We start from the raw sequence: 121967 nt of genomic DNA, 5'->3' as shown, positions 1-121967 counted from the left end.
AAACGTAAAGACCAGTATTCACACAATTTTGGTTCATGATAAATGTTTTTCCAATCCTTTACCAAAATCTCCCTGCATCCAGTACAGTAATAACTGTGGCTTAAAGACGTTCTTATAGAGCGACAATAGTAATGTAAAGAGTATTATTTAGTCACTTTCATCTAAATGAAAAGAGAGCAAGCATTGACACATCTGATATGCTTAATTACCCAACAATCTGTTGTTGGTTTACTGCTGTTAGCTTCTTCAGAGAAGTCAAGAGGCCATTCCAGTGTGTATGTGGGCGTGTGTGTGTGAGTGTGTCCTGTGTCTCTAACTCCTTAATCAGTCTGGCAGTCCGGCAAGATTAAGAGAATCCATCTGCACCAGGCACCGCACATGCAGCAACGCTGTCCCAAGGTGTTACAGCTTTTAACACTTTTAGTAGAAAGAGCTTTTATCTTACACTTTGATATGCAAGTATCACAGTAATTCATGTATCTCAAAGTACATTAATTAAAGGTTCTCTGTGATACATGGGATACATGAACACATAAGATAAACTACATTTTAAAAAAAAATTGTGGTAAAACTTTATCATGGAACAAATTCATAAGGTTCTTAACTGACGAAAAGGCAAAGTCAGAAATGTTGAAACAACAACTTATTAACTTTTGTTGGTTACATGTTAAATGGACTTTGTACATTTACATTAAAACATTTCATTTCTTTGGGTCCTGACCAAGTTTATAAGAGCAGCTGGGGATTAAGCTCCTACTGGCACTTGAGCAGCATGGAGGGTTTCACTTTCCTGATCTTCTTGGCTTTGTGCAGTTGCAGTTCTTTGACATCTGACTGTACCCGTTTAAGCTCCTTCTTCTCTTCATAATCTATAAGTTCACAAACCAAATAGTTAATTTACCAATTAATGTCAACTAAAATACAATACCACACAGTAAATATGATTTAAGCTTTTTGATCATGCAGTATCACAGATTAATACATCTTCTGTAACTGAAGACCATAAATACTAAAAAACAACCTTCAAGACTATCAAAACTGTTGTTTGAGATGACCTCTAACTCTGAATGATGAGACATTAATCATTGTTAGTCATCACAATGATTAAGGAGGATTAGCTTCAGCCCTTTCCTGTCATCTTCTAATTTAAATTACAGTTTTATATGAAAGTAAAGAACAATTGATTATTTGAATGGAAGACTCCTGAATATTTAACTAGATTGATCAAATAAATTCTAATACATAGCATGTTTTTATTTATTTTTCCTTTTGAAAATTTTTTTAATTGGTATTAAGCACTAAGTATCTTTATGTGCTTATTTTATTTCTATTTGGGATCAATGACAAACTTTGAATTAGTTTGACAGAAAATGGCTGAATTTAACAGAAACATAAACAGAGAAATGATATCATACCTTACTCATATTAATAATGCAAGATTTCATGCAAATATTTTAGTGAGACTCCTGCAGAAAATGCCCATTTAATAATTTCTCAGACAAAGTTGTTTACAGAATCCCAAAAAAGAAAGGTCTCTACTCTCCGTTATTAAGCTTTTGATAGGATAAAACATATCTGGTCCCCTGCATGCATTTACACTCACTGAATTACTCTGGAGTAGAGGAGAAATAAGGAGGAAGAGCAACAAGAAGGCAGTGAGGTTTTTTTTTGTCTTTGCAAGTATGATTAGAGCTAATCAGAACTGAACACTAAAAACAAGATAAAGTCAGGGAGAGAGTAGCAAGGCCACAATTTACAGCTTGACCTGAACAAGAAAGCCTGTCAAGGTCGCTTCCTGCTGTACCATGAAATATTGATCATTTATTTGCACAGATGGAAGGTATCACAAGGTACTAGGCAAACTCTCATAACTCTACACTTCATTTGTGGTTTCTTTCAACATATGTGTTTAGGTTGGCAGTACCAGGTAGACAGTTTTTTTTTTCCTGGTTTAATGGGGCAGTGATTGGCTGAGCACTATCAGATTTGAGCCAATCAGAGAAGACCATATTTGTAGCAAGTCAATAAGAAACTTCAATGTCTTGCTCAGATTCCTTCTCCCTCCGGCACGTTAGTAATGTAGGCAGTAAGAGAATTTCAGCCATGGATAAGATTTTAAGGCATTGGAAAAAATGTACTAAAAGTTAACAGTGATGTAAATTATGCCATAAAGGTTTTTGTGGTGCATGGATCCCAGCAGATGCGCAGCAGCTACAGGTGGTTAACACTCCCACTCTCTGAGAGCCACTGAAGATCGTCAACACCTTTTCTCTCATAGCCACAGCAAGCATGTTTGAGGCTGCTATGGTAATATTCATTTTTCAATTTCTATGCTTTTCTGATTCAGTAGAGGAGGCTTAATTTTTCTTCCAATTTATTTGCAAACGATTGCAGGTGAATGGTCTGCACACAATCTAATGTATGCATAGCAGCTGTAAAGGATTTTCATTCCGTGACATTTTTCTTGACATTGTCAATGGATCTTACATAGATTAGATTCATAAATAGACAACCAGATATCCAACATACATACGCACACATTGATATGTGTACTGATTAATTATCTCTGTATCATTGATGTCAACACTTCAGTCCGATAGGTGGCGGTAAAATGTACCTTACATTGGTTTGCCATCCGCCAATAAAACACAAAAGAAGGTGGTCGAACTCAGTGCATTACCCCTGTTAAGGAAAAATGATAATTTTTAGTGCTTAATACAGCTAATCTTACCCCATGTGTAAAAGGTATATTGAACATTTTTATTTTGAACAAATTTCTTAATTTTGAACAGGTTTGCGTTAAGGATTTAAAACTAAACTACTCTATCGGTAAGTATTCAGAGGCAGGAAATTAATGCAGATCAAAAGGGGATCTCTCTGTGAGGCTCCTGCTGTGTTATCAGGGCCCAGGAAGCCATAAAATTAGCATTGCCTGTAGGACAGAACCCTGTATGGGTCACAGAACATCAAAGGTCTTCCAGAACCACATCTGGCATGGTTTAAACTAAATACAACATGGAATGTTGAGATCATTAACATTTAATTTCTAAGACATTTTTCTAAGTATTAATAGCAAGTTTTTAACCAAAGTGTATTATCTAAGTTCAGAATAGTGAATGATGAATGTATTTGAAAATTGTACTATCTATGATAATATCTGAATCAAATGGAAATTGTTTGAATGAAAATGTGTTGTTTAGTATTAGAAAATTGTTCAGGATTTATGTGATAAGGCAAAGATTCAAATCTTTGGAGATGCTGAGTGCAGATGAGCAAAAACTAGGGTTTGTGAAGGTAATCTTTCCTTAAACCAAATTACTGAGTTTAACTTTGTGAAGGAGACACTCCGAAATTCACAGGTATATGTGAAGTCTTATGTTAAGGTTCTATGTGCTCAGGTGGCCCTAGCTTCTTGCTCTTTTGTCCTACCGGAGACAAAAGTGGCCTTTGATCTTGGTGTGAAATTAAGGGAAGGTCTAAGTTTTTCTGGGTGCCCCAGGTGGCTCCTGGTTGGTCAAAACAGAGGTACACCTTTCTGAATACATTAAAAAGTTAAGACACACCTCCAGAATAAAAGTCCGTGCCCAGGAATAATAATTCAGATAGCTGCCCTATTCTGCCTTTTTTGGCATCAGCTTTCTCCAAGGACATGTCTTTGCCTCTTTCACTATCTTTCCTTTTCTATCTCTTTTGTCTCAGGTAACAAATGTATGTCTCTGTAACTCTGCAGTTTTCTTGTTAATTCATACGTTGCTTGTTTTGAGAATTAAACTCTGTGATGTCATCACGCATCGTCGTTCCTTATTGCCACACGCTGCTCGCCGGGAGGACCCGGGGAACAGGAAGAAAGAGAGAGCCAAGCTTTTTCCAAAATTAAGCTAACTTATTAATTCTTCCTTTAACACCCCACACTTTTTTTAGGCACTTTTGTCTTCTAAATCAACATTGAGGCAAAGACGCCAGGCAAGAAAATTCTCCAAAGAGTCCTACATCAGGTTTTTAAGGCTGTTTGCGGTAAACAACAGAGAAATTTACCATAAAGCCCAAGTTGAAGTAGGCAGAGGAAGACAGGACACACCCATCCAAGTCCTGTTGTGAACGCATTTTGCACGTGCAAAGCAGGTGAGTGATGACTTAAACAATGAGTAATGGCTTGTGAAAATCTGCCTTAAAAATAGGATGTTTACTACCAGTTACCTTCCTGCAGACGAACATCTGTTTATTTCCTTGGATCACAGTTTCATTCAACTGGACATGAGGTCGGCTGCAGGCCTTGATCCATTTCCTGCATTATTCCAGACTCCGTTTGGGTTTTGGAAATGTAATGAATTGCATGTTCCCTGCTGACAACGTTGGACCACGATTTCCTATTAATTTCCTCAAAATCTATGACTGCAGCACGTTAGCAATGATGACGAACCCCGGTAATGTTAACGGTGTTCATTTCGTCCAAGCAAAGGCCGTGTCCTCCAAATTGCGACCTCTGATTGGTCAATTGCTGACAAAGAATGATTGACAGGTGGTATCTTATCAAAAACATGACACCACTTGCTGTTTTATTACTGCCAGGTCCTGAAGTAACAAAAAGCAGCGTCAGAGCATCACAGTATCACCAACTTTTGAATGTTTATTTTTTCCATTTAATCTTTTATGTGCGAGTGTGTGTTTTTTTTAAATACATATGTTAATTATTTTATTGTCTTTGCTGTGCAGCACTCTGGTGCAACTTGTTTGCCTGTCAGTCCACACAATATCTTCCCAAAGTGTAGGTGCATGCCAAAAGGTATTTTTGGGAGACATGAGACACACCTTTGTATTGTTTTTGGTAATCAATAGTTTCGGCCAACATTATTTGATGAATCATGAACACTTCACTAATGCAAGGAATCCCTAGTGCGTACTAGATGTGTCTTAATGTTCTCTTTGGACTGCCTGAATGAACAGCTCATGTGCTTTTTCATTTTGGTTTGCAGGTTCCATGAGTTCTGGCTCTCTGTTTGTAGCAGGAGTCACAAAGACTAAGAACTGGCTCTCTAACCTTTTCCCAACTGATTGATGTTATTAAGTTTTAGATGTAGTCATTTGTGTGCACTTTAAGCCGACTTCACCTTTGTTCATTTAGGTAGTTTATTGAATCTACATGTGTGGCACTAATCAGGCCAAGTTGTGGCTTGTAAAATTGAACTCACCTGTCCAAAAATACTTCGACACAAATGGACTCATCTGAACGTTGTGTATTGAACTCACTCTATCGTTGTCTGATATATGTTTCAAACATTTTGATGAGACAAAAGCAAAAGCAAAAAACATTTATGTTGTTACTGTAACTACTGATATGATAATTCATGATTGACATAGTACTTTGTACATTTTTGTTGTTCCACCCAGTAGAATAGGGATCTTTTATTTTTTAGTTTGAAATATGTCAAACCAGGACAGTGATCCACAGTTCTTGACTCATTGGATAGTGAAGATTTTATTAAAGAATATACAAGAACTTTTATTTATTCCTTCTTCTCTCCAACAGTGGCTAAGGTTCAGTTTATTGATTTCTTTCACCTCCCGGTGCCTCTTTGCATTTTTGAATGTTTTTTTCCAATGTCAAATGAACAGTAATCATGCCATGAGGCAGCACTGGGAGAGTTAAATTATGTGCTCTGTCCCCGTTTTGAAATTCATGAAATGTGTCAGAAGGCGGCAATGCACATTTGCATAATTCTCTGTTAATGTTTTTCTATCTGCATATTCAATGATGTGAGCAAATCTACAGTGGGAATCTTGTTAGTGTGAAGTCTCTAATTTGAAAGAGAATAAAAAGCCAAGAAACCTGCATATTTCTGTAAAAGTGCACAAGAGGCCAGTTTTTCTGCACCCACTTTTTTTGTGAATGATAAATAATTTATTTGCTATAATATGAAGCTGCAGCATATTTATTTTGTTTTCTACTCCCTATTTTATTGCGCTTCACAGTGCATTTTGTTTTCATGACTTTCTCTCTGCTTTTTTATTCTTCTCCATCAGTTTTCTGGCAGACCTGGATGCTCGCTGCACTTTGACCGCAGCACTCTGGGTCACGGTTTATGCTCACACACCAACACACTTAACATACATAAAAAAATGCACGTGAAATCACATTGTTCCACCTTGAGTGTCCTTCTCCAACGCGGACGGAGAGGGGGGTGACAACAAGAGAGCGGCTGAGGCAGATGGGGGAGGTGCAAAGTCATCAATTATTTATGGTTGAAATCCAATAAGAGGAAGCAGTTTAGATAGGGTCGAGTATACTGACAAATATACAGACCCTCTGTTTGGTGCAGATTAAAAATAACAGTTAAGACAAAGCCAAAATAATAAGATCCTATTGGGATTGTTTTTAACTTCTCTTTAGTTGGACTTTAAGAAATACTTAATTTTTTTGAAGCTTGATTTTAAAAACAAATGATGTCGTCTTGATGTATTTAAATGTAAAGAAGCTTTGCACAAAATTTTGTTGATTAAAAAATTGGGAATGGATGTTGTATGATTGTCTGAGACACACAGGTCATTTCTGTTTGCTTAATAAGTAGTCTGCTGTTCATATTTGCATACTAATTTGAATTTGAAGCTCCTCATTAGGAAAATGTTTGTGTCTGCTTATTTGTGGATGTTATTAAAGTCTTAAGCATCTTGAGTAAATTAATGGAATTTTCGCCAGTTTAAGTTAGCGCTTTTAGCAGTATGTTGACAGAAGAGAGTATTAGACATCCTGCAGTCCTTTTTCTCTTAGTTTATCTTCTGTCACAACAGCATAAACTTTTACTGCTCAGTTTTATACAGGAATTTATGAGTCATTGGAAAATCTACTTTACAGCATATAAAAAGTTGTCTTCTTTTTTATGCAGAGGTTATGACTCAAAGAGTGATTATGTCTGTAATGTGATCAATGTAATAAGGTAAAGGAATTGAATATTGTGGTGTAGCTACTATGTATTATTGTGATATAAAGTAAACCAGTCACTTTCTTTTCTCCATTAATGAAGCAAGCTAACTATTAATCTTATGTGAACTCTTTTTTTCTTTTTTTTTTCATTGAACAATGAATTGTTATCAAAAACAGAAGACTTGAAACTCTTTTGTCCAGGAGTGTAATGCTGGCAGTTTTTTCATTCTCCTTCAGCTTGTTCCAGTATGTTCTGCACCATCTCTTGGGTCTGGTAAATATTGGCACAATGTCCTTTTCGTCAGCCCTAGGAATCATTTCACAGAAGAATAGTCACAGTTTTATAGCTCTTTAAGCACAGGCATTGTGGGTGCAGGCAGTGCTTTGGCTGATACGAATAGGAACAGGAATGAAAAACACATCTTTTTTTTTTTTTTTCCAGGTTGGCAGGAACAAAGTACAAATAAATAAAAAACAGAGTTTCATCAAACAATAGGGCAAAAGCAGGTTATCAGGCAGGCCCAACACGGCACATTCTTGTTTGAGCTCAACAGGACTCCAGCTTGTCAGCAAGAAAAAGTGTCCTTCTTCTGGAGTTCAATGTCACGTCAGCAAGACCCCATCAAATCAGCATGTGTGTCGTAGTAGAAGATAGCTCTAGGCTAGCAGTTATTAAAATGGGAGACTTTTAACAAATAGAATCAAGGAGACAAAACTTCAACGTGTCAAAATATCCCATTTGTACATGAAATATGTCATGGCAAAGGAATATTAGGACTTAAAGATTTAAAAAGTTCAGAATCAGTTCAGAACATCATCATTAATTAAAACATTGGCTTAAGTTACCATGTAATTAAAGCTTCAGCCTGTTTTAAAAGGAATGATTGAACATTAAAGGAAAAATAGTCTTTTCTTACTCTGAGTCTGGAGAAATCAAAGTTACTCTGTTGCAAAATACAATATATTACAGATAACATTTGACTTGATATTATGATAGTGTCTCCAGATGCATCTGGTGCTTTTAGTGCAGTCCAGGTCAAAATTGAAGAATGGAGGGGATCAGGGATTTGCAGTGGCAGTCCCAAGACTGGACCAACATGATGACTTGATATTTGTACTGCAGAGTCCCTACAGTCTTTTAAATTCTGCCTGAAAACTCACTTTTCTGCTTCAAGTTCAGGTTGAGTCCCATGAGGACTTTTATGGAATAGTGTCTATTTTTAGCACCATTTTTATGTGGTATTAAATTTTTTTAATTGATTTTTATTTTATTTTTTATTTTTTCTGCCCTTCAGAGGTGGACTTCAAACATTGTCCTGCTTTACAGTATAAGTTCACCTGTACTTAAGATGATTCTCCTTCAAGATTTCCTGGTAAAGAGCAAAATTCATGGTAAGATCCTTTATTTTATTTCACTCAAGCGGATCATCACACCTGACTGGTATTTTTTTTGTTTTGTCTTTTCTAAGATGCTGTGTTAAATTGACACTGTTCTGTCGGCTCTTCATCTGTAGATCCAAGAAGCATCCACAGATGTTATTCCCCATTCTAACAAAACCATAGGAATTAGAGTGGTCACAATGCTTTACTGTTGAAGTTTCAACATACTACACATCCTAAAACAATGTAAAAATGTATGTTTTAAGTTAAAAGTCTGAAGGTTTGATGAATGAAAATGAAGTTGTTTTCCCAGCACAGGCAAGTGATAAAATGGTTAAAATTTTGATCCAAGTTAAAATCTTATTAAAAACAAACAAACAAAAAAAAAACACTTCATTTCAGACTGGAACAGAGAGAGGTGATTTTTTTTTTACAACAGGGTGGCAGAGATATTTGTGGATGAAGATTGACGTCAGATCAGTCAAATTAAAAAAAAACATGTAACTTGTAAATAGTTAAATTTGGTATGATTTATCTTCCTCCTTGCTATCATGTTTCTGAATAGTATGAAATTGATTAAAGCATCAATAAACCAAACTTAATCTTTCAATTAAGCTTCTAGTTGAAATACAAGCTTCTGTCTTTGGATATATTTGCATGTCTGACTCCAGACGACCAGTCATGAGCTTCACTGTACATCATTGACTTAGTGGATAGGAACAAATATTAAGTGCAGTTTTAAAATTTGAAATTAAAGGAGCACTTAAATCTGTTCAAGTCATTTTAATTTCATATACGGTATCTTTAATTATTTAGGTCCATTAAGCTTAAAAGCAAGTTCCAATAACATATACTATCTCATGCATTCCCTTTTGACTGCTAGCTGGTAATGACTCATAGGAAGTCATAGTTTATTCTAAAGCAATTTAAAAAAGGATTATAGTGCTGCAATGGTTATTTGATCCAGATTCAGTGACATTCTCTCCTGGAAACCCCACAAAGACTTCAGAGAGAAAGAAGCTGACAGGGGTGTTTTGCTTTTCGACTCCTTAAGAGCATCTTACAGGTTCAAGGCCAATCATCATCCGCAACGACTGAAGTTAACATTTTGACCTCTAAGTCTGGTGTTCATAATTTATTTCATATTCATAACAGTGACAATGCTAATCAGTATTTATTTAATAGTAGCTTACCTGGGAAAACTGCTTTCTGGCTGCCAACAATTTGTGATGAACATATTCAAAATAGCAGAGGAGAAACAATCCTGTGTGCTGATGCAGCAGAGACTCTCAGCCACAACAAAATCCTAGAGGTATATAGTTGCATTACATTTGTTCTTTTACTTGGCCTTAGTGTTATTATGGACTTACTGTATGTTCACTATTTCTTGAGCTACAGGTTCAGACATTTTTCTAATTTTGGTAATGCTAACTCAGTTCGTTAATAGGTGTAGACAATGAATAGTAAATTCTTTATTGACATATTTTGTGTTTAAGTTAATAATAAAAAACAATTCACATTGAAAGTATTTAACCCAATTGCATCCATTTATGTTTTTGACACAAGTGCTGAAGATATTGTGTGTTTAAGTGGCAGATCATAGAATCAAATATAACTAATACCACATCAGACTGAGACTGGTGCATTTCACAGAAAATATGACATCATAAGTGAAGACCATTGCATGAAAATATTAAAGTGACATTTTAAGACATCAACCTTGAAGGTATAGGTTGGTCAGAAATGGGTCTTCCAAATGCACATAACATACAGCCAAATTGGTTTAAGAACAACCAAGGTCAATATTAAACAGTGAGAAAATAGAGGTCCAGTGCTTTTGTAAATATTTGTCTGGAACTACATATATGTACATTATACAGTTGAATTAACTCTTGATAAATATAACAAAGATTATTGTAAACTTTTCTTCATTGCTTTTTGGCCCGGACTCAACACTGTGTGTCCTGCAAGGACTGCAGGATTAGCACGGGCTGCACGGCTGAGCCAGATGACACCCAAACCCATTTTTCATAAGTCACCCAATATGCAGTAAAACAGTCACAGTGGTTTGACACAGAGCCTGAGAGAAAAACACAGTTTTCTGTGCACTGTTACCTGACCTTTAATCTTCTATCTTGAGCGAGAAAGAAAGAAACAGACAATACAAGAAAATGAATAATTTTCTATGATATTTTGCTCTAATGATGTCCAAGCTGCCAATCCACTGAAACGCCCCAAGCAGCTGTTTATTGTACACACTTGGAAAATCGGAATATTTTAAAACCAATTTCATGCTTTGGAATAAACCTAATGATGAGAAAGCATCCTGGAAGAAGTTTCTGAATAATTCACTTGAGTAAAAAGACTTATGTAACACTTGATTTTAAGCAAGTCTTTTCATAAAAATTTAAAATGGATTAGTGAATGTAACATTTTTCACAATGACTGGATGAAAAAAGAAATAGTGTTATATAAATAGTGTCTTTTCTAGTTTGATTGAGTCACTTGGCAAAACTAAAAACAACCAAAAATGTCAGTGTTGGAAAGTAAGGTGTGCAGATTTTGAAACTTAAAAACAAATTTACCACTTTATACCATTTGTCTTTGAGGCATATTTTTATTTGTGCTCTGTAGTATAGTCAGATAGTATAATACTGTGTTAAAATGAAAGTTACATCCATTTGCCATCAATTCATTTTCTGTTTTCAATTTAGTGTATCACAGTAACCTTACTTGCATGTTTTTGAAGTGTAGACACTAAAGTGGATGAATTAAAATTTTGTGGTTTATGTGTTTTACCTGCATTGTAATTTTTTTATATATATTTTCAACATTTGACCCAGGCAGACAAATATATATATTTATCACTGATGGTTGTGGATTGCATTAAAATTGTACTGCCATTCTGCGGCTCTGTGGGCAGATCTCAAGAAGAAAGAAGAGAATGAAGGGCCTCAGGTGTTTGTGGATCCTTCATTTCTTCTGCTTTCATCCGTTTCCCCTTCCCCTCAACACTTCCTTTTTCCTTCACTGCTCCCTTTGTTCTCGTAAACCCATATTTTTTCCAGCAGTACAGTTTCGTTTCCGAATGTTGTTTTGTTTTTCTTTTTACCTGCCAGCTTATCCTAACCTCTAGTTTTATAAACATGCACCTAAAATTAGACTGACAGTGACGTTATGTTCTCATATTGCCTCACAGCAACGAACACCAACAAAATATTCACACAGGACTTGTGATTAGAATTATTTCCATGCAGATCCATAGGTTTTCATATATAAATAAATTTTTTCTAAGCTGCAGCATAAAGTGAAAGCTATGCTTCCTTTTTCATGTGACATCTCTATTTGCCAAGAAGACTGCAGTTGAGATCTCTGTGGGGGAATATACTCCCACTTTCTTTTTTCTCATTGCAACTTGCATCTCATAGTTTTGCAAACTTCTCAATTCCTTTTCACTCTCTTGAGGAATATTAGTAAGTGTTATCCAACAGCCAAAACAACCCGCAGTCTATAATATTGAGTAATAGAACACCCGCTCCTTCCTAACCCACTCCTTTATATCTATTACCATTTATTGCACTGCGACACGACAGTCTTACAAGAGAAATCCCAGTGAGTCTTCACTGACTGATAGGCCAGCCTGCAACAACAAACAATGAAAACAATATGACAAATAAGGAGAAGAAGCCTTTTCCATCTAGACTACAAATATAAAACTGAAATTAAATGTTATATGGCTGTACTAGCTATGAAAAAACTGCTTTAATATGATTCTGTCAAGTTAAGTTCAAAGTTTTGATTGTAAATAAATCATTTCCTCACTTTCTTGCATAAACCCAAATTTTTTTCCGTATTGAAAAAAATATATATTCATATATATATATAATGCATGTGTATACGTGTGGGTGTGTGTGTGTGTGTATATATATATCAAACCAAACGCTATGCAAGTTCATAAAGTGAGCAACAAATAAGATTCGCATTACAGTTTAGAAAAATGAGAGCTCAATGCTGATTTTTAATCATAATAATTATTTGATTTTCTCATTATGCTAACATAAAACTTTTGACATAGTGATAACTAAAACAAGTGTTTAGGTTTATCTTTACATGCTCATGCTTTTTTTTCTCTAAACACAATAGGTTATTATTTTGCTATCTTGACATGGAAAATTACATTTTTATGCAGACTTCAATCAATGAAATGCTTTTAAAGGTTTTCCTGGAATAATCCCAAGATAAAAGATTTTTCTCCTCATCTACAGATTACAGGTATTAGCATGATGACTATGTCATTATGATAACACTGTCGCTTAAGGAGTAATTGATGACAAATGTCATCAGTAGTAATATAACTCTCAGAAGAATATTTCAGAATTAGATACAGAGATACAGTCACCGACAGAGATTATTCTGCCCTCTCTGAACATTTCTGTACAATTAGGCCGATAAATAGTAATTCACTGAAAGACTTGCCACTTCTTATACACAACACTGCTAAATAGTAGACTAACCAAGAAAGATATAGCCATTTTAAAGAAATTGTACAAAGGATTGGTCCAAAGTCTTCTAATTTAATGCTAATATCCACAGGAATGATTAGCCTCTGTGGACTTAGGAAGTACTAAGGTTTAAAAACTTATAATCACAATGTCCTTACATGCTGACATGTATTTATTACATACAATCTGAGGAATGGATTAATACTTTTCCATTTAATGATGATATAACTTTAACTTCTTAGCAGATCTTGTATCTGCGGCTACACCAATATGTAAAAATTATTACATAGTCAGCAGTTGTCCAGAGTCTGAAATGAGCTTGACTGGGATTTGAGAAGTAAGTACCACCAGATCATCCTGAAAGGTGAAGACATAAAAACATTTGACTTGCATCTGATGGGGAGAGCTCTGCTTAACCATTCTTTATTGCAAGACCAAGAATGTATCATAATTTGTCTGCTGATTTAAGAAAAAAAAAAAAAAAAAAAAAAAATCTCTTGGAAATATGAGAGTCTAGGGTGTTTGATAAAAAACTTGGTAAAATAAAAAGAAATCTTATGTTGGTCTTACATCCTACTATAGCCTACATCACAGTTTCTCAAAACTTGATTTTTGCAGTTCACTTGAAGCAGAAAAAGCTTTTTGTTAGAGTTAAACTGAATTTCTTCACTTCTCTTTTTGTGTGCTTGTACATTTTAACCTGTTTCGCCTGAATTAGATCATTTTAGCAAGCTTGGCATACTTTGAAAGTTATTCTCCTTAATTATCTCAAAATAACAAATATATATTCTTTTCATAAAGGGTTATCACAGTAAGTGTTTGACAAAAGCAAAAGTTTTCATTCACAATGACAGAACCAGAAAGGTTTTGAAATTTGAACAATGAACTGATTCAAGCTAAAAATATTACATCACACAGTGTCTATCATAGATCATCACATTATTGATCTAAATTATTCCCATGAATTGTAGCAGTGACACTGAATGATGAAACTTGGAGTAATGTAAGAAATATCTGTTTTCCTATCATCATTATCTCATCTCAAGGATTCAAAGTCTGCAGGCTGAATAAAGTATGCCTTTAAGAAACTGATAAGGCAAATATTTACTATTAAGGATATTACATCAAACCTAATTATTTTAGGATATTCTTGTCCTTCATTAGAAATTATAAAACAAGACGTTTACAAAAAAGGACTTAACTGTGTAGACAAAAAATAACAACATTCAAGGTCACTTCTAAAACTCACTCTTTCCTGAAATTGTAAATGACCATACAATGTATTTTACTGACAGAGACTATTGGTGATTATTATTGATCAGAGACTTGGCAAAAAATAAAAAATAAATAATAATAATAATAATAATAATAATAATATAATAATAATAATAATAATAATAATAATAATAAACCTTTTTATTCATATATCAGCATTTAAAATGACATTTACATCATAAAGAATACATCTATAGTAAACCAAAAAGTACTTTTTTTGTGAATGTGTTTCTAGGTCAGAGTTGATATTAACTATGTATATCCTTCCTGTGTTTCTTTCTCATAACAAGTACTCAACTCTGTTTGTCTGGCTGCGTCTCTGGTTGGTGTAGCCTTTAATCAAGTCTTTGCTGCCATTATCTGTATGTACTCTTTCCGACTTGTTGCATTAGAAAATTTTCCTGTAGCTCAGATATTCCATATTTAATTGTCTCTTTCATATTCTTAGTACACCTTGAATAACATTTTATGAGTCTTTTTCTTAAATGAAACCAATTAAGAAACTTTTCGTTTCGATGTTTTGCTTTCGCTCTTTTTCTTAAAGAAACTACCTCTGGCTCAACGCCTGTGTGTTTGGCTGTATCACTTTCCTGGATATACACTCTTACTGTTTTTTTTTTCCTCTTGATTTTCAGCCAGTCACAGCAGATTGCCCCTTTTGCAAAACATTCCTGCCTGTTAGAAAGAAGTAGTTCTTTTCATCTGTCACCACATGTTCTCTCACAATCAGGGATTGCTGAAAACTCAATGACTCAATAAAATAATTTGAGCTTTCTTGAATAGGTAGGTTTTTGCAACCTGGTATGAATATAGCAATGAGATCTGATGGAATAATAATTTGGATCAAGTTTGACTATATTCAACTACATCTGAGTAATTCTTTCGTTAGATTGGAATAGAATTAACTGGTTTGATTCCATATAACTGGAACAAATTGTTTTGATTGTTTTGTCAAGTGCTTCATGATGACACTTGTTAGCTGCAAAACTGAGCAGCGTTGGTCAACAATGTAACTTTATATGCACTTCAGTATTGGATCGCAGCTGTGACTGAAATCGCAGAGAAAAAAGGGGATTTTCCAGGTTATCACATTTGTCATTCTAACGCACACTTAAATGAAATGCTTGCATGAATAACATTTTATGCTTAACATTCGAAGTTTGAAATAAAGTGGTTTGACCCAAATAACTGAAACAGATCACTTTATGAATGCTGAATCTTGTTTTTAGGCTTTATATATAAATTAAGAACATGGTGAAGGTTAGGGTGAGTGTTTGGGGATAGCCTTATGTCTGAAGGAGTCTGTAAGGAGAACAAATATGTGTGAGTGAGGATCCTCTGACATTTCCAGATGGATCATGATTTATAAGAAGATTAATACCAGCCACCTGGCCAGCTGCCTTTCCCTTTTCTCTCAAGTTTGTCGCTGTTTGAGAAACAAAAGGGTGTTTTGTTGTTTTCATACAGTACAGAAGACCTAAATAGAGCTCTGAAACAATAAACAAGAGAAATTCTTGTGACATAATGTGACATTCATAATAATAAACGGAGTGAGCTATTATTTAGCATATTCAATATGACAGCAGTTGCAAAAAGATAACCACAGAGACACTTCTTGGGTGTAATTCCACATGCTATTCCTGAATGGAAAAGCTGCTGACTGCTTTTTTCCAATGTAAGGCAATGAAGTGGTTGGTGGGGAGACAGTAATTTAGAAATATGATCTGGGTCTCAGCCATAAAGTGATTTAACATCAGTGTTATGTGCAAAACCATAAATCTGGGACCCAACTGGCTGCAAGTTTAAGATAATTGCAAGGGCCCAGAATAAGTTGCTTTACATTGATTTTTGGTAAAATACTTCTGCAGTTTTCTGGTCCATTGGGACTCTAAGAACAAAAGTAATATAAAATAGCTCTGATGCAGGCATCTAAAAATAGCAGCAATAGGAAAGTAAGACCTTATTGCAATTGAAACAGTGTGTACCTTGATTTTCTTTATGTATGAAGAACACTAGAACAGTGCTTTTCCAGCAGAACAAAAGAAACTGTTCGGGTTCAAACTTTGATTTATTTAAAGTAATAGCAGCACCCAATATTTCAATGCCGATGACAAAACTATTTCTGAAAATATTGTTTTTCCACATAGCTTATTAAGGCTGGACAAAACATCAAACATATTGTAGGCTACAGGTTATTTTGCTTTGATTTTGAAAACAAAAAGTGAAATATTTCAACATTGTCCTATATTAAGGCTACCAATCTTATAATCACTAAGACAATAACAAAACATTTTAGACATAATCACTGCAGTATGTAGCATTGATTTACAATATTTGTTAAATCTGTTGCAGTTTTCCTGTAACGATACATTGTTTTTCCACCATTAGAACATTGAACAGTGATTGATTGACGGTGCTAAGACCATCCTCCTGGCTCTGATTGGTCGTTTCTGACCAGGAGCAATGTATTCATGCAGATAGGAGTATAACCTCAGGGAAGAGGCAAAGGAGCTCAGATTTTTTCTCAGTTTATCAAGTGACAGAGGTGAGCAATTTTTCTGGGGGCCGTGTCTTGCATGATTTAGATGTGCACTCCTGATACAAAACCTCTGATTCAGAGGGTTTAATCATCTCTTCATTCAAATTCTGCAGCAGCCATCAATCACTGATTCATTGAAATTAAAAGTGTTCTCCCAAGAAACCCTTAGGAAGGAAAACACTTACTAATAGGATCTACCATCCCTGATTTAAGACAAATTCATTTTTCTGCAGATTAGTTTTAAGTAAAGACCTACATTCTGCCATTACACAGCCAGTTCTGGTCACACCAACAATGCTTAAACTAGCAATTCTCTTGGTTTTGCACAACCACTAATGAACAAATTCACAGACGGTGCATTCTTGTTTCCCTGTTACTGCAATACAGGTCCAGGTTCCTTCAACAACAGTTTGAAGGAACCTGTTGCATATTGTGTTAAATTAGAAATAATGCAGTTTGAATCAATAGTTTACTTCAAATATAAGTTTGGGTTCTGCTAACCAATGACAGTGCATTCCTCTTAGTCATTAAATGTTCCCATGTATATTTCATTTACTGTGTTTTTTTTTCTTTTCTTTTTTTTTTTAACTGAATTTTCCAATACTGATAATAAAGAGACTGATGTGTTTTCCAGGAGTTAATGCATATTTTATTGTTGGTGTTAGTTCAGTCAATGTAAAAAAAAATTTTGTTCTTCAGTGAATTTCTTAAAAAATTTAATGTATATTAAAATGTATTCCTTTTGAAACAATATGTATAGTATACATAATCTGAAGTACTCCCTATTGCAGTGCATTCTCCAGAAAAAGTTCTACATTTTGTTAATAAAGTTAAATAGGTAACAAATTTTAAGGTGTGCTAATTCCACAGTGGTAATGGTATATAATTTACAATGCGCCTCAGGCTGCTTCCCAGTAATTGGTAATGAGTAAATAATTCCATAGCAAGTCTTTATACCAGAATTTTTTTTTTTAAACTCTCTCCGTATACATAGTAAATCTATTTGTGCAAAAAGCATCTAAAGGCCTTTTCAGATCAAATGTATAGTTTCTGTACTCTAACTTGCTAAATATTTTTTGGTTTCTTCCTGAATGAATGACCTCATCCCTGACAAATCTCTCCATGGAAAGCTCTCCCTACTAGTGGATCCCAACCCAATTAGTGTGAAAGCATTGATTTCAGTCTATGATGCAGGCTGTCCCCTGTGCTACCCCATTCCTTCAGGCTATAGATCAATACAAACAATCACTGATTACTTGCATATAATGAGCAAGAATTTACTTGTGGCTTCAAGCAGAAGCTGTAAAACAGTGATATGTAACATCTTCTATATTTCAGTTGGATTTTTTTTTTTGATTATTTTGTGAGTCCAGTGTCAAGCCCTTCCTAAAGCAAAAGTACAAACATTTTGAATCAGACATATTGAAGAAATGCTTGTCCTAGTTATCTGTTATTGTGGGTTTTACTGTTGCACAAAGAGTTGATATAAGAAATTATTAATCTTTTACATTTTAGTATTGAAATGAATTATTATGAATTATGGCTCCACTGCTCACTGGGACCTTCAGTAGTTCGGAAATGAATCTGTAGTCAACACCATCAGTAAATGTACAACAATAATGTTGCTAAGGTCTTGAAAGAGCTCATTGGTTTTGACCATCATGAGATATTATGTGCCAAGCTCCTTTCTACAAGCTATATACATTTGCCTGATAGATGGTGGCTGGTGTCCAGACTGTGCATTTTCGCATTTTTTTTTCTGTCATTCAATTTTATTACAGACAACTGGAATTGAAATATTTGCATGTGTAGACTAACATCTGGTGAGAATTTTGTGTCAGAAATGTATCTTATTTTAAAACTGATGATCTTTTCAATCCTTATTTTACACCAGAAATATAAAAAATATGCCACATATACCCATATATTAATTAAAAAGTGTTGTTAAAATATGACTAGCGAGCAGAAACAGAATGTAAAGGGGGAAATATTGTTTTACTGCACTACAGATCCATTTTTATGTGGGTTTACATGTTATAATTTTATTAAAATCTTTTTTAATTGTCTATCATTGTTTTCTTCACATAAGTACCTATTAATATTCACAACTCATTCCACCAAAGCTTTGCCTAAATTGTAAAAGCTGTTGCTGACTTAAACTCTTACATCTCACAGTTAAATCCAATTCCTTACTTTTATCCCTGCTTCCAAACTTAAATCATCCATTTGATCCTTCATTTGAAGATACAAAGAATGGTTTGAATTTTCCAAAATATAACTCTTCTTTAAGAAGTAAACATGCCATCAATTGTTACAATTTTTTTTTACTAAACAGATGCAAGATGTTTTCTTGGGGATTTTATATGACCATTTAATAAAAAGGATATGCAACAAAAATTTGCCATGACAAAAGCATTGCTATTTTATAATAGAGAAAAGGAGCATATCATTTGGAAAAGAAAGTCTGAAGAGCATTGGACTGAGGAAAAGGGAGACATAATGAGAAAGAGAGATCAAAAACCTTGAGGGATTTGAAAAGAAGAATGAATAACATCTCTGTGGGAAAGAAATTTGTGCCCAAAAATCACACACAGACAGGAGAAATAAATTTATGTGAACAATGAATATTAAAATAAAATAAACAGATGAAGAGGAAGAAAGGGTAAAATGTACGAGAGTGGGAAAGGAATATGAAATGTGGCAGCGACAGATTTCTGAGAGTCTGAAAGAAAATCCTAGCATGTGTGAGTGGAGCTTCAGTCTGCAGATCAAAGGGTAGATGCCCTCACACACACAAAAAAAAACACTTTTCCTCACAGACCATCTATCTTGAAGGCAAATGAATCATGTAAGCCCTGTATGGCCACAAAACCACTCTTTTTTTAAAGACTTTTTGGAACTAGTGCCCTTTATTGAATATTAAATGGACAGACAGTTAGATGGAAAGACATTCAACAAAATGGCGTGGGACTAGCAATTAAAGTCAAAACAACCATGTCATGGACTAAAACCTTTGCACATGGCGTTCTACCAACTGAGTAACTTTGCATTTCACTTTATTTTGAATTTTGTGTAATTCCTAATTTTCTTATGACAATTTAAAATATGATTTAACAATGTTTCATTGCTTTAAGCCTTGGTTGTAAAGTAACCCTCATTTGTCAGGATCATTGGTGATCCTGACAAATGAGGAGTACAAGCTGGTCTTACTTGTACTCAAGTAAGACCAACACTGCTTCAAAATGTTTACTCAAGCAAAAATAAAAGTTTCCTTGCTAGAACTGATTTAAGTATGTGTGAAAAAAGGAGTTGGTAAAAAGGCTACTCTAGTACTGAGTCAGAACAATTGATTTATGATTTAAATATCCGTCAAACTAAAAATATAAAACTATGTGCAAAATTTGGGATTTTAAAAACTAAAACTAAAAAAGGAATACAAATAAATTACATTATCACAAAATAAATTACAAGAAACTGCTTTCTAATTGTTTTTTAAAAAAAGACTTACTTTAATACAGTTGGTAATGTAGAAATTCATATTATAATAAAATAATATTTTTACACTAGCAAAACATACTGTTTAATGCATCTTTTTCACCTTTACAAGCAAATCTAGAGGGATGGATGGATGGATGGAGGGAGCGAGCAAGCGAGCTGAACTGAGCTCTCTTGGAGTTTTGGAAGGAACAGTTGTAGTTGAATTCTTACCGACGACATAGAAATAAAAATGCTGAGAAGAACGAATTAATGAAAAAAAATTCATTTGAGTTCAGAGCAAGTTAATTTAATTTTGCTTTCAGATCAATGACAAATTTTCATCATCTTCCTCCTCTATTAACAACACCCTTGTGTCTTATTAACTTTGAGTTCTGCAGCAGTTAAGCTGCAATGTTTCATCAGACCATGGACCTTAGAACACTCTAATTGGTCAGAAAGTGAGCCCCTAACAAATCTTTACAATGATGTAATATTGCATCTCACACATTACTTTGAAATAAGGAATGCCCCATAGATTAAATGGAACAAGTGGACTTCTCCACTGCCACTGATAATCTACCAAAGAACAGTTTCAGTCTGCTATACAGGGCAAACTGTCTGGTACATCACTGCAAAAACACAACAACATTAAATGGACAGTTTCTAATATAAATATCTTAATACATTTAAAATAAGACAAAACTAATTACAAGTAACTTTTCAGCAAGATACAGGAGCTTGTTTTAAGTCAATAATTCCTTAATATTGATGAAAAAGTATTTGTTCCATCAGCACATTATTTCACTTATAAGATGGGAAAAAATGTTGTTCTAAGTGAAATAGTCTGCCTATGGACCAAATAGTTCCATAAATTGTACTGAAACAATTTCCTATAGCTTCCTGAAATGTTACTTGTGAGTTAGATTTGTCTTATTTAAAGTGCTCTAAGATATTTGCACTAGAAAGTAGACCAATATTACCGTACTTGGTAAGATTTTGTGTTTTTGGAGTGTATTTCTTGCAGCAATTGGTCAATGCATATGCAAACACATCCAAATATTTACTCTTGTATGGGTCATGTTAACCTTAAAACCTATATGGAAAACATACATTTTTCACTTGTTTGCAAAAGACACATTATACACTCACATTTAATTTAATCAGTTGAAGCAGCTGCCAGCTTCTATCTTTTCCCAACAGGGGTAATTTGCAGTGGGATGTGAGCCATTTTAGGTGTGACTGTAGCACCACATGTCGAGCTTTATATTTAGGAATCATTCACTCGCTCAACTGTCAGAGGTTCGCTTTTCAACTTTCCCGAAAACTGTTCAGAAAACATTCATTTTTCACAGCTTGATTATTCATGAAATACAAGCCGACAAGCAAAGTTGTCAACTGACAGTTTGAAACAGTTTGAGAAGTGTCGCAAACTTGACTTATCAAAGAACTATTCCTATGGAAGATATACATTATTCCCACAGTTTTCTTCTATTTAAAGGTTATTTTTTATGTTTGTGAAACCTGATGAGAAAAATATCTTGATTTGTTGTTGCTGTAGGATCGGTTTCCTCCTTACTCTATTTGATTTATTTCAACTTTCATTGGCTGTTATGAGCTGTGTGATATAACTCAAAACAATAAATACACAAAAATCATAACTTCAAAAACACTTGTGTGTGTATAACATTACAGGCCCTGTGATTCATGGATTATGCTCATTAGCACAAAGATATATTTGTTTGTCTGTGCTTGTTATCGTCTAAAAATGATGAGACAGCTGCCTCTCTAAAACTGAACTGCAGTTAACACCTTTAAATCCAATGTTAAATTGTTTCTTAAATAAAAGGCCTGCAATGCAATAAAAGCGGATTAGCCCCACAACTGTTCATGATGCAATGAGAATTCAAAGGCTGAATTATAATCATTAGGGAGCTGGATGAGGATTTTAGCAGAGTGAGTTGAGGGCAGACAGAGAAATTTAATGACTTTTAACAGAACAGGGGGGAAGGAGAAGAGAAAGCACATGTCTCATGAAGTCATGCCAGTTATAGAGAACTTCATGAATCCCAGAGGACATTGTTCTCAATACTCAACTCTAAAATACACATTTAAACAATTTATCAAGCATCATGCCAAATCTGATTGTAAACTGAGATTCAACTGGAATAGGAGATTAAATAATACAAGATATGTGGCTTGGAATACAATTTTATTATACACTGGACAAGATGAAGCTTTATCCATCTGTCTGTCTATTAATCTGTCAGCTATATTTATCTTTTCTAGCTTTGAAGTAATAGGTGAACATATAGGAGCTTACATGGGAGAAAATCCCAAGGGATAGAGGGAGAGGAATCACATGTATTATTGCAAGCATGGGAGAAGATGAAAGGAGAGTGATGATGTGGGGGAAGAAGGAGGGAAATAAGCAGGTGGTTGCTATCAGTGGAATGAAGAGATGGGCTATAAGCTAAACAGTCTGGATATTTGTCCTTTCGCCAGAGCTGAAAATGACAAGGTAGAAATCAATACTGTGATCAGAACGAATGTTTAGTGTTCCACCTCTGTGCCTGTCCTACTCCGTCTGCCCTCTTACCGTGTCAAACCCATAGCTGATTTTGAGGGGTAAAGTCATTGATGGACAGCCAAAAACATCTCTCAGAGACAAACCGTATCCATGGTGGATTCTCCACACTCAGAGTCTCAGACTTTGAAGTGTGCTCCAAATAACGCTGTCAGGCTTCAGGACTTTACTGCTGTCAAGTCATTAGGAACATTTTTACTCCATTCTCCATCCTCTGTATGAATTAACATATTTTCAGACTGGCTTGATAAACCTGTGGATACGTAGAGTGGTTAGCTAACGTTTTAATTCCCCTAGAACTTTTTTACTATTTTCTTAGAAGGTAAGACAAACCAAACACAGATGGTTTAAGACTTTTTACATTTTTTATGTTTTCCATTAATTTAGGCTTTACAAAGTGTATAGTACACACTGCTTCTATAGAGCATAAAAGCTTCGGAGGGAATGAAAACACTTTTCTTTTTCTGACATTGACGAAGCTTCAAAACAGCGTACGCTGTCCCGCTCCTTCTTTTTATACCATCTAAGCTCTCATGAACCCACAATCAGGCGCTACAGCTGTGACATCAGTAAAGTCAATCTGGTTTAGTGATGAGGGCCTGAGGGTGGAGATTAGGCCTCTGACACTTCAGGCTGGTTAATAAAAGCCTGGTACACCAGTCATTACGGCAGGAATGGCTGGTTTCACACTTTTACATCATCAAGACAATAGTCTGCTCTCTTTGCGGCTGTACAGTTTGACCTCTGAAATCTCTCCAGCCTCTGTGTTTGAATATCAGTAGGTATGCATATCAAAGTAGATTTTCTTTGTGTCCTTTCAAAATTTCTGCCCTTTCATAGTTTTATCTTTAAACAACATTATGATAAGGACAGCATTTTTACAACAAATTGTTATGTTACATGAATGGCAAAATATTGTATGTTTTCTTATGGAAATGAATTTTTCCCTAGAAGTATTACCTTCTCTATTAGGTTTGCAGAATGAGATTTCTACTGTTGTGTTTTTCTCTGTGTGTTTTGATCTAGGAGGATAATGGCAAACAAAGAGCATATCAACATTTTTGATGGGTATTCATGTCATTCTGTCACAGAAGTTAGACGGAAGCTCAGAACAAGGCTGACAGCATTGAGCTGCACAAAGCACCGTGCTCTTTGTGTCCTTGTCATTCAGGTATTACTCATCTTGCAGAAACCTCTTTAAATATTTACTTTAAGCGGATTTGTCGTCTTAAGAGGAGTGGAAATCACATTGTTACATTAGGAAACACATTTCAAAATAACAATGTAGGGTAGCATGTTGTTCTGGGGAATTTAACATCTAATATGTTAAGGTAAGGATACGATTTGAGAAAGTCATCAAAAAAGTAATGCACTTCAGCCTAAAGTCATTAAGACACCACAAGCCAAGCTCATGTCTCTTTTGTTATTTAATAGCTGAAGGCTTTAGGGAGTCCAAAACAGGTTGGTTTCATTTTACCATCACCTGTCACTGATAACAAATAGTCACACCTAGTGCACTTCCACACTCTTTCTGTGGCTGGTGTATCATTTTATGGCTGGCCTAATAAGAATCTTTTTTTATATATTACACTTGGGCTTTTTCAGATGAATGAAAATGTTTTCTACATCATAACTAGGAATGGGCCCAGCATGAGAATCTCATGGTGTGATAACTGTGAGTACAATCTCATAACACAAGCATTTAAACATGATCTAATTGCTTTTAAAACAAAAAAGCAATTCTAAAATAGCATTGAGTATTACACACTTAATGTTGTCTGACACTTCTTCACAGTATTTATTTTAATTATTGAGAATGCAGCTGAAAGTATTGACAGTCTATTGTTTCATCTGCTTGTGACAATGTCATCTTACAAGCAAATCAATGACATGACAATGTGACGATGTTGATTTACAAATAAATCAAATGAAATGGTACGTCCATCAGAGGTCAATGAGTTAATGCTAAATGAAAACAGTAAATCAGTTTCAAAGCTCTTTTAAAGAAATGTACACGGTGGAATACTAAAGCAAATTTAAAAAATTATGTTTACCAATTTACTACAATGCAAAAAATAGAATAAACTGTTGAAATTAATAGAAAAGTTTATATAAACATTTGGTAGAATGTTAGTTTTTCTGCTACTACTGTCCTTTATTTGCAGAGGATCAGACAAGAAATGAGTAGTAAGAGAAGGGAGGAAAACATGCAAAAAAAGTTAGTAGGGAATTGAACCCCAAACTGCTGTGTTGAGAACTAACAGCCCCTGAACATAGGGCAGCCAACCTACATCTACAGCACAAACCGCCCCAATTCTACTTTTTAAATACATTTTGATGCCGCTCATGGGTACAGGTGGAAAATCAACCACAGCTTCTGCCCGCTCGTGGCCCGCCCACGTTGTTGCCTATATGAGGATGTGAGGAATATCCTGGCAATGGAGACACGTCCAACTTGGTTTGAACTGAACCAGGCATTAACTGGTCACTGACACTGGAGGAGGGGCTAATGAGCAGTTTCCAGGAGGTAAGTGATCTCCATACTGACGCTAGGGATCAGGATACAAAAAACTGGAGTCCAGATCTCCGACATCAATGATGAATCCAGTTTCTGTCATAGGTGACAAAAGAGGTGAGAGTCAGGACTACAGGAAGCAAAGAACACAAATAGATTAACACTGAGTAAAAATGATCTGGTGATTGTCTTAGGGAGTCGACTGTCTTTCAGCTTCTGTTGATGAACATTAATGAGTCTCATCTGAGAAACACTGAAACAACCTGTACATAGATTTGTGGGTATTACCACCATGGTTTAAAATTGGTTTTTAAACCAAAGTCCATCTCAAGATCTTCATAAATCCACCACATTTACATTGTGGATAGGTGGACGTGTTTATGTGTGAAGCAACTTCTCAGTCTCTTATCCGAGGCTTAACAACAAGCAGCCCTTCCAAAGTAAACACAGTTATGATCTCAGAGGAAATCAACCTTCTTTACACAATACCAGTATTGTGGAGGTGTCGTGTCATCATCTGCTCATTTGGCATGACACTAATTTGACAGCTTTTGTCCTCACCTTCCACGCAATGGAAAAAAAAAAGACCACAGGAAAATGTATTGTCGTTCACAGAGCTTCTCCAAAACATCATTTTCTGTCGACTAGTAATAAAGGTACACAGTGTGGGCTGGGTACATTTCTCTCATAATCTATAGTCCACTGCAGAAGCCCATCCATCACTCTCCAATGAAAGAGATGTCCTCCACTCCAGAGACAGCTGCTCAGCCACAGTGCTACAACAACACAAGGGCCTCTGCATCAGTCAGTTTAAGTCAAAATAGGAATGGATTGGATGGCTCAGTTGTTTGTTCATATTGAGATCCTGTTGAACATTAACTATTACATTTAGATTTAGTTAATTTTAAGTAGTCAGCGCTGTGTGAGTGAGTTTCTGGATATAGAGTGCCTCACAAACATGTTCACACCCTCCAAACTTTTTTAGATTCTGCTGCAAAATTTAATGTCTATAATTAGTTTTTTATGATAGATCATATTGGATGATTGTAAAACCGGAAGGAAAAGAGTATACAGTTTTGTTCAATGTTTTTTACAAATAGAAATCTGAAAAATGTACACAACCCCCTTTACTCTGATAACTTTAAATACAATCCTGTGTAACAAATTGCTTTCAGAAGTCACCTATTGCATAAATATGATCCACCTCTATTAGTGAGATGACTATAGACTATTAGTTGTGCCATGATGCAAAGGTGGCAGGAAGAAAATTATTTTTGGAAAGAAAAAAAAGCCATAATAAATTTTCTGTACCATTTGCCACCAGCTAAGTAAGGGACACAACAAATATTGGGTGACAAGTCTTTGATAAGAAAACTATATGAGACTAGGAAACCAAACACTGGATATCAGTGGGGTAAAATACTGTATTTTCTCAGACAGAATGGGAGACTTGACAGGTATGGCTAAAATGCTGGTTTAAGGATAATTTATTTGTTAGAATCAGACAGAAATAAATCTAATTGGGAATCAGTCTCAAGATTTAAAAATTTGTCCTTAGAGACACAAAGCATCCTGTCTAATTGAACCTGATCTGTTTTGCAAATTAAAAATGGATGAAAATTTCACTGTATAAGTCAATACCTGGCAGAGTCACACTTTAAAAGACTGCCATCACACTTTACACTTTAAAAAGTTGTAACTGCAGCAAAAGATGATTTTATGAAGTATTTATTCAGAGGGGCTGAAGACAGGTATGATAAAAGTATTTTCTTTTTGCTACACAGACACTAATGTGTGTCAGTCTATCACATAAAATCAAAAGTAATATGAATAAATCTCTGCATTTATTCAGAGTTACAAACGCTTGGTTGAGTGTGATTGTCAGATTAGCATTTGTTGAACTCTTCCTGGCAGCTCTGACTGTGTAACCACAGGCAGAGCAGTCGGTGTGCATCCATGTGTGTGAGTCCACCTTGCTCGTATGTTCGACCCACACTGGCTCCGCCATCTGCTACCCGTCCGAGCTCGGACCGACCCAGCAAGACCCCTCATGCACACACAAATCCCAGGGTCCTGGTTGCGGTGGCACAGCCAGGTGGCATCGTACCAAGTGACCAACGGTTGATGCCCTCACCCTGCATCCTCTGCTGCACCGTCCACCAACAGGAAGTCCCTCTCCATCATCCTGCATTCTGTTTTGATGTGCACGGCGGCCTGATTAGCGAAGGGAAATAGTGTCTGTTCGTCTGCCCTCCCGTCTGTTTCTCTGTACCGTTTGGCCTGATTCCCCACTTTAGAGGGGAGAGCATGAGACATGATCCTCACTAAGATCCGCGGCTCATGTGTGTGTGTGCGTGGTATGGGTTTTTTTTTTAGAAAGCGGCTCTTGAACAACTCCTTGGAGGGGGTGTCAGATGGCAGGCGTTTGTGTTGGTGCATGGTGGGGGGATGAAGAGATGATGGATAAAGGTTAGAATAGAGGGAAACAGAAGGAGGGAACGTTGGTCTGTTCTCTGCTCTTTAGCTTTTGTTCTCAAAAACAGTAACCCCCTCCCAGACTCCTGTCGCAAAAAACCAAGGGTTATCCTTCAGTCAGGATAAAAAGAAACCTTGTGAAGAAGAGATCAGTTATGATGTAAAATGTGGCATACATTTGAGTTCTGTGGCTTCAATTTTGTAAATGTGTTTGAGATTTATATGTATGCTAGCAGGAATATTTTCTGTAGGTTTTCTGCCAGGTTTCCTACATTCAATCCAAATGGTGCCCTAAAAAACCCAATGTGCTTTTAATTCAGGCCAAAACTGTGTTAGGGGAAAAACACAGAGCCTCAATGCCAATAGCCAGGAGGCCATTTCAGCATCTAATCTGTAAGAACCAATTAAGAACAAGGATTTAAAATAAAAACACATACAAAAAAAAACCTTGCTCCCCACACTGAATCTCCTTTTTGGCCTACTTAAATATTTAATTTCAATAAAAACAATCTAAGATAGCCTCAGTAAATACAAAATGTAGTTTTGAAATCATGATTTTATTTACTTACAGACAAAAGCTATCCAAACCCACTGAGCCTGGGGTGAAAAATTTTTTTACTTCCAAACCTAAACACTTTGACTACCCTTGGTGACAATTTGCGTGGTATGCACTCTTTTCTATGTGACTGTTTTAATTTAGCCATATTAGAGAGTTTTCAGACACGAACGGCCTGTTTAAGGTCATGCCACAGCAAGTTATAGGGCTTAAGGCCGACCTTTGACTAGACCTCTCCAAAACCTTCATTTTTTTTCATTCTGATCCATTTAGAGATGGACCTGCCACTATGCTTTGGATTATTGTTCTGCTGCACATGGTAATTGTGCTTCAGCTTAAGGCCATGACTTGACAGAGAGCAGAGGTCACAGTTCCATCAATTACAACGAGTTGATCTGAAACAGCAGACAGGCCAGTAATCACACTGGCACCTCCATGTTTGAATGTAGCTGGATGACCTTTTTCGTGGTCAATTTTACGTTAGATGTCAATTTTAATAGATGCACTCCTTCCAAAAACTACCCCTTTTGACTCCTCAGTTGGAATAAAATTTTTCTGGAAGGGGATCATTAAGATATTTCTTTAAAAATGTCAAATTGGGAATATGTTTACTCTTTGATCAGCAGTTATTTTGGCCTTGAAACTCTCTAATAACTTGAAAGTCCCGGTAAGGTTCACTGCAGCTCCATGTTTTCTTCATTTATGAATAATGATTCTAACTACAACCTTAGAAATAGCTTTTGAATGTCTTTAGGACAGATGTAACAAATAAATAATGTGTTCTATCTTTTCTTGAATACTTTAAATAAACATGATGTGATGTTTTTTGATATCTTTTAGCCTGCTTTGTGTTGTCAGTCAGTTTGCATTTAACTCATTTCTGGTCATTATCAGGCCTCCGTGTGGCTACTAAAATTGAATTGATGGGAAAATGGGGACACTACATTTTTCTATATTAGTTTGGATAGCATTTTCCCCCTAAAATAGTCAAAATTAAAAAAAATTCTGTTGTTATGTTCATCTGATATTTACTTTTGCTTAATCTGATAATGTCAACTGACAAAAAAACCCGAAAGTAGAGCACATTTTTAAGGGCACTGCAGAGTTATGTTTTATATTTGATTTAATTTAATCAGTCAGAAAAGCATTTGATGCACAACAACTTTTTTAAATAAAAAAATTAGCTCAATACTTAAGGATAAACATAGATGAGGAATTCTGAAAGGGAATTAAATAGCATGAAATGTTCCAGGAAAAAAAAAAGAAAAGATTTTATGGCTTTCTGATTGTTGTGAGCTAGTTGAGTACAGCAGCATCTGCAACCCACATGAAATCTAAAAATACTCCTGCACCATTGACTGCTCTATGCCATAGCCTCTGCAGGTAAATGAAAAACTGTGTGCACATGGTACATTGGAGTGTGCATGCTAAACTGGAGATGAGGTATGGTCTGTATTCGCTGGGCTGCTCCAGGCTGGTATGCAACCTTCAAGCCTAAATGTGCAGGAATGTTGCAATACATTACCCATATGTGTAAGTAGACTTTTGCACTGCACTCTGAGATTAAAAAAAAAAAATGCTGGTCCACTAGACTAAGGCAGCTTCTTTCCCCTCATGTCTGTTGCTGTAGACTGTAAATTATGAGATTAATGCCTGGGTTTGTAAATCTGATAATGGCAGCACTCTGTTGAAATGACATTCAAAGAGGGCAGGGATAATCTGTCAGTCATGCTACCAACAGATGTGGAACAGATGTAGCCTACACTTAGCTAATATCATTATCATGACCATGTTTTACTTTTATGTATATAATAGTTTGTGATCTGGAATATCAACAAACCAAACAGGCAAGTATAGGAGATTTTTTCATATGGGCTTTCTGCCAAGGACAGCATGGCAGATGGGGTACAATAACAAAAAAGTCATGTTAAAAAAGTTAAAATCTATCTATAGATAGCCTTGTATCTTTGCAGGCACATGGCTATCTATCTATCTATCTATCTATCTATCTATCTATCTATCTATCTATCTATCTATCTATCTATCTATCTATCTATCTATCTATCTATCTATCTATCTATCTATCTATCTATCTATCTATCTATCTATCTATCTATCTATCTATCTATCTATCTATCTATCTATCTATCTATCTATCTATCTATCTATCTATCTATCTATCTATCTATCTATCTATCTATCTATCTATCTATCTATCTATCTATCTATCTATCTATCTATCTATCTATCTATCTATCTATCTATCTATCTATCTATCTATCTATCTATCTATCTATCTATCTATCTATCTATCTATCTATCTATGCCACCCTTCAAAGGTACTTGTGTGCCCCCTTTTTATTGCCACCTTGAACAGTTGCCCATATATCCCTTATCAAAATTCTCCACTGATCTGTCTTAGTCTATTTTTCAGCTTCTGTTAAATTACTTTTTTTTTTTTCAAAACTGGAATTTCTTTGGGAGAGAGAGATTAAGGCTCTCACCCCATAGAAGACCCACTACTACATTTATGCATGAGAAAAACTCAAATTTTCAGTGTTGCAATTGGTCTTTAGCCAAAAAAGGTATGACCCGTTTTATCCAGGAAGTTTGAAAGATTCACGCACCGAGTGGCCATCCCATCCCCGCATCGCTGTAGCGCACAGGTGCGGGGCAGTCATCTACAGCGAGCGCCGCTCCGCCAATTACAAGCAGCGAGCGCGGCCACGTGAACAAATCCCCTCGTCTAAATTGAGCGGAGAGCAGCAGCTCGGAGTGAGCGGCATCCCTGGAAGCAACACAGAGTGGGAAGTGCTATCAGCAGGCTGATCGGGAGCAGCAGTGCGCAGGTAAATTGCTTTCTTCCTCTTCATCTCTCTCTTGGTTTTACACTCTGTCCTCTGAAGCTGTATTATAAAGAGCCGTTCGGCGGCGGGATCTGGGACAGGATATGTCCAGTGCAGGATTAAATTTGTTGCCGCTTGTAGATGGGTGATTCTCTCCTCCGATCCGCGGACAGGACGAACAGCATCATCGGCTGGCTGCTGGATCTGCACTGAAACTACCCCCCCTTCCTGCTCCACACCATGCACTACCTCCCTCCCCCTTGTGTCTTTGCAGGCACATGGCTATTGATAGTTGACAGAAGCCTCCTAATCCCTGGCTGATCTAGGCTGACCCGTCGCAGGCATTTTCGACAGCAGGAATGTTGACTGAACTTAATTTGGTCCCGAGGTTTGTTCTAATTGGTGACGCCCTCTTTAGATCGATGCCGAGCACCGGAGGGGATTATTTTATGCTGCATGCAGGCAGGCAGGCAAGCAGAGGCAAGCTTTTATTGCTGAATTATTTATAACACTGTCTGGAGAGCGTAATGATTCTGCTTGATAAAGAGGGGACACTTTTTGCTTTGTAATCATGATTTGCTCAGTTTGTGATTAATTGTATTGCTCTTACAAAGAAGTCCCATTAGCATCAATAATTGACTAATTGCCATTCCGCACAGGCTCTGTATTTATTCTTTATGTCACTGCAGCTTCTGTGTTTGACAACAAAACATTTCATCACCCTGTAAGTTTAGTTAAATGATTGATTTTAATTTTATTCAAAATGACTTGTCAAATTGATCTCACATTTAGCTCATATAAATGACTCAATATCTTGTTGTCTATAATCCGACATTTTAAAACGTTCAGAAATAAGATGTCATCGCGCCATGCCACCTTGTTATCCATCTTTGATCCTTTCCCCATTAAGTAAATGCAGCACTTTTTTGCACTTGCCATTTTCAGCCCGTCTCCACCGGAATGAGTCGACCTCGTTCGCGCCTGCGCAATTTCACCATTCATCTCAAGGGAAATTCTCCCTCTCTTTTGCTTTCTGTTGTCTCCTGCAAGACAAGAGAGATCGGCAAAGCGGTTGTATGGCAGGCGGTTGTAGAATTTAATGAAGCAACGGTCCTGTCACAAATTCAACTTTTTGACATCGACATTTTCAGTCAGTCACTGGCACTTTAGTGTTATTCTGCACACGCTATGATGGCAAACATTTTCTTTTGTTGTCATTAATAATAACAATAAAACAAAAATGAACACATCCTAAGTAGATTCAAAACTATTTTCTGGAATAGTATCAAGAAACAGCAATACATGTTTTCTGAACTTTTTTCTCAATGGAAGCAAGGGAAAGCTTGCATTTTACATATCTATATGTCCACAATGGTTCTCATTTTCTTTGCCAATGTTTTGTGGTGGTAGTGGTCAGTGTGTTGCTAATCACCCAATAAGATTGGCTTCACCTCCAGCCACTATCCCGATCAGGATTAAACAGAAAACATATAGATCTTATATCTTGTATCCCTTTCTTTGAATATTTGAAACAGTGTTGCAGTTCCTTGCAACTGTCATTAAACCAATTAATCTGTACTCCAAATGCAAATAGTTAAGAGATAAATATCTGGAATTCCTCTTTGTTATAATTCTGATTCAGTGTTATATGTCTAACCAGATACAGTTCTTCATTCTGGTTGTCTTGATATGAAATGAAAACTTACCAACTTCAGACAAAAAAAAGGGTTTCACAGTTACATGAATAGGAACTATGAAAAATCATCTAGCATGGCAGTGTGGCAAGAACTATCTAAACAAAAAGACAAAAAACATTCCCTTGACATCCCATAAACCATGAAAAAACAGGACATTTCCTCACTTTCTAAAAATATCCCGGGACCCCCGAGACAGGACTTGAAATACAGACATGTCTCGGGAAATACGGACGTTTGGTCACCCTAGTTTAATAGTCTACTAGAGCTTAAAAAAGAAAAGAAAAAACCTTTAACATATGAATTTTTAAGACTTTTAATGTCCCCTCTATGGAGAAATATTACTAAGAAACACAACTAATTGGTCTTTGTATTAATTTCATTTTTTATTTTCTAAGTTTTACTTCAATAATAAATGATATATTAAGATGTAGTTGTATTGCGATAGGATCCTAGTTTGGATCTGCTAGATCAGGGGTCTGCAACCTGCAGCTCCAGAGGCACAAGTGGCTTACTTACATCTGTGGACGATAAACCCCCCCAGAAACACTGGCCTCACCTTGGCTCCCGTGGAAAATTTGGTTTAGAAACTCTACTGTCGCCTAATGACGCCCCCTCGTGGTATAAGTGTAGCCTTTTTTAGAGCTGGTGAAAATTATATAATCACTTGTCTTGCCATACACCCCGAACTCGCTTTCGCTGCTCCGGTTGTCAAGGCGCTGTTAGTGTCGGACTTGTCCTCGTTGGAACTGGGCTGCTCTGTTATTTGTCGGGCTAAGCTTTTTTTCCCTTTCATTACTCAGTTGGATTTGTTCTGTGTTGGACTCCCAATAACTATCTGCCAGCTCAGTAAGTTACTGTTTTCTTTCAGTACGTTTTCCCCTTATTTTCTGTCTACACGCGCTTCTCGCTCGGAGAGAAAACATAGCTGTAAGTGTTGGAAATGTGCAATTTAGTTTATCACCGGCTTATGTCTATTAAATGTATGGGAAACCATTAAGAAGTATTTTTTTTATTTTTATTTTTACTATGTTTGCTTTCGCTTGTGTGTGCCAATGAAAAAGAGGAACTAAAAGTGAAAATATGAAGTTTCCCCAACGTTCATATTGTAAAAGCATTTTCAGTAACTGTTTTCTTGCTTTTTGTGATTAAAGTAATAATATAAGTATCGTTGCAGGTGTTTTGCCACTTCCGCACTGTACCCTACTGCGAAATATCTCGGCTCTTTGTTCGCCTCTATATTCTATTGAGATGTTTGAAACACCTGCCAGCTGAGGTGGCGCACAAAAAAAGTTATAAGTCACCTTTGTTCTGTTTTTTAATCTCGTCAGGACGTCGCTTTAGGGAACTAAAAGTAATTTCCTGAGGCTCTGAGGTTAAACCATTTCCCCATGCAGCAGCTGCAGCAGAAGTATACCCGCAGAGTTTGTTAGCGTACCTGAAAAGAAGAAATGAAATGATGAAACGCTAAGCTGCACCCGCTCTTTCTCGCTGAACCAGCTTGTTTGCATACTTACACCTGAGATGTAATTGTAGTTCCTTTTATTCCTTCAACAATTGAGGCGGGAATCATAACAAGCCTATCCACTAGTTAACCTCCCAGCTTTAGCGTAATGAGATCTTTCCTGCTTGATGTTTACAGTATGTGGCTGGCAACAGTTTGCTGCTGTTCTGATTCACTGGCTAATTAATGGAGCTGCTATCTGCTGTGCTCCAGCAGTCTGTGCTGGTTTATCAGGTCATGGTTCCTGGTGATCTCCCAGCCTGACTAATGGCCCTGTTGCCTTTGGGTTATTTTTGTTTGCTCCACCCAGTTCCATGTGCTTGAGATGATCCAACAACACACACACACACACGCACACGCACATACACACGCAGACATACCTGCTCTAGTTGGGATAGTAATGTGGGGTGTCTTTGTTGAATAAGTCCAGCTCCTGCTTCCCTTGCCCGGATAGAGCTGATTTATAGAGTAGAAACGGGGCGTTAGAGTGTTGCTTGTTGCAGCCATATAATGCTTCTCTTGTATTGCATACAGTGCAGTTTGTCAGTGCATTTTGAGACGAAGACATGGAGTGAGGGTGTTCATATTCAGACTTTACCTTGGTGTGAAAGATCTAGACTGAAAATGCACCATCTATCAAGGATAGAAATTGGATAAATTCTATTTTTATCTCTTTTTAAAAAAATCTTTTTTACCCAGGGGCTGGTCAAATATAGATAGATTTGAATCTATATTCCTTTTCATTTAAAGCATCAAAACTAGACCCTCCTCTGTTTTCAGTCTGTAAATGAATCAACCAACAGCATGTAGTTTGCATTTTTACTAAATATGATAAAGATAATGTAAAGATCAGGAACCAATTCTTTGAAACATATATGGAGATATTTTTTTTTTTGCAGTTCTCAGGATTTTTGTCAAAGAATATACAGCACATTTTTTTATTTCATCCACTCTAAAAAATATTAGTTTATAGATCGGACCTATAAAAAAATAAACAGATATTTGTAATGGCCAGCAAAAGCCTTGGTGCATCTTGAATCCAAACTCCAGGATCTTATTAGAGATAAAGTTTCCTGCATTGACTTTTGCTCATTGTCCAAAAGTATGAGGATATAAAGACCTTTTATTTTATTTTTTGTCTGTCTTCCTGGATTATTATTTTTCCTAAGTTCTGGTGCCTGTGTGTGACATTTTTTGAAAAATCAATATTTTTAATTTATGTTGTGTATTTTTCCATAAATTGTTTCAAAAATTAGTTTTATAAAATTACTGCCTTTTCAGTATTTGTTTTAAATTAGTGTTATGATGATGATGCTAGTGTCACTATGGATATGGAAAGCACCTTCTACATACATTAGCATGGCTAATAAAGAACTATAAAAGCCTTCCCTTTTTTTTCCTTTGCAGTAGTTTTTTTTCTTCCAAAATACCGCAACAAAGGATTAATTTTTTTAAGTGTCTTTTTTGTACACATCTTTACTAGTGTGTTACAGGAACTGCTGCCTTTAACAAATTCTCTGTGTATATTACAGGCTGTTTTCCAGGCCTCTACATGTTATATGTTGAGCCTGGTGTTTGATATTCCTGGTATAAATCAGGTGATTCAGGCAAGAGTTTGCACTGCTCGCCTCAGTGGATTTAGACAGGGGTTTAATTTCCACTAATGGAACTTACTTGTGCCTGCACCCAGATTAAGGACAAACAAAGCCATTATGAACCCTGGATGGAAAACCCAGATACAGCAGAGTACAATTTTTTTTCCCCTATTATCATCTTATTACTTAGAATCACCATCATATTTGTTTTAGGTTAAGATCAAATAATTCCACTAACATGAGCACGAATAAAAACCAACAAAATCAAAAGGTTGTACAGATCCAGATATTGTAATGATATTGTGGGAATAACCTGAATATATATGTATGTATGTATGTATTCATGTATGTATATATGTGTGTGTGTGTATTTTTATTTTTTTTTTTGTTTGAACTTGTTTTCCCTTGTCTGGTTGGTTCAGGTCTTTCTTAATGTAAACCCTCCAATGTCTGCTTTTTGTCTGGGGTTCTGCTGATGTTTATATTATGTTCCCTATTCAAATTGTTTAGAGTCTCAGTAACAGACGCAGGATGTCTCTTTCTTCTTGCACTGCCCAGCAGCATGTGAGTTCTGGTGTCTATCGGTGAAACATGAGTCTTCCCACCATCTCTCAAATTTGAGCTTACAGCAGCACATTTGGAATTATGTCAGCTAGGGAAATGTAGCTCTAATCCAATTGGCTAAAGCTTTAGCAAAAGCTTTCCTTATTGGGGGACATGGACGCTGGCTGCCAAGGTTTCTGTAAGCACAACAGGGAGTTGGGAGTCCCACTGGTGCTGTGCTGAAGAAGTGACTGTGCAAAGGGGCAGCAGGCAACAGAGAGTGCCACTGTTTTGAATGTTCCTCCTCCTTACACTGTAATAAAGGACCCATCTGCACTCTGCTGATTCAGACCCATCCTGCTGACCATATCTATCTCTGTTGTTGATCTTGCACACATGCAAATACACATGCAAACACCCACTCTCCCCTGCATGTCATCTGCAGAAACAGGAATGGCTTTCATCATGTTTGAGGAAACATCTTTGCAACTGGCAAAGGAACAAAGCCACCAAAACAGGAATATTGACTGCGTGTGCATGTGTGTGTGTGTGTTGAGTGTGAGAGCTACAAAAGGAGAAGAAATGGAGATTGTACTGCCAACCGCCTCTAAAGCCATTCCTGTTTCCTTTCACCTCTGTGTGGAATCCAGGAAGAGGTCGGAGTGACAGAGACAGAGACATGAGATCCAAGGCAGGGAGAGAAACAAAGTGAGACAGTTTGGACAGAAAGAGGCAGGGACAGGAGAGATGGCCTTGTAAGGCTCAGATATTTAGCATGAAGACTGAACCTGAAATGAACTATGAAAGTACTGGTTTGCCAGGTTTGCGGTATCTAGATGATCTGGAGAATCTGCTGCATTAAAAGGTAAATGGCTAGCTACACGGGCATGCTAAGGGTCTATATCCTTAAAATTTATTGGGGCGGTGTTACAAGTGCTCTGCTCCTATTGAATGTGAGAAGCTAGCTTAGTAAATAATCTAGATCTTTTATGAGGGTTATCATCAGCAGTTTGATTTGCAACCATAGGCTTAATTGACCTTGTGAAAAATTATTACTTCATACTTTTTTTATGGGAGGAATGCTTTGTCAGATTTTTCAAAACAGTTGGTGAAAAACAAATCAGAACAAAATGTATTTATCCTCAACGGACATTGTATCGTCTCAGATATTTTTTATCAATAGTTTTGTGACTATCTTTTAGCAATATGAATACAACAATCCAAAAAAATGTCGTACTGATTTTACTGTGAGGATGGTAAATCAAAGAAAAAAATATCATGTGCTACAGACTCTTAGGTAATTGTTTTTAAACCAAAAGAAAAAAAAAACTATACATCAAACCAAAAATCTCCAAGCTTTACCTGATTTTTATTAAACTTAAAAAGTACTTTAAAGTACATTCTGCCAATGATACATCAAGCAGCATGTCATCTTCCCAGGCAGCATTTTCTTTTAAATACGTCATATGTTCTCTACACAAAATATCAATAGGCAAATTTTATACAAAATAATTGCAAGCTACATTCTATAGAAAAATACCTGAATAAATGAATCTACAAATAGTGAACAACAAATCAGTTGGGGTCCATATTATTTGACCAACAAATCCCTGATCAGAGCCTCTGTTAGGCTAGTTGTTTGTTACATTGCTAATTCTTAACCTAGTTTTTATTCATAAGTCTATGATCGTTTTTCTGAAGGAATTAAAATGAAAAGAAATTAGCTCACTTGAATATTAACATGCATGTTTTTTTAGATTGACTTAGAAATCGACTGGTATCCAAATGATTAATAGCATTTCTGTGTCCCAAAATTAATTTTTTTTGAATCAGTAATCTCGCCATACATAGAAACAGCAATAACAAGAACACTCTTCAGTGTAGGAGCTCTTATTGAGAAAAGACATAAATGTGTACTGTATAGATAATATTTTTATGCATCATATATTAGATGTTGTCAGTATTTGTAATTGTCAGTATTGTACTCATGGTAAGTGAGTTCTTACTTAGTGGCTGGTTAACTTACATTATCACTGGTTTTCAAGATGACATGTGATGTGATATTGGCAGGAGTTCTGCAGATTGTCAGAATATAGCTTATCAAATAGCCCTCTCCAAACTACTGACTGTTTAAGAAGTAAACTTAATTCTTATTTGATGTTGCATCATAATGACAATGTTCCTCAGCATTCTACCCAACACTTTCATATGCTCTCCTGGCCAAAACCCAACAGACCATATGACAGTAGCCCGTTTCCACACAGATCCAAGCTGTTGTTTATTTCCATTTTGTTCCCTTTCCCTCTCTCTTCAACATGCACACGTTCATCTCCATGCATTCTCACATTCACATGCACGAAGTAACTCTCCTCGTCTCATGTCCCATGCAGCTCTGCTTACTGTATCAAAAAGAGCTTAGATCAGAGAAACTGTAGCTTACCCTCATTCACAGTTCCAGGAAGATCAAGCTATGAATTTAAACCAGGTAGACCATGTTGGGAGTAGGAAGGGATAGTTGCCAGTTTAGTTCTAGTACCTTAGTTCAACTATGTGTCTAAGTGGGAAGCAGTGGAGGATAAAATAAACTAAATATCTGTATACAGAAGTAATAGTCACAGAAGAAATACTGCTAATATCTTAGATGTACTAATTACACCTTTCCTGACCAATTTCTATTTCACCATGTAAATACAGACAGTCATCTCATTCTGATTTTCTTTGTTTATTTTGGAAGAACTACAGTACAGAAAATATCTAAACCAAAATGTGCTGCTGATTCTTTCGAAAGAGGTTTTTGAAACTAGCAGAAAACGCATAGCTCCTCTCTCGTTTCTATTTAACTACAAAATTCCATCAAAATTTATCCTGAGGCTTTTACAGACTGACCATGGTGTAGGTTCTTAGTTTAAATCATTTCATTTAAATACACTGATATATTGCTTCTCTATGAATGTAACATTTAAAAAAAAAAAAAAGGTAATATCAATCACAACTCTACCATTAGCATTTGGGTTTCGCTGGCATTTTTATAGTGTTTACTGTTGCCACAATAAATCAAGAATTATATGAGTTGTTGCTACTAATAAATAAGCTAATCTTTTTGTGGTTTTAGTCACCTCGTGTGGCTGGAAGCTGTATTTTCCCCCATAATGACCCACTGACTGGGGTTAGCAGATTAAGCGTTGTTTTCATTTTACGCAGAGGCGGATCACCCTATAATTGGTTATGGAGATTATCAGGGAGATGTTGGTGAGAGTTCTGATGTGGGTGTTTATCTAATGAAAGGGGATTTATGAGATTCTGGCAAGCTGAATGACACACTAGAATCAAGATTAAAACTTCATACATGTAAGATCAGACCTGCTTTTTGTTAATGTAGTAAAATGATTCATTGCTCATACTTCCTATTTATTCACAGATGCATGCAAAGCCTCCAAAGTTTATCTGGTGCAAGATATGCTGTGTGTGGCCACTTTGTAACTTTATGGATGCACATATATTTCTGTAACATAGATTTGAGAATGTGATGTCTGCTTCATGTCTACTGAGCTGGATTCAGGCATATATGGGGAGCTTGCTGGGAGAACATGTCTGAATAGCAGAGGATGCAGCAGTGCAGCGAACTCTTTCTGACACACTTATACGTGCTGGAGAGCAGACGACAGCACTTGCTGTGAAACGCCACCATATTTCCTCTGAGATCTTTTCATCTTCTCACTCCAGCACACTCATCATCAGTCGGTGTGACTAGTGCATGCACAGCTACCTTTCAGTCGGCTGCCCGTGTGCATGTGTGTGTAGCTGCAAATCTGGAGAGGAAGAGGACTGTGTTTGTCAGCAAGAATCTATATGTTGTTCTTACTTTTTATTAATGAGTTGTCTCACTGCATCTTTCCTCTGTCCATCTAAGATATAAGGTGTGAAAATCCAGCTTTGCATTACTAGAGGCTTTTAAGATAAGGATAGATTTTTTGTTTTTTTTCTTTTGCATTGTGATATTAAAAACAGGTATATGACAGTGCTAAAGACTAAATAAACAGATTAAATGCTACATCAATGGTAAATTTCTGTGTGCCTTTTTCTACACAAACGTTTATTATTGTGTGCTACCTAGATAAAAGTACATTACAGTGGACCCCAGTACTTGAAGAGGTTAGGAACCACAACTACTCGAGAATAGCTCATCTCCACAAATACTTGAGACTCTCGTTAAGACCACTTATAGCTATTTGTGTTAATACTTTAATCACTAAATATACCTAAATAGATATTAATAAACACAGCATATCCTTAATACATCTGCAGACACAGACACCTACAGCCACCCTTATTTTTAATCAAAGAAGGTACAGCCTTTTTAGATTGACTGCTTTGAAAATGCCAGCCAATAGTTTGTCAAATAACATTGCACCTCTGCATTTCTTTCAAATATATATACATATTAAAAAAAGGCAAAAATCAAATGCAACAACGGTCTTTGTGGCCAAATGAAAAAGTTTGTTTAATTAGACTACAATACGTCCTCAAAAAATTTATTGAAATGCATTTTAGAACTCTAATCTGTCTTTTACTGTTGCTTTTGAAGTGATCATTTCTAATGTGCTGAGCACCCTTTCAGCTGATGTTGATACAGGACTTGTTGCAGTGTGGATAGTGACCCATTCTTATTAGTCTCAGTTGGTATCTTTTTTAAATCTTATTCTTTTCGATACACATTTCATTCTCAAACACATTTACCTGTGGGAGAAAGAATCTTTCTTTTTCCTGGATACCAATGTATACCTCTCATATCTGAAACTTAGTTTATAATCAGTTTGGTAACAATTCTTAAATAAGGCACCTGGAACATGATGCTATGTTACCACTTAGGCAGGTTTTTCTGCAAACAAACATGAGCCTCTGTGACACTGTCAGGATAACATACTGGCTTGCTTGCACTTGGTCTACCTACACTGGCTTGCACACGGAGAGAGTGTGGGTTTCAGGTCAGCATCCTCCTTCACAAAGGCACTCCAAGGTTGGAGACCCAGCTTTTTAAGAAGGCTGAACAGTTTGCCATCTTCCCTGCAGCAATCCAGAGTCATCCTGTCATAATGCTGGTAAAACAGGCTGACAGAAAAAGACTCCTTCACCTTCTGTTTTTCAGTCACTACGTGGAATGAAAAACAAAGCCAAACTGAGTTAAAAATACAATAAAAATACAAACTGTTCATTAGCTCAAAAGTGATAAAAACAAAAAGGTTCCCAAGAGACTTTTAAAAAATTTTTTAGGGTTACAAAAACATTAAATATAAAGTAGTTTATACATAATGAGCTGCAAAGTTGTTTGATGCTTATGGACCAAGGTGACTTCTGCCTAAATAAAATGGATTTAATGAATTCCTAACACTTTTAACAAAATTGGTTGTCGAGGGTAAACTATTACACGGTTGTGGTTAAATATACTGATCACTGCATATGGCATAGCAGTAAGAGGGGATCCACTGGCCACCTTTCTATCTCTGCATGTTTCTGGTCTAATTGAAAGACAACTAGTACCACAAAGTCCTGTTTATCTTGTAAATGTACTTAATACAAGTATTTCCATAGTTGCTGTTTAGCTTGTAAAATATCTGTCCTATAACCACTGTTGGTGACACTGGCCCAATTTAACAATTGGCAGTAACTGGGGGGAAATGTTTTGAAAAAGTGGGAGTTTTCTGCTTTTAATAAAATTATGTTTTTCGACTCCAGCATATTGCAAGCTCATATTACTGAGAGGCATCTTATTCCATTAAATTTTTATGTAAAAACTCCAAAATAGAACCAGGCATGAGACTTTCATGGTATTATAGCCTAGGGGAAAAATACCCGGTTCACAGTATTAAGCGATTTTTGTCACAACATGTGAAGAAGTAAAACCCAAAAGCAGGGAAAGGGCAGGGAACAGGCAGGTTAAAAATAATTTTACATAAAAGAGGATTCAAAAACTAAAGTCACAACACTAATTAGGAAGAAGACCATAAGCAAACAGGAAAACATGAAGCAAATATGGATAAAACTCAAACCTACGCAAAAGATGTTTTCAAAACAAACAGATACAGAGATTATACACAACTGAAGACTGTATTGAAATACTAAGGTACAAACAGAAGCACAAGGAATCTAAAACTAAAGAATGGCCTGATCTTGTAAAGGATGATAACTGAAGTAAAGCAATCTGCAGCAGCATGTGGGAGAACACTCAATTTCAATTCAGATTATTTATATTGTGCCATTTCACAACAAATGTCATCTCAAGGCACTTTACGAAAATGTAATTTCAATTTAGTTACATAGCAGCATAAGTAAAGAGATATCTCAGGACACACTGTTACTCTTTGTTTTATACAACTGGAGAAACCTCTGTTTTTTTGTCTTTTATATCGATTAAAATGACTGTATGCCGTTGATTTGGTTTGACGGTATTTTAAAACACCATTTTCTAACTTAGCAACCATTTAACTTTCCCTATTCCTAATTATGCCAGAAAGAAGAAGAGCAAATCATAAGACCTCTTCAAACTGGTATTTTTTATGGTTGTTGTTTTTGATGCATTTCAAATAATTAGAATTTCTAAATATGCAAATTGCCCCATGCTTTTCTTTTTCAAAGATCATTTTTGGAAAAACTCTAGAAACCGTGAAGATTATGTTTTCTTAACAACCTTTAGTATTTTTTACACATAGTTGAAACTTGTCTTCCGAGGGCCCCAACAGTGACTGTGCTTTAGAGGACCCCATCCTCTTAAATCAGACTTTGCTGTGACTGGTCAGCTGCAGCTTTATGAGCTGCTCGTAAGTTTCCGTAAACTGTTGTATTTCTGCCTAGTTGCTGTTTCCTCTTTCTCAGAAGCTTGGGACTGATCTTTCAAAAAGTAGAACAATGTACTTATTTTGTGGATTGTTGGGTGTTTGCTCCCTGTTTGGCGACAAATATCTGCTTTAGTTACTAATAAGTTTCTGTGCAAACTAGTTTTGGTTCCTTATCTGATATTGGACAAGTAGACTTTATGTATGGCTAATAGCAGCAGTTGGTTTCATAAAAGCAATCCTTAAAATGGTTCAGTTTAGGTCAGTGGTAAGTTACGTTGGGTTTGGTCTCACTCTCAGATCCACTTTCTGACTTCAGAAATAAACAAAAGATCACCACCTCTTTTCTTTGTTCACTTTTTTGTCTGCATCAGTTTATACTGAAAAGTTTTGAAATATTCACCGTTACACTACTTCTTTGAGTAAGTTCTGGTTGACGTGAAAAATCAGTAATGTTCACAATCCGTTTTTCTTTTTGCGTTTTCTGCATATTTGCTCTATATAACAGTTAGTCGGCTCGGAGTAGAGAGCCAAAATCTTTTTCTGCCACTGCAGGCAGCCCACAACCACTAGTGGTACTCCTACAACAGCTGAAGACATTTAACTCAGTCAGCTTTGATGTGTGACAAATGAGACATGAGATTAATATTCTAGTTAATGAATATGACTATATATTACACTAAATGCCCACCTCTAGGTATTTAAATATATTGAATAAATCTGTCCACTGACCTGAATATCACTGAGGTCTAAAAAGTATTTGTGCACAATTTCAGCAACATAACTTTTGAATGACGCATTCAGTATTAACATTCTTGCAGCGTTTTGTATCACAGAAACGAGGATGGAAGAACAGGAAATTAATTCTTGGTTCACAATAAACAGGAAAAACAAATCATGTTTTATGACAAAGGTTTTATCTGGAAGGGATCCCAATTCACACAAGGTCATTTATTGATTATGGAAGATGTAGACAGCAGCTGGGTTATTACCATGGGTTTTATTAATATGCTTCCTGCTTTAATCCCTGCTCTTGTCTGAAAAATACAGACAGGGAACTACAATCTTTTCCAGCTGTGGATAGTTCCTGTGACCTAATGATACGTTTCAATATTGATCTTTGATGTCTAAACTGAGTTGTTATCAGTTGTTGCATTGCTTTTGGCACTTGCTCATACAGGATAATTTATACTGTTTTACAGGAAATCTAATAGGATGAGAAATTGGATACAAAAAAAAGTTATACCGTTAAACCAAAATCACTGCTTAATACATTATTGTTTTACTTTGTTAATCTAGTGCCAACACATGTCTGTGCTTTACAGTCAAATTTTGTGTTGGATCTGTGTGCTGTTGTTGAATCTGTATTCAATGCATTTTCTCTGTTCAACAAATAAACATCTCTGCTTCTGTCAGTCAGTGTTAGGTAGTCAGGTTCCTATCGGTTCTACTCCCAGGGTAAAGCAGTTTTTTGTAAACTGTAGTGTCATATCAGCACTCAGAGCTGCTATCTCAAGCTAAACAGCTTTCAAACCATGTACATCTAATTCTGCCTCGTGTGAGACATCACTCTCATAAATGTGTCTGCAACATGTAGATCTAAACATTACTTTGTGTACATCAGATTTGAGGGATTTGTTGTAAACTATATATTTGTTATTCAACGAAAGATTTTTCTCCAACTCCAAAGTTTCTCTAGAGAATAAAATTTTAGATTTACTACTGCATAGTCAGCCATAAACTAACTTTATTGCTTCATACTTTTGGACTTTCAACTTTGCACCTCCTTGGTTTTAAACAATGCCCAGCTTTGTTTTGTTCAGAAATCTGTATCAGCTACTTAGTCAATTGTTGCAGATCTTTCTTTTGCCCATAATCTTACAATGGAAAATAGCAGAAAATTTAGCCAATTGCATAAAATAAAGTTATAATATAGTTACATTCTGTAAAATATTAAGCAAGGAACACTTCCCTTTTTTGCTCACATTTGCAAAATGAAGTTGGTAGCTATAATTTGCTCCCACTTTTTATCTTACTGTCAAAGATCTACTGTTACAACACTGAAAACCACAGCATGATTTGGACAGTGTTATATTATGTATTAATTTGAACTTATCAAACTTAGTCTTTGTGGCCTGTTTCAAAAGTCTGTAAAGCACCATTACAACATTATGTCTCAGTTTGGATTATTTTCTGTCTCTTAAAAGTAGATATACCCACATCTTGCTTAATTCATATAAATCTGCTTGTCTTTCTTGTATTTTTTTTACAGCCTCTAATCCAGCAGGTGGCTGAAGTGTAAAGAATCTTAGAGGTGTGCTTCTGCTTACCCTTATGCTGTGGTCAGCTCACGCTATTTCTGTTGCACCCAGTGAGCCAGCTGAGATCAGCCCTGCCCATTTTGGACAGGCACAGCAGGTTAATCCATTCAAGTCTTGAGTTCCTAATTATTTTAAGCACTGAACTCATTTTAAATAAATTTAGCTTTGTCATGTCTAATGTATTAATTATACAAGCAAGATTCCAAAAAGTAGAATTTTGCATCTGCATTTTGTGGTGTTGTTACTTTTGCAACAACAAAAATCTGTAATCATTCTGGTTTTAAGTATCTCCTGGACACACATTTAGCTCTTATCAATGTGTAATAGTCAGATTAAGCCACTAAAATGCTTAGCATGCTTGTCGCATTCTTCATCTCTGAAGATTTAATTAAACCTCTGAAGTGCTGAAAAACACACAGAGTTTGGTTTATGAGTTACTCTTCTACCTTCAGATGTAGCTAGGGCAGCAGTGAAAAATTTGAATCACACAGTACACCATACAGTTTTTTTTCCACTTTAGAAAATATGAAAAAGAAAGCTTAAAAGTGTATTTTGGTTTGAAGTAAATCTCAAGTTTTAAATGTTTTGTAAAGCAACTCAAACAGTGTTGTTAGTCCTGTCATGTAAGCAAATAATCTGTAATCCTTCAAAAGAATTCCCTAATGTAATTAAATATTTAAAAGGACTTTAGATGTTATCATGGTTATATTTGGTAAATCTACGTCCAAGTAGTCCAAAGAGAACGATGCCTGAAAGTGATGCTGTATTTAACCTTCAGTGCTTCGGCATCCAAAGTTTTTTTGGTGTATTTCAACGCATGCAGTCGTATTTATGTAGTATCAATGGGAATAATTAATTAATAATTAAAATTACGGAGAGGTTGAATAATCTAATTTGCATTCACTTAATAATAAAAGGGCAGAGAGTGGTTGAAATGCTCGCCGTTAAAATTTTAGCCGTCCCACATACAGCAAAAGGCAACGTTTATGAAGCAGGACAGAAATATTTTGTGTTTTACGTCCACATAATTTACTGAAACAGTACTAAAATGCTACAAGCCCAATTTTCAATAAGTCATATGTAAACAGATTGAAATGCTTATCCTAGCACTGCAGTAATGTGCTTACTATTACAACATTGTCAGCAATAGCAAGACATGAACATGGTGTTTATTTAACACTGTGTCAAGTTGGATAAATATGTAGAAATAAAAGGCTTTGATGTAAAAAAAAAAAAAAAAAAAGCTTGTTGAGAAAAACAGATGCTGCAATATCCAGAACGTCATTGCTGAATGACTTAAATAGAACGGAAATAACATATGAGTGCAAACTATGTAATGATGAAATGTGGTTTATTTCCAGCTCTTTAAATTCATTGAACCTTCCAGGATGTACATGGCCTTGATTTTTGGACTCAAATCAGTATTGGGGGGGAATCTTGACAGGGACATTTGTAATTATGACAATAGAAGGCTGATAAATTCAGACAGTATTTTGTAAGTTCAAAGTATTCTCATACGTTTATCATCAAACTTCAAGTTGGATGTCTCATTTTATTTTTCACATTATTGAAAAAGTTATTTAAGTTTGCACACTGAGTTTTGTCCTTTTTTTTTGTTGCTTTTTTTAACTATGCAGTGGATGTTTTGGAGTTTGTGATTTAATAGCATCAAGGGTAAAAGTAGAGGGTGTTAAACAACATGGGAGGACGTAAAAGGAGGAGTGCAAAATTGTTGGTGATGGAGAAAGAACAGCCTATTAGTGGAATGAATAGTTAGATTCAATTGTTGTGCAAATGTGTGAAATGGAAGCATGAAAGAGACACTCCTCATCCTGAACAGCTTTTAGTGAGGAGGCACTGACTTCTGTCTCAGACTGATACAGAAGGCTGAATCAATGCGATACCTCTCCTTCTCGCCTCCCTTTCAGTGGGAATTTTCTGACCTAGATAGCTCCTCCACCACGCAACACAGCAAGAAAGCAGCAGCAGAGTTATTTTTATACATTACCAGGAGACAATAGTTTGTCCTCTGATCGTCCTCCCAACATACATATGCTTCATTCCACTCCTCCTTCATCCTAATGATTGCCATCCCTCTGTGTTTTATCATCCTTTTGGATGTTTCTCAATTCTATATTTAGCTTCTTTTTGTTTGATTTTGCCTCCTCCTTCAGGAATTTAAAGATCAATCAGCTACCCGCTGAATTTGATGCAGAACACAGCCTAGATTGTTTAATACTGAAACAAGAATTTGAGGAGAATCTTGAATAAATGTTGTCTGAAGAAAAAAGAAAATCAGAGGGAGTCATTTTAAGTCAAGTTCAAAGTCCTTCATCCAAAGTTTAAGCCAAGTCTGTGGCAGGTTAAAAATGAATATTTAACATCTTTTTTCCCCCAAAACATCCAATATATAAAGAACACCACTGCCTGTGACTTATTATAAAAAACAAACAAGTTATTATATGTACCCCAGAAGACATAAACATATGTATAGAAGTTAAAAAGAAGATGGTAGAAATAGGTTACTGAATTTTTTGAATGGATAAAATGGTACATGATTTTATTTTGATGAACAGCTTTCAATGATGTAGTTAACGCCTGCTATTCCTAATGTTCAAGTTGTTCTCCCCTATGTGGCTCGTTGTATATGATGAAGAAGATTTTGTTCTTACTTTGGTTTAGATTGCATAAATAAACATTTCCACAGCATTTTGCAAGTGACAAAGTAAAGTGAAGATTGATGTAATGGGTAAATTAGAAAGAAATTTGAGTTTATGAAGAAAAAAAAACTAGATAACAAAATGTGCTTTTATTTTGAAAACTGAATGAGCTTTATTTATAATACTAGCTTTACAGTCAGAGAATTAAGATATTGGAGGTTTGTTTAACTTCATTTTGAGATGATTCAATGTCACTTGTTGCAAAGTTCATGTTAAGGAATCTTGTGTGCGGTCATTATGATGCTACAGCTAACATGAAATGATTTTTATGAGGCGATGCTACCCACTGGTCAACAATTCAGATATGGAGCACTTCTGTCAGAGGTTCGGTCAGTGGATGGTTTACTGTAAATGCTTGCCTTATAGCATAAAATTGAAGTAAACATTACTGGGACCTGTGGGGTTTGACTAAAACAAATATAGACAGAAATCACCCTTTAAGAATGAAATGAGGCATTAATTTAAAATTTAAATCAAATTAGCTTTAACCGTAGGGTTTGAAAAAGAGATTTACTTGCTATAACCTTAAGTTACTTTTTTTCATTTTCTTTAGGGATTCTGTTATGCCCTTAAACCTTCACAGTGCTTTACCTTTCTTGTCCTCCTCTCCTGAGAGTTCAGGGACTGAGTGTAGACAGGTCATCTATCTGCCCCCTAATGATGATGGATGGCAGCACTACAAAGAGCTAGAAAGAAACAAGTAGTTATGTTAGGAACAAAAATAAATTAACAAAATGAGGGACGATTGTGTTTTATGGGTTTTTTTTCCCCAACACTTGTCCAGATGGTGGTTTTAGTGTCATGTTGAGTTTCAAGTGTTTATATCCTTCCTGTCATCAGCTGAATGTCAAACACACACAGCGACACACATCTGCAAGATGCCATCTGTTGTATTTCACACTTTTGAACACACTCCTGCACCAAGGGCACATTCAGCTGCATCCTGACTTTGCTGACCTGCAGGTCTGCAGGAGCTGGTGAGGCTGAGTGCAGTCTCTCTCTCTGGGATTCTCTCACTCATATTTACCCACACTATTATTTTCTCTCTCTCCAGAGTGGACTCAGTGTAGACAGCTTCATCTGTTCTGTTTTATTTAAGATGGATGGCAGCACTCAAATAGCTAGAAAACATCCAGATGTTAGGAACAAAATGAATTAACAAAATGAGGGAAGATATTTCCCCAACACTTGTCATTGATGATACTGGCTTTATTTCCATTGTCATAATGTTCTTTTCAAACATTGTGAGCCGTAGCATCACAGTCGCTGCTGTGATGTTTAGGGCATCAAAGTCTATGTACTCTGTCACAATAACATATTTTGCTGGACAATAAAGTGTCCCAAAGGTGAATGCGATAAATGGTAACATCATTTTGAGATGGTTTTACGGTCATACTTGCATATGACCGTAATGCAAGTACATCCTCTCAAAGACCAATAACCTTTAATTTCATATAACATTTAAAACTGGAACTGGCACCTTTTTAATATCCAAAACAAATAAACAATAACATATTTTGCTGGACAATAAAGTGTCCCAAAGGTGAATGCGATAAATGGTAACATCATTTTGAGATGGTTTTACGGTCATACTTGCATATGACCGTAATGCAAGTACATCCTCTCAAAGACCAATAACCTTTAATTTCATATAAAATTTAAAACTGGAACTGGCACCTTTTTAATATCCAAAACAAATAAACAAAACAACTGAAATAACTAATAAAATAGATACTGAAGTCTTGACAACATAGTTGCCTTCAAAAAGGTTTATTTGAGACCAGAACACCAACTGAAGATGTTTTCTTATCCATTGCTTGGTAGAAAGATAGACTCAAGAAAAACAATCAATCATTCAAATGGAAATGATCAAGCTTGCTTTATTTTCTTATGTTGCTGATTTATTCCTTATTGCAACAGGCTTAAGTCAATTCAATTAGCAAAATATGTTGATGTTTACGATGCATTAGAACTATTAGTACCTGCCAGTTATTACATGTAAGAAGTTCTTTGTTATTTTATTGTGATTACTATTACTGCGATTTTCTAATTTTAGATCTAATTCCAACTGTCCAAAATCTTCCTATTGAATTAATTTTTATTTGATTCAGGGTTGAATGGTAATCTGCTGATCACTTCATGAATGTAGAATATTTTAAAGGAAAAAGTGAAAGCAGCCATAAAGGAATTATGGAGTCATGTGTGCTTGTCTTCTTTAATTCTAATATAAGCTCAACCTTTGACACATAAAATAATGCCTTCCAGTAAATAACACTATTTGTGGACTTCAAGTGGTGAGAAGAGTAAGCATTTTCTCATGATGTTATATAGATTCATTACATACAAAGTAATATAATTCAACTGTAATGGTTACCTTCTTTTAATTTCAGTGATAATGGCTTAATAAATTAAATTCTATAAATTTTTTCTCATTATTTTAGTAATTTCTCTCATTATTTTTTAATTTCAGTGATAATGGCTTAATAAATTAAATTCTATAAATTTTTTCTCATTATTTTAGTATTATATTTAAGGAAATACATTTTAAATGCAGACATGCCAGCCCACTGATTTGCTATATGCATTGAATGCTTACTTCATAATCCTCGTTTATTACTTCTGTTTGTTCATATTTTTCCACTGCATTTTTTTTATCCATATAATTTTACATTGGTATGCTCAGATGCTCCCTGTGAGTAGTCGGTCTCATTAGCAATTCTTTTTCTTAGTCGTTTGACTGGATAAATGCTAAGGCCATACCATTACATTTCTATATCACATTTTTTAAATCATTAGTCTGGTAGCATTCAGATGTTTGGATACACTTGAAATATCACTCTATATTTTATTAATCAGTATATTACAAGTTTCACTTTTTCAACTGAAATAAAATACATTTTCAGTATTTAGATTTATTGTGATGCACATGCATAGCTGTGAAGAGTGGTTATATATTTAAATAGGAGACAGCTTGTCATGACTTGTTTAAGAAGTTAATCTGATCACTTGTGGCATAACGCAACACTTATTTTAACCGCGCTCTCCACATAACTCTTTGCTCTCGCACCTTTCTGTCTGAGACCTTTACTTGGAGAGTAGATGTAAGCCTGATGGAAAGTGTTAAGATCCTTTTCTGGTGGGTTCATCATACAGCGCACCCACACACGCACGCATACACACACACCTTGACACAGTGGTAAAGTGTCATCATTCACAAAGTACAGACAAGAAGGCAGTCTGTAACTATGACAACCCAGAAAGAGGGGAAGTGATTGGGTAAGACTGAGTTGTAAAGATCTACTGTTAAAAGCTGCTGTATGAAGCCCAGAGCAACTGTTATTCTTTGTCATTGTGGTGTTTGTGTCCATTCACATTGGTTGTGTGGGGGAGAAAAAGGCAAAGACAACAGTTTTCCTTAAATCCCCTCCCTTCTTACTGATTTCTTTACGTTCTGTTTGAGCTCATTGTCGGACTCATTCAGCACAGTAGCTCTCTGTGGCAGCTGAGCCTGGAAAAAGGCTGAATCCCAACCATTGGTTGCAAACACTTTTGTGACTAATTGAATGAAAAGAATCACTCACAGGGGAGATACAAAGCGGCTGCACAGTGGAGGTGACATCAAATAGACCAGATAATAGCCTCGCATAATCGCATAACTGGTAGTAATGTTCCTTTCAGTCCTTAGAGGGGATGTAGTTTTGACTAGATCTTATCACACCTATAAAATCTATTTAACTTTATGTCACAGGCTGTAATTTTTTTTCCTTAACTTCACTGAATTTTATACCCGTTGATCTGAAGTCAGTATAACTGTGTTTTTGGTGTTTTTTTCCTGTGAGTACATTGATTTATAATGGCTACTGGGTTTGTGAGTCAATGAGGTCTGTTACTGTTATTTGTTCATTCAAGACTAACAATTATGATCTCTGCATTTTTGTCTGTTTGAGCTGAAGCTGTTGTACCTACTAAAAGGAAAGAGGAAGAAAAAAGCTTCCTGTTTCACAACAATGCAGAACAGGTTCAGTGAGGAACCTTCCTGGCACTGTCTGGCTGGCTTTCTTTTTCTCTGCTTTCTTATCAATTACTGTTCTCATAACTTTATCTCAAGTCTTACATTTCTTTACTGTTAAACCACAATACAAGAGCATTACTTTGTCTGTCATCTGACCCAACTCAACTATGTTGCTTGTTAAAAAATAAATGCAAAACATTCACCTGCTCATTGACCTTTGTTTTTTCTATGTATTAGAAAGCCTCGGCTCCATTATTTTGTACCAACTTGTCATACAAGTTGTAGGATTAAGGACAAGGATCCAGAACTGGGCTTTTCTGCTTTTTATTTGTTTAATATGATTCACAAGTACTTTTTGTTTTAGGTTTGTTATTCGAAAACATAGAATTAAATTAAATGGATCACAATTTTTATGAAAGCAGTTAGAAAATGTAGAAAATACACTGCCTTCTAAATTTCTTACATCTTGTTAGATGTAAAAAGGCCACCACTGTCACAATCATTGCTATTCTATATTGATTAATGACATGAAATCCCAATAAAATATTGAGAAGTTTGTGGCTGTAATGTAAAAATGTGGAACACATTCCAGAGGGTGTGGATACGTTTTGACTGCCAGCATTCTCTCTTTCATTTCTCTTTCATTAGGTGTGTTCCTCTCTGCTCGTATGGCAGTTACTGGCACTGGCAATCTGTGACTAACAAGCTAAATATCTTATGGGCTGTGTTTTATTTACAGAGTTGTGTTTCTCTACCACCTGCTGGAGCATAAAACAATGCCTGTCTTTATGCTTCATTTCACCGTTGAATCTCAGTGTGACGCTCAGAATCTTCTCGTTATCTTTAACGGTTTCCAAAAGCGAGGCGATAGATTGGTAAATTAAACAAGACGTTATATTCTTCATTTCAGAGGCTCTGTCTGTCATTGAAAGTCATCTGGAAGTACTACACTATGTCTTTTCTTTAATGCCTCCTGAGGTGCTCTCATGCTGTCAAAAAATTTAAAACCTGTATGGTGTAATACTTTTTCTGTTTTCAATACAAACATAATGAAACTTTAATATATCAGGGAGAAGAAAGGAACAATATAATTTATTTAAAATTTTCTGGTTTATTTGCTAGAATCAAAGAGATGTTGGTATTTTCTCATTGTGTGTTTGAGGTGTGTAAAGCTAGATAAGAATTATGTAAATGTATTCAAGTTGATGCTAAGAAGTAAAAGAAGAAACGTCTGAGCAAATTATTTTCAGAGGCAGTTTTGGAGAATAATGTCTGTTTTTGGCTGTGCGTTTGTAAGTTAGGTGCTGAAAATGGAAGCAAAGAGGGGAACTATTTATTTATTTGATTAAAATAAATGTTCTGATTGGATATCTTTCACCACTCAAATTGTCCCATTTGTCATGCGAAACATATCCACTAGCTAAACAAGCAACAACTTAAAAGAAATGGTTAGACTGATTAAACCTGAACTGGGTAATTCTTTACCAAATAGTTATTAAAACACAGTCTGGGATTTTGAAAAACACATAATAGCTTTGAACCTTATTTTTAAATCCTTTCATTTTGGATCTCTTTAAACCAGAACCTTTTTGAAAACTGTTGTAATTAGAGAAGTTAAACCTGCATTGAATCACACCACTTACTGCTTCTTTTAAACAAAGCATATAATTTGTGAAACCTTTATTTCATTTGTAAAAAATTTTAGTGGATAATTTTTTTCCCTACATTTGTTAAATTCTTACCTCATTCTCTGTTAAAGAAAATAGTATTTAAAGTTAAAGCAGTAAATAAGTTTTGCACCTACTGAACCATTTCTCTGTGGTTCTTTCAAAACGTCAATATGATTCCAACTTCTTCTTTGTTTGCTTGTGTGCACATGTGAACACTTAAACAGATATGAAACCAGTTTATCTTGTATGACTGCCACATCCATTTCACCAACCAACACCCGTCTGAGTAATACCCTTTTATCTGAGGTGTGACGGTTTTACAAACATCTCACTGTAAATAGTTTGCATTAGTTTGATTTTTCTTTTGTTTTCTGGCTGGGAGATTGTTCTCAGATTTGCAGTAAGGTGTGCCAACCTTTAGTTCGTTGTATCTGGTTTGTCAGGTTCACCTCTGTCAGGTGTAGGCAGACATGACATGACACATGGTGTTAAAGAGGTCGAGAGGTATTGATTATTCTATATGATTTTATTATCTGAGTTATTAAAACCTGTGCTGCACCAATCAACATGGATAGCCTAATGTTTTCAGTAGTCTAGCAGTGTTCACTGGTTCTAATAATTTATAAAGACAGAAAGCCAGTGCTACAGTTCATGAAATTCCTTTCTCTCTACAAGATGTTTTTGTATTAACTGAGTATTTGAGGGTTAATGTGGGCTTGAATTACAAAAATCGATCGGCATAACAAACCGGAGTTCTAGAAAACGATGGTGGTACTTGGTAACTATCAAGATTGAACACTTCAAACTAACCTTGTCCTGAAATCAATTAGTGAACATGTTCAAGCGTCCAAATATGGTAAAATGTTGGAGTATTTTCTTAATCTCATAGTAAATACCTTTTTAGAAAAAGATCAGGGTTAGGGTATTACAGAAAATAAATAGTTGTCATGAAGAATAACTAACTCAAACTTAAATTTGGGATGAACAAATATGAAAATTTTGGGCAATACCAATATGTTAAAAAATAACTTCAGGTACCAACATTATTCCCAACATATCGTGTGTCCCTATGTGATGGTAGTGCAGCTGAGTTGATTATCTGATTAATTCATGACCAATTAAAGTAATCACTTTTTGTGCCTCGCATAGGTTTGTTTAGAAGGGGTCAGCACTAAATTATGCAAACATTAGAAGGTGGATAACCAAATAAGCAACTTTTCCCAAGGTTAAGGACGTCTTGGAGGAATAAAGACATTCATTGTATTTTTTTTTCTTCTTAGCAACGTTCACAAAATGCTAAACGCCTAAGAAAAGTGCGAGATGTGCTAGTTCATACCATATTGCATCGTGCCCCACCCCTACCTGTTACTGAGGACTTCCAATCAACTGGCACAAAGACAGCTTTTGTACATCATAGATTTAAATTTTTAAAAAAATATTTGATTTTTAGTTGTGGGTTAATTTAAGGGACCGATTTTGTCTTTTGAGGCAGAGATTCATCTAAACAATAAAAAATTGGGATTATTGATTAAAAAAGACATGTTTACTCCAGTTCCTGTTCTGCCACAGCTCCTTAAATTCTTCTCCATTCTTCTCCAGAAAATTCTATTTCAATGATATCAGTAGTTTTGTGGTACCTTTTGTTCTGAAGTTGGACTAAAAAAGAGAAAAGTAATATGATCCAGCATGCTGTTTAAATATGCAGTCGCTAAAGCACCTTTTGGAGGTTTTACTTGTTAATCTGACTATCTGTGATCATTTGTGTCACTGTTTACTCCTCACACACCTACACTCATATACATTCCTTGCATCTTGAGTCTTCTCATTTTGATTGATTTAAATTAAGTTATAGATTTATCTAATTTAATTGGAAATTAATGAGGATTTGAACATGTGTGTTTTCAGGATCACAGGAGGTAACCCTGCCCGTTTTCACATAGTGACTTCACTCTGACTGACGGGCTGATAGACGCAACAAGTGACCCGATTAAAAAGTCATAGGAAGGTGAGTTAAATGCATGCTAGAACCCCTTCTTGTCTTTCGTTTTATGTAAGCTATATTTGACATTGCACCTCGCTTTGTAGTTGCCACAAAGATTTGCAAATGCTCTGGTGTAATTGAGTAATCATTTATGGTGCAGCCCAAATAGCTGGAAAACAAAAGAATCCCTATAGGCAGGTTGCGCCCCATCCAAGCTGAGACAACGACATAAGGTTTTCTTGCGTTCATACAAGTGGCTTCATTTATCTTGTGGGTTCAGTCAGCACTCTGGGTTTGTGTTGTAAGAGCAACGATTATCACTTTCATCTGTGGTTTGACATGTTTAACGTGTTTAACTGTGCCAGTTTTCTTTTAAATGGCATTATAAAACAAGGAAGTATTTATTTTTGTTTTTTTTTGTTGAGCAACTTGTAAACTACAGGAAAGCTCTGACATATTTTTATCTGTTTTAATATAAGAGCATGTTTCACAATTTCTTGTGAATCCTTTTGTTAGTCTATGTCCCAAGTGTATTAGTATAAGGTTGTACTTGAGATCCTAAGGTATTGATCTGTATATTCCCTAAAAATACAGATATTTAGGGAATGGAGTTTGCCATTAAATCTTAAATGCATTAAATAATTATGAAATGGAAGTAAAGGGATAGCCCAAGTTTAGTCAGACCGAGCTGAGCAGTGAAACTGCTGATCACAAGCGGTGAACAGCAGTTTTCTTGCTGTATATTCTTATTTGGATAGAAGTCTGGACTTTGACTGGGCAAAGCATAAGTGCTTTTCTCCATTGTAGTGTGCCATGTTTCTTCCAGGATTGCACTGTATTTTGCTCCACACGTCTGACCTAGGGGAGTTAAACTGCCGTCCTCCAGGGCAGTTTTGATGTGGCCAACACAACCGAATCACAAAATGTGATGCATTCACATGCATTCAAGTTGTAAGAAGTTCTGCTACTGGCCTAATTATGTAATTGAAGTTAATTGACAGAGAAGCATGTCTAAAAGTTGAAGTCCCTCTGGAACTGGAGTTTGACACCTGTAACTTTGACTACCCTCCCCGTCCCTGTTAATCAGAATACTGCCACCACTACATTCTGCATGTAGATCAAAAATTTTAATTTCAGTCTTACTTGGCCAGATTGCCTACTTCTTACTGTTTGCTGTGTCTTGTAAATTACTTTTGGGAAAACTTCTTATGGCTTTTTTTTTAACATTCTTGCCACTCCTCCTCCATAAAGGCTGAATTGCTGCCCTGTCAGCATTTTTCCACTTGAGCTGTACACATTTGCAGCTCCATGCAGCTTTTATTGCCTACAGTTGACCACACAACAGCACTGCATTTTTTAATTAGGTGACTCCTTGCACTGGATTGTATTTAATGGTATCAAATTAAGGGGTAAGAAAGGGACAGAGTAAAAATACACTCCACACTTCACATTTTCACTCAGTCGGGTGTCAAGCTATTTTGACACCCGACTGTCGAGTGATACGCTCCCTGGTGTTGGTCTATGACCCACAATTCAAATTAAATACATAAAACTCAGCAATTGTGAGAAAATGTTAGGGCTCTTAAAGCTCTATTAGCAGAATCAATTACTTTTGTCAGTCTGAATGGATGCATTTTGCTCATGTTTGTAATATACTGGCAAACACTAGTCTTTATAATCCTGTTAAACAGTCTAGCACTGTTTTGTTTCCCTGCTGAGGTTGCTCTGCAGCGTGCCGTTTTCACGCAGCGGTGAGGCAAAATACGACACTGACACCTTATCCTGTAGCGATCCAGGTCAATTACACACTTTGGCGTGGCACTGAGGTGGCCTTTCAGGAGTACATAATCAACTGTGGTTTATATTTACAGTATTTAACGTCAGATGCCGCATGCTTCTTCCTTCCTGCTTTACTGTGATCATCTGTTTTACATCTCTCAGACCAAAACAAACTCTTCCTCGCTCATATGTGGCCTTGTCAGGTTTATAGGTCTTTCAATAAATGTACTTTATTAATTTGCGCAGATTTTGATCACTGTTGGCCGGGGCTTGTGGTTCTTGCGGTTAAAAGGTTCACTCACTGCTTTGGTAAACTGCCTGCTTATGTATGTAAAGTAGTTTTTATGCAGCTCACCCCAGTGGCCTTCTCCACTATCAGTGTTTGGTGTCTGCCTGTGTGTGTGTGGTGGTTTTAGTGCATCACTGGTGAGCCTAACAATATGCGCCACTGCTCTTCTCCACAGAGCTATTCACTCAGCTGTGGCTGCTTTTTCTTCGCGTGGGAGGAGATTGTTTTGGATGTTTTGATTGTGTTAATTTGCTCAGTTACGTTTGTTTTGGTATCATTCACAGGTTCAGCAATAAATCTGGGAATAATTTATCAAGCTTAAATACTAGAGGGCTGCTGGAATTTGATCCATCATATGTCATAATTTTTCATTTGATAAAGATTAGGGTGATAGAAATAATACAAGGGTCTGGGGGATTGGGTGTATCGCTGGATCTCTATTGCGTGATTACCCCCACTTGTTTCCTGTCACTACCTAAAAACACCTAAGCGTCTGTTATAGGCCAAAAAGGAACAATACAATATTTATATTGGGCTTAACCTCTATGAATATTGTAATATAGGTTCTTGTTCTTATAAATATTCTGATGTGGATTATTATTACTTAGCACATGTACGAAACATGAAACTTAAATATAAAAAACACCTCAAATGTTGTTGCCAAACTACCATCACTTATAAATAGCACTATCTCATCCCTATCCTCTGCAATATGATAACCAATTATTCCTTTTTTTATTTGATTGTCATGTCATTGGCACCCTCTTATACGAAATATATATATATATATATATATATATATATATATATATACTTCTATTTGTCTTCCATGTGGACTTTACTTTAGCCACCTCTTCATCCCAATAAAGTTTTGTGTTGCTTTAAACTGGTTTGAAAAAGCCAAACAATATTTTCTGGTTATTTCACATACCTTACATTCTGGTCTCATTGTCGAGGTAATAGTTTCACTTTTTAAATTACAGAAACTGACTTGCAAAAATACCATTTCACGCACAAACACTCTCTGTGGAGATGAATTGCTCCTGAATACACCCATTCTCCTGTTTTTTTCATTTCTCCGTCTTTACTCACATTTCTATCATCTGTTGCCTCTACCACCATCACACATGCTTCCAGGTTTTTCTGCTTCTTGTATCTTGCTTGACGCTCTTTCACCTCGTGTTTGTTTATCTTCCCGTCTTCATCTTCCTTCTTTTCTTCCCGTGTCATTCCGTTACTCTTTCTTGCCCCTTCAGCCGCAGTGTCCTTGAGGAAGCAGTGACTTTGCTGGTGAGCGCAGCCGAGCACATCACTCTCTCTTTTTTCTTAAGCGCCTTGCTCGGTGACACTCACTCAACATGCTGAATATACCCATACTTATGCGTGTCTCTCGTTAAAGCCATGGCAGTTCTGTCAAGCAGAACCAGCCCTTACAAGTATTTTCCTTTGTTCTCCATGAATAATTCATCGTGTGACATTTGCATGCAATAAAGCAAATATTGACAAAGCTGCCGCAGAGAAAAACTGAGATCGGTGTCTCCAACATTTAGCACAGTTTCAGCCCACACACCGTTTAGACAAGCAGATACATGAAAGGAAGGTAAAGTGACTTAAAGTGAATCTTCACAGGTTTTTGGCATCAGGTCTCCTCTACGTAAGATAAAACCTGATCAATTAATAAATATGAGTTTATTCACCCAAATAATTAAGACACATATTGGGTTTACCACACAAGTTCAATTACTCTTGCCCAAGGCCTGTCATTGAATTTGTACAAATTGCCTTTGGGTGATTGACTGTAGTTGGGCCACCACCATGGAAATGTGATCCTGGTGTGTCCCGCTCTTCATTAGCGGTGCCCTCCACTAATCTTGGATCTAGAAAGCCCATTGTGACAGTTTTCCGTGGCTTTTGAAATATAGATGGAGTCTGATTGTCTGGTTGTAAGATGAGCCATGATAGTCTCTTGACGCTGTTTGTTCCCTGTTGGCCTCTGTTTCCATTAGAGTGTGTGTTTGGTTTATCCTACCACCTTATGTGTTTTGAGCTGGGAATCGGGTATCTTCTATGTAGTGCTATATATGGCAGATGCACTTTTGTAGTCGATCCTAAATGCCGCTTTTTTTTTGTACACTGACCCCTCTCTTAGTCAGAGTTTTTAATTAGCTGTGTTAACCATATAAGGTATTTTACACATATTAACACACTTTAACATTTTATTGCACTATCTCATTGTCTCCATCTCGTCTCTTTATCTCTGTTTTTACCCCACTCTCTTTTTCTCTCTTGCTTCTTTATGTTTGTCCCACATTCAGTTGAAAAAGGATCCGGTAACCATGGTGACCATTCCCAAAGGAAAAAGTTGAGGACAAATTTTTTTTAACACTCTCTTTCCATCCATTCTGTCAGGCATTGTTACAATCTGGTGCTTCCCTCCATGCTCAAATTAGAAACCAGAAAATATGAAGTTTTTAACTCGCATGTTGTTCTTTGTTGTTTGTGTTTATATTGCTGATGTTTGCATATGTGTAAGAGGTGCTGTCTAGGAATGGGCCACTTTAAAGTTGACATGGTATGATAACGTTTAGTAAAGGCACTGTGGTGTCACCGTTTTTAACTCTGACATAGTATAATTGCTTTCATAGAGCTATTATTTTACTGCTGCAAAACATAAAATGTAACCTATACCATTTATTTGTTGCTATTTTGATTTTAATGGCTTGCATAAATATAGAATGAAACACTGAACTGGTGATGCTGCTGTCAGCTGCTTAACAGACGTGTCACTTGTAGCTCAACTGAAGTTTTAAAGCAGTGTTACCTTTCATGAGAGGGATTTGTGGTGCTCCTTTAGTTTGCTTAGCATGACCCTCCAAATGAATGAAACAATCAGTCTTTAAAACATTGATATGCATTTTACTCTTCCAACATTTTAAATGAGACTTACGTTTTCAAGCTCATCAAAATATCTCTTTTTGGTTCAAATGGCAAATGTTGTTCAGATTTAAGGCTTTTTGTGTTAAATTTGTAAAAATGTATGAACAAAACTTTCCAGGAAAGTAGAGTATTTGCTATTTGAAGACGCTGTATGCACCAGTCCAAGCTGTAGTAATAATGTAAATAGTAGTAATGTAGTCCTGGAACATGATTTTCTTAAAGTTGGCTACATTGAAATGTTCTTGAAAAACAAAACAGAAATTTAATTTCCAGCTGCTTCTTTAGAGTTTCTTATGTGTTTATAATATCTCTTACTAGAATAATTGTTCACCGCATAGCAGCTCATGCTTTTGTTCATTTCCCAGAGCATACATTTCTGAAAGAAAACCCTGGATTAAATATTTGTATGTTGGCAAAATGCAAGCTGTAAAAGAAATCCAAAGTATTTATGCTGAACTTCATGATTATTTCAAACTGTTACATCTCTGTAACTGATGTACCTATGACTACCCAGTCATACAACATTTCCAATCGATTTGAATAGAAGGTTTTCAGAGTGATTGTACTGTTACAGTGATAAATGATGAAGTCCAGGTGATGTGTTCTAGGTGGTCATTGATTTTTTCCCCAGAGGTCTGATAACTATTTTCCTCCAAGAGAGGCCTGTTTATTTCTAAGCAATTCAATATTATTTAACTGCTCCTGCAATAAAGCATATTGTTGCCGGTCCTGTTTTGCTTACATTTTTAAATGCATAATAAAACAAATGCTTATTAAACTTCTAGTTTATTCTTGTTGATAACCTCTACTTTCCAAAGGAAAAAAACAACTTTAAAAGCTTGGAACTGTGAGGAATTAACCATTAGATTTATTTAAGAGACCTTTTGGCAAAATTTGCGCTTTAATGGATTGAGGAAAATTAAACTTGTATGTGTATGTAACTTTGATAATTTATCATTTAGCAATTTTAATTGGTGTTCATTTTCCTGTGGCTCATAAAATTTGTTTTAATATTTATTGCAAATTTGTTGCAAGCCCATCAACCCCCAGCCACCCTTTTCTTTTCCTGTTTCCTTATCTTCCTTCATTTGTTTTGAATCTTGCAGTTTGTTTCTTCCTTAAACTGCTTCAGCTTCTGCTGTGGAGTATTTTGTCCTCTCGTCAAATTTATTCTGTTTCCTCTGTGTATTTTACACATGTTCCTATTATTTTTGCCCTTATCCTTCAGCATTCTTAACAAATACATAACCATATCGGTTGGATTTACAGTTTTCACTCTTTTACATACTGAAAGTAAATTTTCTTTCCGTCTCAGGTTTTCCGTTCATGCTGACAATATTCCCATCTTGTTTTTAAACTCCCTTACACCTCCTCTATCCACATTAAATTCCATCGTTTTCTCTCCTCCCCCTTTTTCCTTCCTTTTTCTCTCATGTCCTTCGTCTTCTCCACTAAGCCAGGAAGAGACAGGAAGGAAGTATGTAATGACACCGCCATAATCGAGCACATTGCTCAAACTGACCTGAAATGAATCGAGGCTCAGATCAGCTAATGTTCAAACCACGCCAGGTTAAATCGCAGGAACATGATGTGGAGCAGTTTACGATTCAAGAACACGATCATCCTGAGTTTTCTGTGTAAACACTTTTATTTTATCATTTAATAGAGGAAAGAGCAGATGGTTCTTTATGCTTTTACTTGTAGAGATATATTTCCGATGTTTGTAACGCAGGGTTTTAACGTAAACAGGTCCAAAAAGACTTGTTTTGTCTTCACAATATGCATATTTTGATTGATAAAATTGATAACTGTCTGGATTTATTTTCTCATCTTAGAGATCCAGAACCTCTCCAGAGATTATTTATTTTCTATTGGGTTTTGGCCAGTAAAAAGAAAGTCATGACTCATCAGCAGTTTCACAGAAATTTCAATAAAGCCATATCTGAAACAGGCATTTTAAAACCTAGTTCAAACTTTATTAAAAAAAAATGTCTCTGATTTTCAGTTTGCTGAGGTATTTCCCGTTAAAATGCAGCTCAGCTTTTGCAGCAAACCAAATTCCACATTTTATCCACACAACTCAGAGATGTGATAGTAAGCAAAACTCCACTCAGTTGACTACAGGTAATCCACAAGATGTTTGATATTCATCAGTGCTTTTAACTCCAATTCTTTCTTCAGAGGGGTTTATTGGTAAGTAGAAGTGCAGAAATAACCCTAAGCAAAATGTTTAGGTCACTTCAGAGGTGTCCCGATAATTCGGCAACAAAAAATAATATATTAAATTGAAGTGGTTCAATATGAGAACTAGGGACAGGTGGGAACAGCTTGACATGATTTTCAAGTGTAAATATAAAACCGACCAGAAGCTGCAAAACAACCACAGCATCCCTTGCAGATTCCAGGAATGATCGCCAAGAAGACAGACTGATGATAGGTCTGCTCCAACCAGTTGGCCACACCATACGTGCACATGAGGCATAATCCATGATATTTTAGTAATAATAGCAAAAAGAGTCAGGCAATGAGAAAAATAGAAAATATTAAAATGCAGGACCTGATTCTGTGCAAGTTGAAAGCTACTAAAAGTTACTAATCCAACATATTGTTTACTGAAGAAAAGAAATTGCCCAGAAACTCTGGTCTTTCTCTCGGCCACTGTTGTTTACAGTTATTCCAGCAGTCTACATGCAGTCTTTATGACTCATCTATAATCACATATTTGTTATTTTAAATTGACTTCCTTTAAACTTATATTGAAGTCCTGTTTTTAAAAAAAAATTCTGTAATGTTGTCTTTTTATAAGAACTGTACAGAAAGTCTACTTTTGGTAATATTCTTTAAGTATTTTACACATGTAAATAAGCATCAGTACAGAATATGGCCTGTGCAAAAATATTGGAACATCTTGAATTCATAACATTGTCTAAAACAGCTGGCCGGCCATCAGTCAGTTTACTCAACTGTCTATTTATCCATCCTACATATAGTATGTGGTTTTTGCAGGGTCATTATTTATTTAAAACCTGATTATTGTAGTAATATTTGCCATTTGCTTTTTTTGTAATTTGCTAAAAGGAAAGAACAGGTTGGATATTTGAGTCTGAAAAGGGAGATTTTGACTTGAAAGATGCATACAGACATTGTTTTTGTCCACACATAGTTGATAGTGGATATATAGTTTTTGAACTATATATTTTTAAAATCTTGTCAATCTTTAAATTCCACCACCTGCCATGTCACTGGTTTTCTGAATTAAATAAGGGAGGCTGGGGCAGGTTCATACACACCACCAAGTCTTTAAACAGCTTTATGCATGTGTGCTCACTCACCTGTCTTTGTGTATTGGAGCCCATTAGGGAATTAGACCACATCTGGACAACCCTAGCTCTCATAACTAGGGTTATGAGAGCTAGGGTTGTCCAACAAATAACATACAGCTAACATGTCATTATTGAGATCAACCTTTGACCTAAATTTGGCTTGAATAATCCTGTTTCATCTTTTTCTGATATATTTTGATTACTGATCTTGCATAATCTTTGGAGCTCATATCCAGCTTAGCTTGTTGACTTGCCAGTCATTTTCAAATTAATAGACATAACTTTTTCCAGTACCATTTACTGATTACAAATTTAACTGTACAAGCAGAAATGCAGAACAGCCCGAGTATACAAGCGCACCAGCAACAAATGGGTTGGAGTGTGACAGCTTTTTAGTGTTTGCAAACAGGAGTTGAGCAGGGCAGAGCCTTTCAAGGAGGATTAGGCTGCTAAGTGTCATCGGAGGAGACAAGTAGGCCAAAGACCACTAAGATGTCACTTACACTGCAGCAGCCACTGTTGGCGTGTCTCTGCATGAATGCAGCACGGTCTTTACAACTGGTGGAAAGTGGAAGTGTGAGGGAATATATATTTGCTGAAGAACAAAGGAGACTGTCTTTACAGTGAACAAACACACACACAATGTATGCAATATACGTTGTAGAGCTACTGCACAGCCCTGACAGGACCATCTGTTCCTGCTGAAATCAGCACAGCAGGATCCTACCAGCGCACACACAGTTGTAGCATGCTTCAGCTTTGGCATAGTGATAGTCTATTTATTCCCCACACTGACGCAGGACAGTACTCACACTGCTGAAATGAGTAATATGATGTGGATGGAGGACTAAATACTGCCAGATAGATAGATAAATAGATAGATAGATAGATAGATAGATAGATAGATAGATAGATAGATAGATAGATAGATAGATAGATAGATAGATAGATAGATAGATAGATAGATAGATAGATAGATAGATAGATAGATAGATAGATAGATAGATAGATAGATAGATAGATAGATAGATAGATAGATAGATAGATAGATAGATAGATAGATAGATAGATAGATAGATAGATAAGATAGATAGATAGATAGATAGATAGATAGATAGATAGATAGATAGATAGATAGATAGATAGATAGATAGATAGATAGATAGATAGATAGATAGATAGATAGATAGAAAGTGCTCCGTCCATTTAAATAATTGATCATGGGGTGTTACACTGCCCTGTAAGTGTTATCTATTTTCCCTCCCAGAAGCAACTTCAGCGTTTTCTCTGCCTTCTCATCAATACTCTGTTCTCTGACCTCTCCTGGCCTGCGCCTAGATCTGGTCAATATACAATATACAGTTTCAGTAAAATCAAGCTTAAAAAACAAAGAAACATACAGCTCCAGTCAAATGCTTACATGCATTACATTCCCACTAATATTTGGGTTGATGCTCATGAATGAGCAGTTTGAGACTGTTAAATGTTTATCGCATCAAGTCGTTAACTTTGTAGCAATCTTTCATGTGTATGCATGTGGTAACAGTGGAAAGCAAAACATGTTTCATAACAGGAAGAAACCTGTAGCAGAATCTAGCTCTCTGTGAGCAACCAGAAGCACCTGTTGAGGAATACTTTCTATGTTGATTAAATAAAAAAAAATAGAGTTAAAGGCATTAGTATCTCAGAATCTTAGAGGATTAATGGACGAGAAACACAGCTAGACTGATTAGTCTGAGCCAGCAGTAAAATGTATTTGGAAAAAAATGTTTTTTGTCCTTGTCCTACTAAACCAGTTTGACCATTTGACTCCTGATAAAACACTCAGTTTTGTCCAAGTTTCATCCATCAAACTAAAATGAGCAAAACAATAAAGTAAATACAATAGATTTAGTCACTTGTGGTCTAATATAAATATTTTTTGTTTGTGTATTGCATTAAAACCTTGCCACATTTTTCAACATATAATACCAAGAAATAAGCAAATTTGGTTATTTTTATACTATTTGGAAGGAAAGTGCCACCCTCACACTAACATATCACTCCGCTCCAATCAAATGTGTAAGCAGATCATTAAAATCAATTCTGTAAGAGCATAAATGTTGTTCACACCATCAAGCAATTTTTACTAAACCTGTTTGAATCAAACTCAGCAAAGCTTTCTACGTCAGCAGTGCTTTGAAATTGTTGTGTTGGATTTTATTGCTCTAATTCCTGGTGGTGATTGAATACTGCAGTTGGCAGTTGGCCTACTCAGTAATTACGTTTAATATTTGGTTGTAGGGAGATGGTAATTGTGAAAGATGCTACAAATTGATGTAAATTTCATTTAATGGATGCATACTTTCTCTGTTTTCCAGAGAAATTAAGCTTAGAAATGACAGGAAATGTCTTTGCTGTGAGCGTAGGACATACCAGTGATATGTCCTTTGTCCTGATATCATTCCAGGCCACACAGAGCCTGCTGCATAGTCCTGCATTAATGAGACATAATGCAGATAATATCCACAGCGTGTTGCTCCCTAAATGTAATGTCTGTTATGCACAGTACATGTGACAAAAGTGCGAACACAAACACCTGTGAGGTTTTTGCTGTTCTTGTGTGTAAATTCAATTTATAAAGGTCAAATCTGTGTAAAGGTTTAGCTACATTTCTATGATGTTGTTTCACACCAAGTTTTTTTCGTCTGGTCTTTTCTTATCAGCAAAGGAAGGAAGTATAATGATATCCTTTATTTAGAGATAATGGACGTTTTTATCAGACAAGAAATTGTGTTTGCTCTAGAAAGGAAAAAAGTCATTATAAGAAGGGAATCTCTCTTTAGCCTAAGGCTTAAGTTAGTTGTTGTGGTTCTACTTATCAGTTTGGTTGAACAAGACAAATCGCTGTGCATTCAGAAGTAAAACTTTGAATTTTTAGTTTAACTTAGTCAAAACGTGACATTATGTTTGCTTTTTCACTCCTGGCTCATCTCTGGAAAAATTACCTGCCATCGTTTACCGTTATGATTATGAGTATTGGCAGGTTTTTCCTGGCATAGAATTGTGAATAAATTCTAGAAGTAAAGCACTTAAAAAGCAATTTATTTTTGATTTGATCGATGGATGGGAAACAGGATTAAACGCTAACATAGAAGAAAAATAAATTGAAGAGTTTGTGCAGAATCTTCTCTGTTATCGTTTAAATTTGCAGATTGATTTTAAACAATCGAGAACAGCAGAGGAAACTCCCATGGTTGTCTGTGTTTTAAAATGCAGGAGGTTTCCTCCAGCTGTGCTTAATGAGTCTTGATCATGTTGGGTTTTGCCTCCCCTGCTCTCCCCATGTATCTTGCTGTAAGAGGCTGTCTGTGTTTTGACCACTTTTCTCTTCATTTGTCTCGGCCTCTCTCCGCCAATGGATTGAGCAAACAGACATCTGTCGGCTAGCACCTGCTATAGCAGGCCACGCTTCATCACAACAGAGGCAGTGAGAGGGATCTGTATCTGAGATGTGATTCCGCATCCATTCTGCTGATCTAGCTCACTAACTAGAATGAAGAGATTTGTGTGTTCTGGTGTCTATGTGGTATTTTTAATTACCGCAGACCTTTGCAGATGTTTTCACAAAACAAATAGCTGATAAATTATTGTTCATCACTGAATTATTGCTTTCATGCGCACATGAATTAATATACTGCCCAGGGTACTTAAGCCACCCTGGGCATTTACAGGAGCTGACACGTTTATTCACTTAAAAAGTGGAGATACTCAACAAATTTCAAATAATTTTTTTATTTGAGATTTGTTGAGTATCTCCAATCTCTCAGTTGGAGATACTCAACAATTCATCAAACCATGTGTTGTTTATACCAACTTGTCCATGCAGGGTTGCAGGGGACTGGTGCCAATCTTCAGGGGTCAAAATACAACCTGGACAGTTTCCCAGCTTATCAACTAAATGAAACAAAATCTTTGGGAAATGCATTTTGCTTTTTTGCTTTGTATGGTATATTGGAGAATTGAACAACTAAATTTTCATCAATTAGAAACTTTATTTAGTCAGATTTCTGTTGCAGAAGGTAAATTAAACCCTAAAGAGTCATTTTACATTTGCAGCTTTAACTTTATTCCATTTAAAATAAACAACATGCATTTTCCACCTCTCGTAGAAATCCTACGACTTGCTATTATGCAAGAAATTGTTAGGTCAGCCATTTTTCCAAGCCTTAAGTAACCATTCTGTCATTAAACAGTGATTATTCATACTGGGCTCAGACACTATGTCACAATGTGTGTATATGTGAGGGAGAGCAGCAGGTTTCTAACAGCTCTGCAGTTAAACTAGGTCTTACCATAATGCCAAAATAAAGAAAAAAATGTTTGAGTTTAGGCATTTTAAACTGTTTTTCAGCTTCTTCATTTAACACAGTTGGCACATTTAGTAATTATTGTCATTTGTATAATTACCTGTTCACATAATCATGTGTGTATTCCTTAAGGAAATTTATTTTTACTTTACATGTGAGATTTCCAAGAGATCGCTAACATTATGTAATGAGGGATAAAAAAATAATAACAAACTAGAGAATCTTTGCTTTAGAACATTTTCATTCCCTGTTATGTCCTGTGAAAAAGTGGCAGCTTGAGAGAATAGCCAATCTGCAAAGGTGGAAAATAGTTTCTTCCTTTTTTTGAAGCTACATAATATGTAAAGTACTTACAAATATATGCATGAGAGAAATTTACAAATGAAAAATAAATTCTAAAAACAGACTTCCCTTCACCTTCATTAATATTTATGATCTGCTAACTCTAATTAGCACAGTATCTTTGCTTCTTCTGTCTTCTGCCACTTCGTCTCCACCGCTGTTCGTCTTGTCTGACGGTTATCAGATAAGAAAGGTGTAAATTGCTTCCCACAGCTTCTTCAGCAAATTCTCCAGCTCTTTTTGTCATTCTTACTTCCTTTATTTCAACTTTCAAAATTTTTCCTTTCTTGTGCCCAACCAGGTAAGGAAGGACACAGCACAGGAGTGCGGTTTTCGTCATTAATAAAGGTCTTGTGGAAATCGATGTGATAATTGGGGGATGTCGTGGAGTTAACGTGTGGTTTTGGTTTCTCCGTGCATGCCTGGATGTGTGTGTTCATGCTCATTTCCACAAACTATCTCTGGTGTTAATGAGGCAGGTTTTCAGCCAGATTTTTCCCCTCTTTTCTCCTCCCCTTCTCAGGAGAATAGCTCACAATCACACTTTAATGACCAGCCAGCACGGTGGGAATGAAAGCGAAATAGGAAAAGGGAGCACTATGGTATTGTGTGGAAAAAATGTAATTATTGATCAGCTTTAGTCCACGGTAGACAAAATCACCACAGGATATATTAACAAACAGGTTGTAAAGTTTGCACAGCCAGCATGAAACCACGGATTTGAGAAGCTGGTCTCGATAATTTCCCAAGGGGGTGATGAAGAAGATCTGCAGACTGTAGGCCACATGCTGTTTATTCATGAGAAAGCTTCATTCAGGGTTTGATTTAATAGACATTTGGTCTCCGTATTGCGTAATATATATACACATAGATAAATAGGTATATTGCAATCAGAAGTGCAAGGTATTTATCCTTCTTGTACACATGATTCTAATTTCAGAAAAAGGAGAAGAAAGCACTCTCAGACTGTGAGATGAAATTGTTGTTTATCACTGAATTGTTCTGATAATGAAAATCAAATGGGAGGCTTTCATACTGCTATTATGCCTCTTGGCAGAGCATTTGTGTTTGTGTGCTCGCACTCTAATCATGTGCATGCAGTCTTAAAGTGGCCAAGTCATGTTGGAGGAGAGCTTACCCGCCTCCTCCAATAAGCGCTGGCTCTGGGGTAACTGCCACAATGCGAGTGCTGGGACACAGGCTCTGCCACTGCCAGGTGTGTTGAGGAGGTAATTGTCATTGTGGCCGGCCCAAGGCCAACAGCTTAAAGGCGGAGAGCTGGGGAGAAAATGAGGAGCAGCTTCTGCTCGAGTCTGTTTGCCGGAGGGGTTAGTTCAATATCTGTGTTGTTGCTTATCCGATTCCACTCTGTCCCCCACTTTGTACTTGTCTGATTGTTTAGCACTCCTCTTGCTTTTCCTGTTCTTTCTGTCCTGGTGGCAGCGGTCCGTGATGGTCCGTGATCATTTGCAGTTCTGTCTGCTCCTCTGCTTTGCCTAAGCTTTTTACCATTTTAATTTATTTTTCTTTTCATCTCAGGCTTTTTGAATCACAAAGTTTAATCATCAAGCTGAACTCTTGTTGGAAAGACAATTATATGAATGTTTATATAAATGAAATAAATATTTCCTAGTAATATCATGTAGTTCATTGTTTATGAGGGAACTCGATAAAATTAAAAAGATAATTTCTTTGTGAACAAAAATGGAGTTTAACTCGGTGGTCTTTGAAAGCACTGTATTTTTCTCCTGCTTTCACCATTATAAAGCTGTTTTTGTTCCTATATGTTGTTCTTTGAACTTGATATGAAACAAATTATATGAAAAAAACGAGCTTTCTTTGTGAGAACACTATTATTTAAAACAAAAGTAAAATTAGGCTCAGTGAATGCCATCTGTTGAACTTCCAAAATAAAAGTGATAGAAGTTCAGATATTGTTTTTTTGTTGTTGTTGTTGTTGTTGTAGCTCTAACTGGACATAAAAAGAAAATCAGTGGCCACAAACATAAAGTGGTTTCAACAAACGTTCCACAAATGTGAAAAGGAATCATAAATTACATTTCTGTTCATTTTGCAGCTGTATTATTGACCGATAGGGAGGGTTTGTTGGGCTCAAGAGTGTAAGCCAGTGAATGAAAACAAGCACATGTTTGTTTAACATCCCCCTCCGTCAGAACATTGCCAGCCCATGAATTATGAATAAGGGCCTGTGAGGCTCTTTGCATGTATTTGCCCTATGTGTGTCTACATCTATCTGCTCGTGAACTTATCCATTAATCTGTCAGTTCCTGCACTGCTTCCTGTATCCATTGTACTTTTACACACCTTGGAAATGTTTACATGTTGAATTTGTCCATATTTTTCTCACAAGAACCACAAAGTTCAATGTGGATTATTGGAATTTGAATAAACTAGATTAACACAAAGTACAGATTATTTAAGAAGTTAGAAAAAAAACATTCTTTTTTTTTAAACTAATAAAAAGTGTTGCATGTGTTTATCTTTAACCTGCTTTCGCTCTGAAAGCCCTAAGTAAAAGCCTGTGAAATCAGTTGCTCTCAGAGGTCACCCTATTAGTCAAGAGATGTCTGTGTATTCAGGAAATCAAGTGAATACACAGACATAATGTTTAGCCTACTAAGCTTTTTTGGGACAATGTATAATAGGCTAACGGCTGCAACATGATGTTGGCAGCATCATGCTTTGGGGATAATTCTTCACAGCAAGAATGCAAAAGCTGCTCAAAGTGCAGAAATTAATCCAGCTATTTATCCGATCTTGCTGAGGTTGAGCCTTTTTGTAAAAAAGAAGCAAAAAAGTATTTGGTTATGCAAACCTGATGAAGATTTAATTGAAAATGTAATTGAAGGTACTTCCACGAAGCATTGACAAAGGTATCTGCAATTTTTAGATTTTTGTTTGCAAAACATTTTTGAAAACCATGTGTCCTTTTCCATTCAGTCTGTGGTGGTAAAATGTGAACAACTTCAAGGACTTTGAATAACTGTTGTTTATACGTTGCACATTAAATAACTTCACAATGTAGTGTTTAGTAAATTGTAGTATTGATCAAACCTTACTTATTCTCTCTTTCTGCTGTTCATTCTATAGAAACCATCGTTCTAGAGTGGCCAGAGTGAGAGACGAGCACATGAGGAGCAGAAACGTCTCGCCATCAACATCCTGACGAGTAACCTTGCTTCTGCACCCCACCACACGCCCGCCAACTCCAGCAGTGGGCGTCAGCAGGAAGGAAACAAGTGACCACTCCTCCTGCAGGCATGGTAATGCGCTGATTGTTTTGTAGGTGCTGGGGATTTCTGCGTGGGGGGTGTGGATTATCCACAGTGGAGAAATCACTTCTCTCAAATAGAGGCCATGAGTTCAATCTGATAAGTTGTTATACACATCGCTAACAGATAGTGTAAGTCCTGGCTGAGAAATAGATGTGTGATAAAGGCTTGTTCAGGGCAGATAGGGGAGGAGAGCTCATACATCAGTGAGAATAGAGTAGATGTTGAGAGGCTCTACAATAAGAAAAGAGAATGAGTTATGAGCATTTAGAAAATGAAGAAATGCAACAAAATAGATGAGACAAAATCTAATTCAATGCAAACTTGTGTATTGCACTTATTATACTAAAGCACGACTGGCCAAGTTTTACACCAATGTTTCTCCTGCTTGCGATAGATGCCAACATTCTCCAGCCAATTTGATCCATACTATCTGGCTTTGTCCTCAGCTCTCTAACTATTGGTCCAAAGTTTTTGCTATTCTGTCGGATATTTTTGACAAGAAATTGGAGCTTGACCCCTTGACTGCTTTGTTTGGAGTTGCACCTCCACAGTCCACCCTGCCCTCCTTTCAGAAATCCTCCTTGGCTTTCTTGACTTTTTTGGCACGGAGAGTGATTATAATGAAATGGAAGTCGCCTCAACCTCCATCTTATACCCACTGGCTTCGAGATACACTGTATTTCATTAAACTTGAGAAAATCCGTTTTACTTTAAGAGGCTCTTCTACGAGATTTTTGGGTATGTGGAGCCCCCTGTTAAGACCCCTTAGAAAGATTAATTTTCTTAATATTCCAGACTGATAACGTGGTACGTATATAGCTGATGTTGACTGATACATTAACAGAAGTATCCCCTGGCAGCTGATTATTTTTTTCTCTCATTTTTTGAGTGTGTGTTTGTATGGGTTGAGGGAAAGAGATTTACATATATTTAGTACTGTGGTCCTTTTTATTTTATTTTATTTTATTTTATTTGTTTATCTTATGATGTATCTGTTTCTGTCCGCTAACACAGTATGTTTACTCTGACTTGATCCATTTTATGTATTTCGTGTAGGTGTTTATATGTGGGTATAATTGGGCTTGTTCTAGCACAATTATGTTTGTATTTAAAGGTACACTGTTAACTATATAACTATTGCATTGCCTTTACACTGTACCTCATGTTAAAGCATAAATAAATTTTTGAAAAAAAAAGATGAGACGAAGGTAAAAAGAGGCAGAAAATAAAACAATTTACAGCATCCTTCAAAATAATAGTAATTCTTATAAATGTTTTTAACAGCAGCAGCATAATATTACATTATAAATGAAGAAGATCAAACCTTTAATTTGGGAACAATTGTAACAATATCATCTCTGGCACCATAGTGAGCTCAAACATATAATCTAATCAACTCAGAAATAGTTAACCTAATACAAAACTAACATTCTTCCATAGCAGCCTCTGTACCTTGACCTAAAGTGGACCCAGGAAATTGTGCAAAGTAGATTTGTCAAAGATCCCTCTTACTCTATGCTCCAACTTTGTGAAATGCTACCGGGAAGTATGTAGCTGAGATTCAGCAAAAATACAAAATCAACCCTTAAATTAAAAAAAAAACTACCAAGGCCACAGTAATGGAGAAGACTGCTGATATAAAAGTTGTCTAAAAGTCACCCCAAGTTGAAAATCTATATAAAATTGTTCCTAAAAAATCTGGTTTTATGCAGAGTGCTGTATCGAAGTATTCCTATGGAATGTTGAGTGAGATAGCAAAAGCTGTATAAGCAAAGATGATTACCAAAGCTACTTAAAGACTGACAGACAAAAAACAACGATTTCAGGAACTGCTTCAAGACAAATTTACAAATTTTGCTTTTGCCAGATAAAGCTTATGAACTGCCTTGTCTGAAAAAGGACTGGATTAATCCTCAGTGGCCTAAAGTCTTCTCTTTTTCTGTTGAAAATAAATGCAGCGAATGTAAATATTCTACTTTATTTCCATACTAAAGAAAACTTATTCTAATGCAATTAACCAAGATTTTATTTCAATGCATTGCTAATGCATTTATTTAATAATATCTCATTAGCATGGGGTGCAAGTAGTGCTGAAGATTCTTTATGTATGGCTGTTTTTCATAGAGCCAAGCTGTTTTCTTGTGACCTTTTGGATTTTCTCTTTCACATTGGTATCACTGCATAATTAATATTTCTAGATTTAATTAAGGTGCTTTGTCTTTCTAATATGCTCCTGACATTTAGTGAATAAATATTATTGTTTAGTAGTATCTCTTTTGTCTGCATATTTTGCAGGTTTAGAAAGAGCAAAGAAATGTGACAACAAAATTTTTAATTATGTTAGAAAAGGTGTAAGATGCCTGTGACAGGAGCACAGATATACTGTTCAAAGGAACTTCAGCACTGGGTGGAGAGGACGGCTCAGAGGATCAAAGAGAGCTGGGGAAAGAGAAAATGACAAGAGGAAGCAAATAAGACCATAAAACATAAATGATAGAATAATATGAAAATAACGGTAAAAAGGAACATTGAAAGCAAAAGGGGATGTTCAAAGTGGAGGGGAGGAGTGGAGAAGGAGCGTTAGGAGTAAAAAGGTTGAGGTAAAACGTGTTCGGGACGGAGGTTTGATTAATGGTCTTGGCTTGTGACAGTGGAAGTTCCTTTCCCATGGGGGGTGGGCTGAGCAGAAGATGAATTATTAAAAACTAGAACAAGAAAAGGTAGGAGGAGAATTTGGTACAAAAAGTGAATAAGTGGAAGAGTCGTTTGAGAGGCAGAGGAATGAAGAAAAACGGGCAGGAGAGGAGAAAAATGCATCTTGGGAAGAAAACAAGATGTTACTGGTGGTGCTGAGGTTGGACGTTGCACAAAGGGGAAACATAGCTGAGCTCATAAATAACCAAGGGTAATGAGACCCGTGCATGCCCCATGCTGCAAACTCAGTACTGTGATTACTCCTGACTTAGGGCAATGCAGCAATTGCTGACCTTGGCAGTGGCGTCAAAATGCAAGCCAAACAACAGAGCAAACAACTGTTTTCATTGATGTTTCTATAGAAGTTCAATAACTACACTTGCCTACATTTTTGTAAGTGTACACTGTTTTTTCTGTTTGATTGTTTGACAATCAGACAGTTTGTGACCAGTAATGTGGTCACATTACTGGTGACAGCCTAGATTTCTGGGTGAGACTCTAGAGAAGTAGTCTCAAAACCTTAGAAAAATGGGATTTTGTATTTCATGTGAGACACCTTGGCACCAGATTGGTGCAATTGTTAGCCCAGTTGCCTTGCAGCAGATGATCATAGGTTTGATTCCTGTGCTACCAAAGCACCAACTTTGTTTTTTCTGTCGAAAGGAAGAGAAGACACCAAGCTAAATTAATTCGTCTCTCTACTTTCCATTTCACTTTTCTATTCAGCACCAGTTTTAGAAAAAAAAAGCCAGCCTTAAAAAAAGAAATTGAATGCTTAGTGGACTAATAATAGATCACAGAGTCAGAATTATCCATTAATTTTTCATTTCTAAGTTTTGTATTTACAATACACCTTCTTTAAAAGCCTACTGGCTTCTGGTTTGCAGTTTCCAAACTTCTGAAGCAGCTTTTCAGATCTCACTGCAGCACTGAGTTAAGGAGAAACCGTCTAGTAAACCACCTAGAGTTTCTCCAGCCATTTCTTTAAACCAAAGCGTCATGTCTCAATGCAGCTGAGCAAAAGCACATCAAACATGTTATGAATTGTTGTGAATTGTATAGAAATGACTTATCGAGTATGATGTTAAATTAATATGCAGTTCAAGTCTGAAATGCTTGGTTTCTCCCAAAGATAAATTGAATGTTAGTCAAGCACTTTCAAAGCAGTTGAAATTTTCCATCATCATGTTGCCAAAATTTATTTTTGCATGCAGAATTTGTATGCACAACACAAAATATAATATTTCATCACAGTAGAGGATGTGATTTGATATATTCTGCAACTGTAAACAAAATTTACTTAGTTGTTAACCATGATGTAACTAAAAATATGTTATCTTGTTTTAGCTGAAGCTGAACTAATGCTTCCTTTCTGCTGTATTAAAGCCAAATAGACCATGTAATGGATTGCAGTGTTAAAACTGTGATACCAGGGAATTGCCGTATTTTTATTGTGTTATTTTATTGTTATTGTCCCACTCCAAGTAAGTATTTACCAGCATTTACTGGTAGTACACTGCATTCAGCAGTTTACTTCAATAATCTGTGATGCAGGAACTAGAGTATCTGTTGTTAGTTTTATAACATTTTGCCTTTAAGTAAGCATGAAATGTTATAAATCTTTACATTTTGGGGGGTTTAGATGTATAAATCCTAAACTGAGATTTGTTACTCTAGTGAATTTGTGTTTTTCTGTCTCTATTATTTATGTCCATTTTATGTTCCTCGGGATGTATATTTTATTTAAAAGTCAATATATTTAAATAAAATTAATATTTCACACAGTTAGGTAAATAAAGGTTCTTTTAGCTGGTTTTAGCAACTAGGTCATAAAGTGTTATGGAGCGCCTGTAAACCATGTTTCTGCATTAACAGGAACAAAGTACAGAAGCACACACAAACACACACACACGCACATGCATGCAAACATCCCAGTCTTTTAGTAGAAATTAGGCAGTGGGTTGATGTTTTGGAGGCTGGTTTATGGGCTTGACAGGTTCTAACAGAATTTCTATGAAAATCATTCTTGTCTAAACAATACAGTCTGGGAATACTGATGGCATGCAGCATAACTGTTCCAGCGTATGGCTTTCCTGTAGCTCATTTCCCTCCCATGCTTTCAGGGCAGCTGATAGACTTGGTGCTAATGGTATTTTTGATATTTCGATGAATCCATGCCTCGGGTTTTGTTTATATATTTTGATGCATGTGTACCCTGCTATCTTGCGTATGTGACGTTCTACACGTCTGGTAATTTGAGAGACAGCTAGTGCGAGTGCACACAATAAAGCAGGATGGTGGAGTGTGGCGAGGCCGCCCTGCCAAGCAGAGTGCAGATAAATCACAGGATGAATTTTTAATGCAATCCCCCTGAGGCTGCTGGATATTGCAGAGAAGGCACTGAGTTGTTGCTTTTTTTCTCCCTTCTGTCTTGCTTGTTCCGTCTCTCAAGGACTATTTTGAGATTTTTTGAAGTTTCTTTTTCTTTCACATGTTTGCCTTTTGTTCTAAATAGGTGTGACATCTTCCCCAAACAGCACTTCTGAAATGTTTTTTGCGTGGTATTTATAGGTGATGACTGTTTTTCTGGATATTAGTTTCACTGTGAAGGCTTGTGCTGTCAGCTTTTAAATAAACCTTTTTTTTCCTTTTTTTTTTACTTCAGCTTTCCAAAAATAATAAAAGTTATTTATCTAGTTCTGCAGTTTTGACACCTTTCTGCTTACATCTTCTTCTATTTGTTTTTGTGCTTTTAACACATTTAAGAGGCTTTTATCATCTCCACTTCCTAAACACAGAGACACACACATGTGCACACAAATGTTCATAGGTTCCAATTAAAAAACTAAAGGTGTTCAGGGCAGCTCACCCCACCTCATGAATGAGAACTATACTTTCTATCACAGCTGATATTGCTGTAGTAAGCCTTGTCCTTGGCATTAGGTCATGTAATTTATAGCAGATGGCTGCAGAGACAGGAGGAGTTTGGAGGAGACAGGAAGCAGAGGAACGGAAATTTGTGGATCCTGCTCTATTTAGTTGTGAAGTAGCTGCTCCTACTCTCTTCAGTCACCGTTTCAATTAGGATCGGTGTGAACTGATGTGTTTTTCCTGCAGGGCGTTAAGGACAGATGTGGAGCTTATGCACAGAAGTGACAACCGTGACTGATCATATCATGTTTTTTATATCTATTTCCCCCTGCAAAGGTCTTGCATGGCTTGTGAATCTTTCTCAGATTTTTGATATTCTATGTATTTTCTTGCATTAGAGTGTTTGCACATTAGTGCACACTTTAAGTTGTAAATGCTGTGTAATGTGGTTATGTAACACGGTCCTGCCAGCTGGTAGGTTCCAGTGGAGCATGAAATGGAGAGTAATTGGCAAGTGTGTGGTCTGAAAGCATCAGTGACATGTGAAGGTGTACAGTGTGTGGAAAAAATATTCCCCTCTTTATGGATTTTTTTTTCCTTAGGTATTTCATATTACCAAATACATTATAATGTGCAGTTTTAAAATAATAATTTCATATTTAAAGAGTGGGATGGGGGTAGACAGGCTTACCTGTGTGAAGATACATTGCTCCCCTTCTTAAATTATGAATTAACCACATTTTTCTGTTTAAACATTATTAGCCACACTGGGCTACATTCATGCCTGACCTGTAGAATCAAGAAATCCACTAAAAAAACAACAACATGTTGTTGTCAGGAAACAACATGTTATCCCTAACAACAACCTCGACAGCCAGTCCATCAGGTTTGTTTAACTCTGTTGTTTGTTTAACAGGTTTTAACAAACAACACATTACAGCTTGGGTTAAATACATTCATGAACAAACAACAAATAGTAATCGAAATCTGTCAGTCAAGGAACAGTTAAAGTGCCAATTTTTAAAGATGAATGTGTCCAGTGAATTATTATCTACAAATGGAGATAACAAGAAACGGTGGGAAATCTGTCCAGGAGTGACCGGCCTACCATAATTTACTTAAATATATTGACGGGTCTTCCAGGAGGCAAAGAAGAACCTGGCTCAATTTCTAAAATAATGGAGGGGGTAAAGTTAAGGAGATGACGATTTAACAACAAGAATAAGACAAAAACTCAAATTTGGGGGTGAGTATTTGAGTTTTAGTTCACTTAATTTTGATTATTTACCCCAAAGTAAATGATGCTCACCTATCTAAATAAAGTTCATACTTTATTTTAAATCATCTAATCTCTGAAATTGTTACATCTAAATGAGATGATTTAGAATAAAGTAATAAAGTATGATTTAAAAAGTATGATTTAATATGCTGTTAAAGTATGAGCTTTATTTTAAATCATCTCATTTAGATGGAACAATTTCAGAGCCAAAAATGACCATGTAGGATTTTTGAGGGTTCAAATAAGGCTGCGTGTAGAAGAAAATTATTTTGAAAGTGATGCAACTGTGCCAAGTGAAGAAAGAATAAAACCAGGAAGTCATAAGTTGTAATGTCTGACTTCTTAGTTGTTGTTTTTTTTGTTGTTGTTGATTTTTTTTTTTTTTTTTTTTTTTTTTGTAACAGCATTGCTGCTTCCAAGCTTGTTCAGTCAAACAGGCTCAAAGATCATTATAAACACTGCTCAATTAGCTATAGCTGAACCTGAAGTCAATTGTTACGTCCTCTGTTCAGCTTCAGGTTAATGTGCTCAATTGAATGCAATTTCAGTCTGATTCTTGAGGTTGTCACAGGAACACTGCATCATAACCCCTGATTTATCTTTCATGCTTGATTCGTTTCCTTTCTTTCACCCGTTTGTAAGAGAATATGCTGTACAGGTAACTTTTGTCTTTAAGAGGCTGCTGTCAGCTGAGAACAACATAACCATGAGTGCCTAGAATAACCTCTGAGTCCATGTTTCAAGGCCCATCACATCTACGCTTCCTCCTCCTAATTTCAGCAGTGTTATTTCCACAGACGCTGGCTCGCAGGGTCGATTCTTGTCAGTGAGTCCCACTTAACTGTGTTGATTTACATGGTCATCACAACAGCTGGCCAACAACGGCCCCCCCGCAGTCTAGGAACGCAGCTTTACATACATAGATTTGCTGGCACTCTCCCTCCTCTCAGCTTGGTTTATGGTTGCAGAAGCTCCCATTAGCCACAGCTCATAAAATCTGCTACGACCGCTCTGTTAAACACAGCTTTGAGAAGACACACAAGTACAAGATAAACCCAGTGTGGTAAGAAAATGTTGGATGAGCACACAGATTGATGTGTTACTCCTGTGAATTGTCATTGTAAAATCAAGTTCACATACCTGTCAGTGCATGAGAGGCGTTTTGATATTTCTTAACTTACTTCTTCATTTAAAAAGGTTTCCCCACCAAGATGATCAAACAGGACACTACTTAAAACTCATGTCATATATTTTAATATCTTAATGGTATCTTAATTCACCTCATGTCTCTCCTGTTATTGGCGGCATAGTTTCAAAGAATCTGAATTGAGCCTTTGTGCGAACCCTCTCAAATGTTTCCAACAACACTCTACATCCTGAACCACACAGGCTGTGAGGCTGCAATTATTGTGCTGCGCTTGTTCTCCACGCTGTTAATGGCTTTATCTCAGTCACTTCAGTGAAAGAGAGTGTCACCGTTTCAATTAGGATCGGTGTGGAGTGTGTGTGGTTTTTCGGCGTGTGCCTGTCCTTATATTGTGGGTATGTAGACGTGATTATTAAGTCCAGAGGAGCTGCCGCCATTTAGGAATGTAGATCTCAGGGTGAGAAAAAAGCTTTTTGTTCATCTTCGAGAATTCATTGTTGAGTGTGTGTGAGCGTGCAAAGGTGGTCCTCGGATTTTAAGTAGATTGATAATAGCCCTCGGGCTCCACCACTTTGAAAAGGTCATCTCTCCTCTTTGTGGGTGTGTGTTGCTTATGAGCCCTGATGTGTTGGTCCCTTTGAGTTCATGTGTGTGTTGGAGAGAATAAAGGGAAATGTGGGGCTTTGAGATAAGCAGGTCTACTCTGCAGCTTGGTAGGAGCGTCATCCTCACACTTAACTGTGCACCTCACACTTAGCAGGAATATTGGCATTGTCTACTATTTAAAAAGAAAATTCATTTCTCTGAAAATTAGGATTTTATTTCTATTGTCGACGACTGGCATATTTCTGAAAACAAATAGACAAAGAGAATCAAAGTGGAAAGAACAATACTTATTGGCGTATAGATTATAAATTCCGCAACTCTTTGGATGTTTTGTTGTGTATTCAATGAAAACCAAACAAATAAAATTTGACTCCACCTGAAAATGTATATTGATTTTACCAGTATGAGTTTCTGAAAGCATTAAAATGCTTTTGTGAAAGATAAAAGTTGTGAACAATCACCTGTGAGACTGATTCTGGTGATACTGCTGTGGTGAAGTCTTTTGTATTGCATTGTAATTATTATTTTTGGAATATATTTGTTTTTCTTTTTAAGATTCTTAGCACAGACAAGCTGTGTTATTGTATGTGTTCCTTTATCAAAGAGAGTAGTTTTGTATCCACTGAATGTTCTCTTTTTCTTATGAACAGACATAAAAATCTGCTTTTGTCAGGTTAAATGAAGCACATTTGTAGCCTGAAATGGTTTTTATATTGCATATGAAATGTACTGGAATTGCAAGCCTTAACAAAATAGGTTTTAATTCAATTGTTTAATAATTACTATTATCCAGTTGCAAATTATCAGTCCCTTTCTGTAAAGATTAAGGCGAAGAGGTCATCCAACCTCGTAGACTTGGAGAGATAAAGATAAATATTCCAAATACCAGTGAAAACAGTAACTATAGGAATAATTTGTTTGCTCTAAAGCCAATAAAGATTTTTTTAGTTAATTATTGAGAAAGGTTTGAATATTTGACTAAAAACCTTTTCTTTTTAAATTGAGTCTCATTTTACATTCTTTTATTATCTTTTATGACATGCTCGTCTTATTTACTGTAAAAAATAAACATTTTGGTTAATATAAAAACATCTGTCAGGCTATAACGCAACAATGAGTTGAGTTATTGTATCAACTCACTGGCAGTGGATCAATGGACTCATCATTAGTGTTTTTATTAAAGATAATTTCTCTATGGCAACAAGCTTTGCGATGTGAAGGCCGTAGGGATGAAAACAGGTCAACGTTTACCACGGTATTTTTATGTAAATCCACATGTAGATCCAGAGCTCTGTCTGGATGGTATTTACTGCAACATGCAAAAAACTAAATACACCGTTGCACCTGCTGCTCTACTTTATCCGTCTCTTTACTTTCCCTTTCATCTTTGTGCCTCCTACTTCACAGCCATTTTTGTTCCTATCCTTTTATAAAGACTCTGTACTGTTCCCATTTCCCGTTCCTGGTGTTATCCATTCTCCTCCTCCTCTGCTCCCATGGCAAGCTCCCTCTTTTTTCTGTCATTAACTCTCCCCTGAGAAACCCTCATTTGATGTTTCGCACCTGGTGTCCGCCTTCTATGCTTCCCTTTCATATACTTCCTGAAGAGTAGGAAGGAGCAAATCAAAAAGCCTGAGGAGCTGACATGAATTCCCAAGGCCAAAATGTGTGACTGAATTAGGAAAGAATGGATAGGGTATGGGGGTATGATTGATTTCTAATGGCTGTTTGTGCTTTTGTCTCTGGGTTGGTGAGTTTTAGCTTCACTTGGTTCAAAATCACTAAAGAAAAGCTATATTACAGCATTTTAGGAAATAAAATGTTTATTTGTTGTTGTTGTTTTTTTAAATAATTGAATTCACATTTTTTAATGTATTTCTAATATTGTATTTAAAAAACGTTAGCTGTTTTCTTTGTAATGAAAGAAAAAAAAATTGTCCTCAAACAGATTTTCATTTTATGTAGTTTTCTTTCTATGTTTTCCTATCTGATTGACTAAGGAAGTTGTTTGTCCTCATTTTCAGAGGTCCTTCCGTTCCTTCAGCAACGATGACCGCCATGTCATGGCGAAGCACTCCACCATCTACCCCTCCTCGCAGGAGCTGGTAGCCGTTCAGACGCTGGTGTCCACCGTCGAGTGTGCGCTCAAACAGGTCGCCGATTGGATGGATCAGAGCAGCGGCGACGCCCCTAACAACAACCTCGACAGCCAACCAGCAGACAGCACAGAGGAGGACGATCCTGGTGAGGAGCCCAGAGAAGAAGCCGAGGAATCCAATGAGGGATACAGGTAAACGGAAAATACGCCTTTATACAACTAAGATTTATTATTAGCTTTTTCAACCACAGAAACTGTTTATGTTGGTAATGTCAAAAAAAATAAAAAGATATTGACTAACATTTTCATCTCTAGATCCACCCTATTATAATATGCCTGTACTGCAAAATCACTAATATTCTTTCATGTCTTTTGATTTTGGTGTGTCACCTGCAACATTACCAGTGGCCCCCATATAGTCATGTTTTAAGCAACTTTCTTTAAATGCTCCTGGACTCAGTGTTTCAACAAAGGGAAATAACTCTACAGCTTTTCAGTGTCTTGTCAGGCAGAGTCTTCATGGTTGAATATCTTCATGAATTGTATTTTTTAGAGAGGGTTCTCTAGTTCTCATTACAGTGCTGAATTGCTCTGTCTGATCTGATTTTGTCGTATTAACGGGAGCACTGTATTTTAATAATTTAATCAGGCTGCCTGTAAGCTGATTATTATGTCAAGCAAACAAGGTTTGACACATTTTTTTTAACAAAATTGTTTACAAACAGTATAGTTTTTAATTGTCGGACAGCAAAAAATAATAACTTTCTGCAGAATATTTATTTTACATTATGGACATTTACAACCTGAGGCAAACTTTCATTCTTATTTAAGAAAGACCTGTTTACGTTACTCTAATTGAAGATTATGTTGTCTTTCAACTTGCAGTAGATGACAAATAAATAAATGTTTTTACGTTTATTTGTAAAGCAGAGAGTCTGGCGGTGGTGGCATGCTCTGTGGAGTGATGAGGGTTGGTCTGGTGGCCAAAGGACTCCTGATCAAAGGCGACATGGACCTGGAACTGGTGCTGATGTGCAGAGACAAACCCACACAGACACTGCTGGACACTGTCTGTCACAATTTACCCACACAGATTCAGGTTAGAGACGCACTCTGACCCTTTCATACACACAAGCAAGCATGCCAGTACTGCTGTCACTGGTATTTTCTTTCCCACAGCTGGTCCAAAATTTTCTTTTGACATGCACACATTAGAATTTAATTTAATTCTCCTTTCGAATGTGAATAAAAGGCAGTAAAGGTTTTTGTAAAGCATTTCTTACTGGAAGAATTTAAGCAAGCTGAACAGGCTTCCAGATTTTTTTTGTACTTTTCTGTCTCTGTTTGCCAGTGTTCACTGTGCTGCGAGCAGAAAAGCTCTGTGGGTGTTGGTGTGAGCATAAGTAGGCACGGCGCAGCAATATCGTCAAGTGTGAAGTTGAGAGGTGTCATGTCCATGTGTCACATTTCCTCATTAACAAGTCATGGCTCTGAAGTGAAGCTCCTGACAATTATCCAGGGATTAACTCGCACAAGGACACAACAAACAAGCACAGCAAAGCTCTTATTTTTTTAAATGCTTTTCGCCTTCTCAAAGAACGTCTTCTTTTAAAAATGGAATAGGGAGCATAGTTTAAGAAACTCACAATTATCCACAATGCAAATAGTGCTTCAACTTAATTATTCTTGTCCGATTAAACTTAACAATCAGCCAAGATCCAGTTTGCAAGTAGATGATGTCATTTATTAGCATTTGTCTATAAGACATATGGGAAAACTCTTCATTTTCAACAGGGATATAAATAAATAAATAAACTCTGCCTACTAAGTTCACTATTACCTGCTGAGAGTGGGACAAGTCACATTTTTCTCTCCTCTGGGTGTGTGGAAACAGGCGAGAAGTCTCATATCTGAGATTTTGATTTTCTTCTCAGAGCCAAACAGCCACTTGTGAGTCATTGCTCACTTTGACAGTGGCGGTAACACTCAGAAAGAAACACTTGTTTTACTCACAGAAAGATTTACAATGAAAACTGCAAGTTTGCTTTAACTCCATGATGTAAACAAGAACCTAATCCCTTTGGTATTACTGATGTTTTTGGTGATTTTCCACCTGATATTTAAAGTATTATAAACATGTGACATCATAATCACAAATGTCAGTCTATTTTATTGTAATTTTATTAAATTGAATAGTAGTGTATGAAAGTTAATCCTCAAGTCCTTTATGTTTTGGACATTTTCCTGGCTCTACATTCCTAGTCCAGTAGCAGGCCTTGTTCAAGTATTCAGATCAGCTGAGTTGGATCATTGAAGTCTTTAAGAAGCATGCAGAATGTTAATCCTTGAGGACTAAACCTGCTGGACACCACTCTGATAGAACAACACATAGTAGTACTGCATAACTGTGAAACGGAAGGAAAGTGATATCTGGTTCACCCTTTACGTTTCCGTCTCTGAATAAAATCTAGCACAGTTTCTTTCCAAAGTTCTCTAATTAGTAAACAGAGTCCACCTGCTGCGATTTAATCTTAGCAGTTGTTTTTTTTCATAAAGTATAAACAAACAGCCTCATGGAGACCAAACAACTTTTCAGCAAAACAATCATGTAGGAAAACTAACACTGCATTTCACTCTACGTTGATGAAACATGGTGCTGTGAGAGCATCATTCATTGTCGATGCTTTTCCTCTGCAAGGTCAAAGAATGCACTACTTTATGCTGGTCTGGCCAATGGTGGACAAATGAAATGCACTAATGTTTGCGGTTACAAATCTGTGACAAAGTTGGAAAGTCTGTGTTTCTTTCCTGTTATACTTTTTGTTTTCTTTATTTTATCACAAGCATCATCTGGAAGCTTTAGCCGAGTCGGATACATTTTGTGTCAGCTTTTATTCATCTTGTGCCCTTGGCCCTCAACCATTTGTTTTTGTCTATTAACCCACCGCAGAAGCTAACGGAGGAGAAGTACGAGGTTTCAAGCTCTTTGCCTGAGGCAGCCATCCTGGTACAAACTACAACAGATCCAAAGCTTAAGCTGAAGATCACCCTCACCTCACCTGCCATGAGGGAAGATGAAGATCTTGAAGAGGAGGAGGAGGAGGAGGAGCAGGAGGAGGAAGGGCAAGGAGAGGAAGAGGAGCTGGAGAATGAGGAGGATGGTGAAGAGGTGGCGGAGCTGGCTGAAGCGGAGGCAGAGATTGTAGAGGAGGAGCAGGAACAGGAAAATGGTGAAGGTACGAACCCTGTATTGGGAAGGTATTAATTTTTATTATTTGCTGAGACTGTCCTTCCATACTCACACAATTTTTTTTCTGTCCTAAATGTGTGTCTTGTGAAACCTAATTGTTGTTGTTCTAAACAAGAGTTTTGAACTCATTAACTGATGATGACACAAGACAAGACAGGAACAGGCAGGAGTGAGTTAATAAAAATCATTATTGAAAAACACACAGATGTTTTAAGTTATTAATTTATTAAGATAATAATATATTATTTTTGTTTTGATTAATTTAAGCAGTAGTGTTGCACACAAGAACTTGACACAAAAAATATGATCAAAAATGTGAGAAACCAGATACAAATTATATGGTTGCAGTCAAAACAGCAAAATATAAAACTGCCAGTCTAAGATGTTTTAATAAGACAAGAATGCTTTAGATAAAAAAAAAAAATAACATCCTTAAGTGTTTTGGGAGTTGTTTACATAAGCTTACCAATTTATTTCTTGTTATTTTGCAAGGTCAATAGGTGTGCAAAATAAAGGTCAGCATATTAGTCATATTAATTTGCCTACAACTTCAGAAAACACGGAGATGTTGCAGGTTCTTGTTGCAGACCTCTCCAACTGTCTTCTGTCAAGTGAAGAATATCTTAGTGAAAACGTGAACCCAGCGCTCTGTCAGTTTAGTGTTGGCCCAGTTGTCTTGTGTGCTGACCTTAGACCTGCTTTCCCAAGCAAATCTGACTGTACTGCAGAGTGTTTGGATAAAATGTAGCTGTTGACTGTGTTTTAAAGCAAAACTTTAAGAGTGGAAAAAGAAATAAATCAGCACCGGAGGCCTGAGGGATAAACACTAAACTTTAAAAAAAACAAACAAACTACAAACAAATAAAGGTTGGATTGAAGTTCAGAAGGCATGTCTGAGTTATCTCACTGAGGACTCATCTTGTGTTTGGTGCTCCAACAACCTGTTTTCATGGCCAGCAGAGGCTGGTTATAATTAGTCTTGGTTAGCTGTGGAAAGCAAGGCCAGCAGGCCAGTTAAATCAATAGCCGAGAAGCAGCAGCATCAAGCTCGCCCATCCATCGCGTGGCTCCTGTCCAACGAGACATTCGGCTCTCACAGAGGGATGAGAGATAGGGCGAAGGTTAGTTGTACATCATTCCCAGGCCTCAACAAGATGGAGAGAATGGCTCACATTTACCCCCCACACACAAACACACGGTCATATTTTGCAGCTGATAAATAAACATGCCTGTCTTGCTGGATCTAATCTCTTAGATTTATAAAGAGCATATTTTAAGATCACTGGGCCTAATATTTTTTCCCATTATGAAGTTGTGTTCATGGTAAAATATATATAAAAGACACATATTCAGGGATGATGATCACATTAAACATAAGTGAAACTATAACCATCAAGTGTAGATGTTATTTTCATGCTGTTTTTATTATGTATAGAAGTAATAATATATACATAATCTAATATATCAAGCTGATGCACTTTTATTACCTAACTTTAGATTTGGATTTAAAGTAATGAAGTTGCATCTTGGATAGCATCTTGTTTTTAATAATGGAATTCAAAAAGTGAAATGTATACATTACACAGAGATTCTGTTACTTCTTATTATGATAGCTTATAGCTGGTCTATACCTAAAATCAGATTTTCAGAAAATCACATTACATTCAACTAAACAAATGAGAAAATACAACTACATCATCACCTGCTGACTTCAACGTGAGAGTAAGCCATAAGAGATCATTGCTAAAGAAACCAACTGTTCAAAGTCCTGTATGCAAGCATACTGAGGGAAAATTAAGTGGAAGAAAGTAGTATCATCAGAAGCGATTTACATGGGCAAAGGAGAAAAAGAACACGGCTGTGGTTTAGTGTCTTTTATATAGTCTTTTATTTTCAGATGAAAATACATTTTGCATTTTATTTGAAAATCCGTCAGAGAATCGTTGTTGCTTGACATCCAATGTGAAGTTTCCACAGTCTGTGATGATTGTGAGTGCCATGTCATCTGCTGCTGTTGGTCTACTAAGCTTGTACATCCATCTGCCAGAAGATCGTAGACCACACCATGCTCTCGTCTGCTGACAAGTTGTTGAAGATGCTGATTTAATTTTCTAGCAGGACTTAGCACCTGCCCACCTCTACAAGTAGCGATACCTGGCTCATTGACCACTGTGCTTGATTGGCCAGCAAATTAGCCTGACCCAAACCCCACAGAGAATCTCTGAAGTGTTGTCAAGAGGAAGATCAGACATCAGATCCAACAATGCGGGCGACCTAAAGGCCACCAGCTGATCGCCTCAGTTCCATCAGTCTAACCTTTTTGAATGGAATTACTGGAAGAAATTAACATTTCAGCAGTCAAATTTATTGACATGCACCTTTTATAGCTGTGTTGTTCATTAATATTTGGTTGAAAATAACACTTACATCTTTTTTGCGCAGTCTCGGTGATCAGTTGCTCAGCACGGCCACAGAGGCAGGAGGGACAGAAAATTAGCTGAGACGCGACAGGGAAGGGAAGGACTTTTTTTTTTAATGAGACTGAGAACTTCAGAAACATTGTGGGTGATAATGATAAAAGAGGTAGCAGCCAACAGAGAGTTTGCAAGAACTGTGGGAGGACAAGCTTTAGAAGAAAGATTATAATGATCCACTAGCAGTGGCAGAAGAGTCCCAGTTGCAGCTGGGACCAATCTGACAGACCTCAAGATGCACAGTGTCTGCTTTACACAGAAAAGGAGCTAAACTGCATTTCAGGGAAAATGTCAGAAAGATGTTCTGATGGTGCTTTGCATTGGGTCTATTTGAATGTTCCAGTCTGGTGAGGGGAAAAAATATTCTTTACAGACCCCTCTCAATGAGGATTTTTTTTTTTTTTACTTCCACAATAAGCCATCCATGTAACCTCAATCACTCATACACAGTTGCGTTTGATTCAACCTGCCTTCACAAATATCTTGCAAAATTCTGTAGAAGCTCAAGCCTAGTGTGTAAGGTAGCATGAATCAAACGCACCCATATAAAAGTATTACTGTACAGAAGAATTCTTTCTTCTACCGGCCACGCTGCTCTGACCAAACCCTGCCTTGATCCCTCCTGTATTGTGCTCGTCTCAAATCAGTTCAAACAACCTTAGCTTTATTTCTCTCTTTTTTTTTTCAGCTATACTTTAGGAGCGCTTGATTTTCTGTTTGGCGGGAGGGGTCTTTGTTTGGCCATATTTTTCTTTTGTCCAAAGCTGCAAAATCAAGTGCACCTTAAGTAATGTAACAATAAAAACAAACACAAGCTCTTATTTTGACTCCTGCCTGATGCAGACTGGATCAAAATTCCTTGTAAATCCATGAAGGAGACATTGATTTACCTTGCTGGGCACAATGAGGTGACTAAGCCTCTACAGCGCCAACTACAGGGTAAATCAACTCTCCTTGGGTATTTGTTTTGGTGTATGTCTGTAGGGAGCTCTCCCTCCCGCAAAGTTGCTTCTTTTTCTGTGACAATGATTGAGCTCCTTTTTAATTATTTATTTAAAACATTATGAGCATAAAATAATAAACATTTTCATGCTCAAACATCCACATTATTTGGTAGAACTAAATTTAAAAAGGCAAAACAGTTCTCTAAATTATTTTAAAGAAATGCCCTTTAAAGGGATAGTTCTGGATCTTTCTCTGTGAAAAGAGTTGAAGTAGTAAATAATCTCACCTTACCTTTTGTAGCTTTATGAAGTATGTTCTGTTTAGTGAGCTAGAAGCTAACGGCTACTCTGAGCAAGACCAAGATTGGGATGTATGGGTTTAAATGGTAAAATTGTTGGTAGTAGACCCTCAAATAATAGTGGGCTTCTCCTCCAATAATACAAAAGTAAAAATAGAGCTTTATAAAACAGTATTTGTGTATAGTTTTAAGTCTTTGTGTTTGGACATTTATTAGATGGTAATTGGTCACTTTCGAAAAAGGCTTTTGTCTTCTAATCTACAAAACCAAAATATTCCCAAAAAAGGCAACAGGTGGATTGATTTCAAATGCACTTCCAACTTGTTTGAAAAATATATTATTTCTAGCAAATTTTAGACAAAAAATAACTAGACATTTCTTACAACTTTGGTGTAAAGAAAAGTTTACAACTAAATTATTTACAAGTTGAAAAGAATGGTCAAAAAGTTATTGTAAAACACCTCCCGTCGCCACACCGGGCATTTGACAAACAAAAAACCATGGCTTTCAGAGTATTCTTAATTTTTTAGATTAATGGGAGGGTCTAAAAGTAACCATAAATCCAAACACAAAAATTACAGATTTTGGTTTCAGACTAACTTAAGTAACTGCCTGAAGAAAAAAACTAAACTGATAGAACTTCTGATTTACAAAACGTCAACATAAACAGCCAGAGCAGCCCTGCTCAGACTAGCCGTTAGTTTCAGCCAGCATCGTCCTTTCTGGATTTATACTGAAAGATCCCATGATAGTTAACCACTATATGTGAAATATTCACTGACTATAACCTCACTTCAAAAATCCTGAGTTGATCCCTTGAAGATCTTTAACACAGATCCAAGAACTGTCCAGAGAAGGAGCACTTTCTACAAGGAGAGTTCAACTTTATGGCATGAAAGGCACCCTGTATGTACAAAAAAATGTCCATGCACGTGTGTGTGTACGCACTTTCATGCACTCTTTCAAGCATGTCTGGGTACATTCACACACATGCAACCTTCAAACACACACACTCAGCCATGATGTGTGTGTGTTTTACGTTCTCTATATCGGGTTGTTGTTGTTTCGTGGCAGTGTTGGGTGCTGCTGCGCACACAGTGGAGGCTGAGGAGGAGGGGGAGGTGCTGGATAGACACAGATGTCTGTTGGCCCTGGCAGCGCTGCGACACGCCAAATGGTTTCAGGTCGGCACCCACTCACTTCCTGTCTTCGTGCCCGATGCTTATTGTAGCCTGACGATTCACCCAGGGAGGATATACTTACAGCCTGCTCACTTTTCTGTGCTTATTATTGTCACTCGGTTTAATAGAAGGAGGCATCTACACTTTATTAGCACAAATTTAAGTCTTTGTTATAACAAATTAAGATTTACATTTAAGTTAGTCTGTTTGATTGTATTTGTTGTCAAATACTTCCAGCCTCACGTTAGCTGAAAATGGGTGTCTGTACAGAAAAATCGTAAGGCTACAAAAGCAATACTTTATACTTGTTTTTGTTTCTTTTTGGCTATTGTGTGAACCTGCCTGATTTGTACAGTATGTCAGAGCTTCCTTTTATATTTTTCTCCCATACCGTTCCCCATCTATTCTCCAACTCACCTTACTGACTCTAAAAGCGGAAAAGTTGGCATAATGACTTGGATAAAACCATCATAAAAACAGAACGATTTTTAGCTGAGTATATGCAGAATTGCACAGACAGTTACAGTTATTTGTATCTAGTGATGTTTGTCTGCAAAATGATCTATACCCTCATGCAAAATTTGTTCACTTTGTTCACTCTGATTTTATTTATTTTTTTCCCCGCTGCCATGCCTTCCTCCATTTTTTCCTCCATTTTTCCCTCTTCTTCCTACAAATTCTCAGGCTCGAGTGAACGGACTCAAGTCCTGTGTTATCGTTCTCAGGATACTAAGAGACATGTGCAATAGACACCCCATTTGGGAACCTCTCAAAGGATGGGTGAGTGTTTGTACTCTTTAGCTCGGAGTGTTAATTGCATGAAATGAGGAGACGGTGTTCTGCTTTGTTGAACAGAGGGATCTTTTTATTGTTCTTAAATATTTATACTCCACATTTTAAATAAGTCACAGATTTAACTAAAATTTGCATTAGTTTTAGTTAGATAACTTCATCCTAAGTTAACGTGAGAAAGAAAATTTGAAAGACTCAAGAACATTGTGTTTTATTGGCTATTTGTGAAACTTGTCTGACTTTTCCAAAAGATAAAGATTGATGTGGTTCATTTTGAACCTGCGCCCACATTTTTGAAGAATTTCTGTGCCTTGACTTTATTGTTAATTCATTAACCCATGATGGATGAGATTTTATTCAGTTTTCATCTTTTATCTGCAAATCAAAAAATGTGTTGAACACGCACTGTGACGGAATTTTTTTAAGCCATTAAATTACCGGTATTACAAATTTTTTGTAGTATTACTATTGAAACCCAAGAACATGAGTAAATTATATTACAGGTTGCAATGATAGCTTAGGTCAAGGACTCAAAATTATTACATATTTATTCAGCATAACTGAACATTTTGTAATTTGCATTTTTTTAGCATTGTATATTTGCCAGTTGTATTTTTTCTTAATTCTTAGAGCCTCGATAAAACAAGTAGCTCTTTAATTTCCCTACATGATAGAAATCTTAGATATTTAATTAAATGATGCTGAGAAATTAACAGTTTCACTTTCAGTCTGATAAATATGTAAAAGATACATTAAATTTTAATCTATCTAAACAAGAGTTTTAGATACATTAAAGAAAGAAAGTATCTTTATTTTACTGGAAAATAAAGAGACTTTAATGATTAAAGTGTCTCTTTATTTTCCATTAAAATAACCACATACAGAAACATTTATAAAAATATTTGCTTAATGGTCAATTTAATTTTGTCAAACAGAGAAAAAAGTCCCAAGTTAATATTTGTATTTTTCTCCATGCCTTTCCTCTTCCTCTTTCTACTTTTCTCTGCTTGATCTATTGCAAATGAACTAGTGCCAGAAAACCCTGTTTTTTAAATTCATATGGAATCTTATTTTTTCTTAATGGGCAACAGAACACCCCATATCCAAAAGGAGAGGTGAAAATAAGCTTGTTAATATCTAAAGTCAGAGCAAAAAAAAAAAAATCTAAATCAACTGCAACATTTTGGCATGTTTTGTAGAAGATTAATTTAGCTCACCCTGGACGTCTTCCTGTTTTATTTGTTTTTTTGACATATTTTCATTTGCATGCATTCCTCCTTGCAGCCATTAGAGCTCATATGCGAGAAGGCCATCGCCACTTGCAACAGACCTCTTGGAGCAGGAGAAGCGCTCCGTCGAGTCATGGAGTGTCTGGCGTCTGGCATACTGCTCCCAGGTATGAAACCAAATTTTTAAGAGTCAACCTATGAGCCTGCTTCTCCACTTGCTAATACCTGGCATTGCTGCTGATCAGAGCAAATGGATGTCCTCAGTTTGGACAGATGAGCAGATACTTTGGCTCATTTCAAAGCTGCAGAGGTCGAAACATTGCCAGCGACCTTGCAGAGCACAGCTGTCTGAGAAGGTTGTCATGAGGAGAGCATTCTAATTAGGCACAGCTTTTCAAGATGTTATTTGTCCTTGAAGGAGTTGCCTTTCATAAACCTAAGCTTGTTTTTATTTAATTTGACAAAATTTATGAACCTTGAAAGGTAAATTAAGGTGTAAAAACATTTGCTGCAAGATCTATATCTGTCTTCTGATTAATTCTGTGGGAAGCTTAATTGATAACAAAGTATCAAACAATAAAGTATAACACATTTTATTGTCAGTCAGTAAACAGAAATGTGCAATTTACTATTTGCTCTTTATTGGCTCTGCCAATGTTTGTCAGGTTGGCAGCATCATTTTTCCTTCATTTCTTGTTAAAGAAGAATCAGCCAAGCTCAGTTCTGATCCAACATCTGATGTTTTCTGGTACAACTTGAATGACTTTTACAGGCTTTTCTGGGATGTACTTGCAAATACCATAGCAGCATTTATCACTCTTATTGCCTTTAGACATCGGAAACAATATTTCTTATCTGCACTTAGTTTAGAAAACAAGAAAATGATTGCAATTCCCTTTTTTAATTTTGTAAATTAAGGTATTGCTGTTCACAACTGATCTGTAATAAAGCATTACAGATTTTAAGGGATCTAAATTTACCCCCTAAAAGACAGTGATAGCTCTTTATCACACTTCCAAACCAGACTATCATATCTCATATTTGTTGGAAAAAAAGAAGTGAAAGAGTGACTGAAAACCTGAAAAACTGATTCTGAAAAGTAGAATAACTTGAATGAATCCTGGTTAAAGTTTGCAGTGGAAAGAACTACTGCAGATACTTAAAACTTAAAATATAGTTGATCAAAATGTAAATCAAAGCAGCTTGTGGTACACTATCAAATGATCAAAAAGACTGTTTCTTTCTAATCTAGATCTGTGTGTCTTCTTCCTTTTTATTTAGGTGGTCCAGGTTTACATGACCCATGTGAGAAAGAGCCTACAGACACTCTTGCTGACATGACAGACCAGGAGGCTGAGGCCATCACCTACGGCGCGCAGGTACGCTCACACAAACCACAGCTTACTGACAGCATTGTTATCCTTTAGCCATACTGGCCCTAAGTTCTTATACTCTGGGAATAAGAAAGCAACGCGACAATTACCAGACAGGCAGACCTCAGTATCACCCCGAGTGTACGCTGTGGATGCACACACACACGCACGCACACGCCCACAACTATAACTGGGCCTGTGTGGTGCTGCATTTTAAAGATTGGTGTGGGAAACTGTTGGCATTGCAAGCCATAAATCCATCTCCGACACCCCGAGGACAGTGGCTGTGTGCATGTGTGTGTGTGGGGGGGCAAGGCTTTCTTCACACACACGCTCGACTGAGCAGGGCAGCCTCTGAGCCGCATGGCTTAGTGAATCCTGCCGTCCATTTCCTTTGAAGGCAGCCAGAACGAGGCTGGAATGTCAATGGGGATAATTGTGTGGAGGCAGATACAAGAGCAGATAGGAGTAAGGGAGCTGTTCTGTCAATGAGCCACACCAGGCTTCATGAATATCTGACACGTCCCACCTCCTTGATGGATTTAATTAACCTGATCTGCTGCGTGCAGTTTGATCATCTTTTGCTACATATGTTAAAACATGGATATTTATGTGCACGATGCACGTCTGCCAATTTCAAGAATTTTTAAAAAGGATAGGTATTCATAAGTACCAACCTAGTGGCCGAGTCATTTCCGGCTCTCATATTTATGGTGTTTGATGTCTAAATAAAATCAGACTAAGTGGCAGAGAACTGTTTTCCTGGCACACAAAAGGAGCAAAGCTCAAATTTATTCATACCTCTTTTTTTCTACCAACCAGTTCATCTTTGGTCTCCGGAGGGACAATAAAATGATGGAAAACGTTTTCTAAATTTTTTAAAGTTTCATTTATATTTTAACTAAAAATAAATGTAACATTTTAAAAAATCAATGGAAAAGCTTTTTTTTATTCTGTAATTACAGCAATCAAATATCTTGTCTTTATAAAAGCAGGCATTGTGAAGAAAGTGACTGAAATGGGCATCAAGGAAAGATGGATGGGTAGATGTCTAAAGGAATGAACAGAATATTGATTGATTGATTGATTGATTGATTGATTGATTGATTGATTGATTGATTGATTGATTGATTGATTGATTGATTGATTGATTGATTGATTGATTGATTGATTGATTGATTGATTGATTGATTGATTGATTGATTGATTGATTGATTGATTGATTATGCATCTAAGCTGGATGTATAGCAATCTAACTTAGTATATTTTTCCAAAGTTTTCTTTATTTGGGTTTTAAACATAATTTTTCTGACAGAAAGAAGCACTTGGAGCAGAAATGTTACAATAAATAATTAGGACACACACACTAAACCGCTGGACTACTTGCCTAATTGTGCAGTTTAAGAACCCTAAACTATGTTTTACAGTGAAATGTGCTTTAATTAGATCTGATCCATTTTCACAGCTCCTCCCACCCACCCCTTATGCCTGCTGTGTTTTGCATTCGACAGCATGCTCTCAGACTCATGGCATTTGGACAGATCTACAAGGTGTTAGAGATGGAGCCTCTTCCCTCAAATAAACCATCACAGAAATACCCTTGGTCTGATAAAGAAGGTGTGTACCCCTCTTCCAAGCCTGCTTACCTACCTGCCTGCTCTGCTTTTCTCCTTTTTTCACCCCATGTGTCTCTGGCTTTCATCCACACATCCTGTCTTCAAGGTTTTTGCCAGAGCACATAGATATTTTTTTTTCTCTCTCCCTTTCTTAGTATGTCTTTCAGTGTTTATCGGTTTGACTTTTTTATTATTTAGAAGTCTTACTGCCAGTATATTGGATCAGTCCATGTTACGTCAAATGTTTTCACCTTAGACACGAGTCTTTTACTCGTACTGGATGGGTTTGTAAGCACAACCACTGGAACAGCATCAATAAAGCTGATAAATGAAGCAACATAAAACTACTGAACTTTCTGTTGTGTGACCTCCACCTTCTTCTGACCTGAGTTGATAAAATTGCTTCTCAATACCTTGGAAAAGTATTCAAATCTCTTTTTTGCTAATTCAGTGTGCCAAGCTTCAATATTTTAATAAAACAGCACAAAGTATTTCATTCTTGTCTAGAGAAAAGAAAAGAGTAAATAGTTTTTAATTTCCTTTCAGAATGAAAATAAGTATTACCTGAATTTGTATTAAGTCCCCTTTACTTTACCAGTTGGCCTTTAAACTCTTAATGGTTGCCATGGCTACCCACATTTATCTTGCTGCTTTAAAATTAACTAACATGCTGTCAGTGTACTGTGGCTGTTTATCTCAACATGGTAAAATAAGTTAAGCTACCAAATTGCCGTTAGTGAATGAGATGCGTCTTAACAGCACATACGCATCACATGCAGATGAGCGAATAAATGACCAGAGAAAATATCCCAAACGTCAAATAAGCTAAATTTAAAGCAATTTGTTCACGGTAAGATAATCAGCTCTCAATGAGATATGTTGTCTCTAAGTAAGACAAACATGGATGTTTTTGCCGTGGAATTGGACTGAGGTGGAATGAGCCGAAAATTCAGTGGGTAGATGTTCCAATGATTAGTAATGCAATGCAATGGAAACCATGTGCCGTTTGTCTTTCACCTCATATTTACCTTCTACCTTGCTGGTCAACTAAGAAAACCGCTAATAAAAAAAACATCTGATGTTTTATAATAAATCACAGTATGACGTTATAAATATTTGTAGGCTGAAATTGCAGTAGCTATGCAGGAATGCTTCTTCTGCTCCTGCTCTTATCAGAGGAAAACTCACAGAAATCTCAGAAGATATTGAACTGGCCCATTTCCAAAACGATTCTAATGGAAAATCGACTGTGGGGCTTTTGATATCTCATGTCGCTGACATGGAAAATTGCTGAGGTATCTACAGATTAAGGTGCAAGTGGCAGAAGGGCTTGTATTGCATGTCTTCCTCATTGTTTGACTGTTTTCTGGGCCGCCTGTCGGTTCTGTTTATCTTATCTGCGGGTTTATCTATCTCGTTCTTGGCTCGCTGTTTATTTTTTCGTGACATTGCCTCCCTGTCTTGCTGTCACGTCTTTGTACCTTTTTTATATGTAGTCTCAAAACAAGTGTTTGTGATCGATTTTTAGCGTGCGCTGCTTCTGTGTCCTCCACCTTTTAGGTTTAGGGCTAAAGAGGCCATATGAAGATGGAACGATGGATGACAAGGACCTTATTAAGAAGATGAAGAGGAACCTTAGAAAAGGTGAGGCAGTGAACACTGCATTATGATCAATTGTTTTAGTCGATTATATTTAGGGATATTTGAAATGATCAGATCTATTTAACAAATGTTTAAAATTAAGAACGTTTTTGTTTCACAGAAAAGTCTCCCTTCTCTTTGGAACGTCTTTATTTCCTTCCACCTTTTTGTTCTCCTCTCCCTCCCTGGAGGCAAATCAATAGTATTGATTGCTAACATTTTAGCTTGACTCCCAATCATCCTTCACTCTTTCTTGCAACAGTGAGAGGATACAGTGATCTAATGAGGAGTTGAAAAATGAAGTCATATGCAATAATAATACAAACTGCTGGCTAGAGTGAAATGCATTAAAGAATATGATTTATTAGTACATTTCTGAATATTTTAAGTTGGTCTAATTGCTGCAATTTGACAAACCACTATTAAATCTCCTTTTTAATCTATAAATCTTCCATCTGTAATTGCCGCAGTCCTCGACAGTAAAGCCATAGACTCCAACCAGCCAATGAACGCCCTGATGCGCTTGAACCAGATCCGACCCGGGCTGCAGTACCGCCTGCTGTCCCAGTCGGGGCCAGTCCACGCCCCGGTCTTCACCATGTCTGTGGATGTGGACGGAACCGTCTATGAGGCGTCCGGCTCCTCCAAGAAGACAGCCAAGCTCCATGTTGCTGTCAAGGTGAGGTGGAAAATGCAGGAAACGATGTGAAGAGAGGATAATGGGCAGCTAAGCTGTCTGACAGATACCCTCTGATGGAAATGTAAAATAGTCATTGGTTTTGATATGGATCACTCAAGGAGGGTGAAAAAAGGTTTTCTGTTTGTTTGCATCAGCAGTAAATGATAAGCAGCTGTGAACGATGTAACTACTGAAAGAAGATGTGGCTTTAATACCTAAAGGCACTGAAGTTATTATCTAATTACTAGCTCTGATAAATTAAAGGGATACTTCAGTATTTAATAAATCTCTACTGCATTTGTTCAAAATCTAACATATTGTTGTCTGATCAGTCCTGAACTGGACAGAAACTCACTGATGGAGATTAATCGAAACCTTTACACAGTTACAGAATTTTGTCGATTGCTTCAAAAGCGCAGGAGAAGGACAAATTTTAAAGACTGAATGGGTAACAGTGGCACTTTTCACTCTATACTGAGTAAAAATATTTTTCTGAACCACCTGCCACCCATCAGAGGCTTTCCTCTGGATTTTTATTCCTAATTGGTTAGTTTAAATGCATGTAGGTTTGCAAGAGTTTCCAGCCATTTTTAGTAAAGTTTCTTTAAACTTTTTAAATAAATTCATACTGTGTTTTTACTACAAGTTATCATAGTCTGGGAATCTCAAGATACCCAATACATGGTTTTGTTTGAACCTCTCTACCAGGTCTTTTTACAGAAAGAAGTCAAAATGCACGACTGCCTGATTGATTTTTGAGGCTGTTTAGAAAAGATGGAGTCTGGTTTTCTGTTTAATTATCAAATGTATTTAGAAATTTTAACAATCAGATCAGTCTTTTAATTTCCAGTATGTTTATTATGATGCGCTTTTCACTGTTTAGCCAATGATAAATTATTAATGCTCCAGTTTCTTCTTCTATTCCCATGACTTTTAGCTGTAATTATTTTTAGGAAGGCTGATCGGGAAGGAGAAAAAGTTTCATTCTTAAACGTAAAAAAATTAGGATGGTATGAAACATGTACATATCGGCCTATAACAATTGAATAAAAATGTGTATAAATGGCATTAGCAGCTGTAACACGTTTATGTATTAACAAAGATGTTAGTGTTAATGTTTGTGTGAGAAATAATGGGTGTGGGCAAATCCTTGTAATCCTAAAGTGCTTGTGAACAAAAAGGCTCTCCAGTCCACAGAGCTGGGATAATCCGCCATCCACTCACTTCCCATAAGGCTCTTTCTGTCTGTCTTTTCACCTTTTTCTCTTCTCCTTCTCACTCTGTGCTTTTCTTTTTGAGGCTTTGTCTTTTTCTCCTCTTATTCCATCTCACTGCCACCCAGACAAAAGTGACTGGCTCAGCAGCTTTGACACAATCACCAACTGCAAGCAGAAACTCTTTTTCTCCTTCTTCTATCTTATCTCTCTCTTCTATACTTTGTTGTTCTTTTGGCCGTTAAAAGCAGGAAGGCTATATGACTCCATACAGCTTTTGCATTGTTTCTATTGTAATCTGCTGCTACACTGGAGTGTTTTTCACTCTGTTGCAAGGATAAAATTGGTATTATCCAAATCTTATTTCCTTTCTGCACTATAAGACTCTTTAAGTCCTGAGAAAAGAAATTTGCTACAGATTTTTTTTCATTGTCTTCATTTTTGTCTTTTTCCCACCTCAGGTTCTCCAGGCGATGGGCTACCCGACAGGTTTCGACTCAGATCTGGACCCCATGAGCTCAGATGAGAAGTCTGACAGCGAGGGGAAGAGTGAGACATCCTCACACTCTAGCAATAACCCAACACACTCCTCAGATGGTTCCAACACGCTGGAGGTGAGGATTTTGAAAATGGACCTTCCAACCAGTTCAAATGCAATTTTTTCTAAGATTAAAAAGTGAAAAACATTGACTGAAGTACAGCGTTGCAAACATTGTGGTTTCTGTACTGTTGTTAGATCTTCTCTGTCATGCTCCGCTCACTTCTTAGCGACTTCCTTCAGATGTTACACTCCGTCTCCCAGGCTTACCGTTAGCAGTGTTTTCGAACGAAGCCATAAAGTCAGTTCATATTAATTTATTCTTTTCACCACCAAGGTGCGAACTCAGGGTCCCATCCTGACGGCAAGTGGGAAGAATCCTGTAATGGAGCTGAACGAGAAGCGACGAGGCCTCAAATACGAGCTGATCTCTGAGAGTGGCGGCAGCCACGACAAACGCTTTGTCATGGAGGTGAGAACGTATGGATGAAAACATCTGCGGAAGTGCTTTTGTCATCTATGTACTTCCACGGTGAAGGAAGACTCACAAAGGGGCAGAAACACGCAATCAGATGCAGCCTGATCATCCACCCCACCCAATCAGTCGGTCTGGTTCCTGAGGCGGGCCCTTTCTCTGCGGGGCGAGTTGTTTTCCAACATGCCTGGCTGCTCCATCGCTCTGCTGATTGATTAGCAGGTCTACTTGACAGCGGGGCATCACTAAACAAGCTGTCCGCTCAGCGAATCTCACCGCCTGAGTCACTGGTGACGAATAAACACACACAGTTTAGTCACTTTTATTTAGCCATTTTTAATGGATGTAACAAAAAAAACAGAATGATTTCAACAGAGTAAGACTGTCTCAAAAATTACTAGGATGGAGTGCTTCTTTTATGTGAAAGTAATCGTTAAACATTTCTTCACCTGAGATTCTGAGGATTCTCTCGGTGTGTGTGTTTTTCTACGTTAGGTGGAGGTCGATGGGCAGAAGTTTCGTGGGGCTGGACCCAACAAAAAAGTAGCAAAGGCCAGCGCCGCTTTGGCAGCCCTGGAAAAACTCTTCTCTGGTCCCAACGCAGCTGCAAACAAGAAGAAAAAGATCTTGCCTCCGGTAATGAGACACGCAACTCACTGCATGCCAGACACTGAGGGCAACCTGCTCAATCTGAAACAACAACATAACAGCCAGGCGATTCTTTCTGTGTAAGCTCTGAAAGTCAGAAATGGTGAGATGTAAACACGACAAGACAATTTGTCCATGCTGTTCAGCCAGCTGGAATCAATAAAATGGCTTGATGTATTTTCACAAGTTAAGCCAATCAATACTGCCTTATTTTCACATCTCTTTAAACCTGTATGCTGCTTTATTTCATAAAGTGCCCTTTTGAAACAAAACCACAAACTTCAAAGTATTTTCTTGGGATTTCATATGATAGACAAACACAAATGGTACATAATTGTCAAATTATGTTTTAATTGTTAAATTTTTTTGTGATCTATGTATCCATTCTTTTCCACTCCAAAATTATTCACTATACTATGTTGATGCGTCATATAAAATCACAGTAAAGTAATAAAGATGGCCTATAATGAGGCAACTGTGAAAAGGATCAAAGGGTTTTAATGTTTTTCAAGGCACTGAATGTCAACAGAAGCACAAGGTTTTCAAGGTTGATCTGGTGTCACACTCACGCATGTTGATGTTTAGACTAAAGGAGCGCTGGCGGCGGCAGCGGCAGCCTCGGCAGTAGCAGCACAGGTAGCAAGAGGAAGAGGAAGAGCGGCGCTGGCAAGAGGAGCCTTCGTCAGTGCTGCTGCACCTGGATACGTCACACCGGGTAAGTTAGAAACAGGAGAAAATAGTGACGCAAACCAGTTCAAGGTGTTGCTTCATAGTTTACTGGATTTTTCTGCCTCAGTTACTTGTCATTGAATAATAATTTGCTTTCTTTTTTTCTTTTATTTGATCCTTATTTTAATATTGGAATTTATATACAGAAAATTATCTCATATTTGTTCTTACATTTGGTTCACAAGTTTGTTTAGATATGGGAGTTAGTTTTAGTTTTCTTTAACAGATTTTATATGTATATATATATATATATATATATATATATATATATATATATATATATATATATATATATATATATATATATATATGGTCTGGCTTTCAGGCTGCTTACTTATTCCTTTGTAAAAAAATTATAACAGAAGAACGTGAACCTTGATTCAATTAGTTATAATAGAAAAATCCCAGACATTTCCTCATTTCCCTCAGTAATCTGAAGCAGGGGCCAATCACCATGTTGAGCAGCTACGTGACATTTTTCTGCCCATTTATTTGGTTATAATAAACCAGATAAATCTGTTATTTTTCTGTTTTTATCCTGCCTCTAAATCTCTTCATGATCTTGTATAGTTTGTCATGTTTATTTTGTTTATTAAGACTTACAAAATTCACTCAGGTACAGTCATGGCCAAAAGGATGAATACTGAAAAAATCCTGGTTTTTCAGTCTGACCTATAAAAACTGCTCCAGTTTTTATAGGTCAGATGAAAAACAGTTTATCTTTTAATCTTATTTTTCACTGTAAAATTACATTCTAGTATCATGCTGATGGAGTGTGTATTGGGGACTACATAGCTGACTTAATTAGAAGGACAGAATTTATATTATAAGTGACATTCTTATTTTGTGAGCTATGGTTAATTCCAGGAAAGTCAGAGCAAGCACTTTGCTGCTATTAAAATGCCTCCCAGCCAGTTATTTATTGAATCATCATGAGACCACTGGCTGAGCCCAACAAAACTCCTGGAAGTGCCATTAATGATAAGGTTTCCACCAGGGCAGAGCTTGCTCAGAAGGGCAGCAGGGAAGTGGAGTAGTTTCTGAATGCTCACTGAAACCTGCATTCTGCTGGATTGGGGTAGTTATTTTCTCTAAGGAAGCCCCATTCAGGGTTTTGGGAGATCTGTAGAACCCGGTGTCATGTAGACAGTGAAGCATCCTAAGACCATTCAAATGTGGGGCTGCTGCTCTTCACATATTACTTTGCCCAAAAAAATCTGAAATTTATAAAGACCTGAAATATCCAGGGGCAATTTAGTGATGAATGAATGTCTCAACTAAAGTGATCATGAAATTGCTCAGGGATTTAAATCCAACATGTAGGGTTGAAGCTGATGCACAAGATGCTAAGTTGAGTTGCAGAAGTCTAGTAAAACAGATACTGAGGATCCATCCTTTATTCTGTTTGGAGACTTTGAAGCCTCAGGGAAACTTTGCAGTCCTGTCCACTGCATAAGCAATTATTTTAAACAGTCTATTCTTCCAGCTTCTGTTTAACTTCTTAATAAATTATATAACTTGCTTTAATTTTTTTTTTTAAGGTAGTAAATGGTTGCCCTATCTAGATGTCATGGTGGTTTTAAATGTGGCATATTCTTCGTATAATTTTTTATTTTTTTTTCATGTATTCATGTCACTTTGTTGTTGTTTATACCTGCCCCTCAATGAATTTCTTTCAGGTACAATAAAGTAACTCTTACCTTATAAATACTTCAATGTATTTTTCAATGAAAGCCTCTAAAAAATAATTACAATTGAGTATACCATTTGATCAAACAGATCTAACTCTGCAGCAGTGAACTTTGTAAAAAATGAAAAATCTGTCAGTCCTACAACGTTTGGCCACATCTGTAGAGTTCATAACTGAACCTGGTAGGAGGCTTAGCTTGGACTCAAACCAGCACAGTATTAAATTAGACCCTGTAACCTCTCCTCAACAGGCTTCGGCACACCGTACGGCTACAGCCCGGCTGCAGCAGCTGCTCCTGCATACGGTACGTGCTTCATCTTGCCTCTTTTCTCCTCTCTCTTCCCCCATGTGCAACCTCCATCCCTGCCTAACCACATCTGGATAGAGTATTGAGAGCAGCACGGGATGCTGCATCTGCCAACACTTCAGCTCTTCCACTCTTCTTGCATCAGATTGTTTCCATTTCTTAAATGTAGTTTTACTGTAAATTGATGTGGGTTTTTAATCTTACCTTCATTAAAATGCAGAGCTTAATTTCTTTGCTTTTCCTGCCACGGATCTATTTGTGCTGTTAATGACTCTCCTGCTCCACATTTCTATTGTCTAAAACTTTATTTACTCTCCTTTGCACTCACATGTTTCTTTTATGAAAACAGAAAATGGCCGACAGCAGCTTTGTACACCTGCCACATCTAACACAATAACTGGATGCACAGTCTCCACTATCCTCTGTCTTACTAAGATTAGCGGATCACAGGAAGTTTGCCGCTGCATCGCAGCTCCTGTTTATGTCTTTTTTTTCTCACTGCTGGTCACTTAGATCTTCTCAAATTCAAACATTTAGAGACTAGTTTTTTAATTCCACATTGATCTTCCCCATCATTAGTTCTCTCCATCTGTGCCCCTGATTCACATGGTCGTATTTACCTCAACAGACTCAGCTTTGTTCAGGTTGTGAACACTCGTATAGCGTTCAGAGGCCTCTCTGGGCTTCTTACAGGCGTGCGTGTCAAAGGGCTCTATGTGCTAAGAGATGCTGGACTGAGGCCTCCGGCAGGCATTTAGTACACTCCCTTGAGAATCCAGCAGCCCTGAACATGAAGCAATGCTCAGTTTTTTTGTGTTTGTACTAGGTGGAGTGAGGGCTTGTGTGGCAAGAGTATCATTTCCCTGGAATTTGCAGTTTGTGCAGATTATTGCGACAGCTGAGTCAGTATTTATTGGCGTACTTGTGTGGCACATGCTGCCTAAATACTGTTCAATGTTTTACTTTTGTCAACAACAACAAAATAAATGCAAAGATAATAAACAGGGGAATAAATGCAAATATAATATTGGATCATCTTCTCTGAATTCTGTGTGCATTTCATGAACTACAATTACTAAAACTATGTAAAGCTCCAGGAAGCCGTTATAAAGTGTAAAGTCATGTAAACAAATAAAGTTTATATGTTTGGAAGCTACTAGTATAAACAGAAGGAACTTTGTGATGAAATGTTTCTATTTGGGTATAATGCAGTTTTTTCACATTACTGGTTGGTGTGTTTATATTTTTGTTTTATACTCCTCTTTATTTTTTATTTTTTTACAAAATAAAGAAATTGACCAACAAAAAGTCTTACAGACATAATTTAAGAAATTAATAATGGGCATTAGTCACAAAGATTTTTATCACAAATTAAAATGAAACATTTTACTGTTTTCAGCCTTTGCTTTGCAGCTTTGGAGTTTTTAGATCAAACTAACTGAACACAGAATCTGAAGTGTCTCCTATTAATGCTAGTTTTCACTACATGACAGTGCAAACTCTTCAGCTCTCCTTCACATCAGTCTTTTGCTCTTTTTTTATATTTTTCTGTCATTTTTCTTACTTTTTACAAAGTTTTTTGTTTGTTCATTGCAATGTTGCTGAGATCTGTAGACGTGGGTTCATCTTACAGATAGCCTGGGCTAACAATACCACTTCAAACCATATTCCTTTAGCTTCCCCCCACAGTGCAGGATTTTAGGCTCAACTTCGGTTTTAACTGGTAAATAATCTCAATAAAGAACTGAATTCTATCTAAACTAAGATTGGACTGATGAAATGAAAACACTGCAAAAAAATTTTTTTTCCTTGGATGGTTTTTGTCTTGAAGGAATAGAAATGTACTGAAGAAACTCAAAAATTTGAACTTTTTTCAGTGAAAATGCTCATTGGATGTTTTTCTTAGTGTAGATTCTAGTCAGTAAAAACTCAGTAAATTGTTTTCATGGAAAAATTTAGCAAAAACATAGAAGGTGTTTTTTGTTGGGGGTTTTTTTCAAAGGAAGATGTTTTTTAAGCTGTAAGAGTGTGAGAGAGAACGTGACTTTAGGAGATAACAGGAAGACTAAACAGTACAGCAATGTTGTTTAGATTTATCATTTAGATTTTTTTAAAAACCATGCTTCATATGGAACTTGTAATTACAACTGGTAACAGCTTTCGCAATGCTAGCTATGCTATTTGCCAATATAAGCTCAAAAAGGTGAACTCAGCAAACATTTAATGTTTGTTTTAAAAACATCTGTAAAACTCTATTTGAGGGTAATTCCTCTCTTATCTACTTAGATAATTGTTTTTAAATGAAAAAGGAACCAACAAAAATTGGTATTGGCAGTTGAAAACTTACAAATCTGGTGAATTAAAAATTTTTAAATATGAAATTTAAATCTGCATCACTGTCAGATTAAATACCAGATCTAGCTCAATGTCATAATAATTGAACGTTAAATATCCTTTTGGAGTTTAATATTGTCTTTTGTGCTCAAAACTCTGCACTACATTAAATGAGGCTAAAGTCTTTTTAAAAAATTACTCAGAGCTGTTAGCATCTCTCTTTGTGATTTTTTTGTTGTTGTAAGTCACCATGTTTCAGATCTCAACAATAGAAGCTGTAAAATTAAATGGTTTTCAAACAAAATTAAACAAATATATATTTTTCACATATATCTTTCTCTTCCACTTATCTCCCCTCTTCTTCGTTTTTAGCTCGTTGAACCACTAATGAGCTCTGTCACCTCATGCACAAACATTCCTGCCTGCTTTCACACCCTAACACCCCTTCCATCTGGGAGGACTGCCTGTGAGCTGCCAGGTGTTTGTTGAACACAGCATAGTGTGTGTTACAGTGAGCATAGACTTTTTTTTTGTTTTGTTTTGTTGCCCAGCACTCATGCAGAGCTATGCTCTTCTCATGTCTCCTCTCTAGGTTTGCCCAAGAGAATGCTTCTGTTGCCTGTCATGAAAGTGCCCGCCTACCCCGTCCCTCACTACCACTTCTTTTAGTACAGGAGACACACATACCAAATACAGCAAGCTTTTTTTTTTCTTTTTAGAAGGGAAACTCAGTCTGTTTGGCTTTTTGTATTTGCTTCCTTTTTTCTTTTTTCTTTTTTTTTTTTTGCTCTTTTTTACTCCCTCTATTATGGGATCTGGATAAAAATAAGCTGAAGATTTGTATAAGAGTTGGGGTTTTTTTTGTTTTCTTACTGTTTAAAAACTTTTTAAACTTAAAATCTGCAGGTTCTTAAATGTTAAAAAAAAAAAACTTGAAGGATTTGTACTGTGAATTGTTACCTCAGTCTTTGAGTTTAAATTATATATAAATGCCTGTATGAGCTTTTTATTATTTTGTTAATTCTTTGCTAAGGAGAGGATATCCTTTCACAATACATTAAGTCACATTTTCTGTGTATAAAGGAAGTAAGAATGTGAGCTGTGTGAAGGATGTATAAGAGTGTATCTAAGATGCTGAAAATGTAATAAAGTTAAGTTCAAATTAAGCTGAACAGTTCCTGTTCTGTATCTGATCTGAAGGCTTTCAGCTGATGGAGGCTCAACGCATTTGATTCATGTTCCTTACAGCAGTTTTACCAATTTTTTATTTTTTTTTTGTAAGTTTTGCACCTCAAAGCATTTGAATAAGCACCAATAAATTCCAGTCTCCTTCTTTTACTCACATCTTTTTATGCAAATCAGCTCTGCTCAATACATCCTTTTGACCTGCAGCTCATAGATCTTGGGAGAAAAAGGTCTGAAGACAATTGATGAATTCACAGTGCTTCTGGGAGATCTTTTGTTTTTCCCACACCTGCTCAACATCATCTCTGTTTCTCGAGCTTTTATTTGATGGAATGAAAAAATTTTTATTTTTTTTTTGCTGTCTTGTGTTGCTTTTTTATTTATATTGTTTATGTGGGATTTTCTTCACAGTCAGAAATTTGTTTATAAAGCTTAGACAATTTTTTATTTTTTCATTTTTCACATGAAAACATCTGAACTTAATGTAAATCACAAACCAAGTGTAGGAAAAAGAGCCACGCTTCACAGCCAGTTTTCCTGTTTTTGATTATTGGTGTCTCCTTTCTGTAAATGTTCATCATTGGACTGATATCAAGTTATCTTTAACGAGAAGTGAACTCACTGTAAGATTACCTAACTTTAAAAGTTAATTTAAATCGCAGCCATAAGTCAGCGCCAGTCGAGGCACAGTTATGTTGGCTCTTCACCATATCTGGTTCATCCAGCCAGCGAGGGATAACACACCCCACACACACCTCTTCTCAATGACGTCTCCATGACTACAGCTGAGGCATGACCGGTGGATGAAGATTCAGTGTTTTGTCCAATGGTTGGTTGAGCTCCAAGAGGTTATAAATAGTTGTTTTCATCTGAATTGTCCTTTCAGTCGACGTGGTTGAAGATATTTTTATTTCTGTTTCTTGTGCTGTGAGGTTTATCTTTTTGTATTTAGATTGAAGTTCAGAAAACAGAAGAATTTGTTCATGTCTTTTCCATCTTGTTCAAAAAACAAGCCTCGAAATCTTCCGATTTTGTTTCATTTCCTATTTGAGTTTCCATGTTGCAAAACAGAAGAAAATGTTTAATATTAACATAAATATTAGGGTTCCAAAACAGCATGGCAGAGTTTGACTTCAGTTTTTCTCAGGTCTGGAAAAGAGTCTGGACTTTCTTCCATGTCTTGATGCCTACATTTTGTGTAGACATCCATTGTTTGGTCTTTCCTTGTGGATTTCCGCCCTTCCTTGTTCTCATACTTCTTTCCTTCATGGTGTCCTTACTTTCTTCCCTACTTGATTTTCTTTCTTTCCCTTTGTCATTCTGCCCTTTTCTTTCTTTAATTTTTTCCGGGTGTCCTCTCTTAATTTCTTTTCTACTTATGTCCTCTGTCCATTCTGCACTGTTTCTAATTCCTCTTCTGTTCCTTTTTTCAGTTTTTTTCCTTTCTTCTCTTGCTTTCTATTCTTGTTTTCATCCATTTTGTTACTGTTTTTAATTTTTACTGTATGAATAGTTAAATTCAGAACAAATTCAGTATGTTTATCTAATACTTATTAAACTGTCCTAATAATGAGCACACAAGATGGAAGTATTAGAGATTTATTAAGGGCAAAAAATAAAACAGCATAAAAAATACAATTATATAGTATTAATAATTATTGAAACTAAGGAAAAACAAATAATTTTAAAGTTTCTAATAGTTAAGAGTCTGGTTGAGTACAATCCTATATAAAATCCTAACGAAAAAAGTTTTACTCAGTAAACATTTACAGGGTTTTGGAAGCATGTGGCATTTTATGATGAGCAATTCATCCTGTGCTTGTATTCATCCTTTATGAGGACTAATAAAATAACCCCTGCTCCATGTTTGCTTCAGTTGCTCTTCCCATTTTATGATCACAATTTAGACAATTTTACAAATGGGAATGCACACAACAGGCCAAAACAGAAAATAAAAAATTCTATAGTCTTTTTAATATGTTCCCATTCATGAAGACAACAAAAGCAAGCATAAATCTGAGTATTTACTCACATCAGCATGCTGAATGCTTAATGTGACTTACACAACAGACACACTTTCTTTTGGTCAATTCCACTAATAATCACTATTGGGCTCACTTGGACTGCATATAGAACCTGGAACTGAGTATAAATTATCACCATGAAGCAGCCCTCCACAGACGATACACAAATGTTATGTATGTGGGAAGACAGAAATATGGTTTATTTTATTTTTTTTATAATTGCATACACAAAAGCATACTATAAAATATACACCTAACATGTAGAGAGGAGAAAGTAGCATAGATATTTAAGGTGGGTGCAAAACAATGGGGTTTCATTCTTCCACCTAATTTTCAAGTTTTCTTGGGTGTGGGGTTTTTAATATGCGTTTACTGAAGTCAAGAACAAAAATTTCCATTTTTCTTTATTTTTTGGTGTATGATCATTGCAAATGTAGTTGATTGGTTTTACAAAACAGAGTACAGAGTATTTCAAAGAATAAATACGAGTAATTTCTTTGCTAAATAAAACGACTGAAATTGGTCTTTCTAAATTTCCCTAGGTGTGAGTGTGTGTGTGAATGGTTGTTTGTCCTGTCTGTCTCTGTGACAGACTGGCGCCCTGTCCAGGGTGACCCCTGCCTCTCGCCTGGAATGTTAGCTGGAGATAGGCACCAGCACCTCCTGACCCCACTAGGGACAAATGTGCAAGACGATGGATGGATGGATGGATGGATGGATGGATAACATGGCTAAATGAACAGTCATTAGCTGAAGTACATTAGTCTTTAAGGGAAGTGTTTAGTCTAGCTCTAATCAGCACATCTCCTCTCTGTCTTTGCTCTTCATCACTGCAGGTGGTCTGTTCATTGACAATCCTTTCTACCAGCCGCGTACCATCGCTCCTTTTATCATTCACCTCGGTCCGCAGGATCTCTTCTCTGACTTCTAAAGGCAGCAAGCTGTTGGGCGCCACTCATCACACTTTTTTTTCTGTCTCTGCCCACTGGACACCTGGATGCACACTCGTCCACCTGTTTGTTTGTCTGTCGGTCTGAACGAGGTCACCTTTTACTCCGTCCAGGCTGATGGAGAGATTGGCTCACAGACTTGGAGCAGTTTTCGGTTCGGTCAGAGAAACGGTCCTATCTGCTGACAAGAGAGCCGCTGCTTTTCTTTTCTCTCTCCGCCCAGATTATCCTCCTCAGAGGAGAGCAAAATTTACGCAAAGCAATACTCGGATTTTACGAGAAACGTGCAAGAGTAGGCTGAACTTTGGTCTTTTCGTATAGCAATACACCTGAACTCGTCTCTAAGCTACTTGAGAAGATGTGAATGTCCCACGGAGGTTTTACTCAACACAGCATTGCAATAGCTGATTCTGATTGTATATTCGGTGTACGTGTGTGTGTGTATGTGTGACTATAACATGACTATATACACATATACCTATGGTGTATTTCTATAACGATGTGTTGATGAAAATATCATTAATATATAATGATGTACTTATGTAAATACTCTATAAAGTCTAATAATTGTTATAAAATATTTTAGAATTATAAAGTGAAATGTAACTGTAATATCACAGCATAGCTTTTCTTCCAGTTTTATATACACTGAGCAATTGAAGCTAGTTCTAGAAAATGCATTATCTTTGGTATTCCTATTAACCCGTGCTAGTAGAATATTAATGCTTCCTACTTTCCTTACTCCTTTTCTCTGTCTTTGATGTCTATCTGAGCCTTTCTGAGCACGCTCTCTGCCGCCTGCGGTGTGTTTAGACGGCCCCCGGACAAGAGGCGTGCCCTGCTGTACACACAACTAAAAGCAAAACTAAAAAAAAAAACACACACACACACTTTTTGCCTGTCAGAAAGCACATTTTATAGTCTCACTGCTGGCAGGGAACACCGTTGTTATGAGCACTCTTTGTATGTGCATTTAATGTATGTGTTTGCTCTAATGTCCGCTCTCCTCCCCCTCTGCCATTCATGGACACACAACCATCAACCAACAGAACAATCGTGAGCTCCGTCTCATTCGCCTTATAGGGTCCAAAAGCACAGCTGGCTTCTCACACACTCTTATGTTATCATCTTTGCAGCTCTTCCCTGTTGGCTGGCGGTGATGCAGAAAAAGCTTAGCTGCACAAGCTACTGGCAGACCTAATTACAGATATAGAAAAGAGGAACTATTCAGTGAGAACCGCAGGCAGCATTTGGCCATTTTTGTGGGCCGCAACGTTTTGCTGAAGCTTTGATTAAAGATTCAAGTCCAATTCAATCTGTTCTAAACTTGTGTAGCCTTACATTTACATGTGGGCATTGAAATAGTGTTTGGTTTTTACTATCAAAAAGAAAAATCAGTGAGGAAACTGTTCAAACTTTTTGTGAATTTGGGCTAACTTGCAGATTTTTCTGAGGTGGGGTTCTGTGGAGTTATCAGTAGTCAGTATGTATCTAGGCAGCAGAAACAGGGAGCGGGTTTTTATTAAGACCAACTTTAGGATGTTTCATCTGCATTACTTTGGCATGATTTAAACAGGTAGGATATGCTCTACATGTTTTTCAGCATAGGTTACATGCATGTGTCACAATGGGTAGGCCATTTGACTTTAGTTGAATCTTGGTCAGGATGTCACTTTGAGAAGTTTGCATGTTTTTCCAGCCTCCACTGATAGTCCAAAACTGAATGTTTGGTTCATTGGCAACTCTAACTTAGGTGCATGTGTGCATGTTTGAATGACCTGTTGCTCTCTGTTCTAGCTTTTTCACAAACTGTTGACTTATGTATGGGATATTTTGCCTCTTACCTGCTGAATGTAAAAGGCAAGTGGTGGGAAAGGTTTGAGTTGTTTATGATTGGCAAAACTAATCATAAACAATATTCCTTAAATCTGTTGTTAACTTGACTTTCCAGTGAGAATTTTCCATATCCAGCAATTTTTCGTCTGCTTTCCTCAAGAAGTGTATTGACTACTAATAATTATTTCACAGAACCCTAATTTGACACCAAAGTTTTCGTTTTCAGATCCTTGTTTTATTTTATTTTTGTTTATTTATTTAAGTAAAGGTTGCAGTACAGTCCCTGCATGTTCAGTTGCATTTTGTCAATAAAATAGTGTCTGAGGGGATTTGAATGAACATACATTTGTAGATCCTGCAGAACACAAAGGTCAATAAAAAAAACAACATTATTTTGGTTGTTATTTTATGCTAAACTAGAATCAGCAAGAGTCTGTGATTAGCTCCTCTTGGGAAGTTAGTGGCGTTTACATCTTTCACAGAGCTCTTCACCAGCATTGTTTCTTCTTTCCATCCTTTAAAAGAAACCAGGTGTCAGTCAGCAAGGGGAAAAATCGAAGGGAATGTGCTTCAGATGGCTTTGATTCTCCTGTTACTCACTCTGAACTGGGCACCGCTTTGATTTGTGGAGCTTAAATTAATCAGGAATGACATCTGAGAAAAAGTCGATAAGCTTTGAAAGTTAATTTTTCAAAACAACAAGTCAAGTCCTTATTGTTAAAGATGGATTTTTGTAAAGTGCATAATCACGCAGATGCCGACTCCTGAAGAGACAGCATGATCCGCCGACTAATGATGTTGATTAATTATATAGATAATATTCAAGATAATCGTATCCAAAGGTCTGATTTAGACTGTAGTTCTGCTTTGCTCCTGTGGCGACTTTACATGCATGCTGTAACACTTGGTTGTGTTAAAACAGACCTTCCCTGTCAGCTGAGCTTTTCTGCCTCCTCTCTCTGCCCCTGCGCTGTCCCCCCAGATGGCCCTCATTAATAAGGCAGACAGTCATACCTCAGTGAGCAACCTTTTCATTTCCCCTCAGACCAAACAGACGCGTAGGAGGAGTCACCCTGACTGCTGACCCCGTCCTCTCGCTGCGCCCGGCTGTACGGCCGCGCGCAGAGGACAGGTAGCGGAGTGAGAGCTCAGACAAACATGGCCGACCTGAAAGTGGCACAGGTGGTCCAGAGGGGGAAGGTCCAGAACAAGGCGCATCCACAGTCAAAGAGGCGTTAATATGCTGCAGCAGGCAGAGGTCCCGATGTGTGTCGCTTGTTAGGAGCGGAGTAATGGTGAAATATGTGGAACAGTAAAAGTGGGTTACAGTCTGCAGGACTTTGCAAAAGTCTTGAGTCATTCATCATTCATTTCATTTAGCCTCCATGGAGTAAGACTTCTCTTAAGCATTGTTTTGTCTTGAAGCAATGTCACATCAAACATGATGAAGTTCTTTATTTGGACTTTGGCTGCTTTGTGCACAACAAAGACAAAATTGATCATGCAATAAATAGATCCTAAACTTAAATAATATTGTGTTCTGTCAACACATAGTTTAGCCAATACCCAACTTTAAATGTGATCTCTTCACAGAAGTTCTCAAATCGTTCATAGGTTTTTCAATTATAATCATTTTCCTAACCATTTTAAATGAGATACAGGAAGACTTGGAGTAATTTGATGTGGTGTCAATTTGCAAAAAGACAAAATAAATCATTTTTCTTTTAGCATTGCATTACTTGAAGGTGGCAGTCTCATTCTTATCAGGAATTTCATATATCAAAGTTTTGAGTTGATAAGGGTAACAGCAAGGTCCCTACAACTCAGAATGTAGATTTCCTATCAATCCCAACTTCTGAGAAAGTACAAAATGTCATTAGTTTGTTTTGGTAACAGCTTGCTTAATGATTTTCTGACTTGGAACGATAACATGGTTGAGTTTGATTTGTTATTTCCAGATGGAGGTTCTAGCTATAGATGCCAGTAGAACACGTCAGTCACCACTAACACTTCATCCTTTTCTTTTGAAAAACGGTCTACTGATGCTTTTGCGACTCATAATTAATGAATCTCATTTGCTGTTGGTGCTTATTGGCTTCAAGTCACAGTTAATTTGTTTGTATTTATCTTCCTAATAGGTAGCACAAACAGGAGTACAACTAAAGGTTGCAAAGTGAGCTACTGTGGATAGAAAATGAGTGAAATAGCAGCTAAATTCCAAAGAGAAAATTTAAAAGATCTTTGAAATATGTTGAGCAAGGTCACTTTGAAATGCTACAGGATCGTTTCAAACTTGAGGCAAAAGAAAAAGCAGTTTTTCAAAGTCTTGAGCCCTGTTTTGCATGATCCATATCAATTTAATAATGAATTAGGCTGTTTTTCAGGTTGACTGAACGTTATGATACTTTATATTGTGATGTGTTAGTGGTCTCCCAAACTATATATATATATATATATATATATATATATATATATATATATATATATATATATATATATATATATATATATATATATAAAGCAAATATGCATAGCAATCATATAGAAAAATATTATTTTCAATGATCCACATTTAGTACTGATATTTTTCTTGGCAGGTGTGTGTAATCATGCAACCAACAAAAGCTGTGATACAAGAAAATGACTAATCTCCATTATTTGAAACAGATTCAGACTCCTCATGTTAGACAGAGTTATGTGTGAAGTGTTGGTCCTGCAATGGTTTTCCAAACATTTTAATCGTCTTTCAACAGATATTCTAAAAAAGCACAAATTGCACATGAGCAATACACCTGCACATTGTACTCAGGGCCACCTGACAGACACACACACACATACACACGCACACACACACCCCAACAGACGTATGCAAACAGAAAAACACACCCAAGCACACTTGTAATCAAATGTAAATATGTCAGCTTTTAAAAACCAAGCACACATACATGATGTGATATCCTCTCTGCTTTGTTGATTATATATGTGTGTGTGCAGTGTGAGTCACAAGTGGTTGAACCTTGTTTGTTCTTGAGGATTTGAGCCATGTTTAGCTGAGAAAATACATCCCCCACCTGCTCCGTTTATTATCATGGTGCTTTATGAGGGGCTGTCTGTAGCACTGTACATAATAGCTCTCTGCCGGGAGGGGAGAGGGAGGAGTTCTGGCTTCCTAACAACACACACAAAAGGTTTTAGATGCTGTGAAATGTTCTGTAGTTTAGTTGTCGGGAGGGACTTTTCTTTTTGCTTCTGCTTGGAGCTCATTTATTTGTAATCTTTGGTAAAACTGTTTATTTTTTTTTCCTCTAGGACAGGTTTAATCCAGACACCAAAGACTTCCAAAGGCTTTGTTGCGTAAATCTGACCAATCTGCAAGTCTCCTAGGGGTTCATATGCACAGTTTGGAGGTGTGTGTGCACCACGTTTGATGCACAAAAAGGCCTGAACATTGTGCACTATGAACCAACGGAGAATCTTAAACACATTTTTGTAAGAAAAATCTCCCTTACTTAACCTCTGAAAGCAAGCGGTTTGCTGCATTAAAATAGAAGCATTTTGAAGATCCGTCCGACTCTCCCGTCTCATGTTTCGATGAATGTAGCAAAGCAAGCTGACTGCTGAACTCATGGTTTACCCCGAGTGTGTGTAGATGCATCTGTGTCAGAGGACGACGGCGTGGCTGGTTCACACATATGCACACAATACTGCAGTCCCAATGAGCATGACGTTGCATACTTTCTGGTCCGCTGATTGTTGAAGCTCCTCCTGATAAAAAGGATCAAAACGTTTCTGTTGAGAATGTACACTGTTGCTGTAGTGATTGTCATGTAGAATGTATTTACTCATAGGAAGAGTAAACTTGCTTTTTTTTGTAAAGAAGCATATATACAGAATATATATGGTTGAATACACACATATATATATATAAATATATATAAACATCTATATATCTTTTGAGCTGCCTGTGTGTGAGAGTTATTTTGGGCGCATCTACCCTGTTAAGATTCACATTTCTTTCCAGATTTGATTTGATTTTGTCGTTTCCATTAATGCCGTTTTGACAAATGTAGTGTCTTACGAGTGTTCAGGCTTTTTTTTTCTGTGTAAATATAATTTTTATTTTGTTTTTGCTTTGTTTTTGTTTTTTACAAAAAGGGGTTTTAAAAAAGACTGTTTTACGATGCTGCCTATAATTTAACACAGTGATCTGTTCACAGAATCTATTAATTCATCAAAGTTGTGACATGTGTTGAGGTTGTGGTGAACAGCAGCCGCTGATGATGAAGAATGAGGTTCGTTTGTCACTGTTGCTGACATAAAATATGCTTGACAAACTGAAAATAAACTTGGGAAATACTGAATCTCTTGTCTTCTGCAGATTTTTTTAAAGACATCATCGTCTTCCTGAACAGTCAGATGGCTGTACTGTATCAGATTGTCTATACTTGCTTAACATTGTTTAAACTGATTATTGTGGAACTTTTAGGCATCTGGGAATTGAACCAAAGAATGTGCCATACTTGTCTGCGATTCTCTTTCTGATTACTTGCGTGATTCCTTATGATTTCCTCATGCTTTTACACAAAAAAGCAAAGTGTTTGATGTCTTTCCTTTACAGCTGTCCCTCGATTTAACTCAGAATTAACCTCAACCTGTGAAATTCTTACATTGCATGACATCAAAATATTAGAAGGCAAAGTTATCTTTTAAAGCCTGAATTTGAAGAAAATAACAAAACAAATCTCCAGAAGAATTAATGTCTTTGTATTTAGCAAAAAAGAAAAACTTGTTCTCAATCAATCAATCAATCTCAATCAAACTTTATTTGTATAGCACATTTCAGCAGCAAGGCATTTCAAAGTGCTTTACATCAAATCAAACCAATAATCCTTACTGGTTTGGTATCTTGTCAGACATTTAGAAAGACATACTGAAATGTCCCGGCTCGAATATTTTGAACTGGAGAATTAGCTGAGGGTCATTCCAAAGTGTAAAATTGTTTGTTTTTGTGTTGTGTATTAATACTCTTTTATTATGGACCCAAAGGTATTCACCCTCATTACTAATGCAACACCTTGACAATGACACCTGACCCTCACTGTATCATCATGAGTTAAGGATATGGGCAATAATTGGCACGTCTCTGTAAGAGCTTCAGCAAACAGTGGTTTAGCGATTCGAGCCGTCAGTCTTCCTCAGCACAGAGCTGCTGATGGGAGAGTCTCCGGTGAGTATCCGGTGACATCTCCAGCATTCAACACCATCAGCACACAGCCACAGCTGCCAATCATCCTGCCATGTGTGCGCACATGTGCGTGTCGGGTTTTTTAGAGAAGCAACAACAGAGAGGATGGAGGTACAGGATTTTGTCTGAGGGGAAGGAAACAAGATGGATGGGAGGAAACCTGAGCTCACCAGATGATGACACGTAGCCTGTCAAATGAAACCCTGCTCAGTGCGGGAGATTGGGTCAAATGGGGCAAACTTGTGGGAGGATTATCTATTTAAAGGTGACAAGTCATGCCTTAAGTGTTGCTTCTTATTGTCTGCTTGTCTCTTAGGAGCTACAAAATGTGGAATTCAAGCTGTGGATAAAAATGGGCAGGAGAACATCAACTTCTGGAACCCGCTTCGTCGGGCTTGGAGAAATATGACAATTACAAAAAAAATGAATTCTAAAGCAGGCATTTTACAATACATTTTTCTCACAAGCTGACTGTAGCTTCTCCCTGCTCAGGTTACATTCTCTAATCTTCCAGTTATGCACACTAATGTGGGAAGCTAATCAGACACCGTATACTGGAGGCATCTGCTCCTCTCTGCAGCGTCCCAGGCTGCAGGGCTATAAATGACCGTGGACTGCTGACAACTTTTTTAGAGATGGCCTGGATTGTGTTTCAGCCAGAGACAAGAAACCCTGGGGAGGTCTTAAATCATATCGCAAAGACACAACTCGCCCCAGCCCCGTCACCTGACATCAGATCTTGTTTACATCTTTTAAAAAGGCTCACAAATGGACAAAGATGAACTAATATCCAAAAATATAGCAGTGAGCAAGTACTGGGACCATGGGATATTTGTTTCAACACCAGAAAGGATCATTTATCTATCAGTTGTATTACTGAAGATTCTCATTATCACATTTTAACCCCATCAGTTCAATAGGATATGCATTGGATGTTCCTTCACACCTGCACCTCATTTTCTATTGCTACACCTGCTGATGTCTCTTTCCAAACCAAGTTCCCTAAAATTTCTTTGATGCTTCTTGTTTCCTGTTCTGTGTGCATGCTGGTAAATTCAAGTAAAATTCAAGCACTTTTCAAGGTAAGTTTGCAAATTTTTCCAGCACCATGCTTTGGAGATAAAAAAAAACATAATGAAAATGAACCAGGAAAAAAATACCTGTTTCAATTCACTATTATATGACGTTATTTATTAATTTTGTTAATTTTTTGTGGTCGTATTCTACATTTTACAGCAGAGAAAAGGTAAATTATGATGAAGCAAAACTTTATGTTGTGCAATGTCCGTACACCAAGAATAAAACTAACCAATTTAACAACAAATCCCCCAATTTCTATAACTTTGACATATGAAATACAAGCTAACCTTCATTTCAATTACACAGATCAATAAATCATAAATCCATTAAGTAAATGACCTTCCTGGTCAAATTAAATACTTAAACACGATATACAAAAAAAATCTCTAAAATCTCGCTTAGTTTTATTCCATTTAGCAAATCACAATTTTGGCTATTTTAGTTTCCCTAAAGCAAGAGAAGTCTAGTCTGATTTGACTTCTAACAGTGAAAAAATTGTGGAAGATTTTTTTATTTTTTTTTATTTTACAGGAATGAATGAAGATATCTGGTTTCAACTGTAACACACGTTTTCCAAATTTAGGCATTTAATCAAACGTTATATTGCCCTTTGACAAAACTGTGCAGTTTGAATATCAAGCACTTTCCAAACCTTGAAAACACCTAATTAAAATTCAATCATTTTTATGGATTTCCATTTCCTTTATGAAACCTACTAGTTGCATATGAGCCCATTCACACTACATGCAGTCTTAAAAGCTCAGCCTTCTTTCTATTTGCTGCTCAACATTTAGATTCACATTTATTATTCAACTGTACAAGCTTCAGGATTTAAAGTGCGGATAACATCTGTCTCCAATGTGCACTTTGTTTCTGGGGATTTTACACAGAGGAGAAAAGAGATCAGAGTCACAGATATTTGAAGGGTCAGAACCTTGTCAAAACCAATCAAAGGTTAAGACAAGGATGCCTTATTTCTCCTAGGCAAACACACACATAGGCTCAGTTCTTTGCAGCGATTGTGAGAAAGTAATTGGCCGCAGCAAACGGCTGTGAAATTTTAATGTAACTGTCTGTTTCCTGAACAGAATGCTCTGTTTTGTTCATACTTGGAAATGAGAGAGGAGAGGCGAGACTAATGAGGGTGAACACTGTAATCCTTTGGACATTACAGAAGTCAGAGCTGAAAGAAATAAGGAAGATTAAACCATGTCTAACACATTCATATCCACGGAGTATCAGCTTGTAACTGGACAACTTTCATAAACCTATAAAACATTTTATCTTTTGGTATTACAAAGAAATACATTTTTAGTTCTTTTTTACTCCAACATCTCTGATAAGTATTTTTCCTTGAACCTAAATAAAGAACCACAGACAACGTATATATGAATTTTATGACAAAGCTTTTGCAAAAAAATTCTCTAACAATCTCAGTTTTTTTTTAATAGACTCAATTTATTTGACACTCTTCTGGCTATCTTGACCACTTTAAAAACTTTCCTCTTGTAAATTTATATTTACAGATTAGTTGGCGATATCAACAAGTGTCAACGGAGGAAACTATACCCACAATAGATTCTCTTTCTATTAATCTAAAGTCGCCTTATTTTAAAACACACAGACTTTTTACAGGGTTATCAAGTGAAATCAGATGTGTTGGAGCAGGTAACCATCCAATCATCTTTACCATACATAAAAAAATATATACTAACTTTCTTAGTTTGTAGTAGAATGACACACTATGCTGCACATGCTTTCTGCTTTCACTTAAATTTGATGTTTGTCAGAAGACTGAAGACATTTTTTATGAGGTGTCTCTCTGCCTGTAGATCATTTCTAGACTGAAGATGCCAGTGAGTTGAGAAACATTTCACCAAGAAGAGGGAATGTGTAGATTTTACGACATTTGATGGAAATATCCAGAAAGTCACAAATATGAAAACTGAGAAAGAAGTTGGCAATAACAAGACAAAAGTCTGAGGTCTTAACTTATACGTGTTACAACAGCGATGAGAATTTGGACAAACAAAATATACCTGTAAGTATACTCACAGCACAATTATATGGATATGTTTGAGTTCTCCTTGCCCCAAATCAGAATAATCGCAGAAAGCAGATGGATCCTTTCTTTGCATCAGGAGAGGCGACAAACACTGCTGCATGTTGCAAATATTTCCTTCCTTCCTTTGGTGTTCCCAGAAAACCTGGCCACACAATGTTCTGGCTTTTTTTTTTTTTTTTTTAAACAATAAAAAAAAAAAAAACTTTTTTTACAGGTTGCTAATGAAAACAAAAATCCCACATGATTGCATCAGAACTGCTAAAAGAGCAGATTGTTACATCTTGCAGTCCCATTCTCCCTATCCATGTTTCATAAATTGGAATAATACTAAAAGGTTTTCCAAGTTTAGTTTACTTATACAGCTAAAGAAAACATATTATTATATTATAGCAAACCAATTTTTAAAAAAACTGTTTAATGCAGAAATGTGGGCTTATTGAAAGGTAAGCTTAATGCCTGCTTAAAGATATATATTTATATATATTTTTTTTTTAATCAAAAGATACTTCTAATCTGAGACACTTATTTATTGAACATGACTGTCCATTTATATCAGTGTTGTGGTAAAAACGGTGGGTTGCAGGCAGAGACCACAGATTAAATGTTACCACAGCTTCAAGTTACAGGAAAACAAATAATGAGAAATGGGAATAAATTTGGCAGGAAATGGGCGTCCGGTGGTGGCGTCGGGGATCGCGTGACCCACGTTTGGAGGCCTTGAGTCCTTCACGCGGAATTGGAGAAATTCAATTAATAACTTTTCAGAAAGATATAGTAGGTGGCTTTAAGTCAATATTTCATTAAAATTGATGGAAAAGTCCTAATGCTTTTGTAACATGGAAAAATGTCTCATTATGAGTGACAAAAATCTGCCAGTGGAACTAATATGTTTTCATCAATAATAAGGAATTATTTACTTAAAACGAGCTCCTATGTCTCACTGAAAAGTTTCTTACAAGTTCAATTTTCTTATTTCAAGTGTATTAAGATCTTTGCACTAAAAACTAGACCTCGGTAAGATTTTTCCAGATGAATTCCTTTTATTTTTTTACTAAGTCCTGTAGAGTTTCATATTTTCCCTCATCCCAACAGACATCCCTGCTGACTGACCCAAGCAGCATCACACAACCTTCTCCTCCAATATTTCACCTTTGCATTGTGTGTTGTTGCTGCCTTCAGGTCGTATTTATAGCTCCGTAGCGCAGCAGGGCAGAAAGAGGA

General features: G+C 36.7%; 1 protein-coding gene across 6 annotated transcripts; it reads left to right on the top strand.

Moving 5' to 3' along the window:
• The first annotated feature begins 30823 nt into the window (after positions 1-30823).
• On the top strand, positions 30824-114808 carry LOC122847211 (spermatid perinuclear RNA binding protein). Of its 6 annotated transcripts, none has more exons than XM_044144678.1 (19): positions 30824-31071; positions 55863-55962; positions 72069-72241; positions 82875-83140; positions 83876-84047; positions 85899-86184; positions 90990-91099; positions 91781-91876; positions 93173-93284; positions 94399-94496; positions 96002-96107; positions 97667-97750; positions 98218-98426; positions 100102-100254; positions 100516-100650; positions 101149-101289; positions 101887-102016; positions 103971-104024; positions 110407-114808. In XM_044144678.1, the coding sequence occupies exons 3-19, from the start codon at positions 72239-72241 to the stop codon at positions 110499-110501; spliced, it is 2250 nt and encodes a 749-aa protein (XP_044000613.1). In that variant the 5' UTR covers positions 30824-31071; positions 55863-55962; positions 72069-72238; the 3' UTR covers positions 110502-114808. The 6 variants fall into 6 exon arrangements, with proteins under 6 accessions (XP_044000613.1, XP_044000617.1, XP_044000616.1 ...); XM_044144682.1 differs by lacking the exon at positions 110407-114808 and adding an exon at positions 106954-107279 and having other exon boundaries at positions 30827-31071; positions 83879-84047; XM_044144681.1 differs by lacking the exon at positions 110407-114808 and adding an exon at positions 106954-107279 and having other exon boundaries at positions 30827-31071.
• Positions 114809-121967: the final 7159 nt, after the last annotated feature.

The sequence above is a fragment of the Gambusia affinis genome, linkage group LG17 (assembly GCF_019740435.1).
Source record: "Gambusia affinis linkage group LG17, SWU_Gaff_1.0, whole genome shotgun sequence".
Lineage (NCBI taxonomy): Eukaryota > Metazoa > Chordata > Actinopteri > Cyprinodontiformes > Poeciliidae > Gambusia > Gambusia affinis.
This window is presented reverse-complemented; position numbering and strand designations above follow the sequence as displayed.

Bases quoted from the DNA above. Each gene is read 5' to 3' on its own strand.
- LOC122847211 (XM_044144678.1), top strand. The intron at 91,100-91,780 runs GTCGGCACCCAC...ACAAATTCTCAG, and splicing joins GACACGCCAAATGGTTTCAG to GCTCGAGTGAACGGACTCAA. The intron at 100,651-101,148 runs GTGAGAACGTAT...TTTCTACGTTAG, and splicing joins ACAAACGCTTTGTCATGGAG to GTGGAGGTCGATGGGCAGAA.